Below are 142605 nucleotides of genomic sequence, written 5' to 3'. Positions count from 1 at the left end.
TTTGCTTCAGAGATGTCATTTCTGGGCTTCTGCAGAACAATGTGTGTGCTTGTTGACCGGTCAAATATCTCCTCTTCTGCTTATTGAATATGATTCTGACAATATGTCAGATACTAAATATACAGCTAGTTGCAGAACTTCATTATGCAGAAAGAACAAGACTGCACATGGTTTGTGCTGTTATGTATTACTGATCATAAATTCATCACATGAAAAACAGGACAAAGAATAAGAAGAGATAATTGGTGCTGCTATGCTGTGACTAGGTCTTGCTGTCCATCACATCGTCTGAGTGCAGACATGTATTCGTGGCTCTGCTCACTTAACCACTCACAGTTCCTGTAGGATCAGGCATGATGACCACGGTGCCAGTGTTGGGTAATTACATGTGACCTGCAGGGTCTACGCCCACACCTCGCTTTTGTTTTCCAAGCCGCACGATCACCCAAAGAACTGTTTGCAAAAGTTGAGGCCTTATCTCAGGTTTAGAATAAATAAAACATTTGCTACAGAAGTTATTGAATCTGGTGATGTGCCAGTTGTTATTCTAATCTACAGCGAAGATAAAGGAGGAGATAAAATCCATGCCAAGTTTTATAACGCAGTGGAGAAATGATCTGCATGTCTCCTCGTGTGGCTTAATCTTATCTAACATTTCTTATACGTATCCCATTGTCAGATTAATTGTCTGGAACTGATTCAAATTTTATAGCACTAAATGAAATAAGTATAATTGATTATATACATTTTTGATAAGGAAAGATCCAGGGGGTTGTTGCTTAATGTTTAATAATGAGAAGTAGACTCAAAGTTATATCATTCTGTCAGCTAAGGACATAAATTACCTTTTATATAATACGAAATGGAAAGGAGATAAATATCTCTTTGATTTGATTTGAAATCCGGCCAGATTCCGTCTGTTATCTTTTTAGTTTGTTGGGGGACATCAAACGGCACACCCGTGGTTGCGGTTGTGGTGTTCTCATACTCCAAAATCAAGCTGCCAGTCTAGCATGGGATATTCACACTAATATCTTCTCACACGATTAATTACACACAGAATAAATGAGATTTTAAATGATTTATTGCCTCGCCATTCCAGTGCTCTGTTATAGGGTCAGAAAACATCCAATGCATTTGCAGCATTTTTGTAACATGTTTTGATGTTTTTTAAAGAGTCAGCTTTATCAAAAGTGGTACTTTGGAAAATATCTGAGACATCTTTTCACACGTAAGTACCTGTTTGGAATTTGATTAGCATCCTTTATTGAGCTGATTGCATCACCATTGAGTACTTGCTACTTCATTTGACTCCTGTTTTATTTCTGGACCTTTGCTTCCTTCGTGCAACCTGAGACCTTCAGGCATAAATGTCCGGACTTTTCTTTATTCAAGGTTAGAGACCAAAGGTGACCTGCCTTTTGGCTTCAGAAAGACCTGCCTGAGGAGCTCCAGCTGGAGAACACTAATCTTACTCAGTAACAAGGTTTTTTTTATAAACATTGGCTCTGACTTTCTTTATTTTCGATGTGTAGGAGTTTCTTTACATCTTCTTGAGCATTCAAGGTTGAACGTAAACCATCTTGAATGCTGAGTTTAATCACAGCTAATCAAAAGACCCCGCTGCTGGATGAGTCAAGTTCTTCCTCATTTTGAGTTTAGCAGGATGTTAATCAGTCTCAGACAAGAAATTGCTGGCATGTGCCAGGAAATAATCCTCGTTAGAAATCCCTCTGAAGAAGAAAGTCGCACATTGTGTTCCAGCAAAGTAGTTTATAGGCAGGAGTTTATTCAGAAGTCACAGGGTTTACCTTACAGATTCTGATTGCGAGCATTTGTTCAATCAAAATTCCTACCTGAAAAACACCTCTGTTTCATATTGCCTGAATGTTTTTCCAACAATAGAAATAAGATTTACTTATATTGTCATTCTTCATTAGTTTGGAGACAGAGAGACCTCAGGGCTACAGCTTCGTGGCCTGCACTTAGTGTTTGGTGTTGATGGGAGAAGGGAGGGGGGCACTTTACCCGAGATGCTATCAGGTGACGGAGTATTTACCTCCATTGGTGTTTTCTGTAATTAAAGAGTTTGCATTTACTAAACGCTGTGACCACTAATCACTTCAACCACTGTTGTCCTCCAGGTTGCCTTCCATTGGATCCACATCTACACTATCTTAACATACAAGACATACACAGTGACACATTTGAACACATTTTTCATTTGAATAAGAAACTTTAACGTCAGATCAATTCTCTACTGCTAATTACAAGATGAATCACTTGTCTTACTCTAATGCTTTTTGAAATAACATCTTTGAAATATGACACCGCTACACAAAATGTGAAGCCTGCGGGAACGCCATGCCTAAAGGAAGCCACTGAGAAGCCTTGACTGTGTTAAGCTGGATAGCTTATCTACAACACATCTCCGGGGCTGCTTAAAAAGTCTGCAATTATAGGTTGTCACAAAGAAAGAGATGATGAGTTAAGCTGCGCTGCTGGAACGGCACTGGTGTATTTTAAAGGTTACACTTTACATCAAACATTGTTCTAGCGCTTCATATTCAATACATAACTTAAGAATTGTGTTTTGGATTACACTTTTCTATGTTGGGTTTAATAAACAATGTTGTGCATGTGAGCAGAACAAAAGGGTTTTACAGTGTATCCCTACAGCTTCTAATGTTCTAATGTTGTAAACAGAGAACAATGATCATGACGGAAACAAATATGTGTCTGTGTCACCTTGTTTTTGGTAAGAGTCAGAAAAAAGTATTTGCAATTGCAAGGCAAAGGTTTTTGTCTGTGATATGGCTCACACAGTACACACAGAATAAAACATAGCCAACACTTCATGTCAAAAATAAAACAAATACCCTTGCCGTTGCAGTTTGGTGGTACTTTGAATCATCATTCAAATGCCAGATGTCTTTACCAGTAAAAATATAATGGTTACAGATATAACACCATAACCAGATACAAAAAAAGTTATTCCAAACAACTGCCACAAACCTCGTTGTGAATGTTGGCCAATATCAAATTGAAACATAATTCAATATTCTTATTGGACTACTGTTTTACATTGACAGCTTGTATTAGTAACATTATACCTCCAAGAAGCTGTTCGTTGCAAAGCTCACTATCAAGAGACACGACCTCCGTCATGCTGGGGACAATATAATCTGGGACAGCAATGAATTGTGTATTTTGCAATGTGATATCACTACATCAAGTCATGTGATGTCCGTTCCTCCGGGTGTTAATTTTAGCGGGGTTTTAAAGCGGGAGATTAAAGGTTCTTCCGATGTGCTTCCTCTCCCTCTGAAGAAGCACTCATGCTCCCCTTCTAATTTACTTCCTCCTGCCATTTTCTTTGTGCACCGATTGAAGCCTTTGAAGTGGCAAAGCTCTGTTGCATATACTATAAACGTGTGTGTGTACGTGTGTGTGTGTGTGTCAGCATGCGAGAGCACCAGCACTGGTGTGGTAATACAAAATATAAGAGTTCAACAAAAGCTAGGTTTCCAGCCGTCCTCATTCCCATGTAACACAATGCAGGTGAACAATAGAAGCGGGCTCAGTCACCGTCATTATCCGAGGAGATTCACTGTGAGCTTCAGTTACATGAAGCCAGCACACATCCCTCCAGTGACTCCACTGAAGAAGTAACCTCACGTTTGTCTGCGTGACCGTCAGGATAAGGTTGCATATGAAAGATTGTGTTTCCAAATGCAACTGTTTTCTTGTACATTTACGCACAAGAAATAACAGCCAATATTGAGCAAATCACAAATAAGTTTGAAGATTTTATATCAAGCTGATTACGCACTTCCTAAAATGGCATGCAAATTAATTGTCAATATTGTCGTAATTGCCGCTTTTTTCATCCTCAGGGTTTGTCATATTTTTAACCATGCTTTTATTTTGAATCTGTCCCTAGAGAAAGTGGACACCTTTTGAACTAAAGTGAACTGAATTACGCTTACATATCAACACACTGAGTAGCTCCAATAGCCCTGAATATTAATTAGGTCATGTAATCTAAATGGCTTATATCATCCTCAGATATTTCCATGAAATGAAACAAAATCCCAAATCAGCTTCACAGTTTATTCCCTCCCTCCTCAAAGTTGTTCTTTTCGCATCATCTTGCATGCTCAGGCTGTTAGGGGGAGCTCGGCTGATTCAGTCTGCTGACAGATGTTAAAACGTTCCCTGATCTGATAGCAGCAGAGTCTGTGATTAGCTCAGTGAAACAATGGCTCTGCAACAAGTGCAACAGAGAATTCATAACACAGAGCCCCAAAGAGAAGGAGAGCAGATACAGATTTGAAGGTTTAATCACGGCATCCTGCAGGAACAACGTGGAGTCCAAACATAAATACATTACATCCCTTTCTCCTGAATGTGCAGCTGAGTGCATTTAAATATAGAATTACTGTTTCAGTATTGTGTTTTTGCATAGGCGCATCGATCCTCACTGTACTTGCATAAGTTTTAAGACTCAATAATATACTGTGAGTCAACGACTACCACACAATCACTCCAACTGTTTCCCCCACAGTTTAAACAATTCAGTTTATTAAAATTCTGTGTATTGAAATTCTGTGTATTTTATGTATATATATATATATATATATATATATATATATAAACAAGCTTAGTTTTAATAACAATGCAACAAAACCAGGGGCACTTTTCGCACCATTATGTTTCATTTTTAGTAGTCATACAAGTTACAAGGCAGTTTTAATTCATATGTTTTTTGTATATTATTTTGATCATGTGTGTTGTTGAAGTTCCCCTGACATATTCCCATGGTATTTGGTCTCTATTTTAGCCTGTTATTAATCCAGACGGCAGCTGCTTGTCCACATTGTTCAGTCCTGTTGGGCTCTTTGGTGCCCTGACTGACTCTCAGGTGGCTCCATTCAACAGGTCAACAAGACCTCACAGGAGTCGCTGGCAGCCCAGTGCCCACACAATTCTCCAGCACCCTGCAAGACAATATTACAAGATGCCCCTCACAATACAAGTGGCTCCTCACAATGCAGGCTCCCCATTAACAATGAGGGGAGACAAAAGACTAAAGCAGCAATCAATGCAGGACTCCAGATGAGGCAGACTAGAGCTGAGCAGACGTCTGGGCTGCAGATTTAACCTGCGGCCTTGGGCCATCCTACCTGACTGCAGGCAACCTGAGACACGGCGTGGACGAAGGGGGAGGGATGGAGAGATGTGAGTGGGAAAATATCTACCTGTTTAAAGTATTTGTGATTTACCGAGCATTTAGGGGCACACTTGTTTATGTTTTATTGGTGTTTCTGGTCAAACACACAAATGATCTCGTCACATCCAGATATAGAATATTTTAGTAATAAAACATAATTTCTAACAATTCTCTACCCCACAAGCATTCTTTCCAAGAGCCTGTAGCACAACTGAGGGCATGGATGGATTACTGGGCACAGACCAAGGGCCCCAAGGAGTCAGGGGGCCCCACCTAAGCCAAAGCCTCTATTTGAAATGACTCTTATTACATTTTCTCCTTAAAAAGTCAAAAGCCTCCAATCAAAACTAGATTGAGTCCTTTAATATTGATCATATGTCAGATTATATTTCAGATTGAGTACATATAGTACAGTTGCACAGCATATAGTTGTAATTTGATGTAATCTGCAGTACCAAAACGTAAACGTTCCACACTCAAAATACAAAATATTTAGAACATACAATAATAAAAATAAAATTAATAACAATAAAAAGTTATTTGAGTGTCTGTCTTGAACTTTTATTTTGAAAATCAGTGATCAGCTCTAAAAACCAAAGCACAATTATTCAATTACTGTAAGAGGAGCACACTTTATGCATATACACATTCATTTGGAACCCTTTGCTAAGAACTAATTAATAAAAAGAAACAATCAGGGATAACAACACTTCCAGACAAAAACTGTTCCAGCACAAATTGAAAATCAAAAAGGAAATCTAAACAAATGGGAAGGTAAAGTGTGCTTCCATGTTTGTGTCTATTTGCAAATTGTGCGTGCCTGTGTGCGTGTGTGTGTGTGTGTGTGTATGTGTGTGTGTGTGTGCATGCGTGCTTGCGTGCGTGCGTGTTTGAGACATGGCGCATAAATATTTACCATCTCAAACCAAATGAGTGTGCTGATGTGGATTTAAAGCTGACATTACGAAGGATGAAATAATGAGCTTGTGGTTTCAGGGAGCTGGAGGGAAACACGCTTGGACAAATAAGGAGGGTGAGTAAATGGGGCCTTTGTTGAGCTTTGCAATACTTCTCGCTCTGCACAAACAGAAAGGAGGTGTCGGAGGTGATTAGGAAAACAAATGTCAAGTTCTTTCACTCTGCTATCAGCTCTTTTCAGTGCAATCCTGCACAGGTGCATGTTGTGTGTGTGTGTGTGTGTGTGTGTGTGTGTGTGTGCGCGTGCGTTCGTGTGTGTGTGTGTGTGAATGTGTAGGTGTGTGTCTGTGTGTGTTTAAGTGAGTTAGTGTGAAGCACGCCCAACTGAAGCTTCAGGGTTTGACTTGATGTAACTGTCATCCATCAAATATAACACTCCTATTGCATCTAAAAATAAAGTTTGGCTTTCTTACTTTGAGAGTCCTTTATAAGAAAGAAAGTAGGAGATAAAGGGGATTTTGCAAAGCCAACAAGCTAACAAAAGACTGATGGATCATATAAGCTTCTTCCACAAACAACTATTAGTCGGTGGTTGTATGAAACTGAACATAAAAATAACATGCGCTCTGAAGAGTAAGGGAACTGTACCGATATTTTATGTGGTTTGTTTGTGAGAAAAATCAACTCCTTAACTGACCTTTCCTGCCTGACTCAATGTTCCTTATAAATGGTAAATAATTACAAAGTAATAGACAGATGCTGCACAGAAAGTGCTTTGTGAAAGGACAGATAAACGCAGTCAGTGCTCTTTTATTTCTCTCTCTGTCAACAGAAGTGCATATTTTGTTTATGATGTGCTCATTAAAATACTTGCAGAGTTTCAGGTAACATTTTACGGGGAGGTCGCGTTCAAGGAGCTCCTCTGTAGATCGTTTTATTACTGTTTTATTGCTGTAAGAAGTAAACAAAGCAGGAAAAGACACTCACTCAAACGAGTTGCAGAAGTTTTCTCACTTTGTTGGACCTTTTTCTGTTGTGTGAATCTCCAGGAGGCAAAGTTGTAATTCTGATCCTGATTTTACGTCACATAAAGTAAAAAAATGTAAACTTCATTTTTCAGTTTCAGTTTCAGGTTAGTCCATTGTTTTTAATGGATTTGGGTTGTAAAAACAATACAACTGTTTGTGTAATATGTTGCTATACATTGGTCAGAGTGTGTGATAAAAAACGAACAAAATGATGCAGGGGGACGGAGACGCCTCAAAACACTTGTATGCGATGAATACAAATATATGAATCTATAGCTGTTACTATAAAACATTAAGGGTGTGGCCAAAGATGAGACCTGAGCAGACAGGTAAACACACACATGGAATGCAGTAATAGTTTTATAAGCCGGTTCAAGACAAAACACACCTACACAGTTACATGGCTACAAAAACATGTCCAAGATTGATTAATAGGTATTACCCAAACAACAGGTCTCAGATAGAAACCTCACTATTGTACGAAAACTATTTACATTACATATTATTTTAGCATTCGTCACTTTGAAAAAATACAACTGAAGCGATCAAGTTCAACCCCTTGACACCGATGAATCAGCTCCCCCTTATCAATAGAAATAAAGATAAGTCCAAAATGAAAGAAAGAAAAAACGCTGCAAACCTAATGTCAACGCCCAATGCTTTGCAAACAGTGTTGACATCCTTTGAACTTTGCATTTACCTTGAACGATAGCAGGGGTTTTATCAGTTGGGAGAGAAGAGCGAAGAAAAGCGTGCTGATTTCCTTGAAAAGCACAAAAGGAAGAAAACATTGGATTGATGACTAAAAGGCCGGATTTTATGCCCGATTTTCTCTCCATCTCCTGTTCTCACTGTCTTCCTTTCTCCAATCATTGCTCCTTCTCTCTTTCTATACATCCATTTTAGTTTGGACCATTCGTGTCACCAAACCGGATCAGATCTAAAGATTGTGGGCATTCCTATCACAAAAATAAGTCTCAGTTTCTCATCCGAGAGTTTGGCATAATGTTCCTTGGCTGCGTAGTGATGTCATGAAGCAGCAAGAGACAGTCAAGTGGACTAATATTTGGAGCACAGTTCTATTAAAACTCAAAGTGGATACACTTTAAATGAGATGTGTTCAAAACTATTGAGTGAAATAAAAATCATTGGTGTCTCATTCATACTGGCTGATATACGGCGTATTAAAAATGTGTTGTATATTTTTGAAACAGACAAGTTAACTATATGTATCCGTTTACGTGCAGAAAAACATTGTAACACATTTATAACATTTTCAACATGACTCGTGTGAATAAAAGCGGCTATAGTCTAATACCTTTGTGTACAGGATATAATCACAAGACACAAGACAATGAAGCTTTAACTGCTGTTAACGGATTATTAAGATGATTTTGAAGCAAACTTTGATGCTACAGAGATAGTTTTGTAAAAACAAAATTGTAATGGCTGGAAAATAGTCTGAGGCTAAAATTAGAGAACTAGACAATCTTTCGCCTTGTACATGTACTTGTACTAATTTCATGTCTGTCTTGAATGCTAAATGACAAATGACAAACAAGGAAGGAGTTTTTTTCGCGTTGAAAAAACAAAAAGCATAACTTAACATAACAGATAAATAAACCCAGCAATTTCAGTGATTCCATGTCTAAAAGGGGCTTATCTTTATGGCTTTTTCTGCTTCCATGTCCCCCTTCCTTCTCTCTCTCTCTCTCTCTCTCTCTCTCTCCCACAGTATAGTTGTCATGTCAAGTCTTTCGTCACCTCTGGGGTCAGGCCCGGGGCACTTCGTTTTCTCCAGGTGAGAGGAGAATCCTCCTCGTACTCATGTTTATCACTCCAGTGCTGAGGAGCTGCTGAGTGAGGTCAGTGTAAACCAGGATTAACCCTTCCCACTTTCTGGTTGGCCAGAAGGTCATAGGGAACTCGCCTGCCTCTCACTCACCTCCCTTGTTTTTACTTCTTTTGTCTGGAGGAGCATCTGAAATATTTCAATCATTTAAAGAGCATTTCTTTGCTGAAAGGTTGGCCTGTGTTGTCGCAGACGAGAGCTCATTGGTTCACTCGTGCATCAGAAGGTGAAACCTGAGAGTTTGGGGGGTATGAGTGCAGACACTGGAGGAATTTTTCAGGGATTAATGACCACATTACCAAAATATAAGCAAACTTATATCTCTCAGCATTCAATCAGTGAAGAGTTTAGGTAACATATCTATAATAATTTGCTGTCATTTCAAGTCATCAAGTCCACAAGCCAATATCACTTTCTCAAATGGTTCCTTTGTTAGTTTTGAGAGCTGCAAAATTAGCTACTTTATCACTCTGCATCAATTACCATGACTTTACACGTACCTATTTGCTACATAATGCATTCACATTGTATTCATTTAGAAGATACTTCTGTCAAAAGAATTTTCTATCTTTTTGGTAGTAATTACTAACCCACTAATATGGATTAAGCTTGAGTCAAGCATTTGATAACCTTAACAAGTAATATGGTTGACAGGCTACATTAATCTTGCATTAATTCCTACTAACACAAAAGATAATGTACTGAATGCAAAGTGAACGTTAGCTTGTCATGCAGTGCCTTAGACTTGCATTCTTTCTAATGGCCATCAGGGGGCGACTCCTCTGTTTGCAAAGAGAAGTCTGATTGTTTTCGAAGTCTATGAGAAAATGATCCTACTTCTCACCTGATTGATTAATCAGTAAATATTGTAAACATGAGTTGATGGTCTCAATCGCTAGTTTCAAGTCTTCTCCAATACAGCATGATGTTTATTTAGTAAATTATGCTTCCATTTAGAGTAAAATAGACAATAAAGCAGGTTATGCTTTAATTAATGAATTAGGGCATCTCGAAGTGTTTTGGTCTACAACTTTAACCCTTCCGTAGTGTATTTTCAGCTCATAAAAGTGAATTGTAACTTTTGGTGATGAATGTTGTATTCACCACTGGGTTGTACTTAGCTCCACCCTCTTGTTTCACTTCTGGTTGCAGAAAGCCAAGATGGCGACGGCCAAAACCAAGATGCGGATGACCAAATGCCCAACTCGAGGATTAAATTAAGTCCGCAAACGAGTGGTTGACGTCAAGATGATTATGTCCACTTCTTATATACAGTGTATGGTCAGCGTGCTTACCCTCTGCTATTGTGGTTTGTCCCAGCTGTGTTGTTGCTGCTTCTTGTTTAGTTTTCATTGGGATTGTATACGATACATTATCCACATATATGTAATTTCCTCCTTCCAAGAAAAAGAAACGTAGCCTAACATTACTGGCATTAGATGCGGCCAACTACTCGATCAGGTCAAGCAGCTGAATCAGTTTGTAATTTAGCATGCAATTAGCAAATACGTTGTGGTCCACCATGAGACTTCCTAAGTGCCCTGAACTTGGTCTAATGTTACCTCCCAGGCGGTGTTTGCTCTCCGGCGCAGAACGGACATGTTTCCCTCGTGGATCCTGGCCTCATAAAACACACTAATTAGAGGGCATCTTTCAGCAGAGTGCAGCTATCACTCAGTCATTTTATGTTTATGGGCATTTTTTTCTGTTGCGATAAAATCCTGTTGCTGAAGTGGTATAGCGGACTTAAGGAGCCAGAGGTAGATAAGACACCTATAATGTCTGTCGGGCTGTAACCCTTGGCCGGTCACTGGTACATGACTTTGACAATCGCCCACGCATATATCCAAAGCCAAGAAATGTGTGTGTGCACTTGTCGTGTGTTATGTTGAAATTATCCTACGCTGGCATTCTTCAGAAGTAAAAAAAAAAGAAGCAAAAACAAGGCCAGCACACATCACAGAGGATCCCTTCGTTAAGACACAAAGCAGACATGCAGGATGCAGATTTAGAGAAAAAGAAGATCAATAGGTTGTCGAATCATGCAAAAAAACACAGACAGGAATACTTCTCAGAAGCCCAAGTCAAACAGATACTTAACTTAAGGCATGAGAAAAGATTGTCAGTCCGGGTCCCATCCAGCAAGCATGCAATGAGTCATGGCAGCTTTGGGAAACAATGTTGTCTTGCGTGACTCATAGCCACTGACACATGGGTATCCAGTATACTTGGATGGGCACATAACCAGCAAGTCCGGGCAAAGGGGCTGCATCCAGCCTGACAGCCATGTACACCTGGATAAATCCTTTGATCTTTCTCACACCAAACCAACTTCTACACCCAACTGATGTGACGGTGTTCATGCATGTTTTGTTTTCATTGCACATTTATTTTGTGTTTATTTCCTCTGTGTCCGGATCGGTCCATTCATTACCTGCAGCATAGATCCTGCTCACATGGCCATATACTCTTGTGAATAGCAAGTGCAAACAGCAACAACCATGCTATGAGTCATTGAGCCAACATGCAAGTTGTCTTCTTGTCTTTGGCACGAAAGAGTTCCCATCACAGACCACGTCTCCCTTCCCCAGCTTAGAATTAACAGTTAGTTTTGATTATAATATGACGATAAGTATGTGAAATATCTTTGAAACATATAAAGACATGATTTAGTTTTTGATGGTGTTGTTTCAAAGAGCAAACACACACACACACATACACACACACACACCTGTCACTCTGACAGTTGCAGATGCAGTCTTTGCAGATCCTGTCTTACCTTTTCGAACAGGATTTAAAGATTATTATGTCACAGTGAACAAAGCAGTCAAAATCTTCTCCAAGCTGGTACAAACATATCTGACGCAATACACAATGCTGAACATTTATTTACTTGCACATGCGTGTATAAACATTGACATGTGACTCCTGCCATTTGAGGTACTTGTAAAGGACCTGTAAGGCTGGGTTGGTTGGTTTGGTTAAGGGTGAGACATAAGACGGGCCAAACAATGACTGTGAACATTCAGTACTCATGGTTGCAGCTCTTTGTTTGGTGCAATGTGGCAATTCCTGCTGATGCTGTCAGGGAAATCATTAGTCTTTTAAGACTCTGGCTTCTGAGTTTTCAAAAAGAACATCTGTTAGCAATGTGACATCATTTAATTTGTCTTCAGTGTAAATTCTCCTTTTGTTTCTAGAATGTCCCTGAATCAAATAACTGAGAGCAAGAAGAGTATACTGTGTTACAGTCACTGTTACCTTGTTCCTCTTCTGCATTTAAGAATTTCGAGACATATTCATCATATTAATTTATGGTTGGGTGTATTAAGGACGGACGGGAAGTGGAGTGGTGGATGACTTTGTGGAGTGGGCCGGCAGAAATCACCTGCTTCTGAACGTGGCCAAGACCAGAGAGATGGTGGTGTACTTCAGGAGGAAGACGACAGCTCCACAACCGCTGAGCGTTCTGGGAGAGGATGTGGACATGGTGGTGGAATACACGTTCCTGGGTGTCACCATCGAAAACAGACTGAACTGGAAGGCCAACATCAACGCTGTGTACAAGAAGGGGATGAGTCAACTCTTTTTCTTGAGGAAACTTCGATCCTTTGTGTGCGGCAAGATGTTGGAGATGTTCTACCAGTCTGTGGTGACCAGTGCTCTGGACTTCTCCATAGTCTTCTGGGGGAGCAGCATTGGAGCCGGTGACACCAACCGACTCACTAAACTGGTGAAGAAGGCCGGCTCCATCATTGGCTGCAAACTGGACTATCTGGAACAGGTGGTGGAGAGGAGGACACTGAAGAAACTATTGTCCATATTCGATAACCCTGACCACGCTCTCCACCTACTGCAGGGACAGTGGAGCACGTTCTCCAACAGACTGATTCAGCTCCGCTGACACAAGGACAGATACAGGAGATCATTCCTGATACAGGTGAATATTCCTGATACAGGAGAATATTCCTGATACAGGTGAATATTCCTGATACAGGAGAATATTCCTGATACAGGAGAACATTCCTGATACAGTAGAATATTCCTGCCAAAGACTTATAATAAATCACCTCTGGTCAGATCCTCCTCAAATTGAATCAACATCCACCGCTTCACTTTATATACTTTATACTCACTTATATACACTGTATATATTTTTACTTTTTTAATCTATCTATCTATCTATCACAGTCAACTCTCTTTTCAAATAAAGAAAAGACTCGGAGTACGACAACTGAATGTAGAACATATTTGAGATTCTTTTGCAAGTTAAATTCAGGATATTTTGAAGTGTAAAGTGTATCCAGGTTGCAGTGAAGGCATTCAGATGCAGCAACTTGCAAAAAGCACTTCAGGTCTTGATGCTCTCATTACAGCTGCTCTGTGTCAAAGCCATGCTGGAAAAGAAGTACATAGAGCCAAGAAGCTGTTGTAGTTAAGTTATGAAATGTATGAGACTGATAAAGGGAAATCAAAAACACATGTCATACTACAAATGAACCTAAATAAACCAGCTGCCAGTGACATCTGCGATGAGAACTTGTAAACCAAAGAAAGCTGACAGGTTGACTGGTAAATGTTTCACAATCAGTTTCTTTTTCTTTCTTTTTCTTCCTTTTTTACCTTTACAACCCTTTTCTAGTGTACATTTGTCATCTGCTGTTTTATTGCAAGAGAAGATTCCCCCCGCTGTGAGGCCACAAGTCATGACCTCTCTCTGTGGTCACTCAGGGTCTGAGGATGAAGATGAGGTTCCCGGGGTCCTGATGTGGCCGTTCACTACACTGGACACCACAGCTCAGAGGTCTCTAGCAGTTCCTTTACGTTCCTCTTTTTTTCCTCCAGGGTCGCGTAAACACCAGCTCCAGACCTGAGTGGGATCAAAGTGCTCATTAAAGAAGCCCACAACCCTGAGAAATGGCAGACCAAATAGCAGCCCATGGTGGCGGGCAAAACTAAATGTGGAACAAGGGCACGCATTAATTTCCCAGCAATGGGGTGTCTTAGGCAATTGCCATTGAGCAACGACAGTAAGTTAAACAGGAGGTTTTTTCAAAGCTAAAGTAACAAATGGCGGTGTTTTGATGCTGGAAAAAGATAGAACTGTAGTACTCCCGAAGGACTCTTGTGCCAGAGTTTCATTAAAGATTACAACAGAAGAATAGCAAAAAAACAATAGAATACAAATTGAGTCTGTTGGCATCAGTTGCCTTCAGCCTGCTGCCTCAGTACGCTACAGCGTAGAAGAGGACACTGGCCACCACCGAGTGATAAAACATCTGCAGCATGCTTCTGCGGACATTGAAAGATCTGAAACTCCTTAGAAAATATGATTGGCTTTGACCAACCCGGCCTGTGCATACAGAACTTTAGATAGATGATGCATATATGAACACTCATCTGTGATGCATGATTTGGATGATTTGCATTAGTGAAATCAGTACATGACTGACCAATCTGAATGCTGATTGAACCTGAAAAGAAATGTCACATGCTTTGAAAATATTGCAGATATGCAAACACATCACAAAGATCTTTTTTTCAAAAGTCACTAAAACGAGCTGTACTACAAAAAGGAAATTGAAAGGGAAAGGGTGCAAATACCCTGCCAGATATTCATTACACAGGTCAGCTCATTCATGATCAACAAGTCTATAAACAGGTGACCATTGCTCCTGTTAAAATAACAGACACTTGTAATGAAAGTAAATGTGCATTACATCTCATTTTCATTCCACGGAGGTGTCATAGTTTCTGCTCATTTAACGGTTTCCGCCAGCTAGGCAGAAATTGTGGAAATGCAGTGTTTGTGTGTGTGAAACACACTGAGGCATTTGTTGTAAGCGGGTGAACACAGGAGTGCGATTCACAGTTGGCCTAACTGTTGGTTTAAATTGATGTTTTTCTTTTTCTTTTAGAGGTTGTGAAAAGAATCAAACAGCCTTTTCTGTGGACTGGCACGAGAGAAAAACACCTTTCATGTGGCTTCTGAGTGAAAGCAAAAACACAAAAAGTACAATTATATATCATCACTCTTAAAGGCTCAATTAGAGAATTGTGAACATTTGTCAAAGGACAATAGGTTTTCCAGTGCTGAATGTAAATCTAAACGGACTTGTGTGACAGAGGGAACGAAACAATCTGGAATCATCTGTTGATTTAGATTTCTATTTGAGTCTTTGTGATTATGGCTTCCCCACCATTGCTCTGTAATTATAGGCCTGCTCTCCTCAGCAGTAAGGTTCACATTACAAGTGTGGTTATCAACATGTGTGCGAGAGCAAGTGAGAATGTGTGAGAGTGAGTGTACGTGACGGGCAGTAGATGACTTACAGCGCAGGCTGAGCGTGCCTGTGGTTGACCTGTTACCCTTCACGTCCGCTGTGGAGGCTCAATTATCAGAAATAATGCCTCTGGTGAGACAATGTGCTACATGAGTGGATTGATGACAGGGGCGCACTTTTGTCAGCTCAATACATTTACTCAAGGTTTACTTTACATTATATTATTATTATTTTATGCTGTTTTTTTCTTGTACATTTCCGAGGGTAATATCGCACCTTCTACTCAGGTTTATGTGACAGCTACAGAGTCACTTTGCGGGTTAAGATTTTGTATAGAGTACAGTATGTCAGTATTTCTTCAACCTGGACACACTATTTATGTTTTTTTGTGTTTACGTGACTAATGGGGACAACACTTTTTTTTTTAGGTTCAGTATTCAGCGAAAGCACTGCAGCCAGCAGTGTTTAAATGGGCATTGTGAGATTTGAAAGTAATACATAATAAACATTGTCTTGGTGATCATTTTTAATGTGTACATGCATACATTAAAGATCTGGATATCTCTACCATCACTGATGATTGTTTTTTATAAAAAATAGGATTAGGCCAAATCCTCTACCCTGTGTCAAGCGGGAGGACTTTTGAGGAAAAATGCAGGCATGCAGCTTTTAGGTAAAACCATACTTTAACTGTGGAATTTGGATTCTCCAGAGAAGTCATCAGTCAAACAGAGGACAGGAGTGAGTTGTAGTTTCTTTAAGCTCAAGAGACTGCGCCAACAGTCCCACTTTTTAAGTGTAGATAGAGATATTCCCTGATGAAGCTTAGACAGGCCTAACCCTGAATGATGAATTAGACCATTCACCTCTCCCAAATCCACACAGACCTCTGTGTGTTTTGTCACATGAAAACACAAGGTTGCCTCTAGAACACCAGGCCCAAGTATGTAAAAACAGAGGAAATAGCTGAAAGAAAAGGTGTCATTTTTCTTCATTTCTGTATGTGTGCGCGACTCAGAGAGGGGGAGTGAGAAAAAGTGAGAGCGCCTGCATGCGTGAGAAGCACATGAAGGGAAAGTGAGAGCGCAAAGGGAGAAAGAGAAACCGGCCTCTAATTCGCTGATCTCAGCTGATTACATTTTCCCGTCCAGACGGTAGACATTCCTCCAACCTGTGGCCGCAACCATCGGGCCCCTCGGTTTTAACTCTGCAGCAAAGTCCCATTAGATTTAAACAACCCTGAGTCTATGCAGGCCGCAGAAACAGGTGGGTGCGAGGGGTGAGACTGGTCACTGAAACCCTGTTAGGTCAACAGACAGGAAATCTCGAAAGAGACACCATGAGGATTCAGACATCGAGGATTGTCAACCTTTTTGTATGTCTGAGTTTCTCACGGACATCAAAAGGGAGAAAAAAAAGATCCCTTGCGGTTTCTGTTTGTTTAGATGGCTGTGAAAACACAACATCTGTGCCACAAGGAGTTAAACATCAGATTTGTTTGCTGCTCTAAATACAGCCTTTGAACGTAATCTGCCTGAGTTCATCCGAAAGAAGCTGCCATTCCCACTGGAAGGACACCACATCTCAGGATCTGAGTGACACTGAAGACATGACATGGCAGAAATTGGTTTGATGCATAGCACATCCATGTTGTCTGTGTGTGTTCCGACATAAGCAGCTCCCCTCCTAAGGCCTGTGTGTCGCTATACACCTGTGGTGAGAGTAGCAATCAGATCTATTAAATGTAAAAGGACCCATGCAGAAATTGTAAAGAAAAAGCTAAGCTAGTGCAGGGGTTGGGTCCCTTCAAGAGGACCCACTACAAGAGGGTTTAGAGGGGAACTGCTTAAGATTCCTTTATAAGTTCTCGCTGGGCAGTCAAATTACTCCAGCACTTAAAAAACAATATTTGACTCAAGGTTGGACAACACACCAAAGAAAAACTAGTTCCCCAACCCTAACAACTCATCTGAAAAGTGACATGGGCAAGGTAGCATTAAAGGACCGTGGGACCTTTTCTAGACTTTTTCTCTTTACTGTCTCACTCAGTATGTCAGTCAGTAAGAGAAACATATCACAGTTAGATATACAGCTGCTATAAAAAGCTTTGTTGGAGTAAAAAGCCCCACTGCCATTGAATCTTTGCGGAGCATCTTGTTGCGGAGCATCTTGTTGCGTACCAGGTAGCGCTTCTCCCTCTGAATTAAATGAATCCCCCATCTCCCAAACCTTGTGGGCTTGTTTGCTTTATTCAGCCGCGAAGCTGTGCATTAAAACAGTAGTGGACCAGAAACTACTAGACATTGTTCTTTTATAAAGCAAAACCATTTGTTTCATTGCTATGTATTGTATTTGATAAACCTTTCATATGTTTCGTTATGTAGAAAAGTAACTTGTCCAATATCATGGAGTAAAAAGTGCAATATTTCCCTCTGAAATGTAGTAGAGGCATGAAGTTGCATACAGTGGAAATACTCAAAGTACAAGTACTTCAACATCGTTTTTGAGTAAATGTATTTACTCACTTTCCACCACTGCTGTGCACCCGCAAACACAATAACACACCTCAGACCAGCGACACCATCAGTTTTTCCGCCATGGAGGCCACAAAGGTCAGGGAAACACTGACAGCGTTTCAACAAGCCCCCCCCACCCCCCTTTCTTTGCGCCTCAGCACATGCCGCACGTTTACTATCAACAGGAAACATCTTTCACCGTAAAGGAAGTGTTACTCTCTAATTGGCCTGATGTGATTCAATGACCAGACTGCTCTCAGCCAATGGGAGGGGGCTTATTTTAAGAGGAGGTATAAAAGGGAACAGAAGACCTTCCAGAAAGCTTAGACGGCACAAAGTTCTCACACTGAATACATGGTGTGCTCTCAGCTCAACTTCTGCAAAGTTGTTAAGACGCATATACGCATTACTAAGCACATCTGGTTTCGTTGTTGTTTCATGGATCCCATAACACATCATGAAACCACAGTCTAAGCAAAAGAAGATGGGGGAAACCCAGAGAGCAAAAAAACTGACCTCGTTCCTCCTCACACATTTTATGAACAGGGAGAAATTATCCATGTATCCACTAGCCTGTAATATATCAAATCATAAATCAGGAGCTAACAGGCCTATGAAGGTGAGAGGAAGGTCCCGTTGAGAGAGATTTACTGTTATTTTTTATTCTGCCTCATGACGGAGCAGTTTGCCCCTCAGCTGCCGCTGATTCCACAATCTCATTTTAAGTCTTCACATTCCTAAAGGTAATTGTTCTTGCCAACTTAAAAAAATGTTTTGTTTCATTGGAGTGTTAGAGGCATGACAGCAGAGCCAAAAATATCATTACACAATAGGGGAGCACGGCCGGCGACGGGGAGCTATGACGGAGTTCCCTGATTAGTGAGTTAGCATGCAGAGACAAAGGGCCTCTGAAATCACAGGAAACAGAACAATCAAAGAGCCGGCGCACATTCCAAGAAAAGCAGCGCACCATAGAAATACAACATGGTCCAGGACATCGCTCCATCTCAACATCTGATGAAAGCTCTAGCTTAGCAAGTGCAGTGAATTATTAGAAAAGATTGATGGAGGACGGAGCGAATAGTTGAAATCTTGAATTACTGAAAATGCATAAATTTGATCGCTGTGCCGCACATTTCCGTGCTAAGAGGGAAAATCTAAAGAAGACACGACTGCGAGCCATATTTGGAAAATAACTGACCCTAATTATAACATCCACATTGCCTTCCAATCTCACTGACAGGTATTTTCATACACTCACATATGCAAAAAAATAATAACCACAAAACTGTGGGGTCCCCCGCTTCCCAAAAAGCACCACTAGGCCCACACAGCTTTCCCATGATCCATTAGATCTCAGCCTGAAAATAACTGAGTTCTTCCCTTTCTCCAAAGTGGCAGCTCTGTTTCCACAGCATCGGTTTGCTAGATTAGAACAATTCCCAACCAGTCCCTAATTTGTGGGATTCTCATAACACGCCACACCCTGCCATACATTTCCTTGATGACCCCCTTTTGTTCTCTCATGAGGATATTTGAGGATGAAGGAAGACATCTTATCCAAGGACTCACCGGTTTTTGCAGGCTACTTTGGGTTACAGCCAAGGCTGATGATCGTCTAACCGCTAAATGTCCCTGATTTCTCCTCAATTGTTCAGTAGCAGGTAACAACAGGGTTGGGTGGAAAACCCTCAATGCCCAAATTCTAGGTCAAGTGAAGATGAAGGGGATCTATTTTGAGCAAGATGTGCTGTTTATCTCTGAGTGTAAAACCAGTGGGGAACCTCTTCCCCCACAAGTCAGGCCCACTTCTCTAATTTGTGGCGCATGTGGCTACCTATGTGATGCGGTTGCTAGATTGTATGTTTTCTCTTTCACTTTTGTTAGGTTTTTTTTGTGTGTGCGATATAAACCACTACCAAATGTATGACCAATAAGTAGTTGATACTGAGTTTGACCTTAATGAAGTGTTTCAGGGTCTCCTGAGTATTAAGATTAAAAACATGTTGAAAACAGAACAAGAAGAAAGTCCTTTCTCTATATTTCCAGGCTAACAGTCTTTCAGCCAGACTTGTGCTATGCAACGGGGTGAGGGAGAAAAATGCCGGATGAGTATAAATCTTAGCCCGATGGACAGAGTCTGCGAAAGCAAATTAGGGAAGGCAGTCCCCTTAGCTCACTCAGAGACACACATTATAAACACAACTGGTGTACATGTGTTCCTGTTAATCCCTGATTTAAAAGACAACATTTGACTTGGCCCTCAGCGTAGGCCAAAATGTGGTATCTCCGTCGTGAGCCTGTGTGAGGTCCACGCCGCTGAGCCGATTGTAGACAAAGCACAAAAGAGAGAAGAGCAGAAATCAAAAGACAATGTGAGTTCTCACATGTTACTCTTTATCTGAGCCGGAAGGTTACAGTATGATGCTAGAATATTGAATGATACCTCGTTTTCCTGATAGCGTTTAAGACAAAGAAGCTCCAACACATGTCAATCAGGCAAAAAGGGACGCCCATTTTGTTCCATTACACCATTCCCCCAAAGACACAGCCACTCACATGCACAAAAAGGCACATAGATACAAACGGTTGCATGCTTTGCAAGAAACTTAAGATACGATTTGCAGCTCAAAGGTGCGAGTAGAGAGGAACTGTGATTGTTCTTTGCAAGCATGCAAGCCACCTCAGTTTGCGTTAACCCACAACACACAAACGCTTGTGCTCTCACACACGAAACACACACTTCAGGAAATTATGGCCAAACTGTGAGAAGATTCACTATTCAAAAAACAGGAAGTGGTTACCAGCTGCATTAAACCAGAGTACACCTCTGTAACACTGCCACTCAAAATACACTGACAACCCCCCATAACTGACTAGTTTAAAACTCTGAAGCAGAACTGAGAAAACGGTTCCACCGCCTGCTCTAATTTAATTTTTTATTTGCTTTATTTGCATAAGAGACATATGTTCAAACAGGCACATTATACAACATTATGTGCCGGAATGCAGTTCCTCAAAGAAGCAGCTCTTGGTCATTAGAAAGTTGTACTTACTCACTTTGTCAAAGGACATCTCTGTCCCTTTAACAAAAGAATTTCTGAATTGCATAATATGTCAAGCAGGTAGATTAGCAAAGGCTTATTCTCCTGCACCTTGTCTATGCCTCAGGTTAAACAGAGCAGCTGCATTTGAGAATGTCACCCAGAGCTGCGGGGCTCCCCTTCCAAATGAGCACACATTCATTTATGGATCAAGTGTGTTTATCCCCTCGGCCCGTAGCAGGTTGAAGTACGTGACCTGTCCTGCTGCCGTGAAGTGCCCAGGCACGCTGACGATAGCAAGGGCTTTGATAGAATCAAAAATAAGAAGGGAACTAACCAAGCCAAGAGTCATTATCTGAGCGGTTAGTCTCAACGGCTCAAGGGACGACACAGGCCACAGGTCTTGTGAAGAGCCGCTGTGAGAACAGTTTGAGCTGAGCTGCAAACAAAATGGGCCTAATAAGTGCTTAAGACTGAGCTCAGGTGAGTTTTAAGTGGTCAGTCAAGGTTGAGGGGGTGGGGACCTCAAGCTCTCCAGAGGTCATGGACTCAAGAGAAGCAGCTACTTTGACCTTTGACCCTTTCAGGCGTAGTCGCAGGTTCAGCTTTTGAGGAGTGAGAGTTGTCAGCTTTCCCGGCTTTGTCAGAGCACACGCCGTTGCTAAGCAATGTGTGTGTGTGTGTGTGTGTGTGTGTGTGTGTGTGTGTGTGTGTGTACTGATCACGTATTTTGGGAACAGTTGGTTGATGAATAAGAGAGTCATGAAACACTGGCGCGTTGTTACGTCAACAGTCCATCCTTGTAGTAATAACCTCGTCCATTCACATACAGACCTGACCCTGCTTTGACATATTAGAAAAAAATAGCATTCAGATGTCAGATGCCGTCATCTTCTGAGATTTCAACTATACTATTAATTTAGTCTTTGCTCCTCAGCTTCTCAGGTATGATAAGAACCAGCACCCCATCTATTTTCACGCCACAAAAAGCTGATAAATTACAGCCTGATCAATGGAGGGCCCCTTTCAGGAAGTGAGGGAAGAGGCATAGATGATACAAGAGATACGGGTTGAAGAGCAGCAGAGAGGAGGGGGAGTTTGAAGTTAACCAGTCAGGTGAGGCCCCTGAGCCATTACAGTAGGTTAATTATACCTTAGTTGAAGTGTTAAATAGACCAGTAACCTGCTCTTTGGTGCCTTTTTATTGAAGCCAGGTGTAGTAAATAAATCAATTAAGTATGCTTTACAAGTAATGACTCACTTTGCTTCTTGAGGGAGTTTTCAAAGCTGTCTTTGACTTTATGTTGGGTGCTGTGTGGGTATTTTCTGTTCTGCTACACTAGTAAAATACTACCATATTTAAAATAGATGAAAATCCTCCCAACTGTAAACGACTTTGTACAGATAAAAAAATAGGTTTCATCAGTATATTGCTCATAGCCACAAAAGAAACTGCTGAAAGTTGGAGAGGAAACCGACATACAAACCACTCTCTCTGTTGAGGTAGCACACTTCACACAAGATGAACTGAATACTTTTGCATTGGTGTGGATTCGCTCTGTGCATCGTGGAGCCACCTGGTTAGAGTGTTACCACACTCCGAACACCTATTCCTGTCAGCAGGCTAAGAATGAAAGAGGGACACATCAAAATATGAATGCTGCACGTGCCAAATGGTCGGTAGACACCGGATCTCGTTTGTTTGTCAACCACAGGTTGTTATATTCTCTGCCGTTTTGCAACCAAACCCAACAATCTAAATTACTCAGTTGTAGATACACCCTCGGCACCTGAACCCTCCCTCTAACTGTTCTAACTGTCCAAAGTAAAACAAACACTGATTTAGCACTTGTACCACCCATAAATTAATTCTTCATCTGTATTTTTCTCAATATGAAACTCACATACTCAAATTATTCAATAAAAATATGTATTACACTGTGTATCTACGTATGCTTAACTAGATATCATCCATTCTCACCCCTCACCCACTTGAAAAATTGGTGTTTTATGACAGGGACCTGGGGTTAATGTCCCCGTCCTCCTTTGAGATAGCATCTGTGATGTGCAGAGGAACCTGTCTTAACCCCCCCACAACCAAGTCCCACAGCCTGATGAGTTTTTGACTGAGTGAGTGCTGGAAGACCTACAAACCAGTCTGGCCTCTGGTCTCTGGTCTCTGGTCTCTGGTCTCTGGTCTCTGGTCTCTGGTCTCTGGTCTCTGGTCTCGAGAGATGGCGTAGAACAGACTTCACCTGGCGTAGAACAGACTTCGCCTGTGTGGATCAGAGTTTCTGTAATTATTCTTACAAGGACTTGCCACGTTAGATATTTGGAAAATAGTTTTGATTCTAATAGTTATACTCTTACAACAAATAGTCTGTAACAAACTTGTTGCTAACTGTAATCTTTACAAGTCATTCTATATCAAGGGTTTCTTGCCATTTCCTTTTATATTTACTCTCTTGATTCCAGTGATTAGAGAGTTTTGACAACTTTCAGTTACATTTCAACATTTGTCAACAGATGATATATATTAAACATCAGTTTATATTAAAGGGGCACTGCCAATTACATATGATATTTGATATTCAGACAGATTCTAGGAGGAGAAATCCTGACTTTAAGTCCCAACTATGAGTTAAGCTCCAAAAACAATGTTTCCTACATTTCCCATAATGCAGCTTGACTGGGCATTTCAGCCTTCTAAATGCCCTCTTCCAGTTTCGCCATCCAGGTCACACTAGACTCCAAAGATTATTCACACTCTGGCCTAATGCTGCGTTCAAACCAAGAGCGTTGCAACGCATAAGAGATATACTAACAGGGTTTCAGTGTCCCGAAATTCAGCTTCTCTGTGTTATTCAAGCAGTGCGGGCACGGCCATCACTGTTGAGTTAGCTTCCGCACCGTCGTTTTTAGGGGACTTTCCTACTTTTATAATCATTGCTGTAAAAATAACTTCATTTGGAGTGAAAAAAAACAACACAAGTGTTATGTCTTATGACCCATAAAGCCTTGATTCTGTGGCCGAGAAACCTCCCTCATCCACATTGAGTCATACAGTCCTGCTGTAGGTTTGTCACAACGATAGACAAATCCCGACCTTTTGACCCTTGTACTTCAACTGTTGTCCTCCCACTTGATTTAACATGCAATGACTGCTACTCACAATGCAGTTCAATCCATGTTATCACCACATCACAAGTCATACTCAATAATTTCCCAAACAACTTACCAATAAGCTCCTAACAGTTAGGCTGAAATGGCGTCAAGCTTGTTTTCAATGTCATCCATTTAGAAAAACCCAACGCCATTCGGATCAATACAGGATCAATATCCACTCTCTGAAAGAGCGTGGTTCTGTGAAAACAGACGAGTGCACTCAAGGAATCGTAACCAGGTGTAGGAGAGGAAATACCTTGAGCATTCCTTGCTGCTGGAATGTTTTTATTAGCCTTTTTACAAATGTCGCCATTTCGAGGTGTGTACACTATAAAGTGCACTGCAGGCTGGATCACTCCATCAAGCGGAGCGGGGCTTCAATGGGGAACCTGTGTCGAGAATGGGGTGATGCTATTTGAACAGCTGGCACAGTTTAGTTCGGCATGTTCAAATGTGCACAGGTCTGAGGCTGTAGTACTACACTGAGGGGAAAAAACACAGGCCTCCCCGAGCTTTCATCGGGATAGACTCTACTTTCTACAGTGTCCTCATACTGAAAGTGTTGATCGAACAGTTGAGTTAGCCTGCTGACATTAGATGTCAGAAATCAATGCAAACAGAAGAGAAAAGGCAAAATGGACAAACGCAGCCTGTCCACTTCGTGCACAGTCAAAACATGGGGTGTAAAAAGAAGTATTTGACGTTTTGGAAAGTACTCTTTTTGTTTGCTTTCTTGACGAGAGTTAGATGAGAAGATGAACACCACTCTCTTGTTTGTATGCCAAATATGTAGCTACAGTCAGCAGCAGGTTAGCTTAGCTTAGCTTAAAGACTGTAAATGTAGGAAAAAAGCTAGCCTGGCTATGCTAAAATTATTGTTTTCATGTACACAGAAAATGTAAACTCTTCAGCATAAACAGTCTCACAATTGCACAGGTGCGCTAGCTGTCCGTGCAAGTTTTAAATAGCTAGGTTTTATTGCAATTGGATGTGTTTAGCGAAGTAGTGAGCATACGACTGGATAAATTAAACTTTGATTATACTGCACGTGTTGTGTGAGAGTCTGTAAACGGACGTCTTCAAGAATACAAGGTAAAACAGGGTGAGTAATTGATATACAAATGGTCATTTTGTGGTTGAAGTAATCCTTTAAAGGTAAAGAGGAAGTATGACAACAACTCACAATAGTAAAATAACTTCTATTTCATAACATGCAGTGAGTCTGGCCGGCACTTTCAAATGTCATATGTCCAAAGGCTGGTCTGAAATGTTCCAGTCTTTTCAGAGTGGCCCACTTCAAGCCCCTTAGAGCCTGCCCGTTCTCATTTATCAAATAAAAAGCACCTTTCTTAGCACTTTGGAGATTAAAAAACAACATTTTCTCGGTCAGTGAAGCCATGTGTGTGTGGTATGACGAGTGAGACTGGTATGATTACTGGTGTTAACAGCTAATAAATTGGGGCCCATCCCCCCGGTGCTCTACTGGCTCAATTATATCCACATGTAGCCATTATTCCTGCCATGTTAGCCGGAGTGAGCTGCATATTTTTAAAAGGTGGGTTTCCATAACACTTGCTGAAAGCTACATTGGTTGTTGAGACACATGTTAGGGTTCTGTGGAAGCCAGACGCTGGCTGTTTTAATGCAGAGGTGGTGGAACGCAGCGGGGGCCAGTATGTGCGCTTTGTTTCCAAAACTTCTCACCTTAGTTATGTGTGAAGAGACAATAAACAGATTCATGAGCTGCTTTGACTAGCAAACTAAATTCTGATTTATTAAAAATTTCTATGGAGTGTTTTTCTTGGGTAATTTTACATTTTTGTCTGGAAGTTTCCTACAATATACCTGACATGCACTCAGTTGCTGGTTTATTAGTACACCAAAGATAAACTAATGCAGTGGAATAAAACATCCCTTCCTCCATCATGGTTGCAACTTTTGTATAAACTGTTTCAGAGGGCTTCGTGGTAATTTTGTCGGTTGTAGTGCTGTTGAACTGTATTGTGTTTTAATGAGAAGTGTTTCTCATATTCGGTCAATACTCATTAATATAAATGGGATGAAAACTTTTTTTAAACACCTCTCAGTAGTAAACTCAGCCATATTCAAGAACCATACACCCATTATCATGATGATAGAAGTGCATATAGGTAATCTCAATAATAATAATAATAATAGTAATTCTTCGTCTAAGATATTCTTCTCCATAGAAAAAGTCGCCACAAACAATTGCAATTTACAAAATACCTGAAATATTGGGGTTTTGATGATTTGAGTGTAAGAATTGGAAGGAGTTGAATCAGTCTCCCTGTATTCTCAACTGGTTTAGTTTTTTAATGTAAACAACCAGGCAGTGTCATGCAACCCATTCTTCAAATAAACATGACTTCTGTTAGGTGACAGTTATCTTTAACAGTTTAACTCAACTGTTCTTTAGTTATGCTCAAGAAACCTTGTTGAATGCTCCCCAGCAGGTACAAATATGTGTTCAGGACTGCCTGCCCTGTGCTGTTTTTTTAACAAATGTTTGAGGGTTTCTGAAATTGGAGCAGGACCAGAGCTCGCTCTTTGAATGTCATGCCGTTGGCGCGTGCCAACCTTTTCTGCTGAACATTTCTCTCCCCCCTTGTCCTCCCTCCCCCGTTCTTTTTCCAACAGGGGGGATGGAGAGCCTCAATGCTATCATTCTTTGATTCTGTTTGAATCTGGCCGCGTGTGAGCAGGAAAAGGATCCAAACGTGCTTCCTGAGTGGTCCGGGGGGAAACTCTGTAATAAGCAAGGGGTGGGCGGTTAAAAATAACTGGGCTATATAAGCCCGGAGCAGGATCCCACTCACTCTTAAACTCTCACTGACTCTCGCTCTGTCAGGACGTCCCATGCAGGTCCGGCACTAACTCTCACACACTGTTTTTCCATGGAAGTTAATGGAGTATGCCACACGAGGCAGAGCTGATGTATCCAAATCCTCACCGCAGTGACGGGGCCCTTACAGACCTGACAAAGACACAATGAACGTCAGTATTCATGTCACTGATTGAACAACCCAATAACAACTTGTATGTGACAACATGAGGTTACAACGTGGAGACGTATGACGAGCCGTGTAACCCACCCTTTGTGTAGTCTCTTGAAAGCAAATATACGTCACAGTTTGTTTTCTGTCCATGACTTCATATTTTAGGAGACTGTAAGGTCTTCAAGTGGGCCATGTATATTTATTTAATAAATGCTTATGAGGTGTAAGCACGGTGATTTCCATGAAGGAGTTACGCTTTTATACTTTTTCTTTGTATTACTTTCTTTCTAGGAAGCCACTTTGTATTTTAGTTGAGCCCTGTTTTTTTATGTTTGGGTGGGGCGGGTTTGAGTTCTGTTTGTAAATAGTTTGTCTTTTCTTTCCACATTTACAGAACTGATGCTGTGAGAAAATATCAAAATGATCCAAAATGAAAACAGGACAAAAGCTTAAAATTCTCAACATAACTGTCAAGCTGTACATGACAACGTTTGTGTAAGGGCATGCACATTAAGAAAACAGAATATTCTAAATAAGTAGTCTAGCTGTCAACTCTTCTTCACGACTTGACAGCTTGTTGACAACTTAGTAAATGAACTGCATACACAAGCAGTACAAGCGTCCATCTGTGAAATGACAAAGCGGGTTGCCCAATGGTAAAACCAGTGTAAATGTAAATTCAGGGAAAAAAGATTTTTTCGAGGCTTCTGTGGAAATGTTATTCATCCACATTCAACGCTCAATGATTTCAGTGGTTCCTCTTCTGCTGGGAAATTCAGACGTGCAGCTCACTTGGAGCTGCGGGTTGGGAGACGGTGTTTTGACGAAAAGACACATGGGGTCAAGAATCTGAACAGGACACTGAATCTCTCCACGGTGTTTGTCCTATATTTGACCTCTGACCTCTCTGTAAAGGGGGTAAGCAAAAGGAGAATTTCCATACAGGGAGCAATTAAGCTCCACTTCTTTATGAACTTCTTATAAATCTCTTTAACTGAAACCTCGACTAAGAAATATTTTTCATGTGGGCTGCTACAGTCCCACCCATCGTATGTGAGGCCCTGTATTCTCGCCCAAGTCGCTCAAATTAAATTCTCTCATTGGGTACGTACACTTCTCCATAGGAAGTGACGGATCAGCATGAAATACAAAGCTGTCTCTTAAACGTCATGCGAATTAGTGTGCACCCCTTCCAGCAAAACACCAGACTTGCCAACTGCAGCTTTCCTTTTTGCCTTGCTCATCCCTTTGCTGCACGTCACGGAGCAGAGAAGTTTCACATGAATTCAAGCTGCTCAAGTGCAGTTTTTTCAGTTTTCTGGCTGACATATTAATCCGCCAGGTGCAGAGTCGTCTCGTAAAGTCTTTATACAGTTCTGTTAACCTCGTCTGAAAGCATCTTGACATTTAACTGAGTCTTTGCAAATAATGGAAAAAACTGTTTGACTGAGCATATGACAAACCTCCATTGTGGTGTGAGTTTTGGTCAGGACTAGTAATGTTTGCTCTGTAATATTTTGCTTTTCATTCCTGTTACAATTGTTGTTGATACTGCCCCCGTCCCCTCACATAAAACCACAAATTGTCATTGTCTCGCTTTTTGTTTGTTTGTTCATTTAAACAGATTAAAAAAACAAACACAAACAAAATACAACATGCTAATTAATGAGCTGTGGGGCTGTTTACCTTGTTACCTTTTAACAGAGCCATGCTTGCCTCTGTCTTTTTCTTTATGCTAAACTAAGCTCACTGGTTTCAGGTAGCTTCATATTGAACACAAAGGTGAGAATGGTATTAATCCTCTCATCTAACTCTGAGCAAGAGAGAAAATGTATTTCCAAACATGTCTAACTATTCCTTGAAGCAAGGCATTGAATCTCAAACTAAAAAGGAAGTTGCTTTGGATAGAAAATTCAAATACGAAAGTTTAAACTTTGGAGTATTACATAGCGTTAATTGTAGCTGAGTAAGAGGGGAAGTGAGAGTGAGAACACTCTCACTGGTAGCAGAGCAGAGAAGTGCTGCACAGAGCCAAGGTCAGAATCAGCGGTCAGGGGTTCAGACATCAGGCCGGCCGCTTCCTCTCTGGCCTTTACTGGACGCCTGCCGTGTGACGCACTTTCCACTGAACACACAAGCCCAGACCAGGAATCAGGATGTGGAAACCTCACAGCTGCACTGACAGAGTTTACTGGTGATGTTGGATACAGCTTGATGAAAGGTGATGTGTCTGTCATGTGGATCTGATCTCAGTTGTGCTGTGTTTGCTCAGATCATCATCAACTTTTATGTTTTTCTTTATGTTTTTTTCTTTTTGATATTGCACCTGTTACAGGAAGAGTGTTTCCCTCTCTGGGGTTTTGTATTAAATTATGTACAATTCTGAGGTATACTTACCCTTTATTTAGCCTACATTTTTGACCACTTCATACTTTGACTGCACTACAAGGTGACTGTGGCTCAGGGGAACACGGTCGTCCCTCAGTCAGACTGATTGGCGGGTCGTTCCCCAGCTCCTCTAGTCCATGTCGATGTGTCCTTGGAGAAGACACTTAACCCCACATTTCTCCAAATTGAATGGATGTGAATGATTAGCTGATGGGCTGGTGGCATCTTGCACAGTAGCCCCTGCCATTAGTGTGTGAATGTGTGTGAATGGGGGAATGATGACATGTAGTGCTGTAGCCCTATAAAGTACAGTCCATTTCTCATTTACATAAGAGGTCATTATTGTACTATTTAGACTACTTATAGGGAGATTAAGTAAATTAAACTATCCTATACATTTTACCTATTCAAATCTAAATCAGATATATGACTGCACCACTAACGGGGATCCACTTATAGAATATAAGAGTATCGTGGTGACAGGGGCAATCTGCCTGCAATATGACTTCTTTTACTTTTGATACTTAGCTAATTTAGTTGGTAATACTTACTTTAAGTCAAGTGGAAATTGTAATCCTCTACTTATACTGGAATATGTTTACACTTTTAAAATCAGCTAAATGCTTCTTCCAAGACTGCTGATGATTAATACAACAGAAATGAAGGTGACTGTGGTCACTTTATTTCATATTTAACATATTTCTTGTTTATTTGGGATTTTATGGATAAATGGAAGTGACCTTAAAATAAAAATCCAAGTTATATTACATTAAGAAATAATATATGTTAACATTTTGGAGTGATGCAAATGATACAGCAGAGTTACAGTTGGCCTAATGACCTCTGGAGCCAGAGGAATCCTGTGGAGAAAACAATCTCACTGTCTACGTGTTAGAAACCAGATCTCTCAGCAGAAACAGCAACAAGCCGGCCAGAGTTGTGATGCTAATTTGACTCCAATCGACACTGTCCGGCATTTACACCTGAATGGATAAAACAACAGGACGTTACGTTACCCTTTAAATCATGTTTACATCATGAGTGGTTAGAGCATTAAAAAGCCGTGAAAACCGTTTCAGACGACCCTGGCGCCTGTTTGGACAAGCCTGCTGTGAGAGAACAAACCCGTCTTCACTTAATGATAATGAGCCGGCAGCGAGACGCGCCGAACAGGTGGAGGCAGAATATCTTGATCTTTATTAAAAAGTATATCGCATTGTTCTTTTCACTTTTAGAGACACGAGTTTGACAACACAAAAGGGAGTACGGCATATGTGTCAGAGTGTTTAATAGGTGCGATATGATGCAGTCAAGTGGAAAAGTACAAATATATTGTCGGATTCAATGAGCTGCATATATTTTTGGGATATGTTTGTGTGTTACGTTTCAAGTGCCATTAAACGTCTGTGCAATGATCTCTATTGCTTGCATTGTATTACAGAATATATCGTAGTTTTGTGTTTTTCAGTCTGATTATTTGTATTACTGTTCATCATAAAAACCATATCTCGTTTGTTGTTGTGATAATCAACTGAAGTACAGACAGTCTGTAATACTAAGTTGTTGGTGCTGCTTATGTCATTCGGATTGTTCTTTTCAACATATTACGTAAGTATCTATGGTTGCTATATTGCTCGTGTTTGTAATTTGCCTACAACTTTTTTCCAATCTCCAGCTCAGGGGGCTGGTCTGTTGAGTGCCTGCGTCAGAGTGTGGGGGAGGTGCTCCACTTTATAGGCTCCTCTGCACTGCGTTCACTGTCATATGGAGCACTGAGCCCCGCTGCCTGCAGGAACCGCTTTATAAAGAGCTAAATTTACCAAACTTTACGTTGTTTCCTGAGCTCTCACAATTGGCCAGGCGCACTCGGGTTAGAGAGGTATAAAGTTTAGAGGACCTCCTTCCACTTCTACACTCGTTCATGTCTTTGGAGCGCAGCTGCCGAGAGCGACAGTGAAATAGGCGCACAATATCTGGTGCGGCTCAATCTAAACGCGACTTTGACAAGAGATATAGTTATTATTTCACCAAACGATGGCCTTAACCGGAGTGATGCTGCCGTCATTTTCGACATTCTCAAACCAAAGAGAAAAAACATGGGAAAACGTAAGTTCAAAATGTTATTATATTGTGTTTCAAAATATGTGGATATGTTTGATTTATATTCGATGTCACTTTGTTTTATCCGTTTTGTATTACTATCTTGGTACGCCGTTGGAAAACAAGAACACATAACTATTTTAAGAAAAGAAAAACTCATTACTGGGTTCATTTACTTCTCCAGTTGGATATCACATGCAATATACAGTATTTTATTTCACAGGAACATCATATCTAAACAAGTATATTTCTTCTTTCAGAGGTGGAAAGGAGACACGGACAAACTCGTCTCGGCCAGCTGCTCCATGCTTGAAATGGTACACAACCTGGACAATCACAGCAAAAGGGACGACGAGGATCTGAGTAATTACTTAGATCTGGATTTTATTCTCGCCAACACAACTGGCTCAGACAGCGCGGCGGAGTTTGTGGGCACAGCCGATCTCAGCATGTACACGGCGGGAGCCTCGGTGCCATCCTACGCAACAGACGACCACCGCTCCCCGCCGCCGCCGTACGGCGCTAGCCTCATGACAGAGCTGCTCCGCTCCGAAGGAACCAACAGCTATGGCATTACGCGCAACCCCTGCGTCCAGGGGAGATTTTATGTCAACACGGCGCATTTTCCTCGCCAGGAGATCAAAGTGGAGCCACCGATGGAAGGCTACGGTCCCGTTTTGGGCATGGTGCCCCAGAGCTGCAGCAAAATCAAGCAAGAAGGGAACGTTTCGTGCATGATGTCCTTCGAGCAGCCCCGAGTTGCCATCTCCCCGCGGGCAGCCAGCAACATGACCCCGCCTCTCAGCCCCGACGACCTGGGAGCTTCGGACTGCCAGGCACAGATGTGCCAGCCCATGAACTACTCACAGAAGTATCACACAACGGCGGCTTTCCCGCACCACCCTCAGGCTCCCCAGATGCAAATGTCCTACCACGCTCCGCATCCTGCCTTTGGCATGTACGATGAAGGTCTCAGCCTGCAGCCGGGCGCGCAGAGGGTGATGCTCACGCCGCCCTCCTCTCCCCTCGAGCTGCTGGAGTCCAAACCCAAGAGAGGACGACGCACATGGCCGCGGAAGCGCACGGCGAGTCACACCTGCAGCTACGCTGGCTGTGGAAAAACCTACACCAAGAGTTCACACCTGAAGGCACATCTCCGAACTCACACTGGTAAGTCTGAGCTCATATCCATCATGAGAAATATGACTATATATGTGCGCAATTACGCACATGTCTGCATAGCCCAAAACCACGTCTTCCTTTTCACTAATAATATCCCATTTGTATTGCCTATAGGTGAGAAGCCGTACCACTGCAGCTGGGAAGGCTGTGGATGGAAGTTCGCCCGCTCCGATGAGCTGACCCGTCATTTCCGCAAACACACCGGACACAGGCCCTTCCAGTGTCACCTGTGTGAACGCGCCTTCTCCAGGTCTGACCATCTGGCACTTCACATGAAGAGACACATGTGAAGGTGCCCACATAAGGACTTGGGAGGGGGTTGTGTTTTATTTTCTATTGTGATTCAACTGATGTGTTTTTTTTAATTTAAATTGTTGTCCAAAATGACCAAAGTCTTTTTATATGTAATATTGAATGAAAAAGTTGTAGTGGTTTTATATTCTAATAATGTAGCTGGTACTACTTTGGTTCAATAAAAGCTTTAGAAAAAGCTTTGTTTGCTTTAGAACAGGCAGATCAAGAAGGGGCTGGCCCAGTATATATACTACTCTTCTTTGACAGAACTGGAACGCTGTGTTTGACACAAAAGTGCCTTTCTATGACTGCTACTGTAAAACTCTTAGTGATAGAACAACATGGCCACGCAACAGTGCATGTTCTTATTGACAGGGGTGAAATGCACATTGTTGCCTAACATGTGCAGAGACAATGTTTTATTTAAACTGCCTCAATGTCTGAATGCCTGAACTGCTTTATTTTATTGATCATTCCTATTTGGAGTTGCTGTTGTCTTCTCTTGTGTGAAACTCTTGGATCCAGCCCCTCTGTTCGCTATCAGGGCTTGATGTCCTGTGCATTATTTTTCACTTAAATTTATATAAATATGTACATGGTTTTTATACTGTAAAATGTATATTTATTGTAAATATTAAAAACAATGAAATTGAACATTTGACTGGGGAGCTCTTTATTTTTCATGCAGTCCTTTTAGATACATCTTGCTCACACATTTAGTTCAATGAACCACATCCACCCAGACAGGTTTCATACTGTGTTTACAAGTCAGTGCAGCAGGCCTGCAGACCATCAGATCAGTTACACTAAATAGGTTATACATGTTGCCATTGAATACCCACTTTAATTTTAAAACAAGGGCACTTGATTTCCACTGTGATGTTTTGCAGCTGCAAGACACAGAAGGACAGCCGCTTGTGGGCTTAGCCTATAAATACAAACACTCCATTTCCATAATTACAGAGTGGGCCGGGAGCTGTCTGGACAGAGGGGCACAGCAAACCCTCATCAGGGAGCCCTTAGACTCCCTTTCTGATGGGTAGAAATTATAGTAGAACATCAAAGGGCCTTAATACTACAATTACACAGTCACTGTGCACAGTTTCAAAGTATCTGAGTCTGTGCATATCATGTCTGCAGTGTCAGTGAGCATTTGTCTCTCCTGCATCAAAGGCTGCATTGAGTCGATGCATCAAAGCCAGATGGCATTTTGAAAAGTAGATACAAGTAAATAGTGTTTAACATTATTCTTCGAATAATTGACGCAATACTCTGTATGACAATTTAAAAACATAAAACCACAACCTTCCTCAAAAGGTGTCACACAGTTGTATTATCGCTTCAGTTCATCCAGAACACAATGTACACACAGAAAGGGACACTATACTAGAATGTATCATATATTTAAAAAGAGGAAGTACACATAAGGTTAAAAAATATCTGCAGTGGGAGATGCAAATGTATCACTCTCATCCCCCCCCCCCCCCCTCATATTAAGGCAAGATATAAACAGTAATTTGTATTCATGTCGGTAAAAATAATATTGTACAATTTATCAAAGCACAAGATTAAGACCTCAGAATAGAGTTGACCATTGTCTTCATTCATAACACGTCTAAGCTGCTCAACATCTCCAGTTATGACATGTAACTAGCTCACATCTTTCTGGTGTCAAAAAAAAAAAAAAGAAAAGTGTAACACTCACCTTGTTCCAGGAATGATAAAAAAAAAAAAAGCACTTTTATTCAATTCAAAGTCATTACAGTGATTTTTAATAATCACATACTTACTGTTTAACATTACAATGTTGATAAATAAGGCGCCTTTACTCTGTACATATCCAGTAAGGTTTGGAATATACAGTGCATACATTATGTGCCAAATAAACCTGATTAGTGTCATATATTACAAGGATGCATTATTTATAAGTAATTTAAACAAATGTCCTCCAACTGGAGTATCAGACATTAATAAAATAATGATCCACAGAAAAAAAACATCCAATGGTTGATTTGAGTGTTGAGAGAAAAGCACAACAGTGGAAGCAGATGACCTTGTGCATCAGTGGTAGTGTGACACAGTAGGAAGAATACAACTAAATGTAACAGCACCCGTACAAACAATGTAGATTTACCCTACTTCCATTTTATAGAGGCTCCTAGTTGTATGGGAGAGCAAGTTGTTTGAGCGAAACAAGGCAACCAATAACAAACCACCTGAGAAGCCCAGGCTGTTGACATCAGGTGGATTCATTCACAAGAAGGGAAGACCTCAATGATTATCGCTAGCGTCATATTTGTGAATGCAAGAGGCAACCGATGATATGGGGCTAAACTATATTTAACCAAAGCTATGTTAGGCCTAAATGCTTGTTAGGGATTCCTAAAACATCAAATCTAAACATGTAGATGCCAGTTGATTATAGCTTAATAATAATAATAATAATAATAATAATAAAGTCTTCCATCCTTATACTTTAAGGCCATGTATATTCCATAGGCAGGCATAAATGGCAAGAAACACCCCCTGCCCCCCCCCCCAAAAAAAACACCTAAAGCATGTTATAGGTGATCACATCACAAAGCTCCAGTAATTTTGGACAGGCTTGTTTTTAAATATGGCCTTTTCTAGGGATTGTACATAAAACCATCCAACAATATTTACAGTAGATGGAGTTTCTTTAAAAAAACAAAAAACATCTGAAATTGGACAAACCATAAGCCACCAGAGAGGATAATACATCTGGTTTGACTTTCAATTCAGTTCTTTTTCTAGGTTCAATAAGTTTGAAAAAGAAAAACTGTTCATACAGTGCATTTTACGAGGACTTCATACACCAAAGAGTCATTGCTTTTGTATATAAATTAAAAAAGAAACGGTAAAATATTCTTTAAAATGTTATTTTTTCTTGCAACAGAAAGACTTTTGGATAAGGCAGAGGGATTAGCCAGAACAAGACATGGAGCTAGATGTAGGTTGTAGTGGAGTAGCCTGCTGGTTTGGGTTGCGTTAAATCGCTATGTTCTTGCAGGATGAACCGGGTTTGAATCAAGTGGCTCCGTATTGTCCTGGATTACAGTTGCCATGTTGTCTGGGAGCAATGAATTGTAACGGTTGTTAAATGTTGAGTCATTTGACGCGAGTCCAGCCAATACCTGAAGAAACACTGGTCTCTTAAACAAATTGGAAACAGGGGCTGCTAGTCATGATGGGCCGGTGTTGGTGCAGTTGCCATGAGCCTGCGGACGGAGGACTGTAAGGCAGAAGGAAGAGGTCAAAAATTATGTGGATGGGCACAGCCGGTCAGGCGCTGGGCATGTCGGCCCTGCTGAGAGCGATCGCCAGCTCCAGGTCCTGCTGCTCCTGGAGCCTCAGCCTCCGCAGCCTCTCCTGCTCCTCACGCTCGCTCTCCCGTTTGACCCACTCCAGCTGCTGGTTGTCACTTCCAAACTAGAGCAAAGAAGCAAATGTTAGACGTGGACAGAAAAAAAAAAAATGCAGAGTTGCAGGCGGCAATGTCAACATGGTCACGAGGCAAAAAGCAAAACAGTGGATGCGAATTTTAAAATCAAATGCTTCTCATTAGGCACAACGTCAAAAGCTACATCAAACATTACTGAAATTATTTGATAGAGCGCAGAGAGAGAAAAAGAACTGCACAACTACGGACATTTAGATTTCACTTGGACGGCTAAGAAAGCAACACTAAAAGCTTCTTACACAACACAGTGACATACTAGTGCGGACAGGTTTTTCACATGCAAAAGGTTGACCACTACACCCTTGTACAGTCTTACCTTGATACATTCAGATCCTGCAAAAATTACAATAAAGAGCTTGATATAAAAACAACCACACATCTCTTTCACAACTGTCACTTTTATTGTCAAGTGATACACACCAGACACAAAAAACTACCATGCATCTTCTATGCACACGAGAGCATGCGCAGCTGTTCCGCTATACATGATGGCAAAGAAGCGGAAGGAGGAGGACAAAGAAGCAGATTTACTCTGTTGTGCTCTCTTTGGAGGCACACCATGCTTTGGCAGCAATAAAGCCTTTACCTTGTACTTCAAGACTTGAACAAATGTTCCTCAAGTGATACCTGACCAGGCAAGTTCAAGGACTCACTGACTAAAACTGTTTACATCTTGACTTCCTGTCAAAAGGCTGAAGCCAGAGACGCCAGCACGCATGCAAACGGCCCTTTATCAGGCCGACTTAACAATCGACTTGATAGACACAAGCCCGAGGACTGTCCAAGTCAGTCACGCAGATGTTCCATCAATTGTTAGTCAACAGCCAATAAGCACGGGGGATTGCTTGCTAATGTCACTGTGTGAGGGCGAGTTAACAGAATGAGGGCCAGTAATAGAGAGCCGACACCTCTGCAGACAAGGATACCTGATCCAGCAGAAAACTCCAAGTGGACTACACTTACAGAGCCAACATCTGCCAAACCCAAGGCACAGTCTTTTGATGCCGTAACAAAAGAGTCTTTACTGTCTGCTGTGGAGCAAACACTCTGGAACAGCTGTGATGCAGTCAAACTGAGCGTACCTCCTGGAGAAGGAAGACATTCAAATAAACACCAAATCCATGTTAGACAACACACTTTAGTGCCTTCACTTCAGAAGCCAACAACGGGTAGCCTCCTTGGGAAAACAAGCTCACACCTTGAGACTAATGTGCAATATTGTGTTGCTTCATTTTTCACAGGAAGCCAACAGCTTGAAGCTCATGCCATGCAGAGTAGTCACCCAGGGGAGAGATATATTGGTTCAAACTAAGGTGTTAACCACATTTTTGAGTAAGGCTTACTGATGCATTGAAGCTTAACAAGCAGTGTCCCCTTTATGAAACACATAATTGCAAAAGACTGACACAGCCTTGTCTACTGTAGACACATTTTCTATAATGTGGCCCTTATTATTCATCTCTCAAACTTTGTCCAACAATGCCACAAAGGCTGCATCTGCACCTTAAGGAAATAAATACGGCATTATCTTATAAAGATCAACAGTAGCATTCACAGCTTTAAATAACCAAACTACATGGAGACTTTTCACTTCTCCATCACTCACGAGGCACATTTCAGGGGCTAGCTTTCTAACTGTGGTTACTCATCTCTACCCTTCTGTGTGTGGTGAAGCAAAGGGGAACACCAACTTTCTCACGCTGTGGCTTCTGCTAAAGGAATAAGTGCAAGGTCACAGCGGAAGGGCATGTGCTGGGCATGGCCTATGGATAGTGTGTGACCACACAGGCAAAAACTAAGATAAAGCAGGCGGCTACATTTTTATTTTTTTTTTTAAATTGAAAAGTAGAATTTTATCTCACGATTCACAAGTTTAACTTAACACTAGCTATTTCACCGGTGTATTCTTGATAACATTAACAACAGCTCATCACGCTGTAAAATCATAGTACCATACCTCTTTCCTGTTTACAACTTCAAAAGAAGAAACTGCTTTCTCTGCAAAGTGGTAAAGAGCTAATGAAAGTTCTTGAAAAACATTAACTTTATTTTTACATTACAGACATTGAATTTACATCTGCATTTAAGCCCTCTTAAGCATTTAAGAGTAGTGCGCTGCTGTGAAGCGGCCAGGGAACAACTGGAGTTCAGTGCCCAGCTCAAAGACACAGTTGGAGCCGGGGATTGAACCGCCAACCTTGTGATTAACATTGGCATGTTGAAGTGTATTGATTTCAATACAGGGCAGTCACAGCTCATATTTTTAATCATTAAATAGTAAATCTGAACACCGCTGAACCATTAAAATAAGCCGTAAGCAAAGTAAAGTTCAAGCAAACACACACACACACACACACACACACACACACACAAAATAAGGGCTTACCATAAGGAGGTGCAGGCCGGTTAGGCACATTTCTCTTTGACGGGAGGACAGGGTTGTCCGACTTCTGTTCACACACAAGGGAAAAGACAAAAAATCGAAATGATGAATAACAGAAATGTCAGCCCAGATCTAATGCCTCTGGCCTTCTATTAGAAAGACTTCATAAATGTAAAAATAAATAGAAATCAATCATGAGTAAAATTAACAACACAGCTTTCTACAGCTGATTGGAAAACAATGCTTTATGGGGCAACTGATTCATAACGCCAAGAGTGTCCAGAGCTTACCTTTGACATCTGACTAAAGTCAGCAAATCCACTCCCCTTGCTACCAAAAGAGTTGCTTCCGAAGGGGTCCGCTGTCCCAAACCCATCTGGGACAAGAGTACATTTAAATGCATTTATGGAAAAGGGAAGAAACTATAATGAAGTTCAGACTCAAACCACACATTCAAAAATCATCCCTGCATTTGGCTTATTTTGAAAGGGCCTGGATGCTATTTTCAGAGAGGGGAATGTGGCATAACCGTTGAATTTTTAATGACATTTAGCAAAAACCTGGAACGCAGAGGTTTTGTTTAACCTGATGCGTGCATTTGATCAGATAATGAAAGGAGTCAGTTGGCGCACTGTTAACCAGAACTGTGCCTGGGTTGTTTTGAAGCTCAGTGGTATGCCACTTAATGATAAAAACAGCAAACTGCAGTTGGTTACAGTGAAAAAACTAAATATTGTAATAGAATATGTTTGTTGTGAGTGTGCAACCACAAGAGACCCCATTCATGTGAAGTAGGCAGTGTTTTTTTGTTTGTTTTTTTAAAAACGCACAGTAACTCAGCTCAGGTCTACAGTTGCCTCTGTGTTCTTCCGAAGGTGTGCAGCATGGCAGAGCATCGACCAGAGTTAGCCACTAACTTAAAACAACTTCCGTACCGAATAAGGCAAAGCAGTTCAATAGCAGCAGATATAAAGACAGGACAGAGGCAGTAGAGAACTGGTTAAAGGAGTGGCAGTGTATTCTATTAGAGAAGGACCAGCAGTCAGAGTTTCTGTTATGTTTGGCTCCTGTGAGCCTCCTGTTTTTCCAGGGTAGGGAGAGTATTTTTAGTTGGCCAGTAATTAAATGCGTAGGTACTAGACTAAAAATAGCCCCGAACCACAGGAAAAATTGAAGCCACAGCGAGTAAAAGTTGTTTGCCCCTGATGCGCCCCAAAAATAAAATCTAATTCCAACACGTCACTGAAAACGGCAAAGAATGAGTCTTTGAGACCAAAATGTTCTTGAACGTTCAGATGTCAGTTGATAGAGTTCAGTGTCAAGTTCATGGAAATCTGCACTGGTATAGTACAGAGACAACTATGCATTTGTGTGTTTATTTGACCAAATGTCAATAAGACAATGTTCAGTACGGTAACCTGCAGGGCTATCACCGTCCTAACTGCAATAAGATAGAAGGAAAACCTACATCTTCAAAATGACAGACCAGAACAAATAAAAGTGTTGAATCTTTATCAACCCGTCTTAATTTAATAAGCACAAGATGTACTACAATATAGAAAAACAATCAAAGCTAAACTGAGACACTTTACATGTACAAACAAATGCTACCTCAGGTCAATTGTTACATTTCCAGCTGAGAAGACTCTCCCTATGCTCCGATCGATGCTTGATAACAGCAACGTACCTGGTTTTGGGCTGTGTGAGGTGAAATGGTCCCCACTGCTGAGAGCACTTGGCTAAGCAAAACAAGCAAAAGCACAGTAAGTAAGCTATTCAAAAGATCACCATTAAAACACTTCCACAATGTCAATGTCAGCTCATCCACAAGAAATTGTGAATCAATAGTGAAGACATGTGAGAGCTTGCTTCCATCAGCCCGAACAACTGAAGCATTTCATTAAACATCGAAAAGGGAATTTCATTTTGAACTTTGACAAAAGAGCATTGGTTTTCTCACATTGCATACAAAAGAACCATGATCCACAAACAACCTCTAAGTGGTAAAAAGAAGGGGGTGTTTAATACCTTGGCAGGTGGGGTGGGTTTTCTACCAAAGGGCTCTGAGGATCCAAACAGGTTCGACTTGTCGGTTCTCTTAAAGAAATCTTCAGATGAGGCGCCTTTGAAAGGGTCACTTTCTCTGAAAGGATCTTCTCCAAATGGATCTAGAAAAAGGACAAGACAGTTAGAAGGGAGCAACTGTCTGTGGACTTCAATCGCCTTCAGCCTCTAAAGAAGAAATAATCATTGATGTTTTTACAGCATGAAAATGTCTCGAACATACATTTCCATTTCATTAAAAGTCCACAACTTGGCATCTATACAAGTACATTTCAGGTATTTCGTGGAAATGCTCAATCACAGGAACACATGGTTTCAGATTAGAGCTGGCAGAGCAGCATAACCATGACACTTTCAGAAATACAGGAGAAAATAATACAAATATACCAGAAGGTATTCAGACCTTGGAAGGGGTCGGACTTGAAGGGGTCCTCTGTATGGAAGGGGTCTGCTGGAGGCTCCTTAGCACCGCTTTTGTTGAACATGGCTAACTTTGACTTGAAAGAGTCATCCTGATTGAAATTAAAATAAATCAACATGTCAGTAAAGTCTTGACACACAAATCAGCAAACACTGATAATGTTTCATGAAACGGGCACATTACGAATTAGTGATATGAAAAGTACTCATGAGGCCAAAAGGCAAATATGGAAAAATTAGGATAAATTGTTGAGGTGAAAATTAGGATATATTCATGATCTCCTCACCGTACTTCTGAAACCTCCGTTCTCCTTCTCAGCAAACCCTTCACTTAAGTCCGGCAGGTTGCTGAAGTTTCCTCCATTGATGTCGCTCAAAGCGCTGTTGTACTGCTCAATGGTCTTGGTCACCTCCCTTTGGCTGTCCTGGATCAGCGACAGCTTACTGCGAGCCTAACAACATTCATACATTTAAAAAAAACAAAAAACTGGCTCCTCAAAAGTCAAGTCTTCGGCAGATTGGGGAATGCACCTGATAAGTTATGTAAATGGTGGTTAGTGGTTAAGCTGATCAAAACTAAAATACACACAAAAGGTCATGAAAGTAATAGTAATGTTTCCCCGCCTCAGATCTGTTATGAAAACCATCGGCAGCAACACAAAACAAGTCTAAATTCCACAGACATAAACATACAAACCTCAGTATTATGATTGATATCCAGAGCTTATTGGCCATAAGTGGCAGAACATCCTTATGTAACCGGTAGGTCCTCTGCCTGCACTGACCTGGTTGATCTCTTCCTGAGTGGTTTTGAGAGACTTAGTGATGCTGTCCAGCTGGACCCGACCAGAGAGCAGGCTCTGCTCCAGAAGGGCCTCCTCATCCTGCAGCCGGCCCAGGTCCGTCTTGGTGCGGCTCATTTCTTCCTCCTGGCTCTGGTGGTCGTTCTCCTGAGAGCGGATCTGGCTCTGCAGGGATGAAATCTGGAGGGTGAAAGCAGAAAAATCAATATCATATTTGTAGCATTATCAGTTTTGCTTTAAATCTAAGCTTCTGATTTTAAAATCAGACCTGGGTTTCTTTTAAGATCAACGCTTGTTCTCAGGGGGATGCAAGAATAAAAAAAACAGTAAGAGGGTGGTCCAACAGACCTGTTTGATTGACATCTGGTATCATACTCCCAATACCAAAGTATGTCACAAGAGGCCCAATAAAAAAAAAAATGGAACAGCATTTCTTGCTTTAATAAGTCAAGTCTCTCACCATATGGGACTCTTCCTGGCACTTCTGCTTGACGTCATTGAGCATTCCCTCCAGCTTGGAGCGCTGCTGGTCCATCTCCTCCAGACGCTCCTGGGCATCTTGCTTCTGCGACTCAAGGTCCTGCAGGCTGCTGCTCTCCCTGTCCAATCCATTCTGCATGTCCTACACATACAAACATGCAATCACAGGTAATGTATGTTACAGTATCTACCAGTATCCAATACACACATCAGAGTGATTAAGTTGCCCATCTTTCTGAGTGGATCTCTAAATGCTCAAACACTTAAATTGTACAAATGGTTTATAAGCTTGTCTTGTTTACAGATTTGTACTTACACTATGTATTTTCAGGCAGTTGGCCAGTCACATACAAACTTGAACATTATTTTGGCTCAGCCTTACCTGAACTTCACTATTTTGTTGTCTGATAGTTTCCTCCTTTTCTCTGATCTCTTGCTCCAGATTGAATTTCTCTCTGTAGGTGGATGACATGGGAGAGGAGGAAGTTAAGTAACAAATGGTGTCCTCACAAAGCCTATGTTGGCAAAACATATAGCTCAACAAGACAAAACGGTGTCAATTTGGTGTCTTGACTGATGGCGTTTCCCACAGTGGCAAAATCATTAGTAAATTGCATGAGCAACAGTTGGTGTATCGGTTGCCACAATCTGATCAGTAGTCCACTTGATAGTGAAGGCTCTGACTGTCAAATATTCTCGGAAAGGCTTCAAGAAAGGCTCCATGGTGACACTGCTTTCTTCGCCAAGTCTCTCTTGGAATAAAAACAATCCCATAAGAGCACCTTATATTTGAACCTGAACATCACTCCACTACTCCTTTTCCTCAGAGGAAGAGAAACAAAGCTGTCCTCCTGCTACTCAGGGGCTCACCTCTGTAGCTGAGCTATTTCCTGGCTGAGGTCATCCAGCTCTTTGATGCCTGACAGCTCGGCTGATCCCGTGGAGCTGGTGCTGTCCTGAGGCGAGACACACGAGTGAGAGGAGAGAAAAGTTGGGTAAGAAAGTACGACGGATGGAAGCGAGGGTGACAGAAGGTGAGCACAAAGACAACAAGAGTGACAAGGGCAGGTAGGACAAAGAAAATGGACACGAAAAAGAGGGGACAAGAGGGAGTATGTAAAAATAGGGAAATGGGACAAACAGGAGGGAGAAGGAGTGCATAAAGGGTACGCAGAGAGTGTGTGTGCGTTTGTGTGTGTGTGGGGGGGCTCCCTGCCTATATGTCTAACAAAACAAAAGACACAGGAAGGAAATACAAAAACCTCACACAGGTTGTGTGGGGGGGGGGGGTTAGTAGTTCCAGACAATACATGAATGAGGAGTAATGCACACGGACACGAGAGAATACAAAATACTGGTGAAATCTGGCGCATATGCATAAATTAAATAAATAAATCTCCTCTCCGACATATGCTACACTTAAAATCATTTGACCCCATTCGGAACTTATTTTTACGGTTTTACGTTCAACCTGAGCTATTTGTTATGATATTAATCTTTTCATGATTGACCCAAAGTACCAGTAACTTTAATGCCCAAAGCTCAATTAGAGTAACTTAGTGGTTCTTGTTGACTTTGTAGTCAAATAAGAGGCAACACACTTTTACAAAAAATGGTTGTTCATGTGTCCATTAACAATAATTGAAAAACAAATCATGCAACTGTACTTAAAAACCAAATCCTTTATCTGAGTTTTGTCAATTATTATTATTAAAGAGCATAAAGGATGGAGCCTGATGTCCATTTTGATGGTCTGACACACACATTTAAGAATGTGCCTCTCGAAACCACATCTTATGAATAATTTATGGTGTCTCTTTAAAGGTGAAATGCCTGTTCAAATCATCAATCACCCTGGATATTCTATTTTGTAAACAACTAGTAAAGTAAGTGTCAGCAATTGTTTTACATACATTATTAAGTAACTATATTCTAGCTGGACGTTAGTTGACATTGGTTGCTTTGAACACCAATGATGATAAAACTGCAGCAGGTGGCAGTGCTCACATTAGACATGACAGATATATAAGAGTAAACTAAATGTACTAAATTGTGTTTTCCACTTTCTTGGGAACATAATTTGGGCAAACTAATGAGGAACATGGTTCCGTCTGCACCAAGTGCTTCAGACTGAAATAGACAATAAACGAAAGCAGAACCAAAAGCGCCACCTTGTGAAACAAAGCTCAACTACTCACTCTGCGTATATTAGGTATTGCAGCATGTTCAGGCCTCATAGCTGACATAAGCCCCGCATAAATCTGTTAGACAGGATAGAAGAGAGCTCAAAAAAGCAAAAGCATAAAAAAATAAAACAGTTTCACAAGGCAAAGCTGAAAAGCCGGAAAGCAGAGCCCAGCAGTTAAAATGAATATAGTAGCAGGATAACATAAGATTCTTGAGGTACTGATGCAAGAAAGAAGTAGCTTTGGAAGACAGGAAAACTTCAATAAATAGGGCAATTAAAAGAGGAAGCAGTAGTTAAAGTGGGCTAAAGTCCAGACTCACAGGGCCCGCTGCTGAAGTTGCAGTCCTTTCTGACGGGGGAATCATCTCTGGGGTTAGAGTGGAAGGAGGGTCTATATCTTTAGTGACCTTCTGCTGGATCAGGTACATGGCCAGAGAGAACTGCTCACGGCTCAGCTTGCCCATCTGTTTAGTGTCAGCGAGTCCCCTGAGGAAAGGAGAGGCTTTACTCAAAAGGTAAGATACTGTATTCTTCCTGAGAATTAAATAATACCAAACATCCTGATAGCAATATCCTGTGAGCTCACCTTCTTCTAAAAGGCCAGTTTTCAACAGCTTGGTATAGCACAATTTAATATTTGTTTCTATCTTGATATTGCACCCATCTTCTTAGAAAGTTGTAATGGTTCAAACTGTCCACCGGGTGGAGCTATAGAGTTAAACTCAGTGAGACTAGCTTCACATGGGTATTGTAGATTTAGTGAGTTGTGAAAGTAAGAACCTCTGCATATAAATATGATCTAATCTGAGCCATGGTCTCACCAAATCTGTGCCAGCATAGTCTGGGAGAGACTGGACTGCATGAAAATCTCTATGACCTCAGTTCCATTAACGAGGCCGTCACTGTCGCTGTCTGTTTTCTGGAAGATCTCATCATATCGCTCCCTGTCAGCCACCTGTACCACCCAGTTCACCGCTGGCTGGAATGAACAAAAGGCAACATTTATGGCATTTTAGATGGAGACAACATATGCTAAAACTTCAGGAACAATTGTTTGTTTTTTGTGAAATAACAAGTGGTATTTGGGTTAAAAGTAAAAAATTAACTATACTGTAAATCTTGCCAAACATACTGGATGAAAATGCACTGTTGTCTTTACTAACAGTTTACCACAAATTATTTTTCCCTGAACAACCATATGTAATCCACTTTAAAAAAGGTGAATCAATCATATAAAATACAGGTTTAAAGTCAAGCTACTACAGCCAATGCAAGTGATACACAAAAATTGCATTTTAAGAAATCTGGTATGCCCACTAATTCTTTGCCTTGGGCAAGTTAAAACACAAATATAAATCTGAAGTAAAGGAAACAACATAACAGAAGTGGCATAACAGGAACACGGTCACAACAAGTGGCATCAGTCAGGTGATCATGGTGCAAGTGTGAACAGAGTCTTCTTTTCCCTTTCAAGGAAACCTGTAGCTATTACAAGGTAATAAGGAACACATTGGCCTGTGCACAGTGTTCAAAACAATGTGGCAAAACCAGTTCACCCTCTAGCAACAGAAAAGAATCAATACATGAAATGCTGTTTAAGGCTCTGCCCTTGTGCCACTTACTTAAGGAGGGTCAAGGAAAACTAAATGAATGGAATTTTATCTTATACTATTTGAAAATAACTAGCCACATTGAGAAAGTGAAATCCTAATGCATCCAAAAGATAACCCTGGATTAGAGTACATGATGAAGTATATGGGAAAATATGATCATGTCATGTTATAATTTCACAAAATGCTGCAGTATAAATTAATTATTCAGAGTAAACAAATATTGTAATGTTACATGAAGTTTTTTAATGAAATAAAGAAAAGTAGATACTATTTATGCAGTATATTGTTGATTAAGTGTTTCAATTTTGGGGATGTATAGCACTTATAGAATATGTGCTCCTCATACTATTGTGATATACATTTTAACCATGTTACCAAGCTTTTGGAGATAGCATTCCTGCCCTACAGACTAATCAATGCAGTGATGAGGTCACGACACCTCAAGAGAAATGCAAGCGAGGCGACGTACCGGTGAGCTGGATTTAAAGGAGTGCTTTGGAGAGAGGTTGACAGTACTGGTACTGAAGGTAGTAGCGTTGCCAAGAGGAGGAGTGCTTCGCAGGGACTCTTTGAGAGGAGCCGGGCCAGCCAAAAACCCTGACAGAGCAGGCAGCACAGCCACAGCACCTGGCAGTGAGCCTGCAGACTTCTTCCTTTTAGAAGGAGGGATGAGGGAAGCGGGTAAGATAGTTGGGACAGGCTCCTTTTCCATGGCACGATACACAAGATGCATTGCCTACAAAATGGGAAATCAGATCATTTATTAATATGAAAAATATATATATTTTAATTAAAAAATATTCCCAGAATTACTCTGGAGAAACAGCAACATTTAAAGTAAACAAAAAGCCACCAGCTCACCACTGTGAATTCATCCTTGTCCAACAGTCCATCTTTGTCCACATCACTTAGGTCCCAAATCTACAGACACATTACGCAATTGCACAAAAGAGCATGCTTTAGTTTCTTTGAATTGTTAACTTTGAAATGTCAGGGAAGACTGCAATAGGGTAGTGTGTTACATAACTCCAACTAAAAATGGAAATTCACCTTTCCTAATGCATCCAGAGGTAGCTTGGAGTTTATTAAAACTGGCCTGACTTTATCACCCGAGAGGAGACCATTAACAGGGCACAGACTCTCAAAGATGCCCTCAAACTTCCCTTTTTCATCAAGCTGGGAAAGAAAAGAAACACAAGTTTAGGGGACAAGCATAATTCTCTCAAGAATGTTCTTGACGAATGAATCAACTCACCCTAATTGCCCATTGTAAATCAGGTCCCATCATTGAAACACTTAATAATGGGCTGTTAGTATCTTTCTGTAAGAAAGAAAGTGAGAATAAGATACAAACAAGACGAGCAGGCACACAGTAACATATACAGTTAGTGGTGCAATTTACCCGTACAATATTACTTTGAGACATTCAATGTCTATACATTTCTCACACGACTTATAACAATAGCTTTTCCCTGTTCAGTTGGTTCCCTACGAGATATCTGAATATTGTGATTGTCAGGAGAGTCATTTAATCACTTACAAATTTGGGCGCAGCCAAGTGCTGGTTGAGATTGTGAAGGCTGATATCATTTCCACCCTGTGCTGAGGCCACAAGTCTAACAGCAATGAAGAAACCCTACGAAAGAGGAAGAAAGCAAGTCAAATCCGGTGCATTATGCACACATCAACATCACCGGTCACAGCAAAATCCCAGAGACATTCAGGTTTACCCGTCGATCCAAATAGCCTTTTCTTTCTGAATCTGCCAAATCCCAAATCTAAAAATAAGACAAAGAAAAACTGTTTAGATGCTATTGCTTACATTTCTGTGTGTGTTTTAAATGTACATGTAGGCGATTTTGGGACCCACCTTCCCCAATGTGCTGTCTGACAGCCCGGACTTCTTAAGGAACTGAGCTGCATCCCCAGCTGATATTTTGCCTGTGTTTCCTGGATCCAGCTACAAAGAACAAATAACGAAATACTAAGTGGACACAGCAGACATAACTGTATTCATTTATTTAATATCACAGATCATATTTAGCTGAATGAAAACTAGAAGCGCTGAAGTGGAAACCAAAGCAGTAATCCCGAACTTACCTGTCTGTAATAGTTCTCATAGGCTGGGTTTCCACTTGATAACTGGAGATCAGACAGGAGAGACACGTTACTAAAGCACATACAATAAATTAAGTTGTTAAAAAGCTTCTTTAAAAAAAAGCACAGTGTAGCTCAAACATTCAGTTGTCCGTCAAAAGGTAAAAGTGGATAAACACAGCTTAGATCGCTAACGTTAGCTGACTAATTAACGTTAACATTCAGATTTAGCTAGCAATAGTTAGCCACGTTTTATCTTGACCAGCACCATCCTCCACGCAAACGGTATCACTTTCCTTGCAATAGTAACGTGATCGTTAGTTTCCCTATTCGAGTAAAACGTACAGGAACTTTGGTATCCACACTCAACCTAGCTAACCATGTTAATTTAACTAGGTGACAACGACAGGTTGCTAATAGGTTGCTCTGGACGATATTCACAACAGATTATACAGTAGTGCTGTGGTTCGGCCATACTGTCAATGTCACTTCATAAGTATCAATAATTCAATTTGACACTTTTCTTGATCTATTGAGAGTTGTTACCTGACTGAGAGTCATGAGCGCCGCCATATTTCCTGGTGTCTCGGGATTGCGCGCCCGCCCCGTAAGCGAGCGGGCACGAGCGACGACTGGCAGTAGGGCCCCGGGTTCCGGTGGGTGAACCGTCTCGCTCCGTGTACGTTCTGATCGTTTGTTTTATAGTTTAGTCGAAAAAACGAAAAAAACATACATTTTGTTTTTTTCGGTTTGAAACAATTTGTTATTCTTTTGAAGACAGACGCAAAGCTAGGCAGGCGACCCGGAAGTACGAGTCTGTCGAAATAAAAGCCAAAGCAATAGGATTGTAGGAAAGTAATATAGTTTAATCAAAGTCATTTTTGTGTGCAGAGTTGTTGCTGTTAGCACTCGTGTATTGTTCCACCGTATTGGGCTGTTTTTTAAGTGAACGCAGAGCAGAGTCTTTTTGAGGAGACGCAGAGTAAAGTTGTTTACCCTTTCTACCAGTAGGTGGCATTATAGCGTTAGGTGTATTCCCTGTGTCTTTGTTGTAGGTTATTGATACAGTCGTATTTAATGTTGTTTATTTTCTCTGCTATTTAATGTTCCTGGTTAATTTGCAACCTAGTTGTATACATCATGTATTGTTATATTTGTGTCATTTTAGAACCAAGCATTCATACATGGAAGAGTGAGCATGTGTTGGTCAAAAGGCAATACATAATGACAATTAAATAAGAAAGAGACAGTTGGTTAGAATTCCAATGTGTCTGGTCTGTTGGTCCAGGCACAAATGGCAAATAAAAATCTTGAATCTTCTGTTTACCGTTATGTATTTATATACATATATAATTTGTATTAAAATCTAAATGTTTAAATGTATATATATATTTTATTTAAATATATTGCTGTTTGTATTAATGTATATATTTGTATTAATTTAGATATTTATTTATACATATTTTTAAAACAAATGATAAAAACGTCTCGGTCACTACACCGCCACAAACCCACCACCTCACACTGATGCAAACAGATTGGAGATCTGTCTGCATCACACCATATGATCAAAGTTGATAAGGTAAATGTAAAGATAGTCCACTTCTATCCCACAACGCCTTGGTCTTTGAACACCGATTTTTTATAATTTTATTGAACACACAAAAAACTTAACTTACCCACGTCAGCCTTTTCTTCCCCCAAAACACACCATTTCAAAGTTGAAAATACACCTTTACCATTATCCAATAATTTATTTTCCCAGTGGTTATAAAACTGTAAAATGGCAGTCTCAAATATTTTTTTTCTAGCCTGCACAATGTCAAGAATGGAGGTCCAAAGTCAGATATTGTTAACAACGTAACAAAAAGGTGCATATGTAGTACAAAACATGACCAGGCAATAAGATTATAATCTTTTAATAAAAACTTTGGTATCAATAACATTCTGTCCAATAAAAATAAGTGTGTGACCATTAGCAAAGTCATGTTACACCAGGGGCTCATCATCAATTTCTCCAGAAATAATGCAGGATCCATAACATTACCATAAAGACATTCATCCCATTTACATGATAAAAAAAACAATTTAATTGTGTACTTAGATGAAGATGAATTCATACCTAAACACTTCATTCAATTATGCCTTAAGAGTGTGGAAAATGTCAATGCTAAAGACAGCCAAAATAAATTACACTACAATCTTGATTTCTGTCTGTGGTGATATTTTGCGTAGGTTTTTTTATTTTATTTAAATGTTCAGTTATGTGCATTTATTGTTTCACCAAGTTGCAAGATTAATTTTCACCTTGAGACAAGGAAGTTAAAATCTGAATGGCTAATTCTTATTCCCCGTGTAAAAATTAGAATTTTTCAATCACAGCTTCTGGTTAACTCTGCAACCTGTGCATTTCCAAGAAAATAGTGGCAGTTTGTCAGTTTCTCCTTATTCTCTGTCACAAAATGAGGAATGGACTTTAGAGGTGGAACATCTTAGAATCAATCTAGCAGTTCAGGGGCAATAAGGTAATATATCATGACCAAAAAAAAAGACTAAGTCTATTCAAATCCACTTGTGCCCCCCCAAATTGGTTTGTGTCCAAATCTCAACTCTCAGGGAAAGGATGCACAGCAGCCACAATATCCCCGGGAAATACAGAACAGAGTTTCTAAAGGAGGGACAGACAAAACATCTCTGGCCACACCCCCTCACAGCTCATCTTTAAGCTTTGCTTCCTCGTCATCCATTTCTGAAAGTGCCTCCTCCATGTCATCCTTTGTTCCTTCCTCATCATTGTCTTCATCATCCTCATCATCATCATTATCGTCGTCGTCAACAACTTCGGTGTCTTGTTCTTTGTTCTTCTCCTCCTCTTCCTTTCGTTTCACGTCATCTTGCTCCTGTTTCATTTTCCTCTCTTGTTCCTGTGGGAAAAGTTTAGATAATCAAACCATTTCACCTAAAATCACTGGCAATTGCTCTGCGTGTTGTAAAAATGACAAAATATGTCTTAAAAAGAATACCAGCACACCTTGGTCACACCCCATGTCTCCATTGTAATGTCTTCCGCTTCCTTCACATCATCTGTGATCAGGAAGTTGTCAAAGATGGTACCAGATTTCACCTGAGAGAAACGGTAACAAATGTTACACTGTAGTTTAAGCATCACTATGACAATAACATTACTATCAAAGATGATTTCTTCCTCGCTCTCACCTGCCAAAGATCAAGACCTAAAACAGCAATGCTGTCAAACTTGTAGATGTTTGAATCAGGACTGTATTCAGGATTGTCAATCTCAGGATGCACCCAGGGTCCTTTGTTGTTGGGATTATCAATCTGTTTGGGTTTCCATTCCCCCTGCAATACAAAAAAAGTAGTAATTATCAGGGAGAAAAGGCAAAGCGGAGGAAATATTAATAATTTCTCAGGCAAAGAAGATCACACAAAGCATAACTATAACTTTTGCCTACCTTGTACTCTGGGTTAGGGATCATGGGTGGCTCCCACTCTCCATCCATATCCTCATCCCAGTCTTCAGGCTTTTTAGCATCAGGGTCTGGAATGTTTTCAGGTGTATCCCAGTTCTAAAGAAGAACAAAAAATTTAACTAATAGAATTATTAAAGTAAATAAAACAAAAAAAGCTCAAGACTGCTGTTAAAATCCTGGAGATAAATAAATGGAAAACTTTCCTCCAGTCGACAGTTTCTATAAACAAACCCCTAACCTCCATACCAGCACCAGTGTGGGCAATGCAGAACAATGGTGCATTTTATGCTGGATGAAGTTGACTAATTTGAATACTTATACAAGTAAGCGTATTCACCTCAGGCTTGGTGTCATCAGCATCGTCAATCTTGGCACGATCATCCCAGTCCTCTGGCTTACTGGCTTCAGGGTCCTTTATGGTCTTGGAAGGCAGGAAGTCCCAGTCTTCTTCCAGACTGCCAGATTCTACCTTCTCGTTATCAATCTTCACCTCATAGGTCTGATCTGGATTCAGGATCAGCGTGTACATGTGGGTCAGCTCATCATCCTAGAAAAAACAGAATTGTTTGAATTAAGCCACTGGTTTTTATACAATAAGAAAAACTTTTTTTCTCCTCAATTTAAAATGCCAAAATTACCTTGCACTTAATCTCTTTCTTGATGAGGTGATTCTTGCCCTTGTAATTGAAGATAACATGGACTTTCTTTGTGCTGTAGCCACAGATATCAGGGCCTGGATAAATACATTGAAATTCTGTTATTGTAACCATTTAATTCCAATTGTTAATTACTATGAACATGATCACTTACCAAACATGATGTAGTATGAGGAGTCTCCATTCAAGCCAGTCTGATCCAAGTCTGCAGGGAAGACCTTCACATAGCCACCACCACAGTCAATCTTTTGCTCATGCTTTACTGTAAACTGAATGACCAAAGGCTTGCCCTCATTGCTGAAAGGCTCAAAACGGGCAGAGGTAGCATAGAAACGAGCATCCTGGCTTGTTTGCAGACCTGAAGAGAAAGTTTTTAAAAAATATATATTTTAGCAAACAAGACAGAAACAAAAAAACGGTTCTCTTTGGCTAATGGTGCGAGAACTTTGACAAAATAGAGACGCCAAGGTAATTAAAAATACTCTGGATGTCATAATGTTTTGCATAAAAGAGCAGTTAAAGAGCTGTTTAGGACAATGGCAAGCCCGAGCAGTGAGATGGCGGTTTGTTGATTTATTACCTCAGAAAATATCCATGCTGAAGAACCAGGTTCATTCAATTATTTCCAACCATCAAAAATCCCATTGCACAAAACATGCCGTGGTATCTTTTTAACCATAATGAACATAGCATGATCCAAGCTAATTAATGTTTTTCTTTTATAAAAGCACGTGATTACACATTTGTTTTATTATAATATGTGGATTATGACACACAACGTTTACCTTTGTCTTTCTCAGCATCTCCATAGAAGTTGCCAGCTGTTAGTTTCCACTCTCCATAGTCAGATTTGTGTTTGGAATTCAACCAGCGACTTCTCCATTCATCTGCACAGTAAGAGACCAGCAAGTTTGTAGAGTTTTAAAGACTTGGGGCAATTCTTTTGTAAACGTCACGCTACTTCCCGAAATATCACAATACCCATTTGTTAATTAATAGGCGTTAGCTAGCTACTCTTTAACATTGTCAAGCCAGCTAAAATTGGTTTGAAAAGCTAACGTGACACATTAATAACAGCAACTTAGGCCACAGTTAGCAATTTAATTGTCAGTAATATGGATATTACGTTTGCTAGCTTCGGGGCCTTGGTGAAGTTAACGTTAGCCAAGCTGCCGATTTGCCAGTTAAAATAAGAAAACTGAGATGTGACACATTTTACACTGAATGCCCGACTGAACAATAAACTCGTGAAAAGAACATACTTTCAAGAATAACTCGAGATGACTTATGACAAAATGACGGCTAACGGTCAAGCTATCATTAAATGAATCAACGTTAACCTCATGCACAGCGAGTGTTACACATTTCAATTCCAAACTTACCACCGTCTAGAAACTCCTCCCGAAAGTAAACGTTTGCATGAACGCAGTAAACTGCTAACATTACCGCAACTACACCCAAGACTTGCATTTTCCCCATCTCGGCTGAACTATCCACTGCTAACAACGTCCTTGTTCACTACTGAATTCCTCGCGAAGGAGGAAGAGGAAAGGATATTTTAGAGTCGCTCCAGCGAACAGATGTACGCATGCCATTGGACGACAATATGGTGTGTCTGGACCAATAACAGGAGACCACGAAACGTATGTCCGCTCCAGAGGCGGATCCAGGATCAGTGATTATTTCACTAATTTCGATTTTGTCGTCCTGCCAGCATTCCTGTAGGGTTCCAAATACAAAATGTAGAAAATAAAATGGTCACCATATGAGGTATATTAGAGGACCTCGGAAGTCATTGGTACTGACGTTGGTCACCTGGTAGTGTGTCTCTAACAAAGTAGTAACGTTAAGCTGAGTTAGAAGACTTAACGTAACAGAGTCAACAACAATGAATATGGCTACAACTGAGAGAACTAACTACATGAACAATAAGAATAATCAAATATTATATATATTTTCCTCAAAAAGTGACGGAAAGGCCATAAGAAAACTCATTTGGCGACTCGTAGGTTTCACCGCGTCTTCTCTGGCGCTGACAGCGAGAGCGCGCGCGTGGCTACCGAACGTTGGCGTTATTTACCGTTGCCGTTAACTCTCAACAGATAACGGTAGCTGAAAGCGGTTGGATGTGGATGAAAACTTGATCGTCAGCAGTCAAAAACACAAGAAACACTAACGGATCTTTGGAAACCAGAAAGAGCACTTCGATAAAATGTGGTCAACTGAGTTTTGGTAAGGGCAGAACATACATTGTAATTCTGTTATGAAGTAAAACAATTTAAAGATGATTTAAAATATGAACTTTTAGGTTACTAGCTAACGGCAAACTGTCTCACTCCGAGAGACCGTTATTTTGCCAACGGTAACGTTAATGTTCACGTTTGATAATTGTTCAACAATTATTATTAAAGTTACAGAACATTACCCTAAAGTAACTAACGTTAGCTTTATCGTTAATGTTATTTAGATTCGAGCAGGTGGATTCCATTATATAGGGTTACAACGTTCATCAACGTTTGCTTTGTTGAACGTACAAGTTAACCTAACGTTAACTAACCTAGTTAACTAACGTTATATTACGTTTGCTAGCTCCGGGGCCTTGGTGAAGTTAACGTTAGCCAAGCTGCCAATTTGCCAGTTAAAATAAGACAACAGAGATGTGACACATTTTACACTGAATGCCCGACTGAACAATACACTCGTGAAAAGAACATACTTTCAAGATTAACTCGAGATGATACTTATGACAAAATGACGGCTACCGGTCAAGCTATCATTAAATGAATCAACTAAAGCTAGCTAAGCTAACTAGTTAACGTTAACTAGTTAGTTAACCTAACGTTAGCTAGCGTTAACTTTACCCGACTGTGTCTGGTTTGTGCTTTATATCCCGCCCCACAAATATGTAACGTTAATAAAAGGTAACTAGTTACATTACGCAAAATGTCAGCTTGAAGGAAAAGTTACCTTACCAAATTGTATTAATTAATTTAAATACACAAATGTAACACCTCTTTGTAGGTTCATCATAGACTAACAAGGCTATAGGAAAAATGTTCATTGGGCTCCAGATTTAGGGATCGACTAATTAGGTCTTTTAATAAATGTAGGTTAATCTAGAGCAGGCATGTCCAAAGTCCGGTCAGATTTCATACGGCCCGCAGCTTCGGTCTGTGTGAGTTATGGCTCGCTAGCTCTGTCAGAATAAATAAATCATACAAATGTAAAGATGTAATTCCTCCTTTCACCACACGGTGGCAGCACCGTTCTAAAGGGGCGTTTACACCAAGCGCGTCGCCGTTGGGCTGCTGCTGCTCTAGTAGCGCTGGAAGCGGAAGTTATCGAGACGGAGTCGGTGAAAGTCTGTGTGAGCCTACGTGTGATGTTATGAACCCAGACACGAGGGCGTTAGATGTTCCGACGTTTATGAGATGTCCACAACAAGTATAAAGCAGAACTAGCGGTTATTTCGACCTTGGTGAATGGCTGAAATTATAACTGTTTTTACAGAGACGAGCCACGGAGATAAGCCACGCCCCCTTTTCGCGTCTAACGCGCCTGCGTATTGACTTTGCATGGGATCTCGACGCGCGTTTGGTGTGAACGCAGCACAACTTGTCGGGCGACGAAACTCACGCGAGTAAAGCGTTGCGAATATTCGCATCGCGTTTGGTGTGAACGCCCCATAATGCTATCTGGCTCTGCATCCGGGCCGCGAGCCCTTTTCGAATCATTTCTGCCATGGCGACCGCAAAAAAAAAAGAAAAGTTGACAGTGAGGGCCGCCGCTTTCAGATTTTCAAATTCACTTGTTTTAAAGTTTAATGACAACAGACCACTTTGCATTACTTATAACTCCTGTTTAAAATGTTCATGAGGCAAAGATATTTAACTCTTGGAAATTGAAGGTATTCTATACAGTTTGTTCAATGTTACCTGACTGATAATTATATATTTTTAATTATATAATATTATATTTGGTTACATTGTCATTTGAAAAATAAAGGTAATTGTGACAATGAAAATAGTTTTATAACTGTGTATTTTCATGTAACTTTTGTGGTTAAAGAGAATAAGCAGAATAACTGAGTTTTTCAACAGCAAAGGGGGTGATATTGCCTGATCTCTTCATGATGGATGCACATGATGTGAAGGTAGACAAGGATGGTGGTCAGGTAAATTAAATTTAACACTTTTATTGGATTATTGTTTTTCAGAATACAAGTAGCTAAACAAATCCATTTAACTTGTTTTATTGTACAGCGTTTTTACGAGTGCAAATACAATTGCTATTGTTTACAACACTTGTCTTCCTCAGGCTAAATATAAGCAGGCAAGAGAAGAGCGAAAGATCCTCCTCACCCCTGCGCACAAGTACATGTTTGAGCTCCTGGCTCACAGGCTGTACTTGGAGCCAACAGCAGTAGAGGAATTTATTTTAGATTCTTCATCTGTGAGTTTTCCCATGAGAAGCCCCTTTCCCACTGGACAAAAAACCCACTAACTTACACTAACTTAGGTTACAATCTGCATTTATTCCTTGGACAAATGACTCTGCAGTAGACACAGGTATTTATCGGCTCCAGCTGTGATTGACAGTGATGGAAACATGGTGGACATGTTAATTATCACCCCTTTTCCATTGCAATGCTATGTGACGCTCATTGAAGTGAATAATGAATAGATCAAATCAATAGAGGTTTGGACAATTATTATAATTTCAGAATGAATAAAACATACAATCAAACTCGGCCGGCCTGTCTATGACATCGAACATGAAACACTAGTGAAAAAAGCAGAGTGGTCATCTCTTTTAACGGCTAAATTAAGTTAACATGTTTTGGCTTCACTCGGTCAGAACATTGTATGATGATAGCATGGTATGTTGGATTTTTTATGATTCTAACATTATTTCAAATTGTCTACACATGACTGGGTATTTTTGTACTAAAAGTAGCAACATTTCAACCAATCCACATCCTATTGGTGGATTTCAGTCTGCCAGTGGGTCTTTTTGTCACTAGTACCACTGGTCTTTGAAATGGTTGAATGTCTTTAATGCCTCTTCTAATATACCATGACTGTAAAAAAACTAAAACATTTCTTTTTTTTGTTTTCTTCCTCAATAGCTGAGTCCTTTTGATAATTTCTTCTCCGAAGGCGGAAATGCAACCATTTCCTTTGTGTATCAAGAGGCTGCAATCCCAGGAATAGGTAGGTGTAATTGCATTACATACTTGTTATATTTGTCCCCGTAATGTTGAATATTCAAACTTAAGTACATTACTGTTTTTCATCTCACTAAAAACAATTTGTATTTAATATCATTTCAGAGTGTGGACGCTTATATCCTAGGACTACCACAGGGGAAAACATATTGAGGCTGTTTTTAGCCAATATGTCTCAAACGTGCCTTAAAGGCATTTGCTGCTTTTTCACACGGAATAGAGTGGACATTGCTGTGAATTTAGAAAACATACATGAGGTAAGACAGTCACGGATGTGTATAGTAGTGTGTCTCTGTAATTGTAATAAGTTCATTGTTTTGTGTGATGTACAGATTTTAATATTGAATTATTGTATTTTAATAGCCAAATAAAATCCCTGTTGAAAGGGCATGACATACTTGTTATTTATGTTCTAAAGGAGGTTTTTGGTTGGCCGTAAAAGATAAATTATTTAGTGAGTTTAGCACCACCAGTGCTGTGATTATTACATAAGTTGAATACACCGCTCCCCTTTTAGAGGATTAGCTAATCATAATTGATCTTTGTGTGTTTAAAATAGTAATATGTAACAGTTAAACATCAATATATGTTGTAAAGCCTTTAGATAATACTTTTTTTTTGTTAAAACAGAAGACTACCCGCGAGTAAAATGTGTTTAAGTTGTTATCGTATATATTGGTTCTACATAAAAAAACAGACCTTTAAAGACCAATGATTGATCGAAATGATGCAGATTTCAAATCTTGGGGAAAATAGGTGTTTATAAAAGAATACATTGTGAAAAATACTTTTGTAATACTATTTAACGATGCAGCTAATTTTACTCTAATTTGTCTTGATGCTTTGTAGGAGATCTTCTTTTCAATGATTGATGCCAGAGACGGTCTCGTGAAAGGAACAAGGAATGTCTTCAACTTTGTTCTACCAGCTCTTGAAGCTGAAAACTGGGGTGTCTTAGATAAGTCTAGACATGGACAACAATTAATACAGAATTTCAAGGACACCATAAAACATTGTCTTTGCTCCTTAGATGGTAAGTCCTTATTTTAGTGAAGTTGTCAGTTACATTATTTTGTTTTTTTCTTTCAAGTTTTGATGTTTAAAAGACATTAAAGCCGTACCATGTCTTAACCATTTAGTTTGGCAAGTCACACTTAATTGCTTTGAAATTGTCAATTGTTGCATTATCTGTTAGTAATGATATTGTTGTAAACGAATGGTTGTATTTCACAAAATGTAATTTATCTTTCTTGTTTGTACCCCAGACATCCAGATGAGGAATGAGAGTATTGTTCATCTGAATACAGTCACAGATATTGATTTCTCTACGTTGGCCTCCCTTGACGATATGAAAGTTGCAGCTGCTGATTGTGACATGGTGCATCGACTGGAAGAAATTCTGATGCAATGGTATAAGCAAATTGAGGAGGTTTGTAAAATTATTGTTATTACACTAACAGGTGGTCAAATTTATGTGAACAGAAACACGATTTCTCCCAGTATCAATGATAAGTGAACAAAAACTCAAAACAAAATATAAATGTAAACTGTGTTGTTTAAACACATTTTTCTTTTTTTTGAAAAATGTCCTTTATTAATCAATCTATATTTTGAAGTGATAATATATATATATATATATATATATATATATATATATTGAAATTAATCTTATATTAGATGCGGTGATTGAATTGCTGCCCTGTAAAGGGAAATTGTAACTATTGTCTGTGTCCATAACCATCAGGTCCTGAAAGAAAATGATAGTATAAGGAAAGAGGTTGATTCTGCAGGGCTACTGAGTGAGTTAGAACACTGGGAAAAAATGTCTTTACAGTTCAACTCCATCATCAATCACATCAAAGGCCCAGAATGTAAGGCAGTGGTAATGGTGCTCCATATCAGACGTTCCAAGATGATCACGGTACGGAGGCTTGCGTGTCAAACTTAAACACATTAATACCGTCAAGAAGTTAGACAGCATTTTTATTTTTAGTTTGATGTGTGTATCGATGCAATATGACTAATTGATGCTGTGTAAATTATATGGTAAAACATTTTAGTTGTATGAGCTATATACAAATCCAATGTCCACAGTCTGAATATGATCACACTGATTCATCCAGGTGGATGAAGAATGCAATTATATTTTCCAAATTTGTAACCGTTGGATTTTTGAAAGATTACATTCAAAATGTAACTTTTTCAACCATGTAGAAATGGCGGGAGCTGGATGCCAGGCTAACAGATCTTACCAATGAGGCAAAAGACAATGTGAAATACCTTGACATACTGGAGAAAGTCTGTCGACCTCTTTACAACAGTGACCCGGTATGTATAATCAATAATTTGATATGATGAATAGCTAGTAATATCTAAGGAAAGGTTATATTTTCCGTATTTCATGTTAATCTCCACACTACATATTTGTGTATACAATTATGTAGTGTGGAGATTAACATGAAATACGGAAAATATAACCTTTTATATTATTAAGGATAATAATTAAGGTAAATGTGTGTTTAAAAAATGCCCTAAATGTTGTTGAGGGCTCAGTTCGTCAGTGCATTTTAAAGTAATGTTTACATTCTATAGTAAAGATTAGTAAAACCATATATAGTAGACTGAAATAATTCCATAAAGCTATATAAAAGGTATTTAATGCATTCACCAATTTCCTGTATTGTGATGCAGCCCATGTGTGCAGAGGGTGTAGTCAAACTTTAGATACAGTGACCTCCAGTGGATATAAGGTTTTGTATCCTATTAGAACTGGACCAGGTATCCTATTTGTAGATATGGCATCATAGTGACACCTCTCCACATTGGTAATATGAAACATGTATTAATGCAAGTTTGTTACATATTGTTTATCAGAACATTAATAATAAACATGAATGTGTGATTTCAGGTTACCATGATGAAAAGCGTGCAGAACGTCATCGATGCTATTCAAATGATTTACAGTGTTTCACAATACTACAACACCAGTAAAAGTATAACTGTACTGTTCTTAAAAGTAAGTGTACTATATTCAGTCTCAGAAAATTATAAGTTGTTGTTCAGAAAATCTAAGGAACCAATTTAATTGTGTTAACAAGTTTAATTGTGTTTTCTGAAAAAAACTCCAGGTCACAAATCAGATGGTTACAGCATGCAGATCATACATTACTAACAATGGCACATGTCTAATATGGGAACAAGATGCTAAAGAAATCATCAAGAAATTTCAGGTGATGATGATACTTATTAAAACACATATTGCCATCAGCATGTGACTGTTTTCAAATTCATTCATCTTTTATGTTTGGCAGGACTGTATCTGCTTATATCAGGAATATCGATCTTGCCTCCTGAAGACAAAGAAAGAAATAATGGTAACATCTGGAAAGAGGTCCTTTGAGGTTTCAGAGATGCAGGCTGTTGCCAAGTTTGAGGGCTTCTGCAATCAACTTGAAAAGGTGCAGTTCCACAATATAAAAAAAAATGTAATTTCAGTTCTACCAAAAGGCCTTGCCAACTAACACTATTCTGTATCTATTGTAGATCACACAAATAATAACAGTGTTCAAGACCTTCAGATCTCTTGAAAAATCAAATATTGAGGGCATTGATATTCTGGCCAGACAATTCCACACTGTATCCATAAACATGAAAATGATACAATATGATATCTTGACTCCAAGAAAAGAATTTGAAACAGATTTTATGAAGTTTATGACTCAAATCAGCCATATTGAGGTATGTATAGTTTTCTTCTGTTTATAATCTGTGGTGTAGGTAGCTTCTATTTTGTCGCTATCACTTAGCATTGTTTCCAATATAGATGGTCATATTAAACATTTGTCTATCTTTATCCACAGAAACAGCTGCAGGCATTTATGGGTTCATGCTTCTCAAAATTATCATCTCAGCAATCTCTGTCCCTAATACAGCGGTCAGTAAAATATAATATAAGATTGTCTTGTAATTATTTAAGCTGTGGAGGATTTGGCAATATAATAAAGAAAATCTAACACAGCTAACACATCTAACCTTTTTTTCAGTTTTCAGAGGCTGAATATACCCTGTCTTGACAAAGAAATGTCCAACCTTCTGAGTCTTATTCTTAAGAAGTATGCCTCAGAACTGGAGTTTGTGAAAAAGGTATCCCATTTTAATGTTTAAGTAGATATTGATCAATATTACAGAATGTGTTGTCAAATATGGATGTTGATGTTTTTGATTAAATGAGCTTATCTGCTTTTGTACATTTTCTTTGCAGGTCTTTGACGAACAGAAAAACAAACCTCCATTAGCTAGAAACAAGCCTCCTGTGGCTGGAAGGATTGCTTGGGTCCAGCTTCTCTACAAGAAAATAGATGAACCCATCGCATACATTAAAGTAAGATTACAATTTCCTACTAAAACAACTTAAAATACTTTAATATTATGTATGTTTTGACGTTAAGTGTATCTATTGTCATTTACAGAAACATTCTGACATCCTGTGCAGCCCTGAGGGACAAGATGTGGACAAAATGTACAACAAAGCTGCAGCTGCGTTTGTAAAGTTTGAGTGTGATTACCACACAGCATGGATGGGTGAAGTGTCAAAACATGAATACGGTTGGTTCTCTAGCTCTAACTTAATATGTGTATACCCTAGATGCACACAATACCCCTCATTAGTAATATTAATTTCAAATTCTTTCTCTACCATTTTGCCTTATAACAGTCTTTCATAATACACTGCTGGTTCGTCACCCAAAGACTGGTAAACTAGTTGACAACTTTGATCCTAAAGTAACTGAGGTCATTGCGGATGCTAAGCGTTTGTTGAGAATGGGTCTGGAGGTTCCAAAGCAGGCGTTGCGTCTGGTCAAGAGGGAAAGTGAAATAAAGGCCAACCACCTTCGACTACAGGTAAATGATAATCCCTTTTTACAGATGGATGGTTACCTTAATATAAAATGACTTGTATGCCATATTTGTTTTTGTAGACCATTTTGGCAGATTATGAGTCTACTTGTGAGAACATTCCAGCGGAATTCACAAGCCTGATGGCTTCAAAGATAAAACATGTGAGCAGTTTGTAAACATTTGTACATTTAATTATATCATAAAAAACAAATTGATGAAATGTAGCTCATATCATGTTCTCATGAATATAAACAAATTATTCAACGAATGATATATGTAAACAAACATTTTACGTTTTGTCTTGCTAAATTTGTTAAAGCTTTCTGTGGGAAAAGTTATAAACATGCACATATTAAGCTTGCTACAGGAAGTGTGAATACTAGGTGTGGAACCAAGTTATTCACAATTTTATTTCTATGGCTTTTGTGTCCTAAGGAGTAACCATTGCTTAATTTATCAATGCTTCCAGAGTTTCTTTTTCTTCTATTTTACTCTTGTTTTTGGTCAATTAAAAGGTTGAATCTGTGCTTCGTAATGGGGCAGTGCTGCTCACCTGGTCATCCTCCCTCCTGGACAAGTTCTTCCAGCATGTTGACACTGCTTTGTTTGAGCTGAAATATCTTGTAAAGAAGGTATGTTACTGAATAGAAGTATTGAGCAAAATGCTAACTATCTTTTCCTTTTTTGATATGGTTATTGCTGTTCTGGATTACACACACACACACACACACACACACACACCAAACACACACACACACATATAAAGATAATTTTGTTTATTTATTTTCAGGTGCAGGACATCTGTAAGATACACATTGATGATGTCCTGACGGACATCTCTGAGACTGTACTGATTGAACTCCCTGAAAGTCATGCGTCTCCAATGCAGCAATTGATTAACATCAATAAGGTATGTCCAAGGGCTCTAACGACCGATTATTTTCACATTCGATTAATCTCTCGATCATCTTCGTGATTGATTGATTTGTTGATTTGTCTATGAAATGTCAGAAAATCAGTGTTTCCCAAGATGACTTCCTCAAATGTCTTGTTCTGTTCACAACTTAAACATGTTCTGATGTTCAACTTCACTGTTTTGCTTTACTCTAGCCATCACAGCTGGCAAAAGCTCTAAAAAACTAACTGTTAGCAACTAACTTGGGAACATAGTGAAGAATTAAGCAATAACAAAATCCAGATATTTCCCTCAGAAATTGATACAGAACAAAAACACAAGAGTGAATAATGGTCTTACCGTCATCAGTGCCAAAAAAACCAGGCAACCGTTTGCTATCAAGTTAGCCATATCATTTTAGAAGGTGATGATATACCAATGTTGTGTTGTTTCTGCTGCCCTAAAATGGCATAAAAGGAAGGATTAGTTTCTTTTTCAAATTTTTATTTTTAAAGAAATTATTAAATATGTCTTGTCCACCAATCCACACATTATATCCTCTTTTTTTAGGACCAATGTAAGGGGTGGGCAAAGACATTGGACTCCAAATATAGTCGTGTTAAAGAAGCTGTGAAGGAGCTGGGTAACGTGTTCAGTGCCATTTATGAATCAAAAGGCACCAAGAAGACTGCAGAGGAACCTGTCTCAGGTGCTCTTAACTCACAGTTTAAAGTGTTGCACACAAGTGGATATAATATACATGTGTTTTTAAGTAACAGGCATACAGTAGCTAAAACAAAAATATATGTGTGTATGTGTATATATTCTTTATTTCTCCCTTTGAACATTTTAGGACGGAGGAATGTGACATTCTCAGGAGAGAGACAGAAGTCCCCCAATGAGGATGAGGGAAATAATGCAGAATGTCCAGACAGAGATAAAGCAATCAAATTTGAAAAGGTTTTTTTTTCTCATTTAATTTATTAATATTGCTGTGATATACAGTATACCAACACATATGCTTCAACTAAAAATCTTAATTTTTAGGAGTTTAAGAAGCTTTATGAATACTTCAGTGAAAGGGTATTTGAAGCACTGGTCAAAACAACAAAGCTGTCTTTGGAGACCCTGAAAAGGAGAATTTGTGGCACTAGGTAAGCATGTCTGTGTTATTCAGTATTTAAAAAAAGGCCAATATCTAAGAGAAACTATATGATGCGTTACAGATCGACATCAAAAATTGGAAAAGGTAATACTTACCAGAAGTCAATGTCTGAGACTAAGTTCTCACTAATAACATGCGAAGTCCAGCTGGTTATACCCAAAGTGGTGAGTTTCCACTACTCATTGGTTACTGATTCCACTTCATACTAGTTGTCTTTTAACAGTGATGGATAATCTATAATCCCTTGCCAATATTTTATATATCTGTCTGATATTTGTTGTCATCAGGTAATGATTCCCACTGTAGATAAGATCGAACAGGCCATAAATCGATTAATTGACTTGGTGTTGGAAATTAGCAAGGGCATTGCATGGCAGCAGGAGTACAGTGCAGATGGTGCAAAGAACAAAGGTAAACCATTGTTAGCATACATATAGATGAAAAAAAAATCTGAACAAAATATAATGAAAATATGTGGATCTTAAGTAAAAAACAAATCATCCTCAAATCTAATTTAGTTAGTTTATTTTTGTAGATTCCTTTGTTTTATGAATAGTTAAATGATTGTAGTATAATTTAATCTTTTCTTTTTTTTATCTGACGGTTCAGTGAATAATAACAGCAGTTTTTTGACAGGGCCAAAATCAATCAAAGTTGTGTACGAGTGTTATTTTTGGCAACTATTTTAGATTTAGTCTTTGACCTGTGTCTTATCCAAAATTCGTTTTTTTTTTTTTTTCATTAGATTATACTGAATATTTCAGTTAATATAGTCCAATCAAACCAATCATTTTGTCATTTTAGTCAAACTTATTTCACCAAAGATTTTATCTGATCATTATCTGATATAAAACTCAGATAATGATCAGATAAGATCAGCGATTAAGAATGCAGCTTTGCAATTATTCTGACTGTTCTCTTTTGTGATGCTCGGTTTTGTCCCACTGACCCGAAAAAATTATGAGAGCAATTCAGTACTGCCCGGCAATTAAACAATATTCCAACCACACAATCCCAACCTGCAAATTGCAACTTTATGCATTATTGTAGCACAATTGTCAGTACTGAGGACCAAGATGACAAGGTCAGAAATGGACTCTGCGTGATAAGCAGCATAATGTGTGTGTGTTAGAGAGAGAGAGAGAACAAAAATAAGAAATAATGTTTTTATTTTTTGAACTACATTTTAGTCTCATCTTTTTTCATCTAAGATATTGATGATATTGCATGTTTGATAATGTCACGTTAGTGTTTAATGACATTGCTGCCATCTCGTCATTGTCTCTAAAAAACGGTTGTTAATGAACATATTTTGTAACAATATTCCTTCACAAAATCAGCCTTGCTGTGTAAAACCCTTTGAATTTGATGTTTGTGATCTCACAGGCGGAGAAAAAGAGAATTTCTATCAGAGAGTTGTTGAACAAAAAGACATCAAAAAGGTTGTGAACATTCTGAAATCAGCAGTCAGCTCCCACAGAGGACAAGCAGCTGCTGTTCTAAAGCAGTTTGATCAATTCAGTGTGATCTGGGATGAAGACAAGAACCTCAAAGTCAAGGTTGTTTTTTCTTAGAACATAACATTCTTTTTCTCACCTTTGACAGAAAATATACTGTATGTTTTCCTATAATAATACAATAATGCTAATAATACCATCATGTGTATCATCATTTAAAAAAGGAATTCATGGACAGCAATCCATGCTTGATCCAGATCAAATCTAAAATCCAGCACTATGACTCAATTGAACAAGAAATTGATGATGTCAAACCCATCATTGTTTTGGGCTGTACTGAATTGTCAACAGGTAAGGTAACTGCTATATGACAGGAACCAGATTGAAGACTTTTTTTTTCTTGCATTTTGATTTCTGGGTCTACAGAATGGAAAGAAATAGTTAAAGCTTTGCAGCACACAGCCAGAAAACAGAGCTAAGCATTAGTTTTCCCACTACTGCAGTTAGAATGAACATGGTTGTCACTAAAAAATGTCATCCAATCCAGTAATTAGACATGTCACTCAAAACCCCACTGGGAGAGACAAACGTTACGGAATGGACCTTTTGGGAACCAGAAATGTTCATTCTAAATTTCAGGGATATCTATCAAATTTGTTGTCAAAATATTTGTTCTGAAGGAAAGTGGTAGAACAACTATCCAACATTGCCATCTCTATCACAACAAGAAATCTTCTGACCCAAGAAGCATCCTTTTTTTATAGTAAACATTTGATGTTATAGCAAAACGTTTTAATTAGTTATGTCATCACTTGTTTTTAGAATTGTGTGTGTTAGAGGCGAGGAATGCAAATAATGTACTCTAAATTGTGTTTCCTGTATACAGAGCCATTAAAGAAGTCCTTGACAGTTGAGACCAAAGCCTGGAAGAAATTGTTGTGCAAATACCTGAAGGAGAAGTACAGGAAGAAAATGATTGACACCAGCATACATATTAACAAATATCTTGTACGATTATCTCATCCTGTGGCTAATCTGGAAGATGTGCGTTGTGCCATGGGGGCCCTGTCTAAACTTCGGGATGCTGAAATTCAAACTGACATGACATTAATTTCCATTGAGGTATGAAAAGCACTATTTACCACACCTAAGGTCTAGTTTGTTACTGCAATGGTTATATGACAAATGTATTGTTCTTGTGCTCCATCTTAAATGTATGTGATGATACAAATCTTAGACATTTTTTTCTGTGTCATTATCTATTTAAAGTCAAACATTGTTCTTCCCTCATGAGTTAGCCTTGCAGTTTTGATTTATGTAGCTTTAAAAAAAAAACATACATGTTGATTTTGTATTTTACAGGAAGCATATGACATTTTGACTCAATATGAACCTGAGGTGACCAAAAGACAAGCAGAGGGGGTGCACAGTCTGAGACGTTTCTTCATAAAGCTGCAGTCTCAAGCTGTTAGTATCATCACTTTATTCGTACTTTGTTTGCTTTGACATTTTAAAATGTGTTCATCTCTAACTCAACTGTGATTTTGTTTTTTATTCCTGACTCCCAGAGATCAGTGCAAGATGAGCTTGTTCGTATGCAGCCCAAGTTCAAACAAAACCTTCTGGAATGTGTTTACATTTTCCAAAATGATGTTGGTACTTTTATGAAACAATATGATTCAGTAAGTAATCTGTAAATCTTTAAGTCTTATCAGTATTGGTACGTTTTCTAGCGATTTAATTTAAATTAATCAGTTCATATTGTGTTGTTTTTAGGAAGGCCCCATGGCTGATGGAATAGCTCCCCGAGAAGCCAGCTGCAGACTCCAGAACTGTCAAGTAACTTTCAAATTGTTTTATACCATTCTATATACTGGTCAATAATGCATAAAAAGCATTTAAACAAATAGAAAAGACAAAAACACATTTGAATCAAGGTAAAGATTGATGTAAAATGTAAAATGTGTGTAATGTCTCTAGATGTCTCTAAATAAAATACAAAACTATATCAGAATTCTGCTTTTCTAAATTTGATTATCTTGAACACTTTAAAAAAAATGTCTTTCAGGTTAGATTTGAAGAACTGTGGAGAAATTTCACCACATATACTTCTGGGGAGCAGCTTCTTGGCTTGCCAGTCACAAACTACGACTGTCTACAACAGAAAAAGTGGGTTGCCACTCTATAAGCTTAAACTACATTACCAGAACAATGACAATTATTGGTTATGGTGATACTCTTTACGGTATTTTATAATGTATTTGGACTAATAGATATACAATTTCCTATGATTACCTCAGAAAAGAGATTGACCTGCTACAGAAACTCTACAGCCTATATGATGCAGTGATGAGTAAGATTGGCGGGTACTATGGTATTATATGGACAGATATGGATATTGAGAAGATCAATGCAGAACTTTTGGAATTTCAGAACAGGTAATCCAAGTATTTATGTTCAACCCCCCCACATGACAGATACAAGCAATTTACTATACACTGTGATTTAAAAAGATATATATTATGGAGAAAATTGTTTCTTTTTAGGTATATTTTAGGTCTTTTATAGTACATAATATAATCATCTTGCCAAAATTAACACAACAGTATATATTTAATTTCTGTAAAAAAATAGTGTTCAAATATATGTATATATATATATATATATATATATCCCTATGTCTAGGTGCCGAAAGCTACCTAAAGGACTAAAGAACTGGCAAGCCTTCCAAGACCTGAAGAAGACGATTGATGATTTCATTGAGTCATGCCCTCTACTTGAGATGATGGTAAACAAGTCTGTGATGAAGAGACACTGGGACAGGATCACAGACCTGACTGGGCATACATTTGAGGTGGAGTCCAATACCTTTACACTCAAGAACATCATGGAAGCACCTCTGTTGAAGTACAAGGACGATATTGAGGTTTGTTGGCAATTTGGATGCTGTGGTTGCAATTTGCCCTAATCTCAAATTACAATATGTGTATCTTATTATGTTCTTCACCCTTCTGAGCTTGGCTTTTTACATTTGTAGGACATCTGCATTTCATCTGTGAAGGAGAAGGATATTGAGGCCAAGTTGTCACAAGTAAAAGAAGTGTGGTCCAGCCAGATTCTGAGTTTATTTACATTCAAGGATAGAGGTGAACTAATGCTGAAAGGAGCAGACACAGCGGAGATCCTAACCTTCCTGGAAGATAGTCTGATGGTGCTGGGATCACTGCTAAGCAACAGGTACAACAGAGCAAACACCGACTTGAAATGAGATTTCAAAATATTGACCAAAATCAATATTTAACTAGGAAAAATAGATTAAGGCTTTCAAAAGAAAAGACTGTGACTAGACTGATGTGACTATAACTGATGATTCAGAGAGGGAAATAAAGTATAGATGCTTATACATTTAGTTTTATTTATTCTAGGTATCCTTTCAGTTATAATGTCCATATATACACTGTTTTGTGCTGTCTTAAGAAACGTGTGTTCTTGTCTGCCTCATATAGATACAGTGCCTACTACAAAGCAGAGATCCAGGACTGGGTGTCAAAGCTTTCAACATCATCTGATGTCATTGAACAGTGGGTTATTGTGCAAAACCTGTGGATCTATTTGGAGGCTGTGTTTGTTGGGGGTGACATAGCCAAAGACCTGCCACAGGTATAGTTAATATTCTGTATCTCTATGTATCGAAAATTACAACTTTGAGCTCTTCCTTAGTAAAATAAATACTTAATATTTCCCAATGTAGGAATCAAAGCGTTTTCAGAACATTGACAAGTCCTGGATTACGATCATGCAGCGAGCCCAACAAGTCCCAAATGTGGTGGAGTGTTGTGTGGGCGATTCAACTATGGGACAGCTCCTACCAGATCTTCAGAAACAGCTGGAATTTTGTCAAAAATCTCTTGCAGGGTAGAACCTTTTGAGTTAATTATTTTTTGTAAGAAGCATCAATGGGGTTTAAAAAGAATTCTGAAAACCCTTCAATGTAGTGCTAACTTGTTATCGGTTGTATTGAATTGCATGTCTTTTAATTTCAGTGATCTAATTGTTACTGTGTATTCTGTAAAAACAAAACACTGATGTATGAGAGATTCAGGTAGCATATAAATGTGGTTATTTTGCAACGCCGTCATTTCAAAGAAGCTGCAAAGTAGTTTTTATCAAATTACTTGTATTAATAACGTCTCTTTGCCTTTTCCTGTAATTAATTTACATTAGGGCAAGTGTCGTCATCAGACTTAGTTATTATTGACATCTTGTAAATGCTTAAATACAGTTGATGGAGGCGATGTATTTACTGGATGATGATGTGAACTGACAGGTACCTTGAGAAAAAGAGGCTGCTCTTCCCACGGTTCTTCTTTGTGTCTGATCCGGCCCTTTTGGAAATCCTTGGACAAGCCAGTGATTCTCACACAATTCAGGTTAGAACATTGATTGTCACTATAAAGTTATATGTTTAAGTAGAAAAGTACTTCTGCCAAAGAGCTTGTGTTTTTGGTCCCACTCATATTCTCATGATTTTCCAAACGTGTGTGGTAAGAAATGTAGTAAGACTCATTTGAGATGCAATATTTTTTTCAGTCACATCTTCTTGGAGTGTTTGACAATGTCAATGAAGCGGAGTTTCATGGCACTGAGTATGACAAGATTGTGGCTGTTATTTCACAAGAGGGAGAGAAACTAAAGGTATATAATGTGCTAATTGCATTAACTGAATACAAATATAATTTAGAACTCATGTGTTACTCTTAACGCAAAGCACTTTTGCATCATATAGCATAGTGTGTGCATCTGTTCGTTTAGTTGAATATGAATCTATAAAATAACTTGTAATGCTGTGTAGGAGAGAACATATGGGGGGGAAAACTAAACTACTGTAAAATTGCACTTGAGTAAATGCACTTTGTTGTGTGTTTGTGGTTTCAGCTAAACAGTCCTGTCATGGCACAGGGAGCAGTGGAGCTCTGGCTCGGGGAGCTGTTGTTACAACAGCAGGCTTCATTACACTCTGTTATCAAAGCTTCAGATCTAGAGATCAACGATAACGACTTTGATCTTCTGTTTTTCCTCAACAACTTCCAAGCACAGGTCAGAAGTGAGAATATTGAATGCATTGACAGTTGTCATGCTAGTGGTTACCTAATGTGGTACTAGAACATCCTCAATACACATTTTAAGAAAGGCTTATTCGTATTCAGATCGAACTACCACATGGTGATCACCTGACAATTTAGCAGCCGAACAAATGATAGCAATGGTCAATCTTTGGGTGTTCTTGGATTTACTTTGTGTGAAAAGTTTGTCAAATAACAAACATGAATACACTTGTAGTGTTGAGTTATATAAAGAGACACTGGCGACATGTGTAGTTCTTTAGTGGTTTTAAAGTACAGGATGACCCTGCATTAGTCTAATGTATATTAGCTAATGCTTTCAGGTCAATTTCAGATAATTCACACGATGAGATGCATCTTTTTCTGCGTCCTTTGCTCCTATACTCTCTTTTAGGTTGGCTTGCTGGGAATCCAGATGCTTTGGACAAGAGATGCAGAACAGGCACTAACAAATGCTGAAGATGACAAGGAGATCATGCCTCTTACCAAAAAAAAATTCCTAAATCTACTCAGGGCACTCATTAAACAAACCACCTGTGACCTGAGCAAATTTGACAGAGTCAAATATGAGACGCTCGTCACAATTCATGTGCACCAGAGTGATATATTTAATGACCTAGTAGGTTCCCTGAAAAATCTTACTTGTCATAGATCCTATCATATTAATAACTGGCTGTCATGTGTAACACATTCAGATTGATCCTACTTTGTCCTCAGGTAAAAAAGCGTATCAAATCTGTCAGTGACTTTGAATGGCTGAAGCAGAGCAGATTTTACTTCAAAGATGACCTGGATACGGTCCTTGTATCAATTACTAATGTGGACTTCACTTATCAGAACGAGTTCCTAGGCTGTACCGACCGTCTGGTCATCACCCCTCTGACTGACAGGCAAGAAAAGAGAAATTTGATTTGGTTACTTAATCATCGAATTAACTTTTCAAATACTGTAGTGTTACATTTCAAAGTTAAATCAGAGAACTGTGTTTTATCAGGTGTTATATCACACTATCCCAGGCTCTGGGTATGAGCATGGGAGGAGCCCCTGCAGGGCCGGCCGGCACTGGGAAGACTGAAACCACTAAAGACATGGGTCGTTGCCTCGGCAAGTATGTGGTAGTGTTCAACTGCTCGGATCAGATGGATTTCAGAGGACTTGGCAGGATATACAAAGGTATGCCAGGCAAAACATCCAGCAGTATATTGTACAACTTCAGTTATTTCATTATGTATTTTGTATTCTTTTTCAGGCCTTGCTCAGTCAGGGTCCTGGGGCTGCTTTGATGAGTTCAACAGAATTGACCTGCCAGTGCTTTCTGTTGCTGCTCAGCAGATCTACATTGTTCTGATGGCACGCAAAAAACACAAAAGCTCTTTCATTTTTACTGATGGAGACCATGTAAATCTGAATCCAGAGTTTGGCCTTTTTATCACTATGGTAGGATACACAATTGCACAGGAAGCTCAGAAGAAACGCACAATATACACTGTATACAAATGCTGACAATCAATAACTTGTCGTCATTACATGTTTAGAACCCTGGATATGCAGGACGTCAGGAACTTCCTGAAAACCTAAAAGTGCAATTCAGGACAGTTTCAATGATGGTACCAGACCGGCAGGTGGGTCACGGCTACTTTTACTGGAAGGTAATATTTTTTCTTCTGCGCAACTATTAACACAAAGTCACTTCTCTGCTATTTTCTTCGGCAGATCATCATGAGAGTCAAACTAGCCAGTTGTGGATTCAATGAGAATGTCATCTTAGCCCAGAAATTCTTTGTCCTCTATAAATTGTGTGAAGAACAACTTACAAAACAGGTGAGAAGCATGTGGCCAGCGCTTAATTACTAGTTTTGTATGATTATTGACCTACTGACACAAAGCCTCTGCTTTTTGTCAGGTCCACTATGACTTTGGCCTTAGGAACATTCTGTCTGTGTTGAGAACACTCGGGGCCAATAAAAGAGCACGTCCTGATGACACAGAGTCCAGCATTGTCATGACAGTGCTGCGAGACATGAATCTCTCTAAATTAGTATGAAAGGAACTCAGTGTTAACCACCATGCATAATATAATATATTTTGGAGGCATAGTACTATGTCAGCAGAGACTGAATGTGAATATTTCTGTATCTTTCAGGTGGATGAGGATGAGCCCCTATTCCTTAGCTTAATCCTTGACTTATTCCCAAGTAACCCGGTGGATGGGAGCACATATGTTGAACTTCAAGTTGCTGTGTCCCATCAAGTTGAGCTTGCTGGTATTGTCAACCACCCACCATGGAACCTCAAACTGGTTCAGGTACCTAAAAACCTCTTTGCCTGGATGTTAAAGTCACTATGAGGAACTTTCATGTTGTGTTGATTTTGGTGGTCCCTCTGGACGAAAATTATAGAGTTTCCGAGAACCAGATTTAGAAAGCCTCATTTTATTGCAGCAGACGTCTGACAGTCTGCTACGCGTAGTCCTTGTTCTGGTTTTCCCACGCCTCCCTTCCCTCCCTTGGCCTCCAGCAGCATAGTGTTAAAGTTGGCTCCCAGCAGGGTGAAGGCGAAAGCTAGTGGTCTCTGGGTTTGTCTGAGGCAGGCTGGTCGCTTCCGGAAGCCCTGCTGGAGTCTGAACTGAAGGAGTTTCTGGTGAACGTGCATTATTTCATCTGATTTTGCGTGGAATCCAACCTGGTGGCAACGATGATAAGCATTGAGAATAACTGTATAGTCTTACATTACATTTAATTTAGCTGACACTTTTATCCAAAGCAACTACTTTCATACACTAGACACAGCTACGGAGAGCAATTCAGGGTTAAGTATCTTGCTCAAGGACATATCGACTAGGGCTAGCACAGCCAGGGATTGAAAGACAGACCTGCTAACCACTGACCCACAGTCATCCTATTATATTTTTAAAAAACTATGTGATGGTCATATGGAGGCATCAGTTTTTAATTGAGACTGTTTTATAACCAGTTCAAAGGGCCTCACAGTAACTTTCAGCTCCTGTTGTGTTTTTTGTGTGATAAAGTTATTGTTTGGATTATACTTCCCTGATATGTTATTGTTACTGTCACTATCAGCTTTATGAGACTGCAAGAGTGCGCCATGGCCTGATGACTTTGGGCCCAAGTGGAGCTGGGAAGACCACAGTCATCAACCTGCTAATGCGAGCTATGAGTGAGTGTGGAACCCCACACAGGGAGATGCGCATGAACCCCAAAGCAATCACTGCACCACAGATGTTCGGTCGTCTTGATGCAGCCACCAGTGATTGGACTGATGGGATCTTTTCCACTCTGTGGAGGAGGACACTTAAAGCCAAGAAAGGTTTGCCACACAAAGTCACGTGCACATTCAAACTGATACGTCTCAATTTATGTCACAAATTGCCTTTATATAAAAAAATATTGCACTATCCAAAACACACTATTGTTTAAGATCACAAAGAAAGATTCATGCAATTTAGTTGTTGTGACTGATGAAAGCAGCCTCCATTCACTTTTTGCTTAAGCAGCACACATAATATGATTTATGCTTGCACCTAAAAATGTTGGTCACACCACCTATAAATGGGTCTGTCCTTGAGACCGAACTAACACATGAGTAAATTAAAAATAAGGAAGAGATAGTTTGAGAATTTAAGGATTAAATTATGATTCAAGATTTTTTACTCTTCAGGGGAGTTCATATGGATTGTGCTTGATGGCCCTGTGGACGCCATATGGATTGAGAACCTCAACTCTGTGCTTGATGATAACAAAACACTGACACTGGCTAATGGTGACCGCATCACCATGTCTCCAACCTGCAAGCTGGTGTTTGAAGTGCACAACATGGATAATGCCTCCCCTGCTACTGTGTCTCGGGTGGGTATGGTCTTCATGAGCTCCTCAGTTCTTAGCTGGCAACCCATACTCCAGGTACAGTTGTTTTATGAAATAATCCAAGAAGAAAATGTGAACAATGATTATTTTACAATGAAGTGCTTTGGTAGAACTTTTATTTTATTTTTTAGGGATGGGCTCACAAGCGCATTGCAAAAGAGGCAGGAAGCATTGTGAATTTATATGAAAAGATATTTGAAGATGCTTACTTGTATATGAAGCAGAATCTTAAACCTAAAATGGAGCTTCTGGAATGCAACTACATAATGCAGGTATGTATGCAGAAAAATGCTAAAGACAAACAGAAATTAGACAATGGCTCTAACTATTATCTGAATTATCTGAATATGATCCACCCTCAGTCAATGAATCTGCTGGAGGGCCTTATCCCAACCAAGGAGGAGGGGGGCTTGACTGGTAGCAAACACCTTGAACACCTCTTTGTCTTCTGCCTGATGTGGAGCCTGGGAGCCCTTTTGGAGTTAGAGGATAGAGACAAACTAGAGGAGTACATGAGAGCGCATGACAGTGGTATTGATGTGCCTCAAACAAAGCCAGGAGAGACGATATTTGAGTATATGGTCAACACAAACGGTACAGTCATATTATACAATAAATGCTACTTCTTTGTTGTCTAGATCTGGCTTTAAAGTGAGTGTTTGAAATATGGTTTTATCCTGGGTCTACGACTTTATGTTTGGCAACTTATATTTCAGGTGAATGGTGTCATTGGAATAACCATGTGGGGGAGTATGTCTATCCTACTGATCTTGTGCCAAACTACGCCTCCATTCTTGTGCCAAATGTGGATAACGCAAGAACCTCTTTCTTGCTGGAGACTATTGCCAAACAACGCAAGGTGATCTAGTCTCTTTTAAACTAATTGAAGTAATTTTATTCATAACATTTTTGCTTTAAGGTATGTCTGTGAAAGATAAATATTGTATTTGTATAGGCTGTACTGCTTATTGGTGAACAAGGGACAGCTAAGACTGTGATGATCAAAAGCTACACAAAAAAATACGATCCTGAGACGGACCTGTCGAAGTCCCTAAACTTCTCATCTGCAACAGAACCCATGATGTTTCAGGTAGAATATTTATTATGTTCTCTTTGCATGGCTTTGTATAGTCTAAATAGTTTTTTTGTTTTACAAAAGTTTTTCCCCACTGTTACAGCGAACAGTGGAAAGCTACATTGAGAAAAGGATTGGCAGCGCCTATGGACCCCCAGGGGGACGCAGGATGACTGTCTTCATTGATGATATCAACATGCCCATTGTCAATGAATGGGGAGATCAGGTGTTTATATAGCAGGTTTTTTATTTATATATATATTCACTAATTCATGTTCAGTCTGAATAACTTGTGTATGTGACTATCCAACTAGATTACCAATGAGATAGTACGCCAGATGATGGAAATGAGAGGCATGTACAACCTGGACAAACCAGGAGACTTTACCACAATTGAGGACGTACAGATTCTGGCTGCCATGATTCATCCTGGTGGTGGGAGAAACGACATCCCACAAAGACTGAAGAGACAGTTTACGGTCTTTAACTGTACTCTACCGTCCAACACATCCATTGATAAGATCTTTGGTAGCTTTCTCTAAAATTATACATATTTTGGCTTACTTTAGGATGTATGAAACACTTCAATTGTTTTGAATGCTCTTTCTCTGTAGGTGTAATCGGCTGTGGATATTTCCATTCATGCAGGAAGTTCAAGCTTGAGATTTCAGATATGGTGAAGTGTCTAGTGTCTGCTGGGAGGATTGTATGGCAGTGGACAAAGGTAATCACTTTAAATATTATGTGACATGGATTAATGGTATTGATTTGTTAATGAAGACATGACATGATTTGATGATTTCTCATTGAAGACAAAAATGCTTCCTACACCATCCAAGTTCCACTACATCTTCAATTTGAGAGACTTGTCGAGGATCTGGCAAGGAATGTTAAACATTAAGGCAGAGGAGTGTAATGATATTCCTACTCTCTTGGCACTTTTCAAAAGTGAATGTACAAGGGTGATCGCTGACAGGTGCAGTGCTTACATAAAGTGAATACAGCTTTTAAGTACAACAAAATGGCAAAAACACATACTGAAACAATGTTTATCTATAGGTGTATTTGCTCTGAGGACAGAGAGTGGTTTAAGAAGGCTGTATCCCGTGTGATTCAAGAGCATGTTGACCCAAGCCTTGTCCCAGAACTTCATCCTGAGCCATACTTTGTGGACTTCTTCCGAGATGCTCTCGAGCCCACTGGAGAAGAAGACGATAATACCTGTTTTGATGCCCCCAAAGTTTATGAACTGGTATGAACTTGGTATTTAGACCATTATATGATATCTGTACTATTGATGTAAAAAACTCACCAAAATCTAAGTAAACTGACATTCTGGCAGGTGCCAAGTTTTGAGTTCTTATCAAAAAAGCTGATGATGTATCAGACCGAGCACAATGAGATCGTAAGAGGCTCCAGTCTAGATCTGGTTTTCTTCACGGATGCCATGACTCATCTTGTCAAGGTCAGACTAAAAGCCAATCTAACCGATGCATATCCTGTAGAGTAAGCCATACATAATTCTGATTTATTTGATATTTACCTTTGTATAGATCTCAAGAATCCTTCGAACTGACAATGGCAATGCCCTGCTCGTGGGAGTGGGAGGATCAGGGAAACAGAGCTTGACTCGGCTGGCTTCATACATAGCTGGATACAGCATCTTCCAGATAACATTGACAAGGTAAAAACAGGAAAAAGAAAACTGTCAGCATTTGTGAAGCAATTTGAAAGAAGATAGCTATGCAGCATCAAGATAAGGTGGTAAATAAGGTGCAAACTCAAAGTCTCTATGTAGTTTTGTATTTTGTTTTAATGGAATAATATATTATATCTCGGGGCGACTGGGTCAGTGGTTAGCAGGTCTGTCTTTCAATCAGGGGGTTGGTGGTTCAATTCCCGCCCTAGTTGATGTGTCCTTGAGCAAGACACTTAACCCTGATTTGTTCCCTGTAGCTGTGTCTACAGTGTATGAATGTAACATGATTGTAAGTTGCTTTGGATAAAAATGTCAGCTAAATGACATGTAATGTAATATCTCAATTATAATTTACACATTTAATTTATTTGTACATTTCAATTGGTAGGGTAAAACATTTAGATAATTTGTTAATCTGGAAAAAAGATTATTCTTACTTTTTAAATTACATTAATGACTACTTAAATTATACTGTAGATCATAAAAAGGCCTGTTAAATTCCACTTGGTAGCAATGAACAAATGCATTCATCATTTAAGGCCTACATTGTCCAATAAAAGCAAGCCTATAACTAATATTATTATTCTATGATTATTTGGGTATGTGATATTTTGGACCAGAGCTAATGTTATCTACATTTCTGTTCATGGCAAGACCATTTTTATTAGAAAAGGGAATATTTTAAAATGGCACTAGACGTTTGTTACAAAGCAATATAATACGTATCTCATGAACCCTTGTCCTGTTGGTATCCAGATTAACACTTAGAGTAGAATATACAGGATATACTTTGTTTCTTACACTGCTATGTTTTTTGTTTTTAACAGAACATACAACGTAAGTAATTTCATGGATGACCTGAAAGTGTTGTACAAAACAGCTGGCGCTCAGGGAAAAGGCATCACCTTCATCTTTACAGACAATGACATAAAAGAAGAAGCCTTTCTTGAGTACCTCAACAATGTTCTTTCTTCCGGAGAGGTAAGGACTTCACTTCCACAGTAAAACCTTCGACAGTACCAGTGCAGTGCCCGTTCATGATGTGCCTGTTCAGAATGGAACCATTGTTTAGCCTGTTGTGTTGCTACTTACAGCTTTCTCGAGAACCACTCATACAAACAACTTTGACACAGCTATTCCTTTTGTCCTGAGCAGTACACCTGCCATAACATGCCACACCCAAATTGCCTCTACTCATGTTCAGAAACGCAGATATAAAACACTTCATGAGAAAAAACACCAGGGGCAGACTTTACCTTTAGGCAAAGTAGGCAACTCCCTGGGGACTCAACTAAAATGCCCCATAACAGCTACAGTCAGGGGCTTAAGTATTTGGACTGTGAAACAATTCTTCTAATTTTTTTCAACCACATATTGACTGCTTTATTTAAGATACATTGCAGTTGTGTAAATAGGCAAAATAAAATAACACAGTCCAAACACTTATGGACCTGACAGTATGTATTTATTAAAATGTTTAGATATGAATAATATTGGATGATGTTAATATTCTAACTCAATGTACCCCAAAATAACCCCTGAACATGCCCAAGTTGCAGTTACTTGGGCGTGACTCTTTAGTGTCATAAGTTGGTATCATATCTTACATTAGGGAAGTAAAGAAAAACACACCCAAGTCACTATCACATTAATAAAATACACATGCAGACAGAAAGAATTTCTTTACTTTATAGTTGTGATACTCTATAGATAGTTATGAACTTTCCTATTTATTGTCATTAATAAAGTAATACTTCCTATATCACAGAAACAAAGAGGTCAGACAAAATAGTTCTCAAAGGAAAGCTTTCACTTGTCCTAATTATTTCACTGTCAATTATCTGTGTACAGGTGTCCAACCTTTTTGTTAAAGATGAGTTGCAAGAGATCACCCAGAACCTGATCTCTGTAATGAAAAAGGAGTTTCCTCGTGTACCACCAACTTTTGACAATCTTTATGACTACTTCATATCCCGGTCCAGAAAGAATCTGCATGTAGTTCTTTGCTTCTCACCGGTAGGTTGAATCTTTGTCTGTTACACAAAAGCAGTAACCTAAAGGTAGTCCCGATACTTTGTTTCCTTTATATTTCTCTGTATTTGTTTTGTGTAATGCATGCCAATTGTAAACTGTTGCATTAAACATGAACTTACTAAATTGCCCCAACATAAGTGAATATTCACAATTGAACATTATCTGTTCTCCTTGACAGGTGGGGCAGAAGTTTCGTTCCAGATCCTTGAAGTTTCCAGGGTTAATTTCTGGCTGCACCATGGATTGGTTCACCCCTTGGCCCAATGAGGCTCTTGTGGCTGTGTCCAACTATTTCTTGTCGGAGTTTCCAATGGTTTGCACTGCAGATGTTAAGGCTTCTGTGGTGACCACCATGGGTACATATCATGACAAAGTATCTGATACCTGTGAAAGCTACTTCGAAAGGTACAACACACAATCATATCTCGGTACACACTGTTACATTTAAATGATTAATATCAAGATATTCGAAAGATTTTAGTGCAGAGACATATTTTACATGAACTTAAAGTTGTACGCTGTTTATCTTTCAGGTTTCGAAGAAGAACTCATGTCACCCCTAAATCCTACCTCTCTTTTGTAAATGGATACAAAACACTGTACTCTGAAAAGCACAACTATATCAACACACTAGCAGAGCGCATGCATGTCGGTAAGAGAGTTTTGGCATTGAGGTCATGCTATAAAGAGGACATGTATGAAAAGGTCTACTCAGAAAAGGGATTTTAAAAGATGTTACCGATTTCTAGGCTTGAACAAACTGATGGAGGCTAGTAAGTCTGTGGCTCAACTATCCAAACATCTTGAAGTCAAGGAAAAAGAGCTTGCAATAGCATCGAGCAAGGCTGAAAAGGTAAAGTAAATAATAAGTCTCCAGTTTGCACAAGAAATGGATAGATGGTAACTTTTCTCAAATCGACTAAATTTCATAAAAACAAGCACAAAAGGTTGCAGCAAGTATGACACATTGCTCGTTAATTAACACATTTATGTTAATTAACCAGTCAAAGGGAGTTATGATTATTTGTCATTATAGAATGAATATCTACCCCAGGTTCTGAAAACTGAATGAAAGCTCAACAGCTTTTGGTATTTATGGGATACCATTTATTATGCCAGACATTTCTTGTTGCATTCCTATAGGTGGTGGCAGAGGTGACAGTCATTGCTGAAGCGGCTACCATTGTAAAGAACGAGGTCCAGGTTGTGAAGGATAGAGCCCAGAAAATTGTGGATGGAATTGAGATAGAGAAAGCTTTTGCAATGGAAAAACTTGAGGCTGCCAAGCCAGCTTTAGAAGAAGCTACCGCTGCACTAAATGTGAGATTTCGGTGACTTCTTTGAACATAATAATGTGATAAAGACCATAAATACTGTGCATTGCATAATATAATATTAAATGTTACAGACTATCAAGCCTGCTGACATTGCCACCGTGAAAAAATTAGCCAAGCCTCCACATCTGATTATGAGGATTACGGACTGCTGCCTGCTGTTGTTCCAAAAGAAGCTGGACACTGTCTCTATTGATCCAGAACGACAATGTCTTAAGCCCTCATGGGCAGAAGCACAGAAGGTATATACGAAATATTTCTATTTTAGATTCAGTTGTTTCTTTTATTAGTTGGGATTGTGCTCCAGTTACTCGTAACCTGCACATTGTAAATGAATGTAAGTTACAGTATGTATGTTCTGTAATGTTGATAATAGTAACAAAATACAAAAAGTAATCAATATTGTGAAGTTACTTATGTGTTATGCTATGTTTTGTCAAATTTCCCTTGTTTACTCTTTAGCTCCTTGGTTCCTCTGGTTTTATAACCTCCCTCCAGCAGTTCCAAAAAGACAAAATGAATGAGGAAACAGTAGAACTGCTCCAGATGTACTTTGATATGGAGGATTACACAATGGAAAATGCCAAGAAAGTATGTGGTAATGTTGCTGGTCTGCTAGCATGGACCCGGGCTATGTCCACATTCTTTGGCATCAACAAAGAAGTGCTGCCACTCAAGGTGAAGTTGATTTTCATCATGGCAGCTAACCATTTTATGCAATGTAGATCTGACGTAGTTGACTAATAACTTTAGTAATGGGTTCAAAACTTCTGTTCGGGAATGCATATTAGACATCATTTGTATAATAATGATACTTCTTTGGTTTTGTGAACTTTTATGTCCTCTTTCTGTGTGCAGGCTAACCTGGCCATTCAGGCAAACCGGCTAAGAACTGCTAATAATGAGCTAGGTGCGGCTGAGGCTCAGCTGGCTGAAAAGCAAGCAGAATTTGACAAAGTCAAGGCCAAATGTGATGCTGCCATGAAAGAGAAACAGGTGTGGTTTAACCTGTTTTAATATTGTATTTATTTTAAGCAAAAAATAAAAATAGTTGATAACCTAAAATTGTGCCCTTTTCAGGACTTATTGGATGATGCTGAGATGTGTAGGAATAAAATGCAGACTGCATCTACACTTATTGATGGACTTAGTGGAGAGAAAGTTCGCTGGATAGAGCAAAGCAAAGAATTTAAATCACAGATCAACAGGTAGTGAAAAAAAAAAAATTATATTCTAGATATATCGGGGCATCGGGGACATGCATTATTATTATAATTAGGTCTGGCTTTTTCAGAGGAGATTTGCTAATATTGATCGTAAGAGAATTTAAATGATCCTTCTTTTCTTCTTGGCAGACTTGTGGGGGATGTGCTCCAGCTCGCTGGCTTCTTGTCTTACTGTGGGCCGTTCAACCAGACTTTCCGTGACATGTTGTTGAAGGACATCTGGGAGAAGGAGCTTAGGAGGCATAAAATCCCTTTTACAGAAAATCTCAACCTCATTTCTGACCTCGTAGACCCTCCCACTGTAAGTACAACATACCCTTCTTTTTATTTTACAACATTACAAGCTGCACAAAGAAAACGTGATGAAACACACGCTTGTTTTTATTCAAGGTAAGCGAGTGGAACCTTCAAGGACTCCCAGGAGATGATTTGTCGGTGCAGAATGGCATCATTGTCACAAAAGCAACACGATATCCCCTCCTCATAGATCCCCAGACTCAGGGAAAAGCTTGGATTAAGGAAAAAGAAAAGGCTAATTCTCTCCAAGTACATAGTACAAGTGCAGTACAACATAAATGAGTTGTTTTTGTATGGAACTAATCACTGATCTTTCTTTCAGGTGACATCACTCAAACACAAGTTCTTTCGCCCTCATTTGGAAGACTGTCTTTCTTTGGGACGCCCACTGCTTATTGAAGATGTATTTGAGGAACTAGGACCCTGCCCTTGACAATGTCCTTGAGAAAAACTTTATTAAATCTGGGACCAGTTTCAAGGTAATGTAGCTGCCATTACCACTTGAAATCATCAATACAACTAAAATGTGTCCTCTTCTAAATCCTAGATTTGTCTTGTGTAGGTTAAAGTGGGAGACAAAGAGGTAAATGTGATGGATGGCTTCCAGCTCTACATAACCACCAAACTGCCTAATCCAGCATACACCCCAGAAGTCAGTGCCAAGACATCCATCATTGATTTCACTGTCAACATGAAGGGCCTGGAGAACCAGCTGCTTGGTCGCGTCATCCTCAGAGAGAAATATGTCAGTGTCCATTTTTTCTGTTGTACAAAAAAGGTGTTTCCGACATGGATATTTTTTATTAGCGGTAAATAATTGAGGGCGGCTGTAGCTCATGGGGAGAGTGGTCGTCCTGTAACCACAAGGTAGCCGGTTTGATCCCCGCTCCGCTCTCCCCATAGTTTGCATGTCGAAGTGTCCCTGAGCAAGACACTGAACCCCCAGTTGCTCCCTGGGTGCTTCAATGTGCTTAATAACTAAGGATGGGTCAAATGCAGAGAAGAATTTCCCCAATAAAGGGATCAATAAAGTATACATTTTTATATATTAATATTAATTAACAGTACAATATACAACAGTTTATGGTGAAAACAGTATTAAGAACTTCAGGCTTTTTGGGGCAATGTTTTGAGCTTATATTGCATTATTACAACAGTTTTGAGCATGTAATATTGATCATACTTAGGTCCACTCATTATTTGTAATTGCACTAATAAGCTGTGAATATTATTTATTTTTTTAATTCACAGGAACTAGAGGCAGAAAGATTGAAACTATTGAGGATGTAACCTGCCAATAAGAGAAAGATGAAGGAGTTGGAAAGACAACTTGCTGTACAAAACTCAGCAGGCACAAAAGGTACAACATTTCCTGGTGTAGGTTAATGCTAGTTGCTTTATTTTATTTATTTAATCTGTATTTATATATTTCTAAAAATAATAAAGTGTCTTTGTTTGTGTGATTAAAGGATCCTTGGTTGATGATGACTCCAATGATCGGCATGCTGAGTACAACCAAGCAAACTGCAGCTGAAGTTAGTGTAAAGCTCAGTGTTGCAGCAGATGCAGAGTTGAAGATCAATATAGCTCAAGCAGAATATCGTCCAGTTGCCTCCCGAGGCAGCACCCTTTACTTCCTCATCACAGAGAGTGAGCCATGGTCAATGTCATGTACAGACCTCCCTCGGTCAGTTCCTCAAAATATTTTGACCTGTCACTGGAAAGGTATGGTTTCACCAAAACTGTTTCACAGAAATATGTCTGAACAGCCTTTGCACTTGTTTTGAGCCCCATGGACCTTATAGTGTATGTCACACTGTTTACATATTAACTATTATATTATACATATTAAATGTATTACTCTAACAACCAAGAGGTCAATTTGTAAAAAGGTGGTAAGTGGCCAGGCTATAGGTGCTGTCAGGCACTTCAAGGTGTACTGTGTTGAAAATAACTGTTATTTTCATCTTTGTCATTTTGTCATATAGAGACAACTTCTTGACCACTCTCTCTCCTCTTTATTATTTTTACTCTTATTTCTTGCAGGTCTGAGAAGTCGTCTAAAACTCCAAAGCGAATTGCAAACCTTATTGAATGTCTGACCTATGAGGTGTTCAGATACACAGTGAGAGGCCTATATGAAAACCACAAGTTCATCTTCACACTCTTGCTGGCTCTCAAGATCGACATGAAGAGTAACAAAATAGAGCATGAGAAATTTAAAATACTTATTAAAGGTAAGATAATTATCACTGCTGGGAAAATTGAATGCACCTTTTTGTTATGGCGTTATAGCATCATACCATGATAACTCCTTTAAATATACCAATAGGTGGCGCTGCTCTTGACCTAAAGACCTGCCCCACAAAACCATTCAGTTGGATCCTGGATATGGTATGGCTAAATTTGGTGGAACTCAGCAAATTGCTACAGTTCACTAACATCTTAACCCAGGTGAGCTTGAGTTCCTTTGATCATATATCTGAATCCCCTATAAAAGTGTCCTCACAAGCTGAACATTACATATTTTGTAGGTATCGCAAAATGGCAAACTCTGGAAAGCATGGCTCAATCGTGATGCCCCAGAGGAAGGTGACATCCCAGATGGATACAACTCCCTTGATGTCTTCCTTAAACTTTTGCTTATAAGGTTGGATCCTGCTGCTAGTCATGTTGCTTATATGTTCAAATAAATATATGAAGTTTAATTCAAGTACTCTTACATGCTAACTCTTTCATAGGTCTTGGTGCCCTAACCGCACCTTGTCTCAGGCCAGAAAGTATGTAGGAGAATCCTTGGGGCGAGAGGTTGCTGAGCCGGTCATCTTGAACCTTCAGCGCCCATGGGAGGAGAGTGATCCTCGCACCCCTCTAATATGCTTCCTTTCTATGGGTTCAGATCCCACTGACCAAATTGAAGCAATTGCTAAGAAACTTCAACTTGGTGAGCTTTGCTTCCCTATAAAACCTACAACTTGTTCAAGCTTGTTATCTTAACTCTGAAGAATCATGCTGCATGTCATGAATTGTGCTGCATGTAGTGATCTTACTACATTGAGTTGTGTCTTATAGAATGCAGAGCTATATCCATGGGGCAAGGACAGGAGGTGCATGCAAGGAAGCTTCTTCAGACATCAATGACAGAGGTATGTATATATGTGTATGTATATAAGTTAATTAACCCTTTTTGTTGTATGAAGCATACTTTTTAAAGTGATGGCTGTACATTTCAACTGATCTGTGTCCTCTGTATCTGGATATGTAAAGGGTGGCTGGGTCCTTCTGCAAAATTGCCACCTGGGCCTGGAGTTTATGGATGAGTTGCTAGAAACTATCTCAAATGCAGAGACCATGCATGATACTGTCAGGGTGTGGATCACCACAGAACCACACGATCAATTCTCCATCACACTCCTACAGGTGACACTTTAAAAATCTCTTTAAGGTGTTATGAAATTCTTACCTCATGTATTACTTTATATCTTGAGATAACCTCTACAAATACTGTTTGCACTATAAAGTACATGTACATGCCCAGAGCAAGTTGTTGTCACCCTTTTACCTCTAGTCTTCTATCAAGTTTACCAACGATCCACCCCAAGGAGTGCGTGCTGGCTTGAAACGAACATTTACAGGAATTTCACAAAACCAGTTGGAAGTCAGTAACCTGCCCATGTGGAAGCCCATGCTGTACAGTGTGGCCTTTCTCCACACCGCTGTGCAGGTACTGTCCATTCCAGGGTCAGGAATTAGACCGAGGAGTCAATGAAGATATATGTAGCTCTTGGCACAGTTATAGACTGGAAGCGAAGTTCAATCTAAAGGGAATCCTGACTTAGTTATACATCATATGATGGTTCTTATTTTTTCATTGTTATTTGGAAAGCGAAATGTATGTATTTATACACACATTTGTATGTATTTATCATAGTGTTAATTGTAATGTGTAATGTGACCTCACAAAATGCTGTGGCAAAATAATGTATACTGAATGAAATTACTGGTCAACAATTTGGTGTAGTTTTACATTAAAAGTTGTCTTTATGACATTATGAATATTTATGAGGGCCTTGAACTATAATTATACAATGCTGTAAGCCGATTGTAATGTATTAAAAAAAGAAATGTTATAAAGCATTTTAGACATGGCCACCAGAGAAAGTGTAACCATATTTTTCTTTCCAAGATAGTTAGTGAAACATGTTCTTCATAATCACAGTTTTTCTTTAGTATGATTTGATGCTTATTCACTTTATATATAATCATGTGTTTGATTGATTTCTTTCTAAGGAACGACGTAAATTTGGACCTTTGGGTTGGAACATACCATATGAATTCAACTCCGCTGATTTTACTGCAAGTGTTGAGTTTGTTGAAAGACACTTGGATGATTGCAGCCCCAGGAAGGTGAGAATTAGGCAACAGCAGTCTGACTCTAAATATTATTTGACCTCACTTCCCATACATGTTGTGCTTTCCCACAGGATGTGTCCTGGGTAACTGTGCGATACATGCTAGCTGAAGTGCAATATGGAGGAAGGGTTACAGATGACTATGACAAACGCCTGCTCAAGTGTTTTGCTCGTGTAATAATCCCATTTTTGTGTTCATTCTCATTTAACATTTAAAACGTTAATTTCATTTATTATTGATTTATTACAATACATGACAATGGGTGTTTTACATTGCAGGTGTGGTTCAGTAAAAAGATGTTTGAGCCTACATTTATCTTCGCCTCGGGCTACAAAATTCCAGTCTGCAAGACAGTAAAGGAGTACATGGAATTTATTCAGAGTTTGCCCACTATGGATTCACCCAGGTGCTGGGGCTGCATCCTAATGCTGATATCACGTAAGAAAACATGATCCTAAAACCATTAATGACAAAGATACTGTTCTTATTATATGTAAATATAACGTGTCACGTTATTGCTAACATTGCTTTCATACTTTGTGTTCAATGTTGACCAGGTATCAGACTAACACATCTGCTGAGGTGCTAGACACAATCACAAATATCCAGCCCAAGGAAAGCGGCGGGGGATCTGGAGCTACTCGGGAGTCAATTGTTTACAACATGGCGGAGGACATGTTGGAGAAACTACCCCCTAATTATGTGCCACATGAGGTGTGTTTGTTTGTTCATTATGTCTTAGTCACCACTTTTTGCATCAACTGAAATCTAAATTCAATGCAATTTTATGCGTTAAGGTCAAAGCCAGGCTGTTGATTATGGGAGCTATGAATCCAATGAACATCTTTCTACGTCAGGAGGTGGATCGAATGCAAAGAATCATCAGTGTGGTTCGCGCTAGTCTGACTGACCTGAAACTGGCCATTGATGGTACTATCATAATGAGTGAGGTCAGATCACTAATTCCTTTTATTGCTCACTCTAAAACATCTGTGCTTCACTGGTTGTTTCTTAAAACTCTAACCTCAGTTCAATTCTAAAAAATTTTCCCACTGTAAATATTTAGTGAATATATTCATATTGTATTGTAATTACTGAAACTAAAGTGTAAAAGTATTTTTTCTAAAAATGATTACATTATAACATTTTCTTTAATTATCATGAGGGTGTAAAGTGCTGTGAAACTGATCTGCACTTGGCTCTTAGAACCTCCGTGATGCTCTGGACAATATTTTTGATGCCCGTGTGCCGAACCTGTGGAGGAAAATCTCCTGGGAGTCATCCACACTGGGCTTTTGGTTCACGGAGCTTCTGGACAGAAACAAACAGTTCCATAGCTGGGTGTTTAAAAGCAGACCCAGCTCTTTTTGGATGACAGGCTTCTTCAACCCACAAGGTGAGTAAGAGGTTGTTGTGCAGAAGGGCATTTGAGTTACCTCACAACAGATTACATTAAAATACATTTAATAAACACTAAAATGCACAAAATCTAGAAGTGTTGTATTAATGTGTTTACGGTGTTAACCTGTGCTAAATGAAGACTTCCAGCAACTGACGCCATCAGCTGGGGTTGAATTGATATCAGATTTTTGCTAAGGTCTTCTCCGGGGGATGTTTGCAGGGTTCTTAACAGCTATGAGACAAGAAGTAACAAGGGCAAACGCAGGCTGGGCTCTGGACACAATCACTCTGCACAACAAAGTGCTAAAGCAGGCACAGGAGGAGATCACAGCCCCACCTACAGTAAGTCAAAAAGCAAGGATAGAGTGGCATTACAGCAACTAATAACAACAATAATGCTAGCTCTCCAATGCAGCTTAAACTTCCATTTATGATGAACTTGGAGGGACATTGCAATAAGTATGATAGTATTATCTGCTTATTTTGATTGTGAGTGAACAATTGATGTTTATTCTTTCAGGAAACGTGCATTATTCTCTCACTGTGCTTCTCCTCAAACAGGAGGGAGTTTACGTTTATGGTCTGTACCTGGAGGGCGCCGGCTGGGACAAGAAGAACAGCAATCTCATTGAGTCCTCACCCAAAGTGTTGTTCACACCCTTGCCTGTCATCCACATCTTTGCCATTAACTCCACTGCCCCCTTGGATCCTAAGCTATATGTCTGCCCCATCTACAAGAAACCAAGGCGAACAGACCTGAATTACATTACAGCAGTGGTGTTGCCTACCTTGCCGTCACAGCCACCAGATCACTGGATCATGCGTGGGGTTGCCCTGCTCTGCGACATCAAATAAAAGACAGCTGATGAAAAATGTATTTTTTATTATCAAATGCCTGTCAAGAAGTATATTTAAGATATATATACTAGTACTTTTACACGAAAACTAATGCTATTGCTATGCTGAAAGTCTGAATGCGGTTGCTAAATCTAGTCACGTTATCTTCACTCTGGAGGAAGTCACGTTGTATTGGAATTCTGAAAGGAATGACTGAAAAGTGAGCTCTCATGCACTCTCACAAATACAGTTAGATGTGCATTTTGTTCACGTCATTCACACATTCCCTTATAAATCAGGGAGGATGTCAACATGTTTACACATTTACATGTAATTTATATGATATAGAATGTTGAATTAAGATTAATAATAATAATGCATTTCATGATACTCAAAGACACATAATTATAACATCCTAAAAGCTAAAATACAGGTAAAACAAATGGGAACTTTCTCAGTCGCTCGGACCCTAATAAATAAAAATAATAAAAAACATGGAGCAGACAATCACACATTAAAAGCAGTTCTGAACAGGTGGGTTTTGATTTGCGATTTGAATATGGAAAGATCAGTGCAGTCTCGGATGAGATGGGGAAAGAGTTCCAGAGGGAGGGGGCAGATATAGAGAAGGCTCTGTCACCCAAATCTTCATAGCTTTCCATAAACAGTGAAAAGTCTTGACACCTACTCACCGTTGTGAAAAATTGCCCTCAAAAAGCACATCAAATGAAATGTAAAATGATTTAGTGCTCTCAAACAAAGACTGACAAATCCACCAACAAGAATAAAAGAGGAAAATGGGGAGAGAGATTAATACCCACACCCTCATAGGACTCCATGTGGGGAGGGACCCTGGACCACTACACAGGTTAAGATACTACAGTTATCAGTAATCAAACAAATTATCTACACAGACATCACAGTACCAATTGACGTCTGTGCTTGTTCTGTATGAACAGGACCTGATGAAGCCGTGTGGCTTCAAACTATACAAATCCAGTCTACTAAGGACAGGGTTGTCAAGTTGACCAACATGTTTCCATCGCCATCCCATCCTGTCAGTCCCACTGTGTTATAGAAGCAAGTTAGAGTCTCCTATTTGATCTTGCTGCTTTTTGGAAAGTTAATGAGATGTTGAGGCTGACAATTATGTTGTATACAGGATGGTAGTAGAGATAAAGCCTGAAAAAAACCTCTGAAGATGAAGCCAACCACTCACACCAGGACCGGAATGCAGGTAACGTCCTTTTGGAGAGAAGTACTAATGAGTAGTTGTCTATGAATTTTGCTGCACTAAATTCTGATCCAGTATGTATTACAGTTCAGGCCGATTGCTCCCTCCAGGTGGGGGCAAACTGCCTACCCCAAGCGAAGGAGTTCAAGTATCTCGGGGTCTTGTTCACGAGTGAGGGTAAGGTGGAGCGGGAGATCGACAGGCGTATCGGTGCGGCTGCAGCAGTAAAACAGGCGCTGTACCGGTCCGTCTTAGTGAAGAGGGAGCTGAGCCGGAAGGCAAAGCTCTCCATTTACTGGTCGGTCTACGTTCCAACCCTCACCTATGGTCACGAACTCTGGGTCGTGACCGAAAGAACGAGATCTCGGATACAAGCGGCCGAAATGAGCTTCCTCCGTAGGGTGGCCGGGCTCAGCCTTAGAGATATGGTAAGGAGCTCGGACATCAGGGGGGAGCTTGGAGTCGAGTCGCTGCTCCTTCGTGTCGAAAGGAGTCAGCTGAGGTGGTTCGGGCATCTAGTCAGGATGCCTCCTGGACGCCTCTCATTAGAGGTTTTCCGGGCACGTCCAACTGGTAGGAGGCCCCAGGGAAGACCGAGGACACGCTGGAGGGATTATATCTCCCGGCTAAGCCTTGGAACGCCTCGGGATCCCCCAGAATGAGCTGGAAAGTGCTGCGGGTGAGAGGGAGGCCTGGGTCGGCCTGCTCAACCTGCTGCCACCGCGACCCGACCCCGGATAAGCGGGTGATAATGGATGGATGGATGGATGGATGGATAAATTCTGATCCAGTATGTATTACAGTTCAGGTATAAACAGGCTCTTAACAGTCACTCCCCATATATATTTAGCTTCTAACCAATAGAGGAACATGAGACAGGTGTTCTAATTTACACAAACCAATCCAGAGGTGTGATAATCTGAGGCATATTTGTAATTTTGGGCTATACTAAATATGTTGAATTGATATGGATAATATTTTGAGTATGACCTTAATCATTTGTCATCAAGTTGACAAAATAATGTGTTGAAACTGCTCACTATCTCACCATTTGTAAAGTTACGAAAATTATAACATGCAACAGCAATGAGGCCTGCACTACAGTCTGTAATTTTTGAAAACCCCTTTTATTAAATATAAGATGGCAAAGAGGAAGACACTCTAGCCAGTTGATTGTCTACATTGTGTTGTCATTCTGGTTAAGTTACATTTAGCATTCTCTAATTTTGTTTCTAAAGGTCAGTGTTAGTTTAATTAGTCATTCATTAATTAGTCAGTTAAAGTTATGTTGAGTAACGAGTACATGTTAGTCAACGCAATAAATGAAAAACTTAAGCATTAACATGTGTGCTAGTGAATGCTATGCACATGTGTGACAGGCGAGGGAGGGAGTGCTTTTTGGGGACGAGCAACTGGCGCCAGCCATTATAATCCCCCTACCCTTTAAGTGATCCACAATTAGGTCAACGGGGAAAAAGGGTGTCTTTTTGAAAAGTGTTCTTAATCAAACCCAATTAATTCCGCTCCTTTCCCTTATTATTTCCACCGTGGACCACGTCCCGCTAGTCAGCCTGTTAACTAGAGCCTGGGCCCCAGCGAAGGTCACGCTTGGTCAAGCAAAATAACATAATAATGTGTGTAATCAAGTTCTGAGGGTCTCTCGAGTAAATTCTTGGTGTTGTTACATTTGGTCTTTCTGACATGGGTGTGGTGAAAAAGGATTATTACTAAATATAGCATATTCTAACACTTTTCATCTACCTCCCTTTTCACTAATGCCAAACTGCTGAGGCAAATACATTTAATTAATATGCTCACCCTGCAAAACTAAAGGGTAGCAATTAGAAGCTGGGAAATGGGAGAAATAACTTAAAAAAGGAAATTAGGTACAAATAAATCTTATCCTGGGCAATTATTTTCGTAGTGCAGAGGTGCAAAGAGGCCTAAATATTATTTGGTAAAGTTTGATATATGTATTCTTATTACTATGTTCCCAAGAGTCTTCTGCTCTTGCCCCTGACAAAATGTCCAAGGCTCTAAAACTAAGAACAATACGAATCATACTGACAAGTCTAAAACAGCTGATATGTATGGACAAGAAGCAAGTCTTTCAGGGTCTGAGCAGAGGAAGTCCATTAAATATGGTTAAAGCCTGGTAAATATGTTTTTTTTTCCTATTTCAATGGATCACCGATCCAGGTTTTAACCCAACTATAAGCACAGAGAGACAGCGACCTCACCAAGACTCATTTATAGCACACAATATTTGTATTTTATTCTAATGGTGCTATTTGTATTTTCCCAACAATTTCTCTTATTATTCCATCGGCCCCTCTGGTAGCTCAAGTGGTGCTCTGGTGCAGTGTTATCAAATCAAATAAACGTAACCCTGCACACATAAGAGTTGTTCTTGCCCTGAGAGAATCTTTGCACATCGTTCCATTGTAATATACTGAACTTTGAACACCTCTCAAAATGCCTCTGTTTCAGTATCGAACACGTTAATATCCAAACCTTCAAATACATTTTTCTATAGACATAATCTGTGAAGCATCTGACAGACGCGTTTTATTGATTAACAAAAAAACACTCGGTCACAAAAATGGTTGGTTTTGAGTTTAGGTAGTCTGCCTACGATTACATTGTTGAGTATAAGTACTCAGATGCTAAATAGATCTTTATACAAACCTGCATCTAAAAACAAATTGGACCAGCTAAACCACACAGGCGACTGGAGGGCAATTAGAACTTGAGCCCTTGTGGCCTCTGCAGCCTGGCCTCCTGACACCCCTGGATGGGCCTGATGAAGTGGAGCTTCATCTGCCTAACGGCTTGGCAAAGCTCCACAGGCCTGGACGAACACAACAGGCCTCCATCAGGCCAACTCTCTCTGTCACAGCTTACATGGCCTATTGTACATAAGTGCTCATTAACGACACTAAGTCATGTTGCTAGCTCACTAATGCATGTGTAGAAATAAAAAAACAAGATCCACAATCAAAGTGCTTCTACAGTGGTGCTACTGTAACTTTATTCTGTTTTGCACATGGCCAAAAGAAAAAAAAATCACATTCTGAAAACTTTATGAAAAAAATATTTTGAAAATAATAAACATCTTGACACATTTATACATGTATGTGTTTTACAGAGATGTTCTGTTTTATTTCTTTGGCTTTTTAGTCCACTGTTGTCAACAGGGATTTGTAACAATATCAACAAAAGCAAACTATAAAACTGACAGTGTGGTTGTTGTCATTTCTAAAGGCCATGATATATAGAACGTTCTGAAGTGATGTAAATATTCCTTACACTTCTTTATGCCACAGGGGACTTTCATTGGCAGACGAATATCAGTAAAACCTTCAGGTAAGGAATGCTAACTAGCTTAATGACACATTTAGTAAGTTACTCTTCCCTTGATTCCATTCAATTAGATGATTTTGACGTGTTTCAAAAGCCACAGAGAAAATGTTAATAGGAAAATATAATTTTTATAGCCTAGCACCCTTCTGCATAATTTGAATGCACACACACCAGATAAACACACACAGTTTGAACACACAAGCAATATTTTCATCCATGTATGTCTCTGACAAAGGTAATTTGCTGGTTGTGGTTTAACAGTTACATCAAACTGCTACTTCCAAGGGTTAGAGAGGCTGCCAGCACCCATTAACTTTCTAACTCTTAATCCACCTTTTAATGAATATTTAGTCAACAACGGAATAAAGTTAATTCTTTACCAATAAGATGAAGATTTAAGACGTATCATTCATAATAAAAAAACAACCTTGATATGTTGTGCCGTATATATGTAAATTAGAAATTATATAAATGTTCAAGCTCGGGGGGAGGGGCATAATTAAGCAGGTCTTGAAAAGGATTTTTCAGGGGCATCTGAGGCCATTCTGTCTATGGCTGAGAATCCGGGGTTAATCGCTTTAAAAGCAGTAATTAGGTGTTAAGAGGTATGCTTGTCTGTTTAAATTAGCCTCCCAGCCAGATTAAGCTCTGTGACTTCCGATAACCTCCACCATCAGGGCTCAATGCTCTCCAAAAGGCCAGTTTAATGATTTAAATAAGACACATATCACTTTTGGACCAATCAAAATTCAATGTAAGTGGTAGCAGTGTCTTTTTTTTAAATAAAAATGTGTGCCCGCTTTCAAAGGACCTGAAGATATACTAGAACATTCTGGGCAATAACTACAATGTTCAGAAACAAATAATAGATTGGAAATACAAAAAGAAAACCCAACAAAAGAGATAAAAGGGAAACAACCTCTTTGAACAAAAACAAATGTATCCTAACATTTTCTATAGACAATCTAGACACCAGCAAAATCCCAACACACAGCAGTGTTCATTAAACCACATAAAGATATTGTCACTTCAGGGGAGCAGGGAAGTCATACACATAGGTTCATGTAGAGAGAGTTGAGGTCAGTATTACATTTCTTTAATCTTTCCAATAAAAAGGATTTAAGACCGCAAACGTTGCTACTGCTGACCACATGGCTCTTCTTAGCCTCTTGTGAATTTCAGATTGCCAGCACTGTATCAAATCTATCAGACATTTACTAGATTAATGTTGACACAAAAGTGTTAAAACATTTACCTTGATAATGTTCTCTAAACAAGAGTCTATTCCCAAACCTTCTGAGCTAAATGCCTGTCAGAGATTTGATAATCAAATATTCAGTCAAAAAATGTCTGACTTCTTTTGTGTCATGTCTTCGTCATGGGTACATGAAACAAACAGTGGAAAAGCAGTTTGTAAACATTCATGGGAGCAGCTCAAACATCTCTCCAGAGTGGCTCATCAGATTACATGTGCTGCCAGGTTTTATCCATTGACTGAATGTGCTCTTTGGCCTTCATCCTGAGTGCTGCAATACTCGAACTCCTGTCATCCTCCATCGGGTATTTATCGTTGAAGCTGGGTGTGCACTGATAGGGAGGAGGGCCCATTGGCTGCATACCTTGGACCATACCAGGTGGGGTGTTGAGATAGCTGTGGCTTGGATAGGCAGGCTGCATGCCCTGCGGTGAACCCATGAACCCTGGAATGGTATGCATGGGTGTAGCACTGGAGATGGGCGAGGTCAGCCAGGGATCGAGGGGCATATGGTTGGCCACTGGCCCAACGCTAGGAGGCATCGGAGGACGATTGAAGGATAACATGGGGGAATCATGGAGCTTCATAGTGCTTGTGTCCATCTTCTCTTGACGTCTCCACTTGGCCCTGCGGTTCTGGAACCACACCTGAACAAAGAGAAATTAATTAAGAATTATAAAAAAATATTCATCATGGAGAAAGAAAAGAAGATATATAACATTTAGATAAACTTAGTCAAACTAATTTGGAAACGTGGTTTTATGAGAAGTGTTCTCCAGGTTAAACTTAACCCAAAAGTGTATAAATGGTTCTTACGGCTGGATGCAACATGAAGTATGTTAAATTATAAATTATTTTTGGCCTAATTAGCCATAACTTTAAGCTGCCGTTTCTGCTCAGTACTGCACAGGCAATGTAACCAATACCACTACCATGGCTTTGTGCCAACATCTTCATCATACCATTAGGATATCATATTGCCCTTACCTGAACACGAACCTCAGGCAAGTTAACCTTCATTGCCAACTCCTCCCGGCTGTAGACGTCTGGATAGTGGGACTTCTCGAAGGCTCGCTCCAGCTCGTGAAGTTGATATGTGGTGAAAGTGGTCCGGTTTCTTCTGTGTTTCTTTTTTGTGTGCTCTTCTTCTGTAACGGCCTCTGGAGACTCTTCAGCAATGTCCCCTTCCTTCTGCAGGTTACTCATTTCTTCATCGCACTTGTCTCCGGAGAATAGGTCAGATTCTAAAATAGACATGAAAGTATACATATAGTATGATGTATAAGATGCCAGAAAGTACAGTATATCCAATCACACATCCATTAATTCACATTTTATTTTCATTGCCATTTTTATTGATGTTTTATTAATGTTGACAAACATAAAACCAACAGATTTTAAAATTTAAGAATTAATGAAATGTTTGGTAGTTATTAGTTTAAGCATCCTCGTAGGTAGATCCACTGGATCAGCTGTCCTTTCCGTAGTCTTCATCACTGTTTTGGGTTCTAGATAATATCCATGTCACCACTGTTCTTCCATCTGTGCTCTCAAACAATGCATCCGTTTTCCCATTATCTAGATTTCCTCTTCTGTCTCTATCCATTGTTCCCGGGTAGGGGGATCCGCTCTACCCGATTTATTTGTGATAGCTTTTTTCTAGCTATCGGCAATATTTTGACCAGATACCTATCCCTTATTTACACATTTTATTATTTTATATTACAATGACACCAGTACCATGCAGCTCATACGGTTATAATAAAATAATTTCACAAGAATCACCCCAATATCTGCAAATTTGTGGATTTTTTAAAATCTTTTATATTTTTTGCCAATCGCAAACACTGAATTACATTTTTCTTTTATATATTTACACATTTATTATTTCTAATTGCCAGCAGTATTTGAGAAAATGACTCAACTTCTCACTTGATTTATTTCCTCAGTAAACATTTTTAACATGAGTTGATGATTTCAATCGGTAGTCTTTTTTAATACATCATGACAATTAAGCAGGGTATGCTTTAGGGATCCGCAGTTTCGTCTTACAACTTTAACCCTTTCACAGGGTGTTTTCAGGTCATGAAAGTTACAGTAATGGGAGCCGTTTTGGACGCCTAAAAATGTCACATTCTAGCTCCACTCTATGGTTCACTTCTGGTTGCATAATTCTAAAAACTACTCGGTCAGCAATTATTCATACTGAATAATTAAAAGGTTTTGAGGCATCAAAATAATAGGTAAAACGTTTTTCAGAGCAGCAATTCATAAAGTTGAAAACATTTGTTTTTTTATGGACAAATCCAGGCAAGGTAATACATATGAGTTTGCCTTTTCAAGAGTCACTCCCCACATAATTATCACCATGTCAACTTGTTTCAACCAGACATTTAGTTACCAGCATTAGAAATGTCTGACTATCTGAACTTTATTGCATGAATATGGATTACATTTCACAGCTATTCCAAAAATTAGGTGTCTTATTTCATTCAGCCTGGAGACTGCAAGCCCGGAGATCTGTTTATTTATTTATTTAATCAAATAATTCCTGAATGCATTATACTTTATCTACCATATGTTGTCTTTTGTCTAGGACAAACCTATCTCACCAGAAGAAAACACCTCTACTTATGTGTGATTTTTGATCATTTCAAAATGTATGTAACATTTTAACCTGCAGTCTGATCAAAAAGTGAAATCCTAACTCTTCTCCTCATGACAAAACAGCTGAGGGCTTGCAAACACCAGGGGTTTGGCAAGTCCAAATGACATCAGGTCTTTCACTGAATACTTCCCCTGCTGTAATCATAGTAACAGATGCTACCAGTTAAACCTATGATTCCCTGCCTCCTCTAATCTAATAAGGGACTTAAGTTGGCTTCTGCACAAATTGAGTAAACAGTCATAGTCCAGATTGTGTCTTCCAAGACATGGATGTAGAGCTAGTGAGCTTGTTAATCATACTAAATTGTTTAAGGCAATATGGTCAACAGATAAATGGTTTGAAATAATGATGCCAAGCAGCAAAATCTTTGCTTTCCGGCTAGTTTTTGAAATCTTTAAAGCATGATTGTGTTAAAGGGTCCACCATGAGACAGAGCAGTATGATGGCTTTTATTACCAATTTAAAGTTACTGCCATTGTGCTTTCTGCTAAATTGGAAGAAAAGTTGTTCGACATCACCACCATTCTTTGTATCATTATTAACCGTAATATAGTGAACTCTGGATTAAACATGAAACTCTGTAGGCAAAGGTGTCATTTTCATATGTTAGAATTACATCTTTACAAGTTACAGGTATAAAGCACCATAAATGAGGGGTGTAGTTTACAATATCAGTCATGTCTATGGAGCAAATGGTCCTTTTGATCACCATTAAGCTTAATATCTAAATTAATCACAAATAAAACTCTTGCCGATTGATGGGAAGTTTAAAAAAAAATCAAATTTTGCCCCAAGACCAGTATGAACGTCTTGCCAAATTTTGCTTTAGTCTATGAAGCACTTAATAGTAGCAGTATGTTTTTTCATAGGTGGAAGCTACATCAATATTCCATATATCAGTTGATATTAAAACAGTCGTTTGTTGTTACACCCAACATATACAGAAAAGGTTATGTGTCTCTGGGTTATTAAAATATCCGCAGTTCTCAGGCGTACACAAGCTGTAAATGAATAGCAGGCCAGCGTCATGCATGGACACCGAGAGAAGATATGAGTTGCAATTGATCATGTCCATTATTCTACAGCATTACATTGCATTTCAGCAGTGATTTTATAGATTTTCAAAATACAGAAATTGCTCAATGTCCATCGATTATATCAAAAAGTATAGTCATGTCTATCCCAGGCTTTAGTACAATATTAGCATACAAGTAGTCGTAACAGAAAAGAGAATAAAGACTAAAGTATGTTCCAAACAACTTCCCTTATTACATTCAAGTTTAGCTGATTTGCAGTCGGTAGAAATGGCCGACAACAAGCTAATTTTACTCTTCTCCTTAATCTTGTGTTTCCAGCCAGGCTCACCTGTATGTCAATACTTACAAAAGACTGCTGTGTGGACAAGCATCATTCTCATCCACAGAACATTATTTTAAATTTGCCCAACATCCCAAAGTGGCCAAAGGCTACAAATATCCAGACGGAATGAATCTTGCAAGAAGAGCACAGGTGTAAGTATTTACATTCTTGGCTCTCCTTCATTTAGATTTGCCATGAAGCTAGCATGCACAATACCAGGACTGTGGCACTGAAACACTCCAAGGGAATGTAACCGTTATTCATATTGGTAAGTAAAGGCGAAAAATAAGAACTGAAACACCAAAAGTGGAAGATGTGTGTAAAAAAAGCCTTGTAACCGTTATGTTCCATATCCAGTAAATTTGCAGCCATAATAAAACATTTTTTAATTATTTAACTCAGATCAAGCTTCATATAGATTAAATTAAATTTTAGAACAAGCGGATACAGAGTGATATTGTAAGTAGTTTTTTAAAGCTACATATGTGTACAGTTAATTGTAAAATGAGGATTCAGCACAGTAGCTGGGACACTCGTGAGATTACTAGGGCACTAAGAGGCGTTTGCTATTATTTCCTCTTTCTTTGGTTGCCTTTTTATTTCTGTTGTCGTACTGCAAAGTGTGTTCTCCGTAGATGAAGTGGACAAATATAAATTCACAAATATGTAGTACTTTGCGTCCCCATTTCCACTCACCAAAACTGCCACCGTTATTGCTTATTTTGCATCGTTTGGGCTTAAGTGCTAGTTATATTACATACTTTACATTACTGTCATTTCAGATTAAATAACACATCATGAGAGTAGTTGATAAAAGGTGGCATTGAACTTTTTTAAGACAGGTCACTGGTCAAATACATTTGGGAAAACTGTGTGGGAGTAACGTGTTTTAAACCAGACATATGGCACTATGGGAAACACACAGCTCTACTTCCGCTTGTTGTACAGCTTAAGACAAAAGTGTCATTATGATCCTGTATTAGAGAGTTTTTGTGCCAAATAGTTTCTTTTCTGAAAAAACTCACCATGGTAGGAAGAATGTTGGGAGCTGTCACACAATTCTGGAAGGTGCCCATAGGGATCTGAGGCGACCTGCTTCTCAGGGTGCTGTGCGTTTTCACTGTTGGCTTTTTGGCTGTCGTCATCCCCTTCCGAATGGAGTAAAGGGTCCTGGTCTTTAGTGAATCCCAGTATAACATCAATGCTGTGGACCCTGCCTCCACCACTTTGCCCAGCACCTTTTGCCATGTCATAGTTGTCCAGGCAACTATCGTCCACTATTCCCAGGGTATCCATTGACAAATGCATTCGAGCCTTTTGAGACACCTTTTCTCTTTTTTGTCAGAAAAAAGAAAAATGCTACCAAGTGTGACAAAGCAGGGCAGTTGTTGTACAGAGCTATTGTTCTGCTTCACGTGAAATGGAGCAGATTTATGTCAAGTGTGAGGGCCGTATCCTTCAAGGAGACTGAATATATTGTTTACACAAAAGCCGAACCAATTCACATCTTTGTCTGCAAGGGAATGAGAGAGAAGAAAGAAGACATAACATTAGACATTAGTCATGTTAATGTGATATATGCATTAGTAAGCAGGGTTACATAGTGAGTGTGACTATCTTGCTTTTGCCTCCACAAGAAACTTCTAAAAGTTCATAAAGTTATCCTACGTTAGTATAATATCCATTATGATGAATCCTCAAAACAATACAAAACTAAGATGTAGTAAGAATTCAAAAGGGAACAAAGGAAGAATATGTTGAGCCTATGGTGTCTAGAAAAAGCAATCAAACTCTCAAGTCTGATTGCTTAGTAAGTATGCAATTAATTTGGTTTGGTATCCAAATCCACTCAGCGACATTTGAGAACACCAAATGCAAGCTGCACTCTGACAATATTTTCATTTCTTTCTTGAATTCCAATAAGCATTATGGAAACACGTGCATCAATAGACAAAATTGACATATTGCACAGTAAATAAGTTAATAAAGTAATCTTACCTTCTTTCAGATTCCTCCGACAGGCTATGCTACATACATGGTGTCTCTGTAGTCCACAAGTTCACGAATGACCCTAACAAACTCTACTGTAGGCACTTGTTACTCCCAGTTAAGTCCTTGAAATCCCCTGCACACAAGTGAGCAAAGAACCTATCCCTGGAGTCCTGTGCAACAAGCACATGTAATGTCTTTCTCTCCTGACAAAACTCTCCTTAACCACACAAGACACCAACGCTTGGGGGGAATGGTAGTAAAACCAAAGGGTTTAAGAGGTTTATTAATTGGAATCCTTCCCCTTTAAGAATGACTGACAGTTGTTTTCTGGTCAAGTAATTGCTCCAAATGTGTCCTGCATTCAGACCACAGAGGGAGGCCATTGCTAATGAAGCCTCAACAAGACTTTCTTTCAAAAAATCTATTGTCTGAAAGATAATGGCTCGTACTGAGAGTTTTCGCTAATCCCTTCATTATAGACAATATAAGGGAAAAAAGACACAGAGATGGACATTTAACTTGAATGGGTACACACTGTAAAGACTTGTATTCAAAAAATTGTTTCATTGAAGTAGGCACTTAACTCTTTATGAGCAGCATTGCTTTTGGATTAGCTGATTTTAATAATGAAATTATATAAAACAAAGACGTGAATCATGTAAAGCCGATTTGATCACATTTTATTATTTTGTTGAAGAAAATAAAAATAGTTAGAATAGTTTCCTATTTTGTCAAACTAGAACAAGTTACTATAATAATAGTATAATAATAATAATCATCCTCTGATTTTTTTATGCTTCATTTTTCATACCAAAACCAAAAAAGCAATGACTTTATAGTATATTGCAAAGTAAAAAGATACAATCCTCTATTTGACCTAATTGAATCAAACAAAAGCAAATACAAGACTAATGTTGAACACAGTCCTTTAACCTGTTTCAATTGTGTGACATGCAACCATTGTTTACATGTGTCAAATAAATACATAAAAAATAACATTGCACCTTTGAAAAATAATCTAGTTGCGAGCCTCTGATCATTGTCAGTAGAATTGGGTTGGGGGCATTGGGGGTGTTTTATCCTACTGCCTGCAGGTTTCTCCTCTGCCAGCTGGCCCGACCAAAGCTGGGGCAGCTACAGTAGGTGTTGCAGAGATCAATCCCATCCTTAATCAGTCTAAAGACTTCACTAGAGATTTTCTCTGACCTCACTCTTCCTATCTGATGATATATATAGGAGTTCTTTGCACGCTACACAAAAAGAATCCAGCATGGAAAATGTCTGCACAAAGTATTATCAAGCATCAACCAAGCCACAACAATAGCATACTCATTTTCTTTTTATAATATTATGCTATTACTCCTTTAACACCCACACTCTTTTAGTGGTGTGCCTATGTTCAGCCTAATTGTATTTATTTTATTGTTAGGGTTAGGCCCATGCCCAGAATTAAGTTTTAAGACTTTCAGGAAGAATTGTCATGACATGTATTATATTATTACATACACACACACACACACACACGCACACGCACACACACACACACACACACACACACACACACACACACACACACACACACACGTTGTTTTCCCTTGTACTATGGTTTGCTTTTTATGGGTTAAGTGGCTTTGGGTCAGCAACTTTTCTTGGTGGTCGTTGTTTTGCTAAAAAGCAGAGACTGCAAAGCACATTACATTTGCTTATGAATGACAAGCTTTGCCACAAGATCAAAATAATAATACACCTAAAGCTGCCGCTCTAGCAAAGATTTGCCGTGCATTATGTTGTTGTCATATGGTGACTAAAGAAATTCAGCAGTGTATAATTGTTTGCACTTTCAGTGCATGCATGAAAACTAAAATTGTCATTCCAAAATTGTATTCGTTAATTATTTAAGTATTGCCATTTCAATACAGTTTTTGAATGAGTGGTAGTTTTGGTTTTCTATTGTGTGCCTTCATTTCAAATATTATGTACCAGAATTTTGAAATATTCTAGAAAGACAAGACATTGAAAGCAGCATTAATTGCCTTCATAAGCTGATATCTTAAGACAGTCTATGGACTTAGAGGATGATAATTAGTCCCATTGATTAGTGAAACTTAGATTTATTGCTAGTGATTCCGTACATTCAGTTGATGTCAAGAACATTTTGTATTCACTCATTAATTATCGAGAACAACATTTAATCTTTATCAGTATGTAATCATTTGTATAAAAAGTCTGCTGGTATTTTATTAGGGTTGTTTGTCGAGTACACTTGCTAAAATCCCTCTTGATACACAGTCAGTATACTGTCAATTTTCATTGTTAGGGTTTCTCTTAAGTCAATAAAAATCAAAATACTGAACTACAAATAAAGAATTTACAGATATTAAGCAAAAGTATACATAAATTCTTAGCTGAAATCCTGCGTTAAAAACTAGACATGGTCCGTTTGAAAGATGTGGGAGTTTAGATGTGAGCAGGTGGAGCCTGATATAAAGAGGCTTTCAAGTTGCATTGTGGGAGATGTAGTATCCAAGGCTTTTAAAGCTTAACCCATACCGGGGACAACAAGGCTGGCTAACTAGGCCTCTGCTGCTTCGCTTTTGGCTATTCTTCTTTTAATCTGTCTCTTGCAACCCTATTTTGTGAAAGTACTAAATACTAACACTAAAACTGGAGTTCCTCTTTAAATTGTGGGGGATGTATCTGCTGAACATTTTGACATGTTATACATAGCACAAAAAGAACAGTTGTAATTAATAATATATATTAAGGTTTTAGTGTGCCAGCATGTACAATGCATGCAAGAGCCATGGATTTACACACATGGATCTACACACATGCTACATGCAATACAGCCTAGTCAAAATGTCTGCCCTTACCTTTGCATTTCGACATTTGTACATACTATGATCTAATTGAAATATTACTGATATCCTTTACTTTCTGCCTGACTTCATAAATGGACTGCTCCTAATACCACCAAAGTCGTAGACAAGGGAAATTGATAATCATTTTATCACATTAATATATTAAAGCTGTCCCTCTTTGCTTGTTTCTCCATTATCCTAATTGAGTACAAATTGGTTAAGAGGGTGCTGCATAGCTATCAAGCTCCTTAGTTTTATCAGATGACAATTAAAGCCCACGAGATCCTATTAGGAAGAAAGCAGCTAATGTTTCAAGATGCTGTGTCAGCTTACAGGGGGAAAGGGGGATGGTGAGCAGCAGGGGATGACAGGAAGATGAAGGAAAGGGAGGGTAAAAAGCTGAGACTGGTCATGTGATCAGCTTGAGCTGAATTGTGAAGGAAGAGCATGCAGACAATGTCATAGCAGATGTTTACATTGTCATGGCAGGTAGAGCACAGGTGTAACTAATAACATTAACAATGGATATTTTTCATTTTCACTGCAACCTTGACTAGGATAAGTGGTTCAGATGATGGAATGGAATGGATGTACAAAATACAAAATAAACTGAATTTAATTTAATTGGATGTGTTTCATTGAATTGTCCCAGCAAGCTATGGGCCAACATGCACAGTAAAACACCACTGGAAATTGCTTACTTGTTTACACCTGTAATGTGATTTTCCTCCTATGATGTTAACTTGTCGACCATGAAAAATACCTTAAACAAATAAAACAAAATACCGTTCATTAGTAAACAGTGATATTTCTAAAAAATACCTCTTTCTGAAAACATGAGAAATGAAAATATGATATTACACTTCAGCTAAAAGGTTTAATCTTTACAACCCCTTTAATGTACATTTGAATGTGTCTCACACTGTAACTCTGTGTCCTAAGCCCAAACAATGTGTCCTAGCATAAGGACAGTGTATTAAAAGGTTAAAGGGTAGAAAAAGAAGCAGGTGGCTTCAAGTAAAGCTTTCCTTGAAGTTAGTTGTCTTATCAGCATTACCACATTACAGTAATGTTGTTAACAAGGGAAAATAATTCCCACAGTGTATTAACAAATATTATTTCTTAACAAATATTATCTTGTTAATACAACCAATAAGTCACATTGCACAACCAATAAGTCACATTGCACTGTTCTGATTTGGTTAAGAAAGCTGTACACTCTAACTGACCCCATCTAGAGTAATATGACCTTGTGTGGATCAGTGAGAATGTAGACTCTCTTCTTTTAGGATTCTACTTCATCTTCAGTTTTGTTTTATTCACAAAGTTACAAAGGATTACACAATGTGGCCTTGTGTTCAGTCATTTTACAACTTTGAACAACATATTGGCTTGATGGGGGACTAGAGAAATATAAATATAAATAAGAGAAATATAAAGTCCAAAAGCCACAAAACAAGGTGTTGCCATCCACTGACCTGGATTTGCTAAAATGTCTTATTTTACTCATTGACCCAATGGAAGTGTTAAAATCAAAGGTCAAATGTTGTAAAATAAGACCAAATGTCTTTTTTGTGTGGAAAAGCAAAAAAATATGGAAAATCATATTTTCTATAAAAGCATGGAGAGTTGATGAAGGCACAAGAGGAGTTATATACCAATGCAATTTGTTGTTTGATGATTTTTAAAAGCTCAACTGGTTTCTTTAGTTTTTTTGTAAAAAACAAAACTTTGAACATTCATAGCATATCTGTGACTTTGCCTTTGCACCACTCCTTGGTTGGGTGATGTTAGGATTTTGTTTTGGGTAATGGTTAAGTTTTTCTCCTGGTTACTTAATAAAAGACAAACACATATTATTTCATACAGTTCATTCCACAATCGGTTTACAAACGCCTTGTCTGGAAAAACTTAACGGACGTCATTTGTCTTATAAGCACACACACACGTCTGTACTATGGGCCAGTATCCATATTGATAGGTTTGTCTATTTAAGGGTGGTCTGTTCAAGCCCTGACCCTCTTTTAATAAGATTATCTTCACCAAGAGCTGCAGCTTGGCATAGACCCACAGTTACTTGGTGTCTTGGCCAGGGCTGCACTCCTTCACCTCATTGCCTCGCACTGCCATGTCATTCAGAAACCAAGATGATCTTCCGATTTACTGAAACTGAAACTGTCTCTCCCGTTGATAAAACTAAATTAGGATTTGTAGCTTATTCTTAATAACTTGATCAATTAATCTGTCAACAGCTCGCCCCTAGTTCTGACACAGTGAATCTCTGAATTCAGACAGAAAAAATCAAAAGATGCTTTGAAACTTGTGAAATATTAAATATGCAGACTAATATTTATATTATAGTATTATGTTATATATTTATATATTCTTTACTTTATACTCAAGCCAGATGTATAAGATAGCTTGAATACTCTTAAACTACAATATTTTAATGATCACTGTGGGTCAGTGGTCAGTGGTTAGCAGGTCTGTCTTTCAATCAGGGGGTTGGTGGTTCAATCCCCGCCCTAGTCGATGTGTCCTTGAGCAAGACACTTAACCCTGAGTTGTTCCCTGTACCTGTGTCTACAGTGTATGAATGTAACATGATTGTAAGTCGCTTTGGATAAAAGCGTCAGATAAATGACATGTAATGAATTATTAAACACCGTTTAAATAAATGATTGACATGTCACAAAGAAACCACACTTTCATTTGGAGAATTTATCATCTTTACAATTTCCCTTTTTACTTCATTAAAGATAACTAACACATCAGCATTACTTGAGATTGCACGGTGATTAAATAATCATTGTTTTAAAGCACACTGGCTAAGAGACGTGTTTAATGGTGGCTTTTTGAAATCGAGCCCTGACAAGTTTTTACACGGGGCTAATCTGATTCTCTGGCTAATTTGAGCCCCAAGGAAATAAACCCCTACCTAAAGCTACCTTGTAAGCCTTGCTCACATCCGTTGTACACATGCATCACACATGGCCACACAAGCAAGCAAGTTCAAACTGACACGTCACACCCACACACACATTGAAATAAACAGAAATAGACTTAATCCATAGCAGCCTGTTTCACATGCCAAAGCAGTATAAACACAAGTGTAATTGATCAAATTAATTATGGTCCGGTTCTATTTAGTGTGTCACAGCCATTCGTGCGAGCCAGCATGTACAATTAAGGCCCTGACCCACTTAAATGGAAGAGGGCCATAATTAATGTTATTAATTACACCAGTGTTTGACCTGCAATCCCATGTCAAAATGGCTGCTGTGAAAAGGGCCCATTGTGTTTGTTGTCCTGTTGTCTGATTAACTATTATTTTAAAACACAAGAAATATTGTAATATATTGTGTAATACTTGTGTTTAATTGAGTATTAAACACAAAATCACACACAAATCAGCTTTAGACAGTTTGTTGTATTTTACTCTGTCAGTAAAAGTCAGGAAACCACCAGTCACATCGTCTTCACTCGGATTGGTCAGGCTAACCTGTGCCCTGTTATTAAACCTACCTTTGTGAGGCTGATTATGTTCTGCTTTTTGTTTTGTTTTGTTTTGTTTATCTGTGTTAATATCTGTGGCATGAAATTGAAGTACTTATCACACCTGCTAATCCCTGCTTAATGGATATGTAGGTCATGTCTTCTTTTTACGCTTTCCACACTATTCAACAATTCAGTGTGAAATATCGAACACTTTCTATGCTCACTTTTGTCTGTGAAATGATAAAGTTCAGTGTTATGTATTGCGCAAAGTGCTTCCAGTGACACACAGTGAAACATGTAGGCATTCTAACATGTTATTTAAGATCATTGGTCAGTGTGCACACTCCACAAAAAGTACAATGACCATTTTCAGCAGAATATCTTGTTCTGTATACCTGTTGTGCTGCATAGTCATTCATTGTTTAACACACTCTGGTCACTTTTATTCCACCAGCTGCTTCTGGTAATGTTCAAACTCCTCCCTGGACATATTTTAGGAAGAGCATTTCCTTCTCTTCTGCTTTACTTTCCTCTTCATTATCTCCTCTGCTGAAAGGGTAGTCGAGGCCTAGGGAAGGAGAGAAGGGTAACGCTAAAATCCAATCTCAGCAACAACAACAAATTATTAACAATGGCTTGCTGTTCATACTTCCCAAACATGTAACTGTGGCTATTAACTGTCAACATTACTAGATTGTATCAATAACTTGTGGCTGGAGTAAAACCGCTAAAGAGCTTAGCTCATAATTGGAAGCAGACACTGGAAAGTCTTTACCTTGTCAACAAGATGTAGCAGGATAAACGACGAGGATGTAGGCCACTGCTGTCTATCTCACTAGCCAGTACTAATTACTAAAGGAGACATGGGGTAATGTTGTAATTAACACAGATAAAAGCAAGTACAAATCCCATGATACAATAAGAGCACACCGTTTTAATCAACAGTTACAACAGAACTATCAGAAGTTACTATATACAAATATCGAGTAATTATAAATTTAAATATGAAGCTTAAGCAGAAGTTCAGTCAGGAAGACTCTTTGCACTCCTTTTCATTCATAATCTCTCAGTCTCTATTTTCTCCCTTGATTTACTCTATCAGCTGATTGTGGGCGTTCAATTTAATTAACCAACCAGATTCTGCACGGTTTCCTTAAAACAATTACAAAAATGTTCTCCTCTCTGCTGCTGTCAGTTGTCATTTCAGTTCAAAGCCGATGCGACCCTCCTCCACCCCCTGATATGAGGAATGTAACTTCAATATGTACACTCCTTTTAGATCTGTTTTAGATATCTAAAGCATTACTCGTAGATGCTATACTACTTTGTCACCAGATGTGTGCCGTCTGAAAATGGGAATAATTGAAGAATTGTTGAATTTTATTGAATTAAGTTGGCCAAGGCAGCATCGCAAGAGTTAAATATAGAAAATAAGTTATCGACATTGAAAATGTCATATCAAAGCACATGGGACTCTCCTAATTTATTTACTGAACCATGTTTGTTTTGTCTTCATATATATTATACTAGATATGACCAAACATTTGGGAATTGATACATTTAACAATGTCCTTTTTAGAAAATAATATACAGTACACACCAATTAAAGGGTATTTTATGGATTATTGGCCAGTCTTGACAGGACCTCAGTCATGAGGGGATTTCTGTATTAAGGGGAATCATCTCCCTGAAAAGCTGTACTATCCACTACTGCTGCCATGTATTCTCATCCTAAGACTTTTAATGACGCTTTGGACTTAACACCTCAGTGACCTAAAACCTCTGTACCTTATCAGGCTCTGGACGTTGGGTTCATAGGTCATAACAACTATAAGCATTACCTTAAGCGTACTCAAAAAATATATTGTTGTAAAACAAGCCCAGTAGAATGAAGCTGTTATTTAAATGATTGTGCAAACTGAAATTTATTTGGAAAACACATTTGTCAAACCCAAGTTTGCAGTTTCATTGTGTGAAAATCCATTTCACAGTCAATTGGGTGATGATCAGGCAAGTGACTCAAACGGATCACACAAAACTGAAGTGAAGTGTAAAAATACAAAAAGTTTACTGAATCCAGGTTCACAAAAGGCAGAATATTCACGCTGCATACACACAAAGGAATATACAAAAATCAAACAAAGAAACAGGCTACAAACAAAGCGATCCAAGAAACCAGCTGAGGTAAATCACAGGGTAACAAAGCAAAAAACAGAACTGAGACAATCTGACAAATGGCTTGTGAACAGCTGGGGTATAATTACTGAGAGGTCTGATGAGCTAATGAACACAGGTGAGGAACAAAACAGGTGCGAAACTAAACAAAGGCAGGAAGTAAAGCCACCTAGGAAGCATGGCCTGAGTGAATACCAAAATAAAACAGGAAGTTAAACTAACTAGAGTTCATGCAAGTCGTCACAAATGGACTACTTCCTCTTATGGCAGGTTACTAAGTTACCAGTGGAGTTTTTTGGGGATCTAGGGAAGGCGCTGTTGATCCAGACTGAATAACTCATCTATTTGATTTATTGGCATGAAACAGAAATGCATTTGGACTCTAGTCTTGTTAGTTTTTCATTTTCAAATGTGAAAATGAAAACTTGATCATTTAATTCTGTCAATCATGTGCACACAAATGGCAAATGGAGTTCCAATGTAGTTTAATGATTTCATCTTAAAACTGCCAGTCCTGGATTTTTCAGAGAATGAGTAATAATTGATGCTGAGTAAGTAAGGGATTAATTAGAGCATGAGCAACATCACGAAATATGTAATGTACCTTTGTGTACTTGTCCTTCTGAAAATGATACATACATTACTACTGTAACAAGTTCTAGGATGTCACATGCAGGTTTCTCCCCCAGCACCAAAGGATGAGCATACAAACCGATATGTTTAGTAATATTCTTTATTGTCTCTGCTCCCCTCTCTCGTGCCTCCAACTGTATGCCCCATAATTAGGGCAGAGTCACTCAGGCCTTGATTCCCTGCAGCTGAGGCCAATTAGGCCTATTCCCGTCACCTGTTCCCTGAACCACTCCCCCACACCCCTCCGCAGCTGAGCCTAACCACACCCCAGTGACCACAACTACAAACCAAAACGTTTGTTCTATTATGATTATGTATATTAATACATATTTCATATTACCTTTATGTGTGTGATACATTTTTATGTGACATTGAGTAAATCAAATATGAGCACATTATTCCTCCTGCAGGTACTTTACATTGTGTAGTTGTCTATTCTGAATTAAACGCTCAAACAATCATTTGCACGTGACTTGAGGGAAAGGCTCGGGCATAAAGTTGATGATTAATGTTGTGTGGTCATTGTGTTGAAGAAGCTGTTTCTGTCTGAGATGCGTTAGACTGTTCAAGGAATAGAACGTTTTTCATCAGTTTTCAATTATAATCCTTTTTTTCATCTGTACTGCGAGACTGAGGAGAATGTAAGATTTCTTTAAATTACTTCTTATAATCCCTGATTGATTCTTCTATGGGCAGATTTTCATGTCATGTTGTTGTTATTCACACTATATACCTGCTTTACAGTTGTATGGTTTTATTTATTGTGACAAATAAGCTTGGTAAAGTTTTTTTAAGATAAATGTCTTAATGTTCCTTTTTTCTATGAATGCTATAGATCTGTGTTATACTGTTTGGAGGAAATACTCTTGTCAGAGATGATGCCAAGCCTTAATGACCTGTCTGAGTTGGACTCAGTAGAGGTTACAGAACCCCAGGAAACCCAAACATACGTCAAATGTAATAAGCCCTCAGGTCATGTATCTCCCCAGAATGCATCTAATGTTGTGGCTTTTCTCATGAGAAATGCTTTTGTTGTTTTCACATTGGCTGCTGTCGCATTAGGTAAGTGGTTTTAAAACACTGTAATTTATTCTCCTGCCTGAATATTGTCCTTTAATCTGCCATTGATTTCATACCATTGATAATGACAAATGGCAATTAGTATGTTACTTATTCAGCACTGTTCTGTGTATTGTGTCATCTGCATTTGGTATTTTGACCTCACCCTTTGACAGAGGGACTGACTTTCTGAATTGTGTTAATTTCTCTCTTAGGGATTGGCACAGGCTTTGCATTACGCCACATTAATATGTCAGCCAAGGATGTAAAATATTTAACCTTTCCTGGAGAGATCCTGATGAGACTCCTGCAGATGTTGGTGCTTCCTCTCATCATTTCTAGTGTGATTGCAGGTGAGAGCCACACTTCAGCTTTTCAGCTGATTTCAGGCATGAGTTTCCCAAAAAACGATAACCATATTGTATAATGATGATAGATACACTAAATGTATACTAAATGTACACTAGTGGCTGGTGCAACTGTTACTAAGCCTGAAGTAAAATGCAAGTGGAGCACAGGGCATGCAGAGAAAAGATATCAATTGCTTCTGTACTGATTATTTTTACCTAGCCAACTATGAAACTTCAGCTCTTGAGTTGTTATAGTAGACAGGTTTCAGTTTAATTCGGTGTGGCTATGCGAAGCAGCCAGGCTTATAGAGCCTATATATATTGTGGCATCACAAGGGGACAGGTAGTGGATGGGCGCTACAGAGTGGCCACCAGTGCAAAAACTACATCTCCCAGCCTGCCTCACCGCTCACCCAGCTGCAGCTGCTTAAGGCACCTGATTGAGGCAGGGCTGGGAGACTTAAGGGAGAGCACCTGGGAAGGAGAAGAGAGAGCGAAAGGTGAACCCACGAGCACCTGGAAGAGGACAACAAGGGAGAGGACCTCGTAGCCTGGATTCACCAGGATTGAGTTTTTGTTTGGTTAATTAACCACTTTCTCCTCCGGGATGTTTTGTGTTATCTAACTGGACCTTTTTTTTGATACTTTGTTGTTTTTGAATGTTACCTTGCTGGTGGGATGGGAAATATACCTGGACTTTTGTTAAATACCCTCGGACGTGCCTGTGTTCATCTCTCTCTTGGCACCGCCCCAGGCTAGCCTGTCCTAGCGACAGCCCGTGACACTACAATATATATATGTATATAATATACATGTATATAAACACCTCTCGGTAGTAGCCATACCATCTAATTTTCTAGTTATTAAACTTGTTTTCAACTCAGTTTTAGTTTAATGTTGTGCCCTACACTGTTTAAGTGGAGCATTGTTCTGTTTTCTTGAAGACTGTGTGTAAGGCCAACAAACTATATTCTGTACATACATGTCAAAAATACTTTTAATCGTCCCATTATGTAATATTCTGGTTATATATTATCATGTTAGGTTATCAAACCAACATATACAGCACTGTAAATAAATGTATACAATAAAATGGAGTTACGTTGAAATATCAAATCCATATGTATTATATTTCATCTGTGGACATGATGGCTTTTGGTAAAATTGTGCTAAAGGCCTTCAGCTATTACATGGTCACCACCTTTATTGCTACATTCACTGGCATCGCCTTAGCTGTTCATATTCAACCAGGGAAATCATCCTGGACTGCCTCAGTGCCCTCTAGTGGTAATGCAGAGGCTGTGCAGACTGTGGATTCCTTTCTAGATATAATCAGGTGCGTATTAAAATATTCCTTGGAAACACAACTTTTTCAGTGTAAAATATATGGAACATATAATGGTACAATTGGAATTTAAAACACCTAATCAATGGTTTTGTTTTATATAGAAACATGAATCCCTCAAATTTGGTGGAAGCTTGTTTCAGAAAGGTAATATCTTCAAGGGCTATTTGTTCAAGATTCACATAGTCACTGTTTTTTTTATACTTAATGTTTAACATTTGCTTATACTTGTTTATCTAGTACAAAACAGTTTATTCCAGGAGTGTGACAGTGACCAATGAAAACAGTGAGATTCCTTTTTGTTTGTTCTATTCCTATTAATGGTGCCAAATGTTTGTCTAAACCAGTGTCATTTATGTTTAATTTGTCATATGTCTGATCTTCATTATTGTTATCACATTGTCTTAACGACATTCCTGGGGCCCCTATAGATGACACAGTACCAGGGCCAGGAACCTTAGACGGAGTCAATATTTTGGGTCTACTGTTTTTTTCTGTCGCCTTTGGCCTCATCTTGGGCAGAATGGAGAATGAAGCAAAACCTCTGAGGGATTTCTTTGACTGCCTGAATAAATCCATTATGCATCTGGTCAACATAGTCATCTGGTAAGCACAGGAAGATAAACTGGATGTGTGTTGTCTTTTTAATGCACCTTTTAACTTGCAATCAATTTGATCAGGATATGTATCTGTGGCAGGGGGGGGGGGGTTAGACTCAGCTGTAGAGTGGGTGGAGCGGGGGTGTGGCTCAGGGAACAGTGCCGGAATGATGTCTAATCAGTCTCAGCTGGGGCTGAGGGTTAATCAGCCTCAGCTGGGGTTAATCGGGTTGTCTTTTCTCAATAAAGAGCAGGAGGGACTGAGAGGCGAGAGGAAAGAGCGAGGAGTGTCACCGAGCCTGTATGTGTGGTTGTTGGTAATAAAAGCATTTTTGCACTACCTCAAGCTGTGTGCTGCCTCTGTGTGCTGCCTCTGTGCAAGTCTGAGAAACCTGTTACAGTATCCAAAGACTAGGGCACGGCTGCTACCATGTCTACTGTTACAGAGAAGATTATGTGCTGTTTTATTTGTTTATGTGACAAGGTTTTGGTTTGTGATAAACAATCAATTGTCAGTGTGTTTGTTTCGTGCCGGAGGTTGATTGCTTGTGATTTGCTGAATATGTGATAATGTGTGTACACTTGTTGGCCCCATTACGCTAACTAGGAAATATTGTGAGAACATTCCCAAATGTGGATATACTCACTGACGACAACATTGAGCCTCTCTCATTGCCTCCCACCGCTGTGTCTCACCTCTGTATCACAGGTATTCCCCAGTGGGGCTCTTCTTCCTATTGGCGGGACAGATTGTGAAGGTGACAGACTCCGAAGAGATAGGTCGCAGAGTTTTCATGTACGCTCTCACTGTAACCACTGGCCTCCTAATCCACAGCCTCCTCACCCTTCCCCTCATCTATTTCATTGTCACACGAAAGAATCCATTCAGATTTATGCTCGGTCTACTCCAGGCTCTGACCACTGCCTTTGGGACTTCGTCAAGGTGAGCCACAGTCTTGATATTAACCATGTCCACACATTAACAACAGTGGAATGGCAGCTAACCTTTGATACTATATGCTTTTTTTTTCACAGTTCTGCAGCCCTACCTATTACCCTCTACTGTATGGAGGGAATTCACAACATGAACAAACAAGTGACACGCTTCATGCTCCCTATTGGGGCCACAATGAACATGGATGGTGCAGCACTCTATGAAGCTGTAGCTGCATTATTCATTGCCCAGATTAATAATATGGACTTTAACCTGGGTCAAATCATTGTCCTCAGGTAAACTCAAAACACATTGAGCTCAGATTGGTCAAATGTTGTTGTTGTTGTTTTTTTCAGTTTATCACTGAATTCATTCACATGAGTGACTTTAGATTTAGTAGATTGAGGGGGAAAAGTACAGTCTTTACATCAGATTAGTTCCCATAGAGTTGAGTTGGTGTATTGTCAATGCTTGAAACAAAAATTAAAAGATTATATTACATAACCATCACTGTTTCTCCTCTTCAGTTTGATTGTCACAGTTGCAAGCACTGGTGCAGCGGGCATCCCACAGGCCGGCATGGTATCCATGATACTTGTGTTGGACTCAGCTGGATTGCCCACTGAAGATATATCACTGCTCATGATAGTTGATTGGATTCTGTAAGTGCACATGGAACCAATATCTGTTTCAGATGTTACATTGAGATTTGGATAATTTGATATTGATTATTGAAAGAGCTTTGAGGTTTTTATTGAGTTTAAAGTATAACTTCATCACCAGATCTAAACCTGCTTTACCCACTGCACATTTTGGAAAAAAACAAGGGGCTAAGAGGGGGTTGGGCTGTTGATGTGTGAGTGTGACTGATTAGAGGTGGTTAACTTTTTAAAATCTATATAACTTTCATGACCTCGATAAGTCATAACCTGTTGACCCTGTCCCAGCATTGTCCTTTATGTTCAGGGCTTATTTAAAACAGTAGATAGCGTTTTGAGCCATTTTAAACTAATGAAATGCCAATTCCTATCAAATTGCCAGGCCTGTGTTGTAGAATGACCATAAATGAACCTTGAATAATGCAATTAGTAATTTCACCTGTTACATGGTTAACGTTAACTTAGTATCGTGTAAACGTGGATGTAGTTGTGGTCAAGTCACACTAATGAGTTCCTAATATAACCTCAGATCTTCTTCTTTGTTGATAGGGATCGTCTACGGACTACCACCAATGTGCTGGGTGACTGTGTCGGTGTGAGTGTAGTGCAGCATCTGTCCACAAAGGAGCTGCAGCACTCCAGCCCTGCAGATACAAGTTTTGAGGAGGACAGCTCCCAGATGCGCACCCTGTGAGGCTTTGCAGGATCTGTGTTGGCTATTAATGTGATATGCTTTTGTTAAATGATGACAAAATACTTATTTGTCTTGGTTAAACTGATGAGGTCCATTTTACTACCACGTATACAGTAGTTGATAATCAATTAGCTTGCAATATGGACAGTTATCCCCAGATATTAATCAGTAAAAAACTATCTTGTCTTGCAGATGTCAGTGGAACACAGGTTAAGAAGGTGGCTGATTCCCTTCTCCCCCTGCCACCTTTGAGTTAGCGGACATAACCCTCATAGTCCCTGTTTGTTTGTGTTTTGCTTTTAATCTGTTTTCAACCCAATAATACTGACATGTTATGATAAAACCATGACATTAGTCCCAGCTGACAAAATTCCCATAAATTAGTTTAGCTTTCTATAGGAACAGAACTGTGTGGATTATGGCCAATTTTATTTGTTTTGTTATTTTGTTGTTGTTTTTTTGGGAAATTTCTAATATCCTATACTATTCTTTAACTCTATATTATTAGTACTATTGTAGAGGTAAATCCAACCCATGGATCTTATGATGAGTATAACTTTTCCTAGGGAACCCTCTGCCACCATCTGGTGGCAGGACATCAAACAAGAAGACAAACAAATATCTTACACACGGACAGTCCATATAAATACATCGAACTGTTAGATACTTTATGGCAGTGCACTTTACAATGTGAGTCAGGAACTGAACGTGTTTTGTTTCCTCTGTAAAAAGCCGCATGAATGTACATCTAACTGCAGTGAAGAAAAATGAAACAACATTTCAAGATCATATCAACTTATTGACTATGGAAAAGGACTCACACATCTTTAGATTGCCAAGAACTGGGATACGCCACAATTGAAAGCATGCCTTTTAGTTGAAATAAGATTTCAAAAACTGACAATTTACCAACTTATTTAGTCAACTGAGTCATTAAAACAATGTTGGCATGTTATTAAACACCTAAAGTTATCTACTCTATTTTCAGCATCTCTCAACATTTATCAATGCATTTGTTTGCCACGGATCCAGATCTATGGGGAAACAAATGCTTTTTAGTCACAAGTCTGGGCATGTTGCCGTATTTCAGTACTGTGCAAAGTAGCGTTATTAATAAAAAACTGTAAACGCACCCAAAATGTATTTTTCTGCCCAGCAGCCAACGGCAAGAGAAGAATAGGAAACTGTGGCTGCCCCCACTGGGTGATGAGTGCAATGCCAGAGCGAAGCCACTCTGTTTCATGACATCGCCCGGAGCTCAGTGCAGCTGTGAGGAGAGCAGGAGAGAAAGGGAGGGAGGGAGGGAGGGAGGGAGGGAGGGGGTGTAGGCATCACAGCTAGGGAGCAAGAAAAAAGATGGGGAATTCATATGGAGGTGGGGTTTCGTCAAAAGCGAGAGTGCTTAATGGAGATGGTGAGAAATAGCAAGAGAGAGAGATTGTGTGTGTGTGTTTGTGTGTGTGTGTGTGTGTGTGTGTGACAGAGGAAGATGCTGTTGCCAGGGAACAGCATTAAAGTAGAAACGTCCATTTCTTCCAGCTGGCAGGAGGCTAGAAACACGTTACATCATGGACTCAAAATTGTCTGAACGTGAGGCGAAAGAAAACAGCTGATCCTGACTCCCGGCAGCCAAAGAGAAGGTAGGCAGGTGCGATTATATAACCATTATAACACATACGGGTGACATCATCACATCAGGATTAAAGCCCAGGGTGGGGGCATTAGCGTTGGTAGAGGAAGGAGGAGGGTAGAGGGGGAGGCAGCAGAGATGAGCAGAAGTAGATGGGAGGAAGAGAGCTAAAGAGTGATCATCATGGCACGAGTTGAAGGCGAGGATTATCTGTATTTCAAAATGCAGCTTGGGATCTGATTTGCAGACGGGACTGAAACGATGAGAGCAGGATGGTGTTTGATGTGTGATGACCCTGACGCCCCTAACTGTCCTCTCTGCAGGAGGATACAATTTCTCTCTCAGCCTCCATTAGAAGCATAAGTCAACAGCAAGAATCATCCAGCAGCCCAGATCCTGCAGATGTAAACAATGACGACCCTCACTCCTCTGAGGCAGATTTAAGGAGGAGTAGGAAGAAAATAAAGAGGAAGCAAAACAGGGAAGCTTTGAAAACGGAGAAGAGGAAGTCTTCCTAACTACGGTATGTGAGCGCCTTTACAGGAGCTGTGAATGTTCTGGTTTTGGCTGAATTAGTAAGTACTCAATCAGTGACCTTTGCTTTGTTTCATTCGGCTACTGTTTGGTGATTACAATTACTGAGACGGTGTCTGTTTCCATTTGTCAAATAGGGAAAGGAGGCATCCGTGTCAGAATAGCTTTTCTCCTACCGCACATGTTTTAAGGCCCTAAAAATGTTCTCTGCCATCTTTTCATATGTATAAGCTTCTTTCTATGTGCTCTTCTCATTTGCACGAAGTGGACAGGGCTCATTTGGAAAAAGGTGGTCACTTACCTTTGTGTAACAGTGAGGATTTAATCTGATCAAACCACAGCAATTCCATCTTGTTGAAGAGGATTGGTTTATTCAATTATACCTACATTTGTTTTTAACTTTGATTGCTGCTTATTTGGTCATAATATTTAAATGAATACATATTTAAGATCTGAAGCCAAATATCTGGGACTATTCTTGTCTGTAAATCTGCAATCAAACAAGTGGAGGAAGGCTGTACTCGATCGTGATGCCTTTTATCATTGGTGGCCCTATTGATGTTTATCTCTGAGCTGCAAGGCATATATACAATTTAATAATGCAGATGAGGAACACATCTGTGGGGTTCTATTGAACTCTAATGCTTTGTTTACATATTGCTTAATGTATGTCGAGAGATATGTTGAGACAAATATTTATTCAACAAAATGCAAAAAGCATAGGATTTTCAACATTTTTTTAGGCACAAAATAGTGAATAGCTCACAAGATAGTGTTTGGGAAATGAAGGCTGCTCTGCCATCTGGACTCAAATCCCTACAAACGTGTGCTACTGCAACATTACTTCAATCAGCAGTTCACTGTATGAGCAGCTGAGGCTTGTCAAGAGACATCTGCACAAACTGGTCCGTGTGGACTTTCCACTTCATTCTTAGCTAGTCGAGCCCCTCTTTCATTCTTAATTTAGCAGGGAAAATGATCGCTCGGTTTTTCAAAGCCTTTTTTCAAAAGATTAGATGATGAGAACAGACAAAAGCGAGGGTGCCTAAAAGACCTTTAATAAAGTGGTGTTCAGGAATTCCCCATCAAGCACATATCAAACACTGCAACCTCTTCTCGGGATAGTCCAGTGTAAACACTCAACCATCATTTAGATGCAGTCCCAACATAGCAGCTCCAGCAGCATGTAGCCTGAGGGCCCTCTGCCTTTTAGACCACATTTTCAGTTTCTTTCCATATAGACTCCGATGTGTCTCACTTTAGCACATCAGTTCCAACCCAGTGGACAAATGGACGGTGGTAAAGTCTGCTGCAGCATGACCTCTGACCCCATATGTGCAGTTCTCCTCCCCCATATGTGCAGTTCTGACACAAGACTCATACAGGATGTCTATTCTGTGCATGACTGATCCTTGCATGACAGCTTGCAGCAACCAACACAAGAAAATAATGTGCAGCATCGGATGGAGACTTTGTTTCATTTCTGATTTGGTTATGTAAAATATGGAAGTTCAGATGGCACATGTGATTTGCTTGTTTCACCCCGAGGGGCTGTATGAGCAATATTGTGTTTTATTTTTGTCTCCTTCCCCGAGGATGTAGGGAAAGGAAAAGCACTGGGACTTAGTTTTGCCAATACAATATCATTATGCAAGCATTAACCATGGAAAACTAGCACTAGTGTTTTAATAAACTGACCTTTTCTGTCATGTGATACATTTGCTACGTATCATGTTTGTTAGAAAAGGATAAATGTTGACAATTTGAGTCTTCTTTACACTCATGTTATCTTTTAGCTGCTCTGCAGACCTCACAATTACAGCTCCTAAAAGCTGTATATTGTGGATAAGTCAGCTTTTACTTATATAAGGGGATATTCCAGCAATTTAGTATACCGCACCCATAAGGTTGTTTGACTTTTGAGAGAGAGATGTAAAAAGCAATGGTCCAAATTGAAGCAAAAGGATTAACAAAGATATCTTAATGTATCATTCCTAGTGTGGTTCAAACTCCAGAAACAGTGAATCCTACATTTCCCACAATACAACTGGAATGTGTCTTTTAATAAACCTTTCTTTCCTGATGAACACACATACCTTTCAAACTCCACACCTTCAGTGTGTCACGCTGGCTGTGTTGTAAGTTTGTCGCAATTATGAGTTTCAAGCTATAATTCAGATAATCCAGGTTTCATGAAATGGGTGGAGTGCACCTTTCAAACAGCTATAATTACTGCGTGTTTTAACAGACTTTAACTCTTGGCAACCTGATTTTCATTGCTTTATTTGCTTGTCAACCACAGTTAGCAGAAGCCTATCCTCCGTGGCAGAGTATGGGTACAACAGAAGCCACCTTACGCATGGACAGCATGGAGGTTAAAGATGAGTGGCAGGATGAAGACTTCCCCAGGTAGTCCTGTGTGTGTGTGTGTGTGTGTCTGTGTCAGTGTCAGTGTGTGTGTGTGTGTGTGTGTGTGTGGGGGGGGGGGGGGGGGGGGGGGTGTTAGAGAGCTAGAGGGAGAGCCACATGTGTATGTGTGTGAGCACATGTTCGGAGGCTTTGACAAACAGGCTTTGTTGAATGCTGAAGGGCAGCAGGTGTGTTCTTTCCTTGATGCAGTCGCCACGTGATTGTGTTGTATCTTATCAGTGAACAAAATAGCAGCGAGCAAAGAGAGAAAAAGACGACAAGTCAAACACGTCACAGTGTCCAGCAATGGAAAAAAATAGTCGGTCAGCCACTCGTTTACTGGCAACACTTATATATAAGATGGTTTAAACATGAGATCTATAGAAGAGAAACATTTCAGGAATCTTTAACACACCAAATTGTGTTCCTCTTCCCCAGTGTTTAATCCACTCTTGAATATCTGGAGCTGTCTTTAACTTACATCTACAAAGCTACTGACAACATAATAGCAGCAATTATGCAAACAGCTCCATCAGCTCGCCCATGCTTGTGGTGTGTTAGGGCGTGTTTGTCTATGCATGCATGTCTGGGTTAATGTCTATGTCTTTCTCCGTCTGTGTGTGTGTGTGTGTGTGTGTGTGTGTGTGTGTGTGTGTGTGTGTGTGTGTTCGTGTGTTTGTGTGAGGTTAGCAAACGTGTGTGTGTGTGTGTGTGTGTGTGTGTGCTTTTAGGGTGTGTGTGTGTGTTTGTGTGAGTGTTCTCTACTATAATCTGGCCCTCATGTGCATTGAGGGTTCAGATGTCTTATTATAATGTCAGAGGGCAGTTAGTAATTACTGGTGTTGCTTTCTCAAACAACACATATCTTTTTAAAGACACACTGTTGTTAGATAAGAAAAGTGCCAACAAGAAAATACTAAGAGTGAAAATGCTAGAAAAGACATATTTTATAGTATTTTTTATTTATCATAACAATTAAATGGTAATGCTTTTAAATGGTAATGTTTATAACTGCAAATGACATAAAGAAGAACCAAAACAATAATTAAAGGTGCAATATGTATGTGGGATTCAGAGCATTAATATAGCAGTAAACTGTTTGCTATGTAAAGATATAGTGCAGTTACGTGGAGGTGGAAGCGTAGCAACCACCCTCCGATTCCCCCTCAGGTAAACACTGTTAGCTCTGTCATCACTTTTGTAGTTTGCACTGTTAGCACTACTAGCAGCATTAGCTGCAAGCCACCAGCTCAGCTGTTGCCATGTTGAGAGCCGTTGAGAGTCAATCAAAATGATCCCAATGGCATAAAGCACCTTTAACTTGGAAACAGAAAAGCAAAAAGGCCAAAGGGAGAATAATTTGTATATGTCATTCTATTTTCAGTTTGTACTGTTTTATTGATACTATATTGTCTTTACAATGCATATTAATGTGTTTCTCTCCAGGCCACTACCAGAGGATGGCGATGTTGATTCTTCATGTGGCCTCACTGACAACAGAACCAGTAAGTGGAACAAATGCACCGCATTAAGTACATACTTTTAAGATATACTGTATCTAAACGTTCCTGCCGTGCCTGTCCAGATCCTCCCTCCACTCTGAATGTGGAGTCCATGGCCCAGCGTAAGCGTCGCACTCTGGTCGCCCCCGACATGAACCTCTCCCTGGATCAGAGCGAAGGGTCGGTGCTCTCTGATGAGTTTCTGGAAACGCCTGACGACCTGGACATCAATGTAGACGACATTGAGACTCCTGATGAAACCGACTCTCTGGAGTTCATCAGCAATGGCAACGAGCTGGAGTGGGAAGGTAAGAGATAGGTCAAATGATATGGATTTAGAATAGATGATCAATATTGTGGAAGGCCCACTCCCTTGTTTATGTCAAGGGATGCATGTTGGAATTTATTTAAGGAGTAAATCATAGTGTGTCGTGTATGTCCTTGGTTTGATTTCAGCCTTAGTCGACATACATATGGGAGCTGTGAATTATTTTTTCAGAATCAACCAAGAATCAGTCAAAGTGGAATTTTCACAACTTTACTGAATGTTTTAAATAACATTTAATTGTATTGTTTTATTGTTTCATTATTGTTTCATTAGTTTGATTCTGCTGTATATTTGTAGAAAGTGTTGTGTTGTGAATCATGTCAAGTCGATCCTTATCTACCTCTGATGTTTGCATGATTTAAAAAATGTTAAGGAAGGCATGTGGGGGAAGGACGGTTAAACAATGTGACTGACAACCGGTGTGTGTTGTAGATGACACTCCTGTGGCTACTGCCAAGCGTCTTCCAGGTGAAAGTGATGAGGAGAGAGACTCCTCTGGTCGACTGTGGCGAACAGTGATCATCGGTGACCAAGAGCAGAGGATTGACATGCAGGTCATCAGACCATACCTGAGGGTTGTCACACATGGAGGTTAGCAAACATGTGTGTGTGTGTGTGTGTGTGTGTGTGTGTGTGTGTGTGTGTGTGTGTGCTTTTAGGGTGTGTGTGTGTGTTTGTGTGAGTCTGTTTGTGTGAGTGTTCTCTACTATAATCTGGCCCTCATGTGCATTGAGGGTTCAGATGTCTCATTATAATGTCAGAGAGGAGTTAGTAATTACTGGTGTGTGTGTGTGTGTGTGTGTGTGTGTGTGTGTGTGTGTGTGTGTGTGTGTGTGTGTGTGTGTGTGTGTGTGTGTGTTTTCTATATCCTGGGGGGTGCCATGGTGTGTGTGTGTGTGGTTGTGTGTGTGGTGGTGGTGTTGTGTGTGTGTGTGTGTGTGTGTGTGGGCCAGGTGGGCTCAATTGTATGTTAGGATTCATCCAAAATGCATTTTGGAAGACCAGTACTGACAGTACGGTTTTTGATCAAAGGTGGTGATAGTTCTTTATGCAAATATTAATAACTTAGTTGAAGAAAGAAACATTCCATTCAACCAAAGACCATCCAAGTACAGCTGGGTTTCATGTCACTATCGTCAAAGTCCATAAAAAAAGAGTATGTGTGTGGATCCAAGTTGAACAGGGACCAACTCTCAGTTGGTCGTTTATGACTTACACAGTCATTCTTACCCTCACTAAGGTTATAATGTAATTCTACTGTGTGACTATTTTAGAACAGGGGCAGCAACCGTAGGCTTAACCAATGGCACACATGCAATAAGTTTTTGGGAAATGTTGAAGTGCCATCTCATCCACATGTGCGGCCTTTTATATACGGTTATTCCACTGTGCCTTGATTGGCTTGTACTCGTGACACTCTTCGCATCATTTGTTTACGTATGTTGCTGATGAACGAGATTGGTGGAAGGTCGGTAGCGTTAATGATTTGCACTGAGATGTGGATGTTTTCATAAGGATGTCAGCCTTGTATAGCGCTCTCATATATATAAATGTCCTGATTGTGTGAGAATTCATTTTTTAAGCACGTTGCCTATATTAAAAGCAATCATTAAATTAAATCAGATTAAACTGTTGATGTTGTGTCATAAACAAACCCTAATATTAACCTCAATGTTGATATGGCACACGGATGAACAATAAAATAAAATAAATGGCACCCTGTTTCAGAGGAAGTAGTTTGTAGTGCCGTTGGACTGTGCTTCGTGACAGGTGTTTGGTTATTTTTCCTACCCTCATTGATATAAATGGAGTGGACAAATAAGAGGAAGATGGTACGCTTCCTTACTTGCAGGACTTTGGGGATTTAACATTAGGAGCATTTGGATAGATTTTGGTGTGCAAACTCTTCTTCTACACATTTCTGTTTAATATTTAAATTACAATCGGCTTTGTACCAGTTATTACAAGTTTTCTCCAGGACTGTAATAATCTTGTCAGGGTGGAAAAGTCTAAAACAATATTCAGACCATCAAAGGACTTTAGCACTGGCAAAGGAATAAAAGAAAAGAAGACACATTTTCACAGCACATTTCATGCACAAGGGAAATCATGTACTTTAAACTGAAAATATGTTTAATGACGTTAATCAGACCGGTTCACAACAAGCATGCAAAGAACACACGTTAAAAATTGAACAAAGCAAAAAAAAGTATACTTGAGCATCTGATAAATACTACATGCAAATCATGAAAGGCAGATCATTTTCAGTTTTCATAGTTGTTTAGATCTCCGTAATAAAGCTGCAGTTGTACCATTCTGCCAATTCAGCTGCCATCATACTGGATGTGTGTCTCCCTTCTCGTTCAGGTTATTATGGCGAGGGTCTGAACGCCATCATCGTGTTTGCAGCCTGCTGCCTTCCTGACAGTGGCTGTGAGGACTACACGTACATCATGGAGAACATCTTCCTGTAAGATCTGTTCCGTATTCTTTACTTGTGAAGTCCATATCTGGATTGGTTCCACTCAATGTGAACATCTGATATGTTACTCTACAATATCTCCTCAGTTACGTTGTGAGCAGCCTGGAGCTGCTGGTGGCAGAAGATTACATGATTGTTTACCTGAACGGAGCAACTCCTCGCAGGAAGATGCCCGGCATCAGCTGGCTGAAGAGGTGCTACCAGATGATTGACAGGAAGTAAGTTTGGGCAACCGTGATGGAAATAAGAATAAAGACAAGGATGTAAAACTAAAGTTGTTGATGCTGAAGACAAATGATGATACAATCTGGACTCAAATGTTATGAGAAGGAGAAAAGCTTCAACACTGGAAATTTCTCCTGCAGACTGAGGAAGAATCTCAAGTGTCTCCTCATTGCTCACCCAACGTGGTTCATCCGGACCGTCCTGGCCATCTCAAGACCTTTCATCAGGTGAGAATACATTCAGTGTGGTCTGTAGTCCATAAGTCCATCCGTTGAGTTACATACGGGCTCTTCTTTTATCAAATCTAAGCAGACAGCAGATAGATTACAGAATTGTGACACAATGATTCACACCATCACAGAACAATTAATAAGAATGAGAGCTGTGCTACAAGGCCTTGGCTTGATGACAGATAGATGATACACATGTTCAGAATGGATCCTTTGTGACAGTTAATGCATGTTGTTGATGATGTTCTGCAGCGTGAAGTTCATGGATAAGATCCGTTACGTTCACACCCTGGAGGAGCTCAGCCAGATCATCCCCATGGAGCATGTGCAGATCCCTGAGTGTGTGTTGCAGTAAGTACTCTGAGCACCAAGGGTCACTGTTGAGACACTAATCGTGTGTTGTGTGCACGCTCACAGTAACAATATCTTTAGAGAATGTTCACAGTACAGTGATCAAACTGAAGCTGATCCAAGCTGTGTTTCATTCATTCACATTTAGTAAGTGTAACTGTTTGGATTTGTGTAAATCTGGTCTCACTGTTTATGTTAATGTACGCAGCTGAAACAGAAGATGATGATTTGCTAGCAGTCAAAACAAAGTGAACAATTTATTCTTCTACTTATTAAAAGTAAAACCGAATATTGTTTTTTAATCAAACTGTAAGGAAGCACTGCAGTGAATACTTAATACTTAAATGATTTGCAATAGCGTACTGCAATGGACTGCTAGCTTCCTTGTACCACTGGTGTGTTGATGTAATGTAATGTATCAGTCCCAGATCTATATTTTCCTTTTTAAAGGTATGATGATGAGAAGATACAAGCACAAGGGGAAAGGTGAGAGGTATATTTCTATATTTTAAAAAAATGAGTTTTGATGCTTACTCTATTTCCTGCATCTCAGTAGTATTTTTAATATTTGCCTGTCTTACTTACAGACTTCACCAAGAGAAGCAGCAGAGCAACTCAATACTGCCTAAAGAAAGGTGACCTCGATTTACAGTGCATACAGTCCAGTGCCATTTGTTGTCTACTTCAGCACGGAAAACGATCAGACATTTGGTGGCTGCAGAATCCATTCCTCTCTCACTTATGCAACTTTATTTCATTTAGTCAACTAAGACACTGAAATAAATATCAAGAAAATGTGATGCAAAGGGCTGAAGAGAATATCAATCTGTGGGTTTCTTCTCTTTAAATCCTGTGTGAGCAACTGCAGCCAGGTGGATATATTTTGGCAATAGAAAGTACAAACTACTATGGGCTTGATGCTTAATATTTATATTTACTTATGGCTTTACTTTAATCTGTCATTTGCAGGCCAAAGTCAATGATAGCAGAGGTTGGCCGTGACATCTGATATTCAGGGAAGGGTTCCCTTTAAAACCAACTTCTCCAGGCAGGTTTGTAATGTCAGCACACTGTAACTAATCTTTGACATACAGGGAAATGTTCTTGTCTGGGCACACACACACACACACACACACACACACACACACACACAAACTCACACCTATGTGCGCAAAAGAGACATTAAATACATTAAATTAGCTAAATGCTGGAAGTTGGTCCAAAGGGTCATCTCTCAGTTCAGGGGTACCGATGTCCAATTTACAGTATTGATGAGTAAATGAGTCTACAAGCATAGAATGACGGGACTCAGGTCTGTTACTCAAATCTTCTCTTAAAAGATGTAAAGCTCATTTATTTTTTAATCACAAATGGATCTGCAAGGATTAGTCAATCACAATTAAATTAAGTTAACAGAAATGGCAAACATTTTAGCTTCTCAAAAGTGAGAAACTGCTGCTTTTTTTTTTGTCTTAAAGGAAATTAAATACTTAATTATACTTTGATTGGAATGTTGATTGTTTATATTGTTGGTATTTAGGACATTTGTCACAATTTTCTGATATATATTTATTGCTCCCACAATTAATATGACAAAAATCATGAATCAATCACATCTATTGTTTTAGTCTAATTTAAAGTACATCTAGTTCATGGATAGTTCGCGCCAGGAGGAAGCTGAAGCATGCACCTGTTACTTTAATCACGATCACTTTTATGTTATGAATCTAAAGTTGCAAATTGCCTCAAAAAACTAGCACTTGATCATAAATAGCAGAAATAGAAGTGTCATGTTTCAGGTCTTCAGATTCAGACTGTGTTTGCATCCAAGAAGTTTTAGCTGATCCTCAAACATAGTATTCCCTTCGTCCCCGTGTTACATAAAGCACAGCTGCTAATCTCTTTAAGCCTCTCTGCACACAACCGATCAATTCTATTTTTAATGAGCTGCTCAACTGTGGTCTCGCAAATTGATCCGCGTCCCACAGCCTGTCCTGAAATTGGAGGAAATACCTGCTGTGGCAGGTCTGGGTGGGTTATTTTTTAAACTTCCCCCCTATCTGCGCTGTCCTGCTGACCCTTCCTATCAGCCTCCATATATCAAAGGAGCTATCAGCTGTAGGAATGGATGACATAGGAATGGAACCGGGCACCGTCACTAACCAAATGCCAAGGGAGGAAGCGGGGGAAAAGTAAATAGTCAATGTGTCAAGTTCGATTTAGTTTAGATTGAGTTTATGCTTATTGACACACTGCCACATTTAAGGATTATATAGGAAATGTTTTCTGGGATTCGCCGATTTACAATTGATATCATTCAGATGTCGGGGTGAAGGGGAGGGAGAAGGAAAGACTGTGAAGCTGTCTGTCTTTGCTTTACAGAGCTTTAAATTGAAGAACAATGGGGACATTCATTCATTACAATGGAAGCCAGCCTCGACCACCATCACACGCTTGTGGCACAGGATTAAATCTCCAGACTGGATCCATTAGCTGCAAGACAATCATCTCTCAAATAATATATTTTCAGTGCATGCTTGCTTCTAACTAAAACTTAAACATAAACAAGGATTACAAGATATAGCTACATTAAAAAAGTATCTGCATGTCAAGTTGAGTTTCATCTCCAGCATGACTATATAGCTATATAAATGAAAAATGAAAGACTTGGATGAACAATCAAGCTTCTTCAGACAAGGCTGAGAATATCGTCCGTTCCAAAGTGTACATACTTGTATAGATATTTTTGAGAAAGTGTTTTTTTGATATGAGTGGCATGGGTATTGTTTGATTTCCTGGCCGTTTACTTAAAACTAATGTGCAATGATATTGTTCTTCTTAGACCTACAGTAGATGTTTCTGATGCAAACGTGTGTTACAGTCTTCAAGTTTTCCAGAGTTTGATATGCAGGTGGCATGCTTGTTTATACCACTTCTGTCTCATTTGTTTTGGCATTTCTCATGTTTCAAAACGTACTTTTACAAAGATGGAAATCATACATTGTTACAAATGAAATATATTTAAAGAGAGAGACAAATTAATTGATAAAAGTGTTATTTATGAAAATGTGCCATTTAATGTTTGTAAAAAAAATAAACAAATGAATGAACTAAAACAAGCTATTGTCATGATTTTCCTTTTGTATCCTTGACTTTTGACACAGAACAGATGTACATTACAGCTTATATCTTAAACTTGTTATTGCCTCTGATTGTATTTCAGTTTGGTCCAGAATGTTTTTGACAGGCAGTTACTTACAAAAGGGATTAATGAGTGTGTTTAATGAGTGTGTTGCTACTGTTACTTTGTGTTCCTTTCACTTTGATATAAGAGGTAAAGGAACTATGACATGGTGTCAACGGGCATCTCTTTTACGTTGAGATCAACCTTGTGGCACTAAAACATTAAGCCCTGAACATGAACATGTGCTCTGATAGCTGGGACTAAAAGTTCACCTCTTAGACACTAACAATGTCAGAGATAAGTTTGTTCAAAAACATAATAAATACAAGGTTAGACTGAACGAATCCAGAGGTGTGTAACAAACAGGGCTGATAAACGTTAGTTTCAAAGACGTAGATCTGTTATCAGACATAGTGTACAGCCATGACTCGATACCGTGTGATCACATGCCATATATTCCAGCTGGTTGCATCAGAAAAATGTGTGATGCAGCAGGCAGACACACAACAGGCGACTAACTATAGTGCTTCTGGTTTTTTAGCCCACAGAGCCGTCGAAACACAGAAAACTTTTCCTCTAAAAAGACAAATAATGAGGTTTCTCTCTGAGCTGTGATACAGATGTCTCAGTAAGACGACGTGACTTTTATACTCTGACATGTATTTTAGGGAATTGTATTGATTGTACAATATGCAGCTCTTGCATCCTCTCACACGTTTCCTTTTCTATGAAGAACTCCCTTATGATAATCACACCTGCATTTAAATCACATGTCTTTTCATTTTTTTCAATCAAGTTTATCTCAAAATAAGAATAAATAAATATGTTACAAGCTCTAAACTATCAGCATCATCAGTTTACAGTATTTTTATGTCTCTGACAAGAGACTGGGGCTCATCTAAAGAGAGATTTAATTGTGAATTAAACAGCTTAGCCCCATCAACATTTCTTTAATATCTATCTATATGTTCACTGCCCCCTGACAGCAGGTGGAACGTTTGAGATATCCTTTCATGCAAATGTGAGGCTCCTGAGTGCCCCTCCTCCCATTGGTGCTGTCGGGCTGTAAAGCAGCGACTTATAGGCTGCATGGAAAAAGGAGGCCGATTGGTTTGAGAGGCGGTGACGCTGCATCTAAGTCCTATATATGTTCGGCAAGGAGATTGTCTATCAATGAAGTAGTAAAAGGGGGGAACGTCTGTAGCTGAGGAGAAGGAAAGGTTTTCAGAAGAAGCCTTTTGTAGACTGTTTGCTTGGGTGGGTTCCCTTCTTTTATTTACTGAATTCCAGAGGCGACCAAGACAGAAACAAAATCAAAATGAAGTTCATCATTGGCATTGGAGGGTAAGTCTCGTGTAACTTATCCACCTCCTTCTGCTTGTCTTGTGGTAAAACTGTAACTCACACATGTGTGGAATGAAATTCATCTTAATTCCAGAGTGACCAACGGTGGGAAGACCACTTTGACAAATAGACTAGTAAAGACAATACCCAACTGTTGTGTGGTGCACCAGGATGACTTTTTCAAGGTAAGCTGAATTAAAGTTATTATTATTTTAAGCTTTAAGTTACTATTTGTTTAGTTTAAAGCTACAGTAACTATTCCATTGTATTAATGTTGAGTTATAGTAACTGTTATTTTTATATATATTTAATTTACTACGTTAAATTTACTCTTGAGTTCAGAAATGAACCGCCAGTCTGACCTGCAGATGTCTTGTCATCACAGCAAGCCTAATAATGCATCTGGCTGATTGTCTCCTGGGACAGTCACTAAAAGGACTGAGCGTCCCCACTTAAAGTCAGATTTCAAATGCTGGCAACCAATTTATTGCAGAATTATTAACCTCATTTTGGCTCAAAAAAGCTCAAAGAGTTATCTCTTCCTTTAGATAAACTCCTCCTCTCCCCTATCTCTTCGTGCTGCATTCAATGCCTGTAAAGGTTGATTGACCAGCAATAACTGTTTGTTTTAAAATCAGAGTAATTTGATCACTTATAAAGACTTATACTGCTTAGCGATACATCGAGGGTGTCGTCGAGGGCTGCAAAACACTTTCGGCAAAGTGAGGCGACATTGAGCGTTACGACCCTCCCGCATAGTTTTAAAATACTTTTAAAAAAAGCTAAGTTATATTTCGCGAGGGCAAACAAAACATTTTTTTTTAAACTGCACCCAAAATTGTCAACGTGCACTACTTTTGGTGGAGACGAGTCCTTGGCCTGTCCTGTCCAGGTGTGATCAGCTCCAACTGGTTACTAGGTTGCAGCAATGTTTTATTGGTGACTGTTATTTCAGAAACCCGATCAAATAGAAGTCGGGGAGGACGGCTTTAGACAGTGGGATGGTAAGAATGGATTTTGCGTAGAAAAACCATGCAGTAATGTACTTTTTATTTCCTGCACATTCTTTCGTAACAAATCAGTCCTAAACTGTGTGATATTCTATCATCTATTCTGTGAATGCTATAAACATTCACTGTGACTACACGACAACATGTCGGTTGCATGGTGTGGTGAAGCCTGCTCTTCTCTCTCTGTATCAGTGATCAGCGCCATGGACATGGAGGCCATGGTCAACACTGTGAAAGGCTGGCAGGAAAACCCGGTCAAGTTTGCCCGGTCGCACGGCGTCAGCCTGTCACCTGAAGTTGAGATATCCGACTCGGAGGAGGGGATCCATATTCTCATCGTGGAGGGGTTCCTCATCTACAACTACAAGTGAGTCGCTTTTTGACGCACGCCATCAAGTGAAACCTACAGGCCTTTTGACCTCTAAAGCTTTTCCCTAACTGGAGCATCGTTTCCCCTCTGCAGGCCTCTGATTGACATCTATGACAAATGTTTCTACATTTCCATTCCTTATGAGGAGTGCAAAAGGAGGAGAAGGTAACTCTTGACCAAACACAGATTCGATAATGTGTTGGACAAATTCCAGGCTTGTAAAGTGACTTGATTGGTTATGTTTCTGCAGTACAAGGACATACACACTCCCTGACCCCCCCGGCCTGTTCGATGGCCACGTCTGGCCCATGTACTTGAAACACAGGAAGGAGATGGAGAACAACTGTGACAGAATAAGTATGTAAAGCCAGATCCTCCCATCTGAAACTAAACATCCATGACCACTGATGTGCATTTATTGCTCTGTCTCCCTATAGACACATCAAAATACAAGCACAATATCCCCCTCTCCTTTCAAAATAAAGCTTTACCTGCTAACTGTTGGCATAAACCGTCATTCACCTCTGATTTGTCTTTTTCTGAACAGAGTACCTTGATGGGATGGACATCAAGGAAGGTATCTACAACAAAGTATATGAAAGTGTTCAGAACTCCCTGCTGAATAACTTATAGGTAAATATAAAAATATTATGCCTCCACATTTTCCTCTGACAGTGTGACATCGTCAGTGTGAGTAACTTCTCCCCTTTCTCTTTCTCCGCAGATAGACGGGGACAACTAGGATGTGTGTATAGACTTGTAAATATAACTTTGCCTCTGGGTGCAACACTGGTTCTGCACTTCTAGCCTAATTTGTAAATAGTTAATCCTGTAACTTATTGAGAACTAATGGCAGAAGTGTTGTGTTTTGTATAGTCTTGTGTAATTTTTTCTAAAAGATAAGCCACCTCTGGTCTGCCCAGTGTTCATCGGGGACAGATCTCCACTTTGATCTTGTTGTTTGTGAACGTATGAAATGTCCACTGGAGGATGGATTTGTGTCTCACAAACAAATGAAACGACTGAAACTAATTTGTGTTTCCTGTTTTTCATTTCACACACACACACCATGTAGCTCCCACATAGGTCCTGTTAGGAATCTCAAACTTCCCGTTTTACAACATAACAAGTATGTGCGTTGAGGATGACTGATAACATCCTGTGGCTCTTGAATGAGACTCCTTATAATCCAGATTAGATTTAGAGCCTGGAAGCTTCATCACGGAGGATGTTTGTTTTCCTCTGAAAAGCTATAGTCAAGGTGATCCGATTTAATCTTAATTTTTAACTGAAGGATATATAAATATAAAATTGACTATAACTGCAGAAAAAACAAACAAACAGAAGATATTTTTATATTGAGAATGTTTACTCTGCAAATTGGTGTGTTTTTCTTGCCCACATTTATTAAAGGCGCTTTGTGTTTAATCATCCACTTAAGTAACCAGAACTGCATTTGTAATGCTGCACACATGGATGTCTCTATGACAATAAATATTGTCATATCATGATTATTGTTTTTGTACATGAAATGGGAAAATAAATAGTCTAACCTAGAACAAACATTGACCTCGGACGGCTGCCATATAACTGCAGCATCCCTGGTTTGATCCCAGCTGGTCCCTTGGTGCATGTCATATCCCTCTCTCACCCAATCACCTGTCTGCTGCTACACTCTCATCTCTCCAATAAAGCATGGAGCGTATTAATGTATAAACTGAGAGAAAATGTAATAGTCAACTGATGAGGAACCGTTATTAGGCCACAATGTCCGCCTCCAAAGCACAAAATGCCTGCATGATATTTCTGTAAACCCTCCACGCATAAAGGTCAGAATCAGCCACAGAGTGGTTGAAGACTTGTTAAGCTTCCCTTCTGAGCTAACAACACATCCAGTGACAGGAAACACCTAAATAACCTCTAAATTGTTATAACCGGTCTATATTGTAGCCCGTAGCTGTAACTTTATTGGTTTCAATTACAGTCATCGGCTAAATCAAGGCACGGAGTGAAAGTGCGTGTCCTTTTCACTGATAGTTTACTACTTCTCTACAAGATCTAACGTCTTTTCAAAAGTCACCTACATCACTCTAACCTTGGTCGACACTGTCTGCTCAGAAAGGGAAACATAGAGCAGTACAATTTCACTTTTATTGATATGTCAATATTAAAAAAGACTGGTCACCTTGAGGGTTGTGCGCTAACGACAGTGATGACTAAGGAGTTATGGTCCAATCATATTTGACATCTTTAGTGTCATGTAGGCTTTTTCTGAATGTCCCCTTATGATCGTGCACCCTACACATTATTCTGGCAGAGCCCCGCAGGGTGTGCTGGGGGTGTTCAGGGTCTTGTGATACGTTTCTGGGAGACTTTAGATGCCATCAGTTGGCACGGAGCAGAGGCAGAGTTTATATTTAGACCAAGTGTCTACTCTAGGGTGTCAGGGGAAAATATTAAATGAGTGTACAGCCAATTGCTGACTGCCACACACCCACTCGACACACCACACGCCACCACCGGGTTGGTAAGGTGAGAGCCTCGTGCTCAAACGTCACGGCCACTATGGCAACCCCCAAAAGTACAGCCATGGCATCCATATTTAGGTATGGAGGCAGGGACACGAGGTGAGCGGCTGTCACATGCTGTACAAATCCCCCGTGTGGGTGAGTGAGGGCTCCGAGGCATGTGAACAGTTGTGGTTATGCCACTGAAGTAATGACAGGAATATTTACGGCTGTGACTAAACAACTGAAGTCCCCCTATTTAGCATTTACAAGCTGTATATAAACATTTAATAAATGGTTTAATATACCCTATAGTGTCACCGTAAGCAGGTAGAAGGACAATTTAAATGTTTTTTAATGTAAAGTATTTGTCTCCGTTAGGACAAATCTTATACAGTGTAGTTTTTACAATAGTGTCAATCGTAATCTGTTTATACAGCAGCCTCCATTTAGTGGGGTCCCATAGGTTATATCATTATTTGAAAAGATCAAGAGAAATATATTAATAAACACTTATATCTGCTTACAGCTACATTTGAGTGTGTTATAAATGTATTAAATTATGATATACTACTTTTAAATGCTAAATATAGATACAGGAACAGGTGGGCTCTGTGTTTATCATTTATTTAGTTTTTAGGGGAGAAATCCCAGATGAATAGAGTCAAAGATTTTCACTATTAGATATCACCATGAAAAATTGATTACTTACATTAATGCAGTATTCGTTTGTATTACAAGTTTTCTGAAATTGTATGTTTAAATAGTAAATTAGGCATTATCTTATGCTAACTTTTTGTGACAAATAAACTAACTATATTTCATATGTTATCTTTCCAGCGGTGTCTCCCCTTAAAAGGTAAAAAAGTGGGTGATTAGGTAACTGACACTCGATCATCATTGGTTTGCCATGACGTCAAAAATATAATAGAGAAATAAATGGCATGTGGCTAATTCATTCAAGTGTTAAAATAGAAGAAGGAGCAGTCACACAGGTATTACCTTTTAAGTTTGGGTTAAGGGTCCATTGAAAAGACTGTTTTTAATTGCTCATATAATGAGTGCCTTCAACATTAATTTGTCACGTGTAGATGAACCAAAACATGAAGATAGATACAGTCGCCTGATGCTCAAACCTGAAATGTGAGGAGAGCTGACGGTGCTGATTTTGGCAAAGGTTAATCAATGATAAGCAACACGTGTCACAAGAAACCTGATAATCTGCAGTCATCAAATATCATTTAATTCATCATTTATTACACACTTCTATTTTAACTAAGGTTTTAAAAAATGTAATTAAAAAATGTTTAAAAAGTCTGTTTTATTTAAGAATTCACACTTGTTGCTTTCAGGTGGAACTAAATGTCCCATGTGATGGGACAACAGATTTGTTTCATCATTTTCATTTTCTTCACACATTTCTTTCAGCATCTCACCTGTATTGTCTCCCCATGATCTGTGGTAAACCCTCTGGATTTATCAAATAGTTGTAAACTCCTCAGACTGGCAGTGTGAGGCCTCAGGGGAAGACAACAGGTGTATTCCTTCTTGTGGTAAAACCATTTTAAGACCATCATCGTCGTTAAATCTCACATGAAGCAAAGCTGTGAGCAGCCCTGGATACCTAGATTCATGGGATAAGATATATTCAAAGCGTAAAATAATTAGTCTTTCACTCGGGGAAAGATCTGCTGCTGCTGCTGCTGCTGAAGGTGTACCATGAAAACAACCAGAAACTTTATTTGATGTACAAGCACTCCTAGTTTACAGTAAAGATTAGTTTTTTTTGTGGCAACATTTGTTGTGATTTGTTTACTTCCAGGTCAGACACACAAGAAAGACTGAATTCAACGTTAATACTTACTGGCTACATTTTGTGGGTTACATGTCCTGCTGAGGAAGTCTTGAGGCAAACCAGTGCCGAGGATCTGTGGCTCTTATAAATCTGGACTGCAGCAGAGAGCGGGGCGTGGCTGGACTTTGGAGCAGGGGAAGGTTTCTTTGACTAAGAATAGAGAAGCATGCAGGCTCACCACCCCGATGCCCTATTTGGCTGAGGAAACACACACCACGGCTCTTCATGTGAGAGGTGACATTAACTCACTCAGTGTGTGTATTCTCTCCTACATGTGACCCATCACACGGCCTAAGTTCCATAACTGAAAACAAGATGGGGTTTTAATAGTCTTCATGTAAAAGCCACATTGAGTAACATATTTGAAAAGGCAACATCAGTGAGTTTAATAATTGTACATATGCAGCCCCATTTTAATACTGTCACGTCCATACAAATAACTAAATTAACGCGTAAACACGTACAATAAAACTAACTTTATATTAGTGTTGCTGATCTCTTTTACTCAAGTATTTTACTTTGATATACTTTTGGAGTTAGTTGTACTCAATGTTATGCTCCAAACAGATTTAGTAGTTACCTTAAATATTCACATTGTGAATAGAAAATAGAAAAGCCACTCAGCATGTCACCTCTCTTAGGTTAGTAGAATTATATTTTATTATTATTATTTATTATTATTTATTATTATTATATTTTTATATTTAATGCACTTCTACTTCAGTAAGATTTTAAATGCATGATTTTTTCTTGTAACAGAGTATATATACACTTTGGAATTGCTACTTTTACTAAAGTAAAAGATCTGAATACTTCCTCCATTAAGAGATTAATAATAATAAAGGATGTTAATGATTTTAAATGTGTAAGTTAACTTTCTTTTGCATGATAAAGGGAATGACTTTGCATATATTGTTTCTTTTAAATTGTGTGAATATAGAATTTAGCCCAAACAATAATTATATTGAAAATATAGTTTTGAACCGTTTGCAAAACACAAATCACATTCAGGACCGACATGATCCATGATAACAGCGTGTTGTTTGATGGACCTGGACTAGGATGCTGCTGGATGATAAATAAGCATCCTTCTGAGGAGCATCAGTGTTTGCAGGATGGCGACACAGATGCATCCTGCCGCCGTGTGGTGAAGGTTTAGTCCTGCACGAGGCCATGAAGCGCTGTGGGGGCTCCAACGTTGCTGCATAATGTTAATGAAATAGATCTGAGATATGTTTATTAATGTTGATAAACTAACCATGTGAGGCACTTCAATGGCAAAATGATTATTAACGTTATTCATTATTATGATTATTTAAGTTTTTGAATGGCATTTAAATGCAACAACATTAATTAACTTCAGAGTATTGCTTATATTGTCAGTGGAAAAACTGACGTGTAGCTGAAATCAAAACCAGATAATCGTTGTTTTTCCTTCTGCTGGGCTGATTGGTTAACTATATCCAGATTGAACGGCAACATTGAGATGACTTCAGTTAACACCCGAGCGTAAAGTCTCCTAAGCAAACGTCCTTTTAAGTCTTGTGAGAACTCAGCCACGGCGAGGCATGGGTTAAATCTTCTTGCTTGGAAGTTTGACTTTGCGTAATCGAATTGAATTCGATAAACAAGCCGAAAAGAAGTCTCTAGTCCTCCTCTCCTCTCCACTTGTCAGTCCTCCTGAGAACTGATAGTTGTTCTGTGCCGGAGCTGGAACTGAGAGCGTTTTCAGCTACTTTCCTCAAAGCAAAGTCTGTGCATGTCCTAATATAATTTATCATTGATTTACAGGCGGGATTTATTTATTTATCTCTTATTGCAATGACAAAATTGTCTGTTTTATTTTTATTATTTTTCCATGGACAACTTCCCCTCATCTTTGGCCAGCAGCAACGCGCAGCTGGACCCTGGCTGCACCGGATTCAGTGGGAGAACAACGGGCAGGTTTATAGTTTAATGAGCACCGGGTCAGAGTACCATGCTCCGGTTCAGTCCAGAAGCCAGTCCAGGCTGTATGTTACCGGCAGGAGGGACAGCATGCCAGCAGCTCACAGAGGAGCGACGCCCGTACGACCCGTGCCGGCTGAGTCCAGACAGTCCAGGACTGGTCACAGTGCAGAGTCGAGACCCATTGCGTCAGTGCGCGATGTTAGACAGTATGCGCCTTTTAATGGCCGTGCGTCAGGGGCCAGACCGCCGCCTGAGCGGCCTAACGGAGCAGCAGCTGCAGGTTCTCGAGGTGCTCGTCGCTTTAACTCTGCACACTCCACCGCCATCAACGCCTCTGCACCGGGGAGGTCTGCAGATTTGGCAGGCAGGAGAGGAGGTGCCGGTGTGGGTGCGACTGCACTGCACACCAGAGGAGGAGAACCAGGACCTGGTACGCAGTACCAACAGTTACGCGCGCTGCCAGACGCGATGTCTTCCTCCAGGCAACCCGCACAGACAGGTCAATCCATCTCACATCCCACAACTCTGGAAAGGGAATTCGAGGCTCCTGCTCCATCCCCTGCTCTAAGTGAGGATGCTTCAAACGAGGCCAACGGTAATGCAGAGGACATGGTTAATGACGACCCTCGAAACCTGTTAAAAAACCACAGGAATTCGGTTTTCTACAACTTCTATCCTACAAGAGGGAGGTCAGTGGCCCGCACGCGTCGTCCGCCCGGCACAGGGTATGGAACAAGATATTTCCAAAATGGTAAGTAAAGCATCCTAATCACATGGAATGAGTTTAGCCTTCTTAATTTACATGGATTTAAATATTTTTAGAACATAAATTAGGTTTTAAATCACTAATGTCTCAATCACTGAAAAATGGCAAGAAATCTGATTGGGGATTTGGATCCCAGACTGAATTTATTCAGGAATGTAAAACTTATTTACTGATTTATGCCAAGAAACACTCTCATTTTCAGCCTGGATACAGCCTATTGTCAGTGAATTGTTCCCAGCACATTAATAACAGAATGACAAAAATAAAATGTGATTGTTCCTTTAATCTTCTCTCCCAGGACTCCCAGACCTCATACCAGACCCATATGCCATCCAAGCAGGTGCTTATATCCAACGCATGCAGATGTTTGCGCTCCGCTGTGCCGCTGAGGAGAACTGTCTAGCCAGGTATTCTGTGGTGCCAAAAGTGATTCACTTCAATACATAGACACTGAAGCAGACACACACACACACCTACACACACTCATCACTCATTTCCTTTGTTTTTACTGCTCATTGAAGGTGGATTTGACTTGTTTTTGCACAACATTTGGCTGTTTGAGGATAACTTTCAATTACATCTGTATAACTTTTCAATGTGGTGGTACAACTGTTCTCTTCAGAGTGCTACAAAAACAGTTTGATGGTATTATGGAGCAGTGATTCTCCAACATGATGTCCTGCCAAGATGTAAATGTTCTGGGTTGATTTTCCCAAAAGCATTAAGCACAATGGAACAAACCCTTTGCTCTCAACACAACTAGCTCAGCCAGTAGCATTTTCCAATGTCGTTTACGCCCGTTTCCCCTCTGATCCATTCAAGGTCGGCTTATGGACCTGCCGTGAGAGACATTGACTTCAGAGTCCTCCTGCGGTTCCCCCAGAAAGTAAAGAACCAAGGCACCACTGACTTCCTTCCTGTCAAGCCGAGATATCAGTGGGATTGGCACAGCTGTCACCAGTAAGTTCACTCAGTGAAATTACTTTACATCACTTAAATAATATGATTCACACAGCTCCACCCCCCTCAAAATCCACTTAAGAACTTAACATTGTGGGTTTAAAAGCATCCCTGAACCCTAATTAGGCCACCCCACAAATAATAAGCTCTTATTCTTCTCTGTTTGACCCCCTCAGACACTTCCACAGCATGGAGGCCTTCAGTAACTACGACCTGCTGGACATCGTCACTGGACAGAAAGTTGCCGAGGGACACAAGGCCAGTTTTTGCCTGGAGGACACAGGCTGTGACCCCGGAATCAGGCGGCGCTACGCCTGTACGTCGCATACACAGGTACAGTAAAGTAAATGTTGTTGAACCTTTAATTAAGCAGGTGATCTCACTGGGATCCAGATGTGTTTAGCAAGAGAGACCTGATGGAATCAGTAATGAGGAATCTGAAAAAATCAAAGGCATCACTAATTATGAACAAAGTTAATGGTTATAATGTATAGTAAAGTACTGGAAAACATAATCCTGCACTTCACATCTGATTTGATTTGGATTCATTTTAATGGAATGAAAGCGTTATGACTCGGTCAGAATAAATCCCTTTCAGATCAGAACCTGAGTCGGTCAATATTAAGGTCTGGTCTGTATAATATTTGCAGTAGAGGTCTTGGACCTAGTTTTTAGTCTCTGGTTTGGGTCAAGATCCCTGAAGATAACTCTCATCTGTTAAGTTAACGTCCCCTTCTTTCAAACTCCACACCTCTAGTTTTAGTTTTAGAGATGAAGACCAACATCTTCCCTATTCGGTGTGTAGTTCAAAGATGTACATTTTTTTATTCTATTTTATTTAGTCAAACAAAACATAATGTAAGTAGTAAGGCTCTGAGTTGAACAGTTTACTTTCTTTTTTACACTTCTGGGCAAAAAATGTTTAAGCTCCAGTCTGCCAAATAAAAAAAAATAACTTCCTGAGAAACGGAATATTTATTATATCTTATTGTCTGGGTTCTGTACTTTGTACTGCTTAGTGCTGGTTTCTTGTAACAGCTTTGCTTCCAAAGAACTGTTTGTTTAACTAAAACTCAAACGTGCCTCATTTGCAGTGCTTGTAGGAAAAAAGTAGTCAAAGTCGTCTGAAGAGCCTGAGTCAAAGCTTTAAACCACACTGAGGGCTGTTTGGGTTGGTGTTTTCAGGACTGAGTCCAGGATGTTATGACATTTACGCTGCAAACATCGACTGTCAATGGATCGACATCACTGATGTACCTCCAGGAAACTACATCTTGAAGGTAGCACATGTTAAATTGACTTTACAACAAGTGTTATATCTCTCAACATGGAGATTGTATTTATTAACTAACCTTCCTGCAGAGCCTCTCAAACTGTTTTTATATATTTCAGGTTACTGTCAATCCCAATTTCCACATCCTAGAGTCAGACTTCACCAACAACATAGTGAGATGTGATATCATATACACAGGAACTTATGTTCAGACACGCAACTGTCGAGTATCAAGGTACCGTAACAATGTTTCTGTTAAGCGATTACATCAGAAGAAAAGGGCAAGTCTTGTGTGTTCTCATTTTGGATGTCTGGGTTTTAATAATTCTCTTTCTTCCCTTTTTCAGGAGTTGAAATCCTCCATTTCAAGTATTCTCTGCAGGAATTCTGTAGCAAACATCTCTCCCAATGCTGCGCAGCAACATCGACTGTATGACTAACAAAAAGTGCAACGGGTAAAGTGCTTAATTGTACCTGTATGCTACATTCCTGCTATAGTGTTGCATGTACTGGAAATAAATTCCAACGTTTACACATCATTTGTACATTAAACTCGTGAGATACTCACATTTACTTGATTTTGTATTTCTACAAATGTGCCTTAATTCATAACAAAAGGATATCTTCTTTTTTCTTAACAAATACAAGTACTGTGTTCATATACATTTTTCTTGAATGCTGGTTATTGCTTGAAATATGTTTTTGCCTCATGTTGTCTTTGTCTATTCTGCTTTGTGTTATTGTTTTTGTTGTCATTATGTGTACTGTGTTTTTATGTTTTTTAATTGAAAGAATAAGATATTCTTTATTTCTGTTGTCGTCAGCAAATCTCATGAAAGTATCAAAGTCACCTCCGGGGCTCAGCTAGCTGACGGTCCGAGGAACGAGGTAGTCTGGGTCGAGCATAGACAGAGAGGGGATAGGAAGTGGGGGATTCACCGGGCCTTAGTATCACAAGATTTCAAAAGACTTCTTGGAGACCGGATCAAGGTAAATAAAAACGTCTGTCTCTCAATACTTTCCGACTTCTACAGTCGGTGTTTTCAAGTCCATTGGTTCAAGAGAGAAATCTGCGTAAAACAGGTAAAATACATTTTCATTCATTTTCAATTGCTAAAATTGCCCAAAACAGCTGGGCACTGTCGTTCTTTGGACATGTTACTCAAATTGGAGCAAATAGGGCATTTGTTGTGGATTATATTTCTGTGAAAGTGAGTATTCGCAGTTGCAGCATGATGTATGTGTTTGTGCTTTTGGATCAATTCATCGCTGCTTTCGGTCATCTCATGTGTTGACAATATGAAAAATGCAGAATATCAATTATTTCTTTAACCACTTCGTGGTCACATAAGCA

At 39.4% G+C, this 142605-nt stretch overlaps 9 protein-coding genes and 1 long non-coding RNA gene across 17 annotated transcripts; 6 read left to right on the top strand and 4 right to left on the bottom strand.

Annotated features, from left to right (window-relative positions):
• Window positions 1–11958: 11958 nt before the first annotated feature.
• LOC117746770 lies at window positions 11959–19578 on the bottom strand. 2 transcript variants are annotated; one of them, XR_004611356.1, is made up of 3 exons: window positions 19404–19578; window positions 13655–13901; window positions 11959–12806 (listed from the first exon to the last, which is right to left on the bottom strand). It is a non-coding gene; the product is annotated as an uncharacterized LOC117746770 (long non-coding RNA). The 2 variants fall into 2 exon arrangements; XR_004611355.1 differs by lacking the exon at window positions 19404–19578 and adding an exon at window positions 17841–17968.
• Window positions 19579–31194: 11616 nt separating this feature from the next.
• Window positions 31195–33462, top strand: LOC117747068 (Krueppel-like factor 2). Its single transcript, XM_034556469.1, has 3 exons — window positions 31195–31551; window positions 31806–32715; window positions 32842–33462. Exons 1-3 carry the CDS (start codon window positions 31480–31482, stop codon window positions 33015–33017), a joined length of 1158 nt encoding a protein of 385 aa, XP_034412360.1. The 5' UTR covers window positions 31195–31479; the 3' UTR covers window positions 33018–33462.
• Window positions 33463–34744: 1282 nt separating this feature from the next.
• Window positions 34745–49352, bottom strand: LOC117747067 (epidermal growth factor receptor substrate 15-like 1). 6 transcript variants are annotated; one of them, XM_034556465.1, is made up of 25 exons: window positions 49097–49351; window positions 48554–48595; window positions 48324–48413; window positions 48184–48231; window positions 47994–48089; window positions 47709–47774; window positions 47504–47629; window positions 47315–47374; window positions 46923–47189; window positions 45662–45819; window positions 45161–45326; window positions 44851–44913; window positions 43523–43608; window positions 43035–43107; window positions 42633–42794; window positions 42155–42352; window positions 41657–41821; window positions 41353–41461; window positions 40914–41053; window positions 40573–40624; window positions 39176–39261; window positions 38889–38952; window positions 37466–37587; window positions 36819–36835; window positions 34745–36471 (listed from the first exon to the last, which is right to left on the bottom strand). In XM_034556465.1, the coding sequence occupies exons 1-25, from the start codon at window positions 49121–49123 to the stop codon at window positions 36393–36395; spliced, it is 2562 nt and encodes an 853-aa protein (XP_034412356.1). In that variant the 5' UTR covers window positions 49124–49351; the 3' UTR covers window positions 34745–36392. The 6 variants fall into 6 exon arrangements, with proteins under 6 accessions (XP_034412356.1, XP_034412355.1, XP_034412358.1 ...); XM_034556464.1 differs by lacking the exon at window positions 36819–36835; XM_034556467.1 differs by lacking the exon at window positions 37466–37587 and having other exon boundaries at window positions 49097–49350.
• A 1264-nt stretch (window positions 49353–50616) lies between these two features.
• calr3b (calreticulin 3b) lies at window positions 50617–54725 on the bottom strand. Its single transcript, XM_034556066.1, has 9 exons — window positions 54080–54725; window positions 53483–53584; window positions 52852–53055; window positions 52680–52774; window positions 52379–52588; window positions 52024–52137; window positions 51767–51910; window positions 51582–51674; window positions 50617–51474 (listed from the first exon to the last, which is right to left on the bottom strand). Exons 1-9 carry the CDS (start codon window positions 54174–54176, stop codon window positions 51259–51261), a joined length of 1275 nt encoding a protein of 424 aa, XP_034411957.1. The 5' UTR covers window positions 54177–54725; the 3' UTR covers window positions 50617–51258.
• LOC117746758 (dynein heavy chain 8, axonemal-like) lies at window positions 54251–89694 on the top strand. Its single transcript, XM_034556067.1, is given in 97 exon segments — window positions 54251–54929; window positions 56798–56871; window positions 57015–57149; window positions 57826–57910; window positions 58030–58181; window positions 58774–58957; window positions 59190–59353; window positions 59669–59845; window positions 60139–60252; window positions 60833–60940; window positions 61053–61154; window positions 61236–61382; window positions 61468–61662; window positions 61785–61858; window positions 61968–62067; window positions 62186–62305; window positions 62394–62529; window positions 62639–62826; window positions 62904–62984; window positions 63339–63455; window positions 63614–63733; window positions 64289–64427; window positions 64572–64678; window positions 64766–64872; window positions 64945–65047; window positions 65171–65294; window positions 66270–66442; window positions 66565–66691; window positions 67227–67462; window positions 67703–67807; window positions 67909–68022; window positions 68117–68179; window positions 68409–68509; window positions 68641–68778; window positions 69026–69266; window positions 69378–69577; window positions 69847–70000; window positions 70092–70255; window positions 70668–70770; window positions 70931–71035; window positions 71276–71437; window positions 71858–72082; window positions 72181–72353; window positions 72458–72636; window positions 72713–72900; window positions 72999–73085; window positions 73177–73284; window positions 73367–73501; window positions 73607–73768; window positions 74544–74790; window positions 75142–75383; window positions 75479–75619; window positions 75710–75941; window positions 76064–76206; window positions 76303–76437; window positions 76526–76648; window positions 76737–76950; window positions 77037–77146; window positions 77235–77398; window positions 77482–77674; window positions 77765–77887; window positions 77976–78106; window positions 78949–79102; window positions 79973–80137; window positions 80334–80560; window positions 80689–80807; window positions 80905–81008; window positions 81299–81475; window positions 81564–81731; window positions 81952–82167; window positions 82348–82485; window positions 82570–82697; window positions 82845–83016; window positions 83106–83261; window positions 83335–83430; window positions 83432–83491; window positions 83575–83757; window positions 84264–84372; window positions 84482–84504; window positions 84506–84664; window positions 84667–84737; window positions 85059–85249; window positions 85345–85466; window positions 85547–85662; window positions 85754–85956; window positions 86085–86158; window positions 86280–86432; window positions 86581–86736; window positions 87303–87419; window positions 87497–87598; window positions 87704–87830; window positions 87833–87863; window positions 87983–88139; window positions 88223–88375; window positions 88632–88821; window positions 89047–89168; window positions 89388–89694. Coding segments are annotated over 96 exon segments (13698 nt in total). The 5' UTR covers window positions 54251–54929; window positions 56798–56826; the 3' UTR covers window positions 89682–89694.
• A 6030-nt stretch (window positions 89695–95724) lies between these two features.
• On the bottom strand, window positions 95725–100850 carry LOC117746812 (retinal homeobox protein Rx2-like). Its single transcript, XM_034556123.1, has 3 exons — window positions 100568–100850; window positions 96503–96759; window positions 95725–96162 (listed from the first exon to the last, which is right to left on the bottom strand). The coding sequence occupies exons 1-3, from the start codon at window positions 100848–100850 to the stop codon at window positions 95725–95727; spliced, it is 978 nt and encodes a 325-aa protein (XP_034412014.1).
• Window positions 100851–108756: 7906 nt separating this feature from the next.
• Window positions 108757–116341, top strand: LOC117746345 (excitatory amino acid transporter 1-like). The gene is made up of 11 exons (XM_034555407.1): window positions 108757–108761; window positions 111537–111763; window positions 111976–112114; window positions 113240–113446; window positions 113560–113602; window positions 113696–113741; window positions 113887–114061; window positions 114764–114997; window positions 115090–115284; window positions 115516–115650; window positions 116197–116341. The coding sequence occupies exons 1-11, from the start codon at window positions 108757–108759 to the stop codon at window positions 116339–116341; spliced, it is 1551 nt and encodes a 516-aa protein (XP_034411298.1).
• Window positions 116342–118481: 2140 nt separating this feature from the next.
• On the top strand, window positions 118482–127041 carry LOC117746464 (caytaxin-like). Its single transcript, XM_034555605.1, has 12 exons — window positions 118482–118494; window positions 120808–120914; window positions 122361–122419; window positions 122500–122724; window positions 123177–123335; window positions 125112–125214; window positions 125313–125444; window positions 125592–125678; window positions 125934–126032; window positions 126483–126518; window positions 126620–126667; window positions 127002–127041. The coding sequence occupies exons 2-12, from the start codon at window positions 120838–120840 to the stop codon at window positions 127039–127041; spliced, it is 1065 nt and encodes a 354-aa protein (XP_034411496.1). The 5' UTR covers window positions 118482–118494; window positions 120808–120837.
• Window positions 127042–130420: 3379 nt separating this feature from the next.
• On the top strand, window positions 130421–132573 carry LOC117746613 (nicotinamide riboside kinase 2-like). Of its 2 annotated transcripts, XM_034555863.1 has the most exons (7): window positions 130421–130560; window positions 130655–130745; window positions 131516–131564; window positions 131763–131937; window positions 132034–132105; window positions 132191–132297; window positions 132488–132573. In XM_034555863.1, exons 1-7 carry the CDS (start codon window positions 130535–130537, stop codon window positions 132571–132573), a joined length of 606 nt encoding a protein of 201 aa, XP_034411754.1. In that variant the 5' UTR covers window positions 130421–130534. The 2 variants fall into 2 exon arrangements, with proteins under 2 accessions (XP_034411754.1, XP_034411755.1); XM_034555864.1 differs by lacking the exon at window positions 132034–132105.
• Window positions 132574–138123: 5550 nt separating this feature from the next.
• loxl5b (lysyl oxidase-like 5b) lies at window positions 138124–141701 on the top strand. The gene is made up of 8 exons (XM_034555968.1): window positions 138124–138478; window positions 138533–139003; window positions 139317–139425; window positions 139841–139978; window positions 140155–140310; window positions 141162–141258; window positions 141371–141486; window positions 141599–141701. Exons 1-8 carry the CDS (start codon window positions 138124–138126, stop codon window positions 141603–141605), a joined length of 1449 nt encoding a protein of 482 aa, XP_034411859.1. The 3' UTR covers window positions 141606–141701.
• Window positions 141702–142605: the final 904 nt, after the last annotated feature.

This window comes from Cyclopterus lumpus, chromosome 17 (assembly GCF_009769545.1).
Source record: "Cyclopterus lumpus isolate fCycLum1 chromosome 17, fCycLum1.pri, whole genome shotgun sequence".
Taxonomy (NCBI): domain Eukaryota; kingdom Metazoa; phylum Chordata; class Actinopteri; order Perciformes; family Cyclopteridae; genus Cyclopterus; species Cyclopterus lumpus.
The sequence above is the reverse complement of the archived record's forward strand: the minus strand, read 5'-3'. Positions and strand labels throughout refer to the sequence as shown.

What these genes read in the sequence shown, in the direction of transcription:
- LOC117747068 (XM_034556469.1), top strand. Translation starts at nt 31,480, where the DNA reads ATGGCCTTAACCGGAGTGATGCTGCCGTCATTTTCGACATTCTCAAAC. An exon ending in GAGAAAAAACATGGGAAAAC is followed by an intron (nt 31,552 to 31,805) that starts GTAAGTTCAAAA and finishes TTCTTCTTTCAG; the next exon opens with AGGTGGAAAGGAGACACGGA. An exon ending in ACATCTCCGAACTCACACTG is followed by an intron (nt 32,716 to 32,841) that starts GTAAGTCTGAGC and finishes TATTGCCTATAG; the next exon opens with GTGAGAAGCCGTACCACTGC.
- LOC117747067 (XM_034556463.1), bottom strand. Translation starts at nt 49,123, where the DNA reads ATGGCGGCGCTCATGACTCTCAGTCAG. An exon ending in CAGACAGCACATTGGGGAAG is followed by an intron (nt 48,232 to 48,323) that starts GTGGGTCCCAAA and finishes TCTTATTTTTAG; the next exon opens with ATTTGGGATTTGGCAGATTC. An exon ending in CTCTGGATGCATTAGGAAAG is followed by an intron (nt 47,375 to 47,503) that starts GTGAATTTCCAT and finishes ATGTGTCTGTAG; the next exon opens with ATTTGGGACCTAAGTGATGT.
- calr3b (XM_034556066.1), bottom strand. Translation starts at nt 54,176, where the DNA reads ATGGGGAAAATGCAAGTCTTGGGTGTAGTTGCGGTAATGTTAGCAGTT. An exon ending in CTCATACTACATCATGTTTG is followed by an intron (nt 52,775 to 52,851) that starts GTAAGTGATCAT and finishes GTATTTATCCAG; the next exon opens with GCCCTGATATCTGTGGCTAC. An exon ending in AGAAAGAGATTAAGTGCAAG is followed by an intron (nt 52,589 to 52,679) that starts GTAATTTTGGCA and finishes TGTTTTTTCTAG; the next exon opens with GATGATGAGCTGACCCACAT.
- LOC117746812 (XM_034556123.1), bottom strand. Translation starts at nt 100,850, where the DNA reads ATGCATTTGTCAATGGATACCCTGGGAATAGTGGACGATAGTTGCCTG. An exon ending in CCAACATTCTTCCTACCATG is followed by an intron (nt 96,760 to 100,567) that starts GTGAGTTTTTTC and finishes TGTCTATTTTAG; the next exon opens with AATCTGACCTATTCTCCGGA. An exon ending in TGCCTGAGGTTCGTGTTCAG is followed by an intron (nt 96,163 to 96,502) that starts GTAAGGGCAATA and finishes CTCTTTGTTCAG; the next exon opens with GTGTGGTTCCAGAACCGCAG.
- LOC117746345 (XM_034555407.1), top strand. An exon ending in TCCTTTCTAGATATAATCAG is followed by an intron (nt 113,447 to 113,559) that starts GTGCGTATTAAA and finishes TGTTTTATATAG; the next exon opens with AAACATGAATCCCTCAAATT. An exon ending in GCCTTTGGGACTTCGTCAAG is followed by an intron (nt 114,998 to 115,089) that starts GTGAGCCACAGT and finishes TTTTTTTCACAG; the next exon opens with TTCTGCAGCCCTACCTATTA.
- LOC117746464 (XM_034555605.1), top strand. Translation starts at nt 120,838, where the DNA reads ATGGGTACAACAGAAGCCACCTTACGCATGGACAGCATGGAGGTTAAA. An exon ending in TACCAGATGATTGACAGGAA is followed by an intron (nt 125,445 to 125,591) that starts GTAAGTTTGGGC and finishes TTTCTCCTGCAG; the next exon opens with ACTGAGGAAGAATCTCAAGT. An exon ending in TCAATACTGCCTAAAGAAAG is followed by an intron (nt 126,668 to 127,001) that starts GTGACCTCGATT and finishes TGTCATTTGCAG; the next exon opens with GCCAAAGTCAATGATAGCAG.
- LOC117746613 (XM_034555863.1), top strand. Translation starts at nt 130,535, where the DNA reads ATGAAGTTCATCATTGGCATTGGAGG. An exon ending in TTCCTCATCTACAACTACAA is followed by an intron (nt 131,938 to 132,033) that starts GTGAGTCGCTTT and finishes TCCCCTCTGCAG; the next exon opens with GCCTCTGATTGACATCTATG. An exon ending in GAGTGCAAAAGGAGGAGAAG is followed by an intron (nt 132,106 to 132,190) that starts GTAACTCTTGAC and finishes ATGTTTCTGCAG; the next exon opens with TACAAGGACATACACACTCC.
- loxl5b (XM_034555968.1), top strand. Translation starts at nt 138,124, where the DNA reads ATGACAAAATTGTCTGTTTTATTTTTATTATTTTTCCATGGACAACTT. An exon ending in AACAAGATATTTCCAAAATG is followed by an intron (nt 139,004 to 139,316) that starts GTAAGTAAAGCA and finishes CTTCTCTCCCAG; the next exon opens with GACTCCCAGACCTCATACCA. An exon ending in GATTGGCACAGCTGTCACCA is followed by an intron (nt 139,979 to 140,154) that starts GTAAGTTCACTC and finishes TGACCCCCTCAG; the next exon opens with ACACTTCCACAGCATGGAGG.